The sequence below is a fragment of the Hakea prostrata genome, chromosome 2 (genome assembly GCF_041222555.1).
Source record: "Hakea prostrata isolate BN-2017 chromosome 2, UWA_Hpros_2, whole genome shotgun sequence".
Lineage (NCBI taxonomy): Eukaryota > Viridiplantae > Streptophyta > Magnoliopsida > Proteales > Proteaceae > Hakea > Hakea prostrata.
The window spans coordinates 50155208-50299386 of NC_142601.1; the positions used below are offsets into that span (position 1 = coordinate 50155208).

Below are 144179 nucleotides of genomic sequence, written 5' to 3' on the forward strand. Positions count from 1 at the left end.
TTGGTCTTTTGTCAGTTAAAACTATTGGCAAAATTAAGAATTTTACAACCAAGGCTATCAGCACAACTCTTAACATTTTTTCTAATGTAAAACAATAATTAAGAGGACAAACCCTTTGGAATACGGATAAACATCAATGTAGATTGTTTTTTTTAAGGAAATCGACAGTTGTAAGCAAGCAGGAGCTGGTGGATTTGCCAGAAATACTCAAATGAAAATGACCATCTTATGTTTTTATATGGGATGTGTGGCTGTCAATTCTGTAATGGCAGGAAGTTGAACAATTAATAAAGACGGCAATGCAATGGCCATACTTGAAGTTGAATTTGTAACAAGTTATTATTGAAGGTGACAAGTGACAACTCCACTATTATACATATGCTCAGCAGCACTAAAGATCCAACTCCCTAAAAATTCAAAACATTTATTTAGAATATCTGCGTTTAATCTTTGAAATTTGCCAATCTTAAGTTTGTTTATATTTTGAGAGAAGCCTACAATATTATGGATCAACAAATAGTTCAAGTAGTCGAATCTGAAGAATATTTCTTTCTTTTTTTCTTGTTCCCCTCCCAAATGTATCTATTGACCAATGTTGTTTGATGATGTAGGGTCTTCATACTCCAAGATTTTTAAATTTTAAGGAACATAAGATTTTAAATTTTAAGTAAAGTATTATTTCCCCAAAAGAAAGGGAGAGAGAAAGAAAATGCAAGGATGTCAATGGAAAAATTGAAAAGGCATGTTTACAGTGCAATGCAACCGAAAAAAGGATAAATTGCAAAGGAAGAATGTGACATCCTAATAAATTAAAAGGCAATGATTAAATTAAGAGTTTTATTCATGGCACCCACTTAAGTTAGATGAGATTCTTAATTGTCTAGTAAGTATGAAATATATCAATCAGCCCACTTTTGATCCCCCCCCCCCCCAAATATAAAGTTATCCACGTCAACCTTTCTATTAACTTTGAAATTGTCTAGTTCACTCGATTTACCACTCCTCCCACTATCGGCAACCACTGCTGGCAACCACTGCTAGCAACTACCAACCCTCCCCTTGCTGGAAAAGAGCATATGAGCACCTTCCCAAATTCAAATCCAACCGATGCTTCTAATCTTCCCTAGCAAGACATGTTTCAATCTACTTCAATTCGAAGACTTCAAATCCTAAAAGCTCTAGTCCAATAGTAACTGTAGGAGAGACCCATCGAAGCTTGTTGATAGCCCACCTGCTAGGTTATTGAAAGATAAATGCAGTTTTATCAAAGCTAGGAAAGGCATCCGACCCAACAAAATCAGGAACTTTCCTTTAATGTTTGGCAGAATTTGCAGAAAATTCCTCAAGTCGTCATTGTCAGAAGACTCTTTGGAATCTCCCACGCCGAAATGGGATTGTTACACGATTGAATTTGTAGAAAAGAAATAAACTTTTTTTTTCCATTGGTGGTAGTACTCACTTAGATTTGTACAATTAGAACAAGACCAATCAGTTTCAATAGCTCGATTGTTTAGTTGTTACACAAGAATACACACATACTTAACACGCAACAGGGTAAGGTTTTAGGAAAGCTTTGTGTTTTTCTTTCAACTCAAGAATGCAAGTAGCTTCGATGGTGATTTTTCTTTTCATTGATACTGACAACTTCAGCCTTGCAATCTTAGATGCTATGCACCCAAGGAGAGTTCCCTTTGAAGAAAGTGATGAGGAAAAAATAATATCAAACCGGGTTTGTCTATGGTCGGGTCAAAGATCCCAGTCGGAACCAGTTCAAGGGTCAAGCATGTATGTATTGTAAGCACTAGGAAACCTGACGGTTATAGAAAGAAACGTTCTCCCGTCAAATTCGGGATACACAATCATGTTACCAAAGGTAACTACCATGAGCTCTGAAAGAGGGGCAAAAACCCTAGGATCGAACAGCCACCAAGGAGGAAGGTGAACATATCTTCTAACGGTCGAGAATAACAGGTAAAATCTATATAAACTAAGAGGATGAAATAACACCGAATCGGGTCCAAACTTGGTCGGGTCATGGACTCCGGTTGGAGACGGGTTGAACCATAGTGAAGTCAAGAAACACAGTCTAGAGCTCCAATAAGCAAGTAACATGAGGGCAAAGGAACCTTAACGGTTAAAGGAAATGTGATCCCATGACGTTTGGGATGCACATTCGTGACATAGAAGGTAACCCACACCAATATGGAATAAGGATCGTGCTAGAAAAGGTAACTACCATTACCTCCGAAAGAAGGGTAAAACCCTAGGATCGGGTGGTTGTAAAAAGGAGGCAAGGTTCAATCCAACAATGGAGAACCATAGGTAAACCTTATATAAACTAAAGGTTCACGCACACTTGAGGTATCTGAATCATTTTCCCTCCATTATTGTTTTTAATCTAAGCTCTGCAACTAGTCATAGCTCTGTGGTGCTCCATTTCTGACTTAGCCTTTGGAGGTGGTACCCGACTGCACGGTCAAGCCACATCTAACTCAATTTTGCAAGTTGTTCTTCAAGGATCTGAAGGTTAAATATATTTTGGACACATCATTTGACGCCATCTGTGGGAAACGCTTCAAAAAGCCATGGTGGATACTAGATCTGCAACTCTGAGGAATCAAAATCTTCCTCCTTCAGGAGGAAACCCCCTCCAGGAGGAAACCCCCTGAAGGAAATCGTGTTCATGACGGAGAAATCTACGAAGATGAAGAAGTTGCCAGAGGAGATCACCTCAACAACCTGAATGACGAAGTTCGAATGGTACCAATTATCCAGGAGCAGATGAACCAGATGCAAATTCAATTTTTGGAAATGCAGCAAATGTTTTGAATGGTGGCCAGACGCCTAGGAGCTCTAAGACACCCTATTCTCCATGATTGCGAAGAACCCCAAGGACGAGCACAAAGGGCTGAGATAAGAAATTCTCTAGTCCGAGGGCGTTCTCCTCGGAGGAATAGACAACAGAGTAAGGGCCAGAACTTTAGGAAGGAAAGAAATCAAGGTCTATAAGGAATTTGGGAAGAGTGGTTTGGAGTAAGAAGAACTGGGGAATTGCCCAAAAGAGATGAACAGGGTGTTCAAGATTGTGCGTAAGGGAGTAGAACTAGAACTCTTACTAGACTTGAACAAGGAGTACACACGCATTCGACAACATCTCGTTGTTTGGGTCGTGATAGCGTTCGAACGGACGGTACACGGGCAATACAACTTGATCGAGAACTGGGAGACATCAAACAAAAGTTGGGAAAACTCACCAAAGGTAAAAGAATCGATGACATTTACTCAATCATCAGAAAACCCCCATTCATTGATGCCATTGCAAGGTATGAATTCCCCCATAACTTCAAGCTTCTAACATTCTCATCATTTGATGGGTCTGGAGACTTGATTGCCCACAAGTTACCACCAATAAACAATGGTTGTTGCTGGTAACTCTGATGAAATTTTATGTAGAGTGTTTAGGTCTTCACTCAAGGGGCAGCGCAAAAGTGTTTATTCAACTTGTCTTCGGGAAGAATTGCTGATTTTGACGAATTAGCCCGAAAGTTCATTGGATGATTCCAAAGTGGGATCTAGACCAAAAAGATCGAAGAGATATTATTCACTGTTAAGCAAGGAAGCAACGAGTCTATTCGGGACTATTTACAAAGATTCAACAAGGCTATCATAAATATCGAGAACTTGGATGAACAGGTAGCCAAGACAGCTCTCTTCATAGGCCTCTCCAATAGGCAACTTTTGGAATTACTATTACAAGATATGCCAGCCACATATCTCGAGCTTGTACAGATATGTCAAAAGCATGCAGAAGTAACAAACATCCTTAATGCTCGGCAAGGAGAGATGAAGACAGCCAATAAAGGCCCATTCGTATTCTTCTGTCATATGATGCATATCAAAATTTGAAGATGGAGGAGGATTTGTTGAAGCCATCTCCCATTCGCTTATATGGCTTTGTTGGATCATCAGTAATTGCAGAGGGATCAATACAACTGGATTTAACAATTGGAAACTTCCTAAAGGAAACTACTATTCAGGTGAATTTCTTGGTCGTTCGGGAACTTCTAGCATAAAATGTCATACTCGGGAGGCCATCCCTCACCAAGTTTGGAGTAGTGGTATCAACCAAACACATGAAGATCAAATTCCCAACTGAAAAAGGAGTAGGAGAGATAGCTTCTGACCAAAAAACCTCTAGGCAATGCTACATTTCATATTTGAAAGATAAGGCTCGGCCTAGAAAAACTACGACTCTATCAATTGAGGTTCAGGATGATCAATACGAAGACATAATTCAAAGGCCCAAACCCGTTGAAAAATTAGAACGAATCCAATTGGATTCTAATGACGAAGGAAGAACAACTTTCATTGGGTCGAGCAAGCAAACAGACTTCAAAGAAGAATTGAAGGGCTTTCTTCAGGAGAGCATTGATGTGTTCGCATGGTCAACGGTTGATATGCTAGGCATAGAAAGAACGATGGCAAAGCACAGGTTGTGGATAAATCCGAAGGCCAAACCAGTAATAGAGAGAAAGAAGGAATTTCTTGATTGAGAAGCACAAGGTTATCAAGAGTGAAGTGGAGAAATTGAAGGGTTCATGATTCATCCAACCGATCGAGTGTCCAACTTGGTTAGCCAACGTTGTAATGGTCAAGAAGTCAAATGAAAAATGGCGGATGTGTACTAATTACACAGACCTCAACAAAGAATGCCCAAAGGACTGCTATCCTTTACCACGAATAGATCTTCTGGTCGATGCAACAGCTGGATATGAAACTTTGAGTTTCATGAACGTGTATTCAAGATACAAAATCCTAATGAACATTGAGGATGAAAAGCTTACAACATTCATGACCGATTGTGAAAGTTTTTATTACAGGGTCATGTCATTCGAGTTGAAGAATGCAGGAGCAACTTATCAAAGGGCTGTGAGCAAAATCTTCAAAGATCTGATCAGGAAGAACATGGAAGCTTATGTTGACGACATGTTTATGAAAAGCCTTTATCGTTTGGGACACAATGCAGACTTGGTAGAAGTTTTTTCTATTTTAAGGAAATACCAGATGAAGCTTAATCCCAAGAAGTGTGCCTTAGGGGTGTCTTCAGGAAAGTTCTTGGATATCATGGTTTCTCAACAAGAGATTGAAGCAAATATGGTAAAAATACAAGCCTTGATCGATATGGAGCCTCCGAAGACTGCTCGAACGTACAGTGCTTAACAAGCAGAGTAGCAACTTTGAACCAATTCATAGCACAATCGATAGAATTTTTTTACCTTTCTTCAAGGCTCTAAAAGATTTAAAAGGAAGCAAGGAGGCCCAATGGACTGAAGAATGCCAGAAAGCATTCAAGAACTTGAAGGTGATGCTTGGCAAACTACCTTTGTTATCTCGACCAAAAAAAGGTGAGACATTGCAAATTTACTTGGCAACTTCATCCTCAGCTGTAAGTATTGTTCTTTTTCAAGAAAAGGACAAAAAGCAATGGCCAATCTACTATGTGAGTCATGTGCTTCTAGATGCTGAAACGAGGTACTCAGAGATCAAAGCAAGCACTAGCCCTGATGATGGCAGCAAGAAAATTGAGACCCCATTTCCAGGTGCACCCGATTAAGGTATTAATCACTTTTCCCTTGAAAAAGTACTTTATAAGCCTGATCTGTTAGGAAGAATGGTAGCGTGGTCGGTAGAACTTGGAGAATTCCATGTGGATTTCAAACCTCAAACAGCTATAAAGGCTCAGGCCTTAGCTGATTTTATGGTAGAGACTACAGCTTCCGCAGAAGAAATTACCGAACCTAATCTCCCGACCATGTGGGATATCTATGTTGACAGTTCGAGCAACAAGCAAGGGGCAGGAGTAGGAGTATTGTTGAAGAGTCCAGGGGGCTTTGTCATCTGATATGCATTAAGATTTGCATTCGAAGCAAGCAACAATGAGGCCGAATATGAAACTTTCTTAGCTGGCCTTCGGTTAGCAAAAGCCTTGGTTATAGCTAAGATAACTGTTTATAGTGACTCTCAACTCATCGTTAATCAAGTGCAGAGAGAGCAATTGATTACTTCACCAAATGGGTCGAAGCAATCCCATTGGCAACAGTAATTAAAAAGAAGGTGGAGAAGTTCGTGTTTGATCAATCATCCATAGATTTGGCATCCTGAAGATTCTAGTCACCCATCATGGAACACAATTTGACAACCCTTAATTCACGCAGTTTCTGCGGACTTATATGATCGAGCACCGGATATCTTCTGTAGCATACCCTCAAAGGAACGGTCAAGTAGAGGTAACAAACCGAAAGCTGCTGGATGGAATGAAGAAGAGATTAGAATCCAATAAAGCTTTGTGGATTGAGGAACCCCGGCCGCCAAACCCAACACCCAGGGGGACCCATTCAACGGCATGGGCAAGCTTTGGCCGGGAAGATGCCAGCACCCCGAGAACGGCGCAAAAAAACAAATGAGCGAGGATTACTAGACAACCTAGATTTGAACGGCCGCGAGCCACGCCCGTCAACATTACCGGGCAAGCATCCACACAATGCCGAGGAACCGCAATAGTGCGGGAGACTTATTCCTCAAAAGCACTTTAGCATCTGATCCGTGTCATCAAAGAAAATTGGATCATTTGTGGGAAGGACCGTACATGATCGTGAAACCAGTAGGTTGGGGGGCTTATAAGTTAAAAAACCTATCAATTGATCGTGAACTTGACCAATCGTGGAATGTGATACATCTAAAAAGGTAATATGGAATGTTACACAATAAATATTTAAAATACCAAATTTACCCTTCTTATTGTTTTCATAATATGGATTTATTATCCCTTCTCGTATCTTCTTCCTCAGAAAGATAACATTTGCAGCTAAAACCAACAATGATGTTGAGTATTATTTGCAGTTGAAACTTAGAAGCAAAAAGTGATCGGTGGTTTTGCCAATATTTAAGCGGGTGATTGTCAAATAACCCATTGCAAGGTCAAGGTGCTACTGAAGTTGGTAGAAGTTGCGCTTCCTTCAGATAATAATTTATATTAAGTGGAAAAAATGTCGATGTGTTCTCTAGATTTTAAGAATGCAAATGTTGTTTCTTGGTTATACAGTGATGATAGGTGTTTTTGTGTAATGTTTTCAAATTCCCTTCTGCTCAAGCCCGATTAGTCACCTGAGTGCCCCTCGATTTGGACCATCATCGGATTTGACTCTTGTGTGGTACTCGTCAAGGGCAACTGAAACTGAATCAATATAGAGGCTTCAATGGCGGAACAAACCCTGATGGACTTTTTTGCAATCATTCTTGATTCTACATTTCAATGGCAACCCACCGAGAAGAAGCGATATAGAAGCATCAGTCTTTTGTCAATTGAACCACCGCTCGAGATTAAAGATTTTACGACAATGCACGGAGATCAGCTCAACTGTAACCGCAGATCTCAACATATTTTTTCTAATGTAGAACAACAATTAAATAGACAAAGCCTTTGGAATCACGGATAAGCATCAATGTAGAGTTTTCGTTCTAGGAAATCAACAATTTTTAAGCAAACAGGAGCTGGTGGAATTGCCAGAAATAGTCAAATGAAAATGATCATCTTATGTTGTAGCTGTCAATTCTTTAATGGCAGAAAATTATAGATCACAAAGAGGGCAATGCAATGGTCATAGATTTGAATTTGTCAAAACCAATTATTGAAAGTCAGACAACTCCACTATTATACATAAGCCCAGCAGCACTAAAGACCCATCTCCTTAAAAAATCAAAACATTTATTTAGAATATTTGGATTTTATCTTTGAATCTTGCCCATCTCAAGTTTGTTTATGTTTTGAGAGAAGCCAATCATGTTATAGAATCATCCAATAGTTCAAGTAGCCAAATCTCAAGAATATTACTGTTTTTTTCTTCTTGCTCGCCTCCTAAATGTATCCATTGGCCAATGTTGCTTGATGACATAGGGTCTTCATACTTCAAGATTTTTAAATTTAAGAACAAAGTTTTTAAATGTAAGTAAAGTATTATTTCCCAAAAAGAAAGAGAGGAGAAAGAAAATGCATACCAATTGATTAAATTAAGAGTTGTATTCATTGTACCCACTTAAGTTGGATCTAGATTCTTGATTGTCCACTTATGTATGATATATAATATATCAATCAGCCCACTTTTTTTTTTTTTTTTTTTCAAAATATAAAGTTATCCACGTCAACTTTTCTGTTGACTTTGAAATTGAAGTGCCTATTTTACTCATGGGGTAAAAAAAATATATAAATTTTGATTTTTTATAAAATTTCACTTAATTTTTTTTTAAAATTTACAAGAAACTCCCTGGTTCACTCGATTTACCACCTCTCCCCTTATCTACAATGAGCAACCACCAACCTCCTCCTGCTGGAAAAGAGCATACGAACGCCTTCCCAACAAACCCAACAGAGCCAACTCCCGCAAGACATGTTGATTTGCCAACGAAGACTCAAACCCAAAAGCCCCGCCCACAAAGACCCACGAAACGTTGTAGCCCACCCACTAGGTTAATAAAAGATAAATGCAGTTTTAACAAGCTGGGAAAGACATTCTACCAAAAATAATAATAATAATAAATATGGAATCTTTCCTTTAATGTTGTCAGAATTTGCAGAAAATTCCTTAAGTTGTCCCCATTGGAAGACCGGGAACTCCCACGCCGAAAAGGGAGGACACAGGAATCCTAGAAAACCCACCGTGTAATGGTGGAGTACCACCGCAACAAACACAAAGGAATGGTAGTATATGTTGATAGAGTTAATCTAGATTATCAGTCCTACGTTAAATGGTAGTAATCAGCCCATGATTGGGTGAGATGAGCATATTAGAGAAACAGCAGCGAAACCCGTTGATCAGGAAGCAGACCAAACCGCACGAACAGCCGGGAGCAAACCCCCTAGGTTGGTGGTTGGTCCACCCGATGTGTAAACAATACCCCAGGTTATACCCGGGAATGTTAATATAATATTTGAGGTTGGGCGGAAAAAAATAAAATCATTACACAAAGGGAACATAAATGAGAGATGGTGGTGGGGGTGGTTGTCTTCTTTGTCTTCTAGCTGATGGTAAAAATACAAATTTATATTTTCCTTTACCCTATGAGCAAAATAATTATTTTGATTTCAAAGTAATAATCCTTTATTTTTTGTTAAAGATTTCAAAGTAATAGTCAGTAACTTGATATTTTGAAAAAAAAAAAAAAAAAAATCAAAAGTAGACACTTGGATATGTTTACTATTTAAGTAGACAAGAATTTAGGCCCCACTTAAGTGGGTAGAATGGAAAAAAAAAAAAAAAAACTCTTAAATTAGTAGTACATCATTGTTTACATTTGATTACGGAGATTAATTGAAGAATTGTCAAAAAAAAAGCCAATTTTTGTATTTATAACCTGATACTTATTGATTTGTAATAATTCGATCGCCATGGAAATTGCACACTAATATGAATTTCTGTTGGTTTCATTTTACTCGATTTTTACTTTGAATATCTGTTGATTCATTGTGATTCGATTTTGATGCAACCCACATTCCAGCCCAACATAACAGACCTGCAAAAATTAGGAAATCAACCCACATCTAGCCCAACCAATTATAGTTGACACCAATATTTTGCAGTCGGCGACTTTTGGCAATGTGTTGATGAAAATTTGATTCCTGGTTCCGGAGGGTATTCAAAGTTGTTTTGATTTGAATTTTAATGTGTAGGCTAATTTGAGATCAATAAACACACTGGAAGTATTATTTTATTTTGGCCTAAAACATCACTTAATCTGAAGTTTTTTATTGGCACATATCCGGCTATATGTGGGCAAAATTGAAAGTTAGGAAAACTCATATAAATTTATATAAACATGCAAAAAGAATACAAATACTCAACTAGCGAAAAGAAGTACTAAAATCTACAATTCATTTATACAATTATGTTGAGTATGGCTCATGCTTCACATTTTGTTGTGACGAACACGGGGTCTTGCTCCCTGGTGAGCGGGTGGGGGTACACGGAGCGAGGCCACCCCGGTAAGGGCGTGGGGGCAGCGCCCTTGGAGCCTGTCGAGGTCCTACATCACCTTGGCAAAAATTCGAATGAAAAATCGGTGAAAAACCAAATGAAATTCTGTTAAATATGGTGAATTTGGTGATATATCACAGAAAAATTAGATATATCGCTGATTTTTCGGGGATATATGAGCGATTATTTAAACAAGTCGTTTCGTTGGGGGGAGTCGTGTCGCTCCCAAGAGATATGTCTATATATTGCCTATATCACCGACACGTTGAACCGTGGTTGACGCACAATTCTAGCACAAGAACTAGTTTTGATCTCTCACTTTTAGTTTTATCATTTCCCATTTTAGCTCATATCGAAGAAGTTAATTCATTTTTTCCAAATCCACCGCAGAACAAATAATTCTGCTCCCTGGTTATGATCAATTTCAACGTATGTAAGTGAATCCCCTGCTCCCTGGTCCAATTTTTCCAGTAGTTCCGTTTGTGCTATGTCAGACTTTGAGTTAATTAACCTAGTTTGTTATATCCCAACCCAAAACCACACCAAATCTGACAAGGAATAGTTCAGTTTGATCCAAGTTGACATTATTTGTGACAAGAGAAGCGTCACCAGCCCATATATCTCTTCAGTTTCAGGGACCATTTTGAGCAGAAATCATTTAAAGCGGATAATATTCAAATGGGATGCTCTGTGTAGCCTCTGGTCCACATCAATCCAGAGAACTTCGTGAAGAAGAGTGGTGCATCTAGATCCGCGTCTGATGCTAATTTGTCAGCATTATTGATTATTAGTCTATTTATGTAAACACTAATCACAAGATTCACAGCTCAATTTGATAAAAAAAAATCAGAGGTGGACCTCCATTCTAATACATAATCGAAAAATGTGATAAAAATACAGACCTCTACCCATTAAAGTAAAAGATTCGAATTCCAGTTTGATCGAGATGGATAGATGGGTTTTTCTTCTAAATATATAATGAAAAAGGTATCATTGTAACGATAGAGAATCCCAATTAATAGTGTCTTGATGACTTCGGAATCATCAATCGAACTCATAATAGACAGCAATAATAACATCAACATGGTGTCCCAAACCAAAACCACCATTATTGATTGGGAAGCTGAAACTAGAACCATACCCAAGGCCTTAACCACACAGGAAACTTTGAGTTTCAGGATGTCTAAATCATAGTGAGATTTCTATTATACAAATTCTGGTCCCAATTGGAGATTTATCTCTGATTTAGTTAATGAAATCTCCAATTCTCCATTATGAAAAGAATATAAAAAAAGTATTCGATCTAGAGTTGATATCATTTTCCTAATCCTTTTATTTCCTTACAACCAGATGAAGCCTGTAACTCTTTATCGAAAATGGATAAAAGCCTGTAACTGGATTAATGCATTACAGAGAGTAAAAATAAATAAATGATTGAAAAAAAAATAAAAAGAATTATGTACAACTTTCCTATTTATCTATTGAAACCAAAGAGCTCGGAAGAAAACTTTAACAACCGATCCAATGTGCTGGGATGGAATTTTCTTGCAAACAAATGGCAAGTGTTGGTGGTGTAGCCATTGTATAAGCAGCTGGTTCCATTTCTCAGGTTCTCCAAAAATTCTAGTGTGACCTCTGCTCTGAGAAACATATAAGGGTGTGGTCCTCCTTTGGACCAATCAACCCATGTCAATGTCCTGTTTGAATTCTTACTTGGAAGCCAGAGATTCACAACAGTAGGTATGTAATGCTCATCTGCATAACAAGCGCCACTGCAGAATTTTTCATAAACTGGATAATAGATACGATCAGAGACTATTTCGACTGCAAGTTTTCGATCCATCTCGAACCATTGAGACCCTTTTCGCCATTGTTCGAGCTCGACAACCGGGCTCATTAGCGGGTTGTAACGTCCACGCCCTACAGGGCTTGGATCATCATATACTTCTACAAAAGTTTCTGTAGAGTTAATGAGGTAATTGTAGACGGTGGTGAAGTTGTAGAGGGGAATACATGATTCTGATAATAAAATGAATCGTTGGTTAGAAAAGTCTAATAGAGCATTTGCTAGCAGCCTTCGTTCTCCTTCAATCAAGGTGAACTCTCCCCATTGTACTTCCTGCACCAGAAGAAGACTATTTAGATTTGGGAGAGTTGAAAATCATAAGTAGTTAACAGATCATCATGAAGCATTTGTCACGCTAAGTTGCCTTAGTTGACTGGGAAACCTTCTTATATCAAATTTATATTAACTCTTAAAAATCCATACGTTTTGAAAGTTCATGTCTTGTCCTTTTCCTTCTCCTTTTCCTCTTAAAAAGATCATAGGATAGAGAAGCTGAAGCAAAATTTGCCTAGTAAAACCTGAGACAGTTCCTGGACAAAAGTAGATATATTTGAAGAGTCTAGAACAAGAAAACAAAATTAGGGCTTCCTTAAAAATTTTTCTTATTTTTTCATGTTGGGGGTTGTCTAAGTAGGGGGAGTTGTCATTGTCTCTCTTGAACAACCGGTAGAAAGTACTTGTCAATCACTTAGCTTATGGATTTTCCCCCTCAACCACCCATCATCAGGTCCCTTCTTGATTAAACAGTTCAGGTTGGCAAAACTAATGATATTTTTTCTCTTCTATCAAAAGAATCGATAGACTAACCGTTTAAGGGTACAAACAGATGGTTAATTAGGCATTTGAATTTTTTTTTGTTCTAGGCGTTCGATTGTTAGATGGACAACATGTGAACTGCTTTACTTGGAATCATAGATGAGAATGGAATAAGTCCATTCAGAAATATAGGAATCAAAATCACTCTGTTTTCTCAAAGTGTGTTACCTCTCCATCTGAGGTTATAATTCTAAACTAGTTTAGGGGTTGTCCATTTGATGGCTGATGAACAAGACGAGAGCAATGTGGAATGGAAACGATCTGAATTCCTGATTAGAGACTTCTTCCAAAATCAAATAAAGGGTAATTAAATTTTTCTACAACAATTCGCATTGGTAAGTAAGTTGGTCAAAATATTTGTCATTTGGAAAATCAGATGGTCGGATCCAAACAAAGGAACTGAAAATATGGGCGAAAAATTACTGACCTTACTGGGAATCCTTCTTCCATAGAACACTGAATCTTCAGGGTCTGTTTCATTGAAAGATGGATCAGAATGAACGTAAATGGAGTAAAGCCCTTCATATCCTTCAAAGAATTTTTCCCAAAGAGGAGCAAATGGCAAAGGTCCTCTTGTCAAGAACAAGAAAGCAACCTTGGGGTTGAAAGTGAAAGGGAACTCCTCAATCTGAGGAACCACCGATGCTCTCCACAGCAACTCATCTTCGTTCATGTCGTGCATAGGATCAGGAATCTTCAAGAACTCCTTCAATCCAATATGCTCTCTGGTTCTATTTTCTTCAATTAATGGCATTGGCGACGGTGCCAGTTCCGATTCCGGCGCCGGAGGGGTTAATGAAGCAGCAGTAACATTGACGATGAGCGCATTCCGTGTAGATAAAGAAGAACCAGACAACTGGGTCGCCCCGGAATCGATTGCCATACCATTCATGAGAAAGGAACTCATGATGATTCCGAGTGCGATACCGAACCCAACAAAGAGAAGATTAGAAAGAACACCGCCCATGCGTAATTGGTCTTTGTAGAGCTTCGCTGTACAAGAAGATGGTCTCTGTTCTAGTAGCTTCATCGTTCTTGAGAGAAAGAGAAGAAGTGGGTTTTCTGAGAAATAAAATTCTAAAGGTTCTAGAGAGGCTTGATGGGTTGATTTTTGAATGAAGCGATTTAAGAAACAAGGGGGGCGTAAAGAGGGAGGAATGAGTTCAGGATTTGATTGAGGCTTTCACCTCCTCCTCTTTAACTTTCTGTGCATCCGTCATGAAAGGAAGCTAAATCGTCAGGGAGTTGAGTTGACAATTGAAAGGGTCCTAATCTAGAAGAAGAAGTATAGAAATTAACCCTATTCCTGGAATCTTCCATTATTAAATTAATTACTCAGTCGCCCAAAGTCCAAACACATGTAGATGCAAGAGTCTTACTTGCCGTGTAATATCTCTTACAGAGACGAACAGGAACCGGGTTTTTTTAATGGAAATCTGATATGCCCAGAACAGTTCCGGTAGTTGGGTACCTCAAAGGTCAAAGAAATGATAAAAGTCTCTCCATGTAGGGCATCGTGTGGTGTCTGGTCTTTTACAGGTCGTTCAACGCCATAGATATGGAAGCTCAGAAATGGAGGCTTTTTGAAATTTAAAAAATTTGCTCGAGTTAATGAAAAGTCTTGTTCAATCATTTAACGACCTATATTAGTATTACCAACCGAGGAGAAAAGTTGAGTTGAGATCCAGGAAGGTAGCTGGTTTGGTTGGGTAACGTGTTTCATTGTGGGCTGTGGTGGGTGTGAATCGAACCTCTAGCACCTCACCAGTCACCATTCATGACTGATGCAACTTCTGGGCCGGCGTTGCAGACAAGCAACCCCTAGCTAATCTTCTACTGTTGAACGTTGATTGCCGCCTATTGATTTCTTTTCACAACAAAACCATTTAAAATCGCATTGATGGATTTCACATCTTTTGGCTGCTCTTCGATTAACTCTAAATCACCTTTTGGCTGCTCTTCGATTAACTCTAAATCAAATCAGCACTAAATGGCAACAAAAATCAAGAATTCAATGGAACCTATATGGTGATAGAAATACTCATTTCTTTCATCTCACAACTATGAAAAGAAGAGCTCGAAACAGAATCAAATGTCTTAATTTTCAAGGAAGCTCCCTTCATGATCAGAGTGAAATTGAAGAAGCCTTCATAAATCATTTCAAAGCAGTCTACCATCATCCAATCGCTTTGAAGACTCCTACTTTGAGCCCATCCAAAACGAATCAACTCGATCATATTCAGCTCTTGTCCAAACCTTTCACTGAAAGTGAAATATTTGAAGCACTCAAAGATCTCTAGTCCGAAATCACCGGCCCTGATGGCTTCTCCAGTGGCTTCTTTCAATCCAGTTGGAGCTTGTGCAAATCGATCTAATTGAGCATGTAAAACATTTCTTTGACACTGCTTCCTTCCCAGACAAATCAATCAAACATTCATTTCTCTTATCCCCAAAGTTGATGTTCCAACCACAATGAATTCAGGCCCATTAGCTATGTAATGTTACATACAAAATCATTTCTAAGCTAATGGTGAGCGAATCAAATTGATCTTGCCCCATCTCATTTCTTTCAATCAAAATGGTTTCATAAAAGGCCGACATATTCAAGACAACATTTTGATTGGCCATGAAATCATGCACAAGATAAATCAAAGGAAAAAAGGGAAGAAAGGCATAATGGCTATCAAGCTGATATGAGTAAAGCTTTTGACGAATGGAATGGTCATTTGTGGAGAGAGTTCTTAAAGCTTATGGATTTCCTTTAAATTGGATTAAGTGGATCATGTTCTGCATAACCACTCCTCAATTCTCCATCCTTATCAATGGTAAACCCTCTAGATTCTTTCACCCCTTTAGAGGTCTAAGACAAGGAGACCCTCTATCTTCTTATCTTTTTGTTCTATGTGCGGAACTTCTCTCAAGTCACTTAGAAAAAGCCGATTAAGCAAGAAGATTAGAGGTATTAAACTCGCAAGGGAGGAGAAAGCATTTCACACTTAGCTTTTGCTGATGACCTCATTCTATTTGGTCAAGCAACTATCTCTGAAGCTAACCAATTTCTGAAGGTCATAAATAAATATTGTCTAGCTTCTGGTCAACAACTAAATAGACAGAAAAGTAGAGCTCATTACAGCAAGAGCACTCCAAACCAAACTAGAAATCTTCTTGCTGAAAAGTTCAATATCATTCCTACTTCGATCTTGACATCTATCTCGGCATCCCATTGTTTAGTGGAAAGATCAAGCAACATCATTGTCAAAATCTTATTCAAAGAGTGAATCTTAGACTTCAGGGATGGAAAGCAAAACTCTTAAGCTCAGCTGGCAAAACAGTTCTTATTCAATCAGTCACACAAGCTCTACCCTCTCACTACATGTCATGTTTCATCTTACCAAAGAAAATCCTCAATGAGTTGGACTCTTCCAATAGAAATTTCTTTTGGTCAAATGGAGAAAAATCTCACTTTCACTCCATCAACTGGAACACAATTTGTAAACCTAAGAGATTGGGAGGTCTTAACATCAAAAATATGGAAATGTGGAATCTTGCTCTTATTGCTAAAAGAGCTTGGGAACTTATAATTGGTAAGCAATCACTTTGGTACAAATTAATGAAGGAAAAATACTTCAGAAATTGTAACTTTCTGCAAGCCACATCTCCCATTAATGCATCATGGGGATGGAGATCCATTATCAAAGTAAAAGACTTGATGCTACCTGGCATTATGCATATGGTTGGCAATGGCAATAACATCAATCCATGGATGGATAGATGGATCCCAGATACTCCAGCTCTTCAAGCTCCATTGCCACTTCCAGGTGAGTCCCCTAACCTAGTATCTTCCTTTATAGATACTGAAACAACTAAATGGAATGAGGACAAGGTCAGAGATTGGTGGCCGAATGATTTGGCAGAAAAAATTCTTAGCATTCCATTATCATTATTGAGTTGTCAAGACAAAATTATGTGGGAGAAAACATCAACTGGCATTTTTACAGTTGCTTGACTTATAGATTTTTTGGAAAATCATAATCAAAGTCCTTCAATACCATGGCTCGCCTTATGGCACCTCCCACGCCTCCCAAAGTAATTCATTTTGTTTGGAAACCGCTACATGGAAAGCTCCCCACACCCGCTCTTTTATCCGAAAGAGGGTGTAGAATCAATGATATTTGCTCACTCGTTCACAAGAAAGGGCCACTACTAATCATATCTTTCTTCATTGTCACTTTGCCAAACAGGTATGGTCAAAGCTCAGAATTTGTTGGTGGAATCAATCCACAAATCTTATAGATCAGATTTCTCAGTGGTTAACTTTAGCAAGAAGAAACAATTCAGCATTGGAGGAACTCATACAACACTTACTCATGCTGTGGCACATTTGGATGGCTTTCAATAATGCTGTTTACTCTAGACCGTTGAGTAATCCATATCATATATGGAGATCTGCTCGATCAACAGCTGCAGAGCATCTAGCCCTTCATCGAGATAGCAAATCAAGAAAAGAGTTCAAAAGCATTAAATGGAGTGCACCTCCTTTGCATTACATCAAAATCAATGTTGATGGATCTGCAATCAGCAAGGGTTCCAACGGCTTCCGGTCGGGATTTGGTGGTATTGCTCGTGATCACTTGGGTCACACTCTCTTCACCTTCTTCGAAGGAGGAAACTCACAAGCCATTCAAATGGAAGCTGCTGCAATTCGAGAAGGTCTAAAGCTGGCTATCTCTCTCAATCTAAAGCAAGTAATTATTGAAAGTGACAATGAAGCTGTTGTTAATCTGATTAACAAGAAGTCGGAGACTCCACCTTGGAAGATCAGTCATTATATACATGATATCTTCAGCCTTTCCTCTCTGTTTGATGTTTTAATTGTAAATCATACTCATAGAGAAGGCAACTCTGGAGCTGATAGATTAGCTTCTTATGCGCGCCTCGGCATCTTATTTTTCGCTCTCCCCCCTTCGTCTTTGGCTTTTGCACTTTGATGTAATTGGTACTTTGTATCCCGGGGCTTCTCTTTTAAATGAATAAAGCTCTTCACCAAAAAAAAAAAAAAAAAATAAAAAAAAAAATATAATTTTTTAAATAAAAATAAAAAAAAAAAAAAAAATAAACCCATGACAATTAATTACCAGCTTTGAATGAAGTGATTTAAAGGCCCAATTGACACACGGTTGAACCCTTCCGGTCGACCCAAAAGACTCCTTTTTCAAGGAGAGAAATTTATAGGTGTTCCAACTTCCAACTAAAAATGTTTTTAAGAATCAATTTTGGCCGAACATGTCTGATTTAAAACCTATGGCTTGAACCTAATGAACCGGTTTATCTGGTTTGGATTGTGAACTCCAATTTTCTCACTATAAATTATTCTTTTTGTGGGGGCAAGAACCCCCAATTCCGCTCTAACTGGTGGGGAGAAGGAAATTAAGATTTATTCCGACGTGGGTGGCTAGAACAGTGAAGCAGAATGAATCATGCTGTTTTTAATATTCTTTGTGTGATTCTGTTTAGATTTGAGCATTTTCATGCCTTGAATCATCCATACAGCTTGGCTTTCTTTCTGGTTAGAGCCCAAACGTGTCCATATGATGACTTAAACACGAATTTGAGAATAATTTTTGAGGTTTAGATTCCTATGCATAGCCATGCAAGAACATCCTTAACCTTGAAGAATGAAAAACCAGCTCAGATATATCTCTATTCATAAAGATGACTAATCTTGGCTCACAACCTTTTTGTTTTTAATTCGATTTCAAGCTACAGCAAGTGCAAGTTATGGAAGTAACTAGGCAACAACTAATTCTTGACTCACAACCTTTGATGTTTTCAACTTTCCATACATTTGGTTTTTCTTTTCTTTTCTATTCTTTTTTTTTTTTTTTTTTTTTTTTTTTTTTTGCTAGAATTAAGCTGTTTGTCCACTCCGGTCCCACCCAACTTGAGTCGGAATCTACTAGTCACGAGGGTACAGGAGTACTGTGTTCCACTCACATCATTCCATCATACATTTAAGAAAAAGGTCCACAGTGATAAGTTGAATCAGAGATGAATACAACAACAACAACAACAATAAGCCTTTTCCCAACTAAATGGGGTCGGCTACATGGATTCTTGCCCTCCAATCGGTTCTGTTCAAGGCCATGCTAGATACAAGGCCTAAGCTATACATATCCTTTCTCACCACTTCTCCTAAGGTTATCTTAGGTCTACCCCTAGCTCTTCTAGTTCCTTCAATATGGATTATATCACTTCTCCGAACAGGAGCATTTATAGGTCTCCGTTGAACGTGGCCGTGCCACCTCAAACGACTTTCTCTAAGCTTATCACTTATAGGAGCAACTCCCGGACCAACTCTAATATGATCGTCTTATCTTATCCATCCTAGTTTTGCCACTCATCCATCTTAGCATCCTCATTTCTGCTCCGAGTTTATCTATATGATTCTTCTTAACAGCCCAACACTCGCACCGCACATCATAGCTGGTCGGACAACCAGTCCCATAAAATTTTCCTTTAAGCTTTAATGGAATACGCCGATCACATAAGACCCCAGATGCACCTCTCCACTTCATCCACCCTATTTTAATTCTTTGGGAAACCTCATCTTCTAAATCACCTCTTTTACTTATGATTGAACCTAGGTACCTAAAACAATCACTCGAGGAATCTCTTTATCGTCAAGTATCACCACTCATCATCTGCCGATCATGACTAAAGTTACAAACTAGATATTCGTCTTCGATCTACTAAGTTTAAAGCCTTTTGATTCCAAAGCTACTCTCCATGATTCTAATTTGGTATTAATCCCCACTTGGGTCTCATCAATCAACACAATATCATCCGCAAAAGCATACACCGGGGGCCTCATCTTGAATGTCTTTGGTTAATTCATCCATTACCGTGCAAATAGATATGGGCTTAAAGTTGACCCTGATGTAGCCCAACCGTTATCGGGAATTCATTACTTTGTCCCCCACGTCTAACACTAGTCACCGAACCATCATACATATCCTTAACTATATCTACATATTTACTTGCAACACTTCTTTCTCTAGTACTTGCCAAATTAACGCTCTAGAGACTCTATCATAAGCTTTTTCTAGGTCAATAAATACCATATGAAGGCTTCCTACATTCTCTATACCTTCCATAAGTCTCCTAATTAAGTAAATAGCCTCCGTTGTAGATCTTCCCGGCATAAACCCAAATTGGTTCTCCGAACTATAGTTAAGTGTCTCAACCGGGTTTCAATTACTCTCCCATAATTCACGATGGCTCATCAATTTAATGCCTCTATAGTTATTACAACTTTGAATATCTCCTTTATTTTTGTAAATTGGAACCACAACACTCTCCTCCAATCATCCGGCATTTTCCCTGTGCTCATAATCTTATTAAACAACTTAGTCAACCAAACTAGTCCATGGGTTCCTAAGCTCTTCCATACTTCAATTGGGATTTCATCAGGACCTTGTGTCTTGCCGAGTTTCATCCTCCTTAAAGTTTCTTTTACTTCGGACATCGAAATTCTACGAATATAAGTTCGGACACCAGAGATGAATCTCTCCCTTAAATATATGGTGAATAAATATGAGAAGAGCACAGTCATCTACCCTCAAAAAAAAAAGATGAAAATATTTAGTGGATGAGGTGTTAAGTCAGCCAAGAGATTATAATGTGAATCCAACTTCTCAATGATGTACAATAGATAGCTCTCATTAAATACATTGATTATATATAAATAGAATATACTCCAAAAGCCCATGGTACAAATTTATTTAGACATGAAATATGTTTTAATTGTTTTACCTAAAAAAAACAAATGTTTTAATTACATATCATATAATACTATAAAATAAATACGTATATTCCAAATCATACAAAATCCATTATTCCTCTTGTGAAAAGATTAATATGATAAATAACAATAATAAATTATAGAACCTAGTTTTTGAATTACTTTTTTTTTTAATATTTTTTGGTCAACCAGGAAATTCTTGATGGTTATTTGTTCTTTGTTCTTTGTCTCTTTATATTTTGAAGTGAAAAAAATATGTCTAGTGTCGTTTAATATCATTGAGTCATGCCGGAGGTTAACCAGTATAACACCTACATCAACAGTCATTGTCTAATAATTCTCTTTCATGCCGCCCTTAAGTAACAAAACTATCAATGGAAACTCTTTTATTGATTAGGATAATCAAATTTGACCATGATTCAATTCAAGCTATTATCTATGGAAATTGCTTGGTAAATGCGCATGACCATCAATGCAAGATTTCTGCCGTTAAATCCGAAATTTCGATCGAGATTCAATCTCAACCGTTGAATTTCGAAGGTCGATATCAAAATTTCGATCCGACGGTCCAGAATGTGTGACTTGATGGTCTTATGCATTTAATGCGCAAGACCAAAGCAAGACCCATTATCTATCCAAAAACCTTTCTTAATTACCTTGTGAGCATCAGAATCATTCACCTATTAGAAAATTAATATATATTTATTATCCATCTCGGTATTTTTCTATAGTTTTCAATTGCTGTGAATCATGTAAACAACCTGTCTCACAAATTTTATGGTGTTAATATGAATAAAACCTTCATTAAAATAATTTCTAGCAAAAAAAAGGTTTTCTAAGCTGGCATGGTAACTGATATCATATTTAACAACTACATAGTAATTGTAATTGGTAAGTTTTATTATTTCTTTATTCATTATCTTACTTTATATTAGATTTTTCAAAATTAACATATGTTACATAATGGAATTTTTATTATTCCGCTGTGCATTTAGTTGAAATTTTAGTATATCGATTAGACATGGACGATATTAATAGCTTCAAAGTTTTTTTTTTTTTTAATTTGATTTTCATATCAAATTTAATCAGGTTGGGGTTTGAAAGTTTCTTTGTTCGATTGCATGTTATTTTAAATTTAATTGAGAATTTTTTTTATCAAATTTATTAGAGAACAAGATTAAGGACAGAATTAGGACCGACGAAAAGTCCAATCAAGGTCAAGGCTAACATGTTTTAACTTGGCCCAATCATAAACAATTAGGGTGCAATTAAGTTGGTCCATCAAGGTATATGGTTAAGGATAAAATTTCCACGTTGAGTCAAGATTTGCATTAAATTAGGCTCAATTAGGAACAAGGTTTGAAGTATCGGTATCGAGTATCGTATCGATTAGGTGATTTTAAGAGACGTATTGTCCTATATCGAGTATTGTATAATTCTGATTAATGTATTTTAGTATAATTTAATGGAGAGACGTATAGAGATGTATCATATCGGTTGGGTCTAATATGGATACGTATCGACTAGTATCGTATAGTATCGAGGAATACTTTAAACCTTGATTAGGAACATTTAGGGTTTGGATTGTGTTTAAAATGTTTAACCCAAAACCCACCCAAAAAAAAAAAAAAAAAGGCAGTGCCATCAAGAGAAAGACTTGTACCTTGCATAGAAAAATAAGGATTTGTGATTGCATGTGAGATGCTTTCGCTCTGAAGATAGGTAGGCGGTAGGCACAAACAAGTCTCTTCAACTTCTGGTTTACGTTCTACCAAAAAAACTTCTGGTTTACGTAAACAGATGTACATGGTGATGGAGTTTTGCTCTTTATAATTGTCTTTTCTAGCAGTAGTACTGTTGGACTGACTATATTGGTAAGTTGATGAAGACTAGTTGATTTCAACACTCAACATGCAACACATGATCTCATAATAATAAAGAGTTAATTATTTTGGTCAATCAGTTAATTAAAGGCCTAACAAAGTAGCTAGAAGTCATCTATAATAATTTTCGATTGTCAATTCTAAGGTGTAGTTAAGTTAAATCAAGATAATCAATAATGATTCAGTCCCTGCAAACTGAAACAAACACAAAATTAGCATAAACATTAATGGGGTGGTTATCTTGTTAATTGAGTCTTATTGAGACGGTAAATGCAAATTCTACATTACACTTCACTTCACACACCCTGTGTAGCTTGTTTTTAATTACATGTAAAAAACTTAATTAAGTAACATTAAATAAATAGGAGTGAGCCTTGGTGCAATGGTTGGTGGATTACAATTGTAGTCCTTGCATCAAGACAACTTCATTCTTAGTAGAAGTTGTTGGAGTAAGACTGATAAGAAAGTCCCCCCCTTCTCATTCTATTTGGGCGAACCCTTTGGCACGTTGTTTGAGAGACCCTTCGACATTGCATCTGAGCTGATGTTTCTAAAGTGCATGTGTACTTTGATTGTCGCTCGTGGTCAAATTTCTTGAGCAACATGGAGGGTTTATTCTACTGGTAATTAACGTGTCCCATGATGAGCACATTTATGTGTGAAAACTTAGGGCATAAAGCATGCATTTTACACACTTAGAGTAGAGCTACCTTTGATTTATGTTGTTTTTTTATTTTTTTTATTTGCAAATCCTTCATCAACTCATATAAATACCCTTCTCCTCTCAGATTTAGGTTACATTTTTTTCTCTGTAGTTTTTTTTAGGCCTTTCACACTTGTTTAATCTGTTGCTTGTTTAGGTTTTTTCTAGTTCTTTGATTACTTTGTGAGGTTTAGTTTTTAGATTCAATGTTTAGGTTTAATTTTTATATGTAATGCAATGATTATTCATGTTATTTAGTTTCTTATAAGCGAGTGCAATTTATTTCTTTCGATCAATGCAATTTCAATTTCAATTTCGATTTCAAACTTCAAGTTTCAAGTTTCAATTTTCAATTTTGAAGAGGATTTGTTTTTCTCTAGGTCTAGCAATTACAGATTTGAATAATTCTAGATCTGGTTGTTAGAATTGGTTGATATTCGAATCGATCTTCAAGGCTTTCTTTTTGTCATTTCGAGATTCAAAGATGCAAGTAAGTAGCCTTCGTCAATAATCTTATCTTCTCCCCCCATTCCTGCTCCTGTCTACCCTTCCATTTCCTGATTTAGGATTTACTTTTCAATATTTATTTATTGTTTTCCTTTCCCTCTGGGTCCTTGATCAAAAGATGTCTATAGTCATGCCTCTCTTTGGTTAAGGGTTTTTTTTCCCCTTCCATTTATTGTTTATTATTAGTTGTGTTATTTACTTTCTACATTTTTCTTTTTCTTTTTTAATATTTGTTCTCCAATAGTAGACTGTAAGCTACGGCAAAGGGTCCGCAGTCAAAGTCATCCTAGTTATACTCCCCTTCCCTTGATCAGAGTTGAAACTCAGATCATTTTCTTTTTATTTGTTTATTTATTTTTTGTTCGCATATTTTATTCCTTTTGTTATTTATGCATATTTATTTATTTATTTATTAGATGATAAATAGTTAGGTAATGTCTGTTTTACATTTAGTCTCAATTTGATCGCATTAGATGTATGTGTTAGGGCTGCTTATTTAGATATGCTAATTTAGTTTAATTAATTAATTAAGAATTTTGAATCATTACATTCTCATATTACCATTAAGAGCTTAAATTCTAAAGTGGTATATCTCCCTGAAATCGACCCATTAGCTACAATACGCCGTGCGCTTGCGGTTACTTTTATTTTACAACATCCAACCTTAAAGGATGTTTTATTATTACCAATTCACAATGTGTTTGTCTTCTTTTTATTTATTTATTTATTTTTTATTTTATTCCAAAGGAGGAAAATGGCATTGCCGACTCTTGGTAAAGAAGACCCTATCAATGTCCTATTTGACAATTTGGCCTATCTCAGATCCATGGTTTTAGGGGTGTCAACGGGGCGGTTTGGGGCTGAAAAACACATAGCCCAAACACAGCCCATTAGCAAAATAACAATTTCGGGCCGGTTTCGGTTTGGTGCGGTTTGGATTCGGGCTAACTAAAGGTTTAGGCTAACGGTTTAGATTCGGGTTGACTAATGGTTTATGGTGTGTAAGAAAAAAAAAACAAGAATAAACAATTGAGCATCCTACAACAAAAGCGAAAATTATATGGAAAGCAAAGTTGCTATTGGTCAATTTGCATTAAAAAAAAAGCCACCCATTCTATAGAAATCAAGAGCCTAGATATTAAGTAGTAAAATGACTATTTGATCTTTGAATTCATGCTTAATTTTTTTAATTGTCTATACCAACTATCTAATGGTAATATAATGATTCAAATACTATTTAATATAAAATTACAAAAGGGTTATAACAGGTTGCGGTTCGGTTTCGGATTGGTGCAGGCTTCACAACCCTCAGTCCAATTACAGCCCATTAAGGTTCGGTTTGGGTTATAACGGGCCGGTGGGGTTCAATTTTAATGGTTCGGCTATAAATTGACACCCCTACATGGTTCCAAGAGTTGCTCTCAACTCTACTATGAGTACTCACGACTTCTTTCTTTCACTGTAAAGCTTTTCTACCCAAAAAAAGAAAAATGTAATCTCTACAACATGCACTAGTGGTGCAAGTTTGGCCCTGGCGGCCCTGATCCACCCTAAGCCCGCCCTGAGCCCGAATAGGACTTGGCTTAATTTTGGCCGAAGGGCGGATTAGGGCTAAAATATTCTAGCCATGAACTAGGGCCAAGGATGGACCTAGGATTACTCTTTGGCTCGCCCAGCACGTCCCAGCTCGTCCCTGATTTTGGCCATGATCCTGACCTGATTTGAGTCTGGATCCTCCACCCATATGGAGAGGAATTAGAAATTCTAATCCACATGGGTGAATACTTGACACGTGTCAAATTTTAAAAACATGATCATGTTTTGTAGAAAATTAAGAAAAATAAATTATATCCTTATTATCAATGTCGTAAGCATCCATCTGATTTTGGCCCTGATTTTGACTTTAATTTTGGTTCTAGTCTTAATGTTAATTTGCCCCTGATTATGTACTAGATTTTTACGTTAATCTTCATATTAACATTGATATAACTAAAAGTCTCGATTTTGACCTACAGTCATCTTGATCATATTAGACTATGAATTCACTTTTTATATTATTTTTACGGTAATTTTTATTTTTTGAACGAAGTCATTTTTAGTTCCCAAAAAACATTGACTTTTTTTTTTGGGACTAATGCAAGATTATATAAATAGAAATAATAAAAATTAATATATAGAGAATTAATATCCAACAAATTTGACAAGTAAAAATGTGATATTTTCAAAAAACTTATTAAAGACAGATAGTTGTGTTTGTAACTAAAATATCAGTTTCTTTAACTACGAAAAAATACAAATACTAAATTATCGTTGATTTACTTGTTAAAAAGGTTTTAAATATGGATTTTTTTTGTTTAATAATGATATCAATGGAAGAGGTTTTCAATTTTCATCACCAAAGCAATTGGGGACTTTTAGAGATCAATATAGAGTTATGGAGTGTGGATTTATTTATGGTTAAAACAACTTATTGACTATTTTATCATTTTGTAAGAACTTGAATCATCTTATATTTCTATGTATTTTATTTTTAGTTACTTGTGATACGTTTATGTTTTTTTTTTTTATGAATTTATATTTGAAATTTTATGTCAAAGGATAGAGTCAATCAGGGCCAATCAGGGTCAGGACTAATTAGGGTCAATTAGGGCCAACCCATTTCTACCCGGCCCAATTATGGTCAATTAAGAATAAATGGGTTTGGTTTGGCCTTGTAGGGCTTATGGCCAGAGACAATAATCTGACCAAGAATGGGCTCAGATTAAAACATATAGGGCCGGGCTTGGGATTGATAAAGTCGGCCCTATTGCAGCCTAACATGCACTCTATTTATATGGCATAAATGAGTTTAAGGCCGTAAATTCTCAGGTATGAAATTAATACTAACTTTTAACAACATCCATGGTGATCGTTTTTCAAATTCGAGTTAATTATAATTAACAAAAAAAGAAACTCCAATGATTCATTCAGAAAAGAGAAAGAAGAAAGAAGAAAAAAAATCAATCAAAACCTTTCAACTAATGAAGCCAACACAAATAATCAAGAACCAAAACCAAGCAATGGAGCAATCTGCAACAAAGGCTTCAATGTATCTGGGTCGAATTTTCTAGCAAAAAGGAAGCATATCGATGTGGTATTCCCATTATACATGCAATTCCTTCTAAAGCGTATGCGATCAAGAAACTCAATCTTTATATCTCGCCATCCAAACTTCCTTGGGTGCGGACCTGGCCTCGACCAATCCACCCAAGTCACGCTTCTCTTTGAGTTCAGTTGTGGTGAGATTATGTTTATCAATGTTGGGATGTAGTGTTCATCACTGTAGCAATCAGGTCTACAGTATTTCTTGAAAACTGGGTAGTATTTCTGGTCTGATATGATCTTAATGGCGATATCACGATGGACTTCAAACCACTGAGACCCTTTACGCCATTGGGAGATGGATATCACCGGAGACATTTTCCGGTTGTAGCGGCCACGAGCTACCCTACTTGGGCTATCGTATGATTCAAGGAAGCTCAATCTGGAGGCAACGAGGTAATTATACACGGTTGTGAAGTTGAACAAAGGAATGCATGACTCTGAGAGAAGCACAAATCTTTGATTCAAGGGGTCGTCGACAAGTGCATTGGCGAGAAGGCGCCTCTCTGCATCGATCATTGTCACAAGTCCCCATCCGACTCTCTGCACTTACATGTAGTAAGATAAGTTAGTTACCACCTACCTCCCATAAAGACGAAATGTAAGAAATATAAAGCTTCAGGTTGCAGGAAAGGTGGGTTTGTGTTTAAGGAAGGAGGTGACACCGAAGAAGCAGGGTCAGCTTAGTGTTTGCTGAAATGCCTAGGAGGGAGAAACAGAGACCCGAATGGAATCGCAAATGTGTTTGTTCCAATGCTCGTGATTAGCCAGACACCTTGGTTGGGTTTCACTCCACTCCATTACAGGGTAGAGCCAAAGATTGAACATTGGGGTCATGTGTTTCACCTATGAATTATTTTATTATATGAGCTAATGCGGGACCCACCATAGGTTTTATTTCTAATATTTTATTATATTTCTACTCTAAATTTATAAGAGGACTAAAATATAATAACACAATATATTGAAATAAAGCATAAGAACTAAAATTGTGGGAGAAAAACTTTAAAAAATAATCGTAAAAGAAAAATATGGGAAATAACTTGTAGGATAAATTGTAAGAAAAAAAAAGATAGATTTGAAATCTATTAATTAAGTATGGAAAAACAATAAATTTTCATAAATTAAGTAAGGGCCTGTTTGGTTACATGAATCTAGAGATATTCAAATAAAGGATTCAAGAATCTGAAATTATCCCGTTGGTTGTAAAAATCTCTAGATTCATGAAATCTAAGATTCACGTTTAGTGTAAAAAGGTGAATTTGTAGACTTAGGAGAAATTGTAAAAAGAAATTAGAGATTTCAAAAAAACTATAAAATTGTACATTTACAAAAATCATGTCGATCAAATAAATTTTTAGGATGAATTCAAAGATTTCATTCCACAACCAAACACTTAATTTTGTAAATTATAACTCCATTGATTTGAAGTCATTAGATTTGAAATCTCTAGATATTTGAAATCTCCAGACTCATGTAACCAAACAGGCCCTAAAAAAATAATATTTAATGATTAAGATTAGATCTAATAATATTAATGGTTGGAATTCTAAACATTCAACGAACAAAACTTCAAATTTAAATTGTTATTAGTAGGAATCGAAAGTTTAGGGATTCAAAAATAAAATTAAATGATAAGATTAGATCTAATAAAATTGATGGCTGAAATTTTAAATGAGATTTAATTTTTTATTAATAGGAATTAAAATATTAGGAGAAAATTTAGGGATTAAAAAAAATCAATGATTATGATTAGATCTAATAAGATCAATGGCTGAATTCTAACGAGATTTAAATAAATTGCTATGGATAGAATCGAAATTTTAAGAAAAAGAAAGAACAACCAAATAAAAGAAGATTTCAATTATAATTTATGAAAATAATACTAGAAAAATACTGAATGTAAGAGAGGAATAATTTGATAAAGAGAGAGTAAATACCTAATAATTGTGGAGAAGATTTAGGAAAATGTGCCTAACTACTCTATGAAAAATTAGGAAATAAAAGAAGAGTTTTAGGAGAGAATAAATGGGAATCAAAATATGAGAGAAATTTATAAATGGTGAGTTAGTTTTTAATAAGGATCTAACTTTTTATTCTTTAAATCTGAGATTTAATGGTAATTAATTAAGAATGACATCTATATCCATCAATTTTTTTTTAATTTTTATTTTTAATTTGGGAGGCAACTAGTGGTATTTCACATAAAAAGTGAAAAAACAAAGAAAAATATAGGACTAATCTAAATTTTTTAAAAATCAGGGCCATGGCCCCGGCCCCAATGTGGCTACGCCACTGCTCCATTACATCTTTACAGATTTTCAGAGGAAATGCTGGTTGTTTGCATCAAACCATGTCTGAAAACCTTAAAACTTTTCTCTTTCTTGTATGGTAAGACTCAATTAATGGAGATCTTTCAGGTGGAATCCAATGTGTAGAATCCACCTTGATGATATTGCCATATTAGCCCCTTATTATTAATTTAGAGGGATATGAGGGAATTCGTGGAAGCCAAATTAATCATCTAAGCTGTAAGCGTGTTTGAATGGAGTGTTGAGTAGGGCTCATGCTTCTTGTTGTGTTGTTGACAGACATGGGTCTCTTCTTGGGCTCGGGTGTCCCATAGTCTGTAGAGGTCCTTAGGGTTTCTAAGCACTCTAGTTTCTTTATACATGGTCTGGGCTTATAAGAACAGTTGTGACTTAGGGTTTCTAAGCACTTATATGTATATATTCTCTTATAAGAACATTGAATACGGTAAAAAACCTAATTTTGGACATAGCCTCACATCGAGTTGTTTTCTATTCGATTGTGTGTGATTGATCGTTCTAATCCTAACACGGACACATGCAAAGGATCCAAGCTATAAACACTTTCATCCCAAAAATGCAAATAGGTGAAGAGGCAAAGGAACTGACCTTACTCGGGATTCTACGCCCATAGAAAACAGAATTTTCAGGCACCAGAGATTCTTTGAAGGAGGGATTAGGATGGACGTAAATGGAGTATAGACCATCGTGACCTCTGAAGAATTTCTCCCACAATGGTGCAAGAGGGATTGGCCCTTTTGTCAAGAACATGAAAGCAACCTTGGGTTTCTTCTGCTCATGTGGGAGATGATCTTTATCAATTTGCCTTCCCAATAATGCCTTGGCAAATAACTCCTGGTCATCCATGTTGTGCATCAGAGATGGTGCTGTTACAGTTGTTGCTGGAGTTGCTGCTGTTATTGCTGCCGGTGGTGGTGATGATGATGATGATGCCTTGGACGAAGTAAAACCAAGAGTTCGGAAGGCTAGAGGACTGGATAAGAAGCTTTGAAGATAAAAACCTGCTATGATTCCAAGAGACAAACCAATAACAAAGAAAAGACAATTGAAAACTCGGTTCAACTGTTGGGTATTAGGGAGTTTCGAAATGTTGAAGAGCTGTTCATGATTCTCATTTCTCATTGTCATTAGCAATCACAAATCACTCACATACACACAAATAGAGAGGTCGAGAGAAAGAGAGGAGTGGAGGTTGGGTGGGCTGGTGAAGGAGTGTTGATATTGAAAGGAGAAAGTAGGAGATGATGAAGCCTTCGATCGCCCTTTGAGAAGGAGAAAATCGCTATCCAGCTTTCAGCCAGCGACACGCACGGAGGTTATGCTCTTTCTTTAAATATGAAATCCATATGTAATCTATCATTGTGAAATGATCAATTAAATTTCTATGGGTTCTTTATCATATGTAATCTATCGTTGGAATCAATTTTAATTCTCATCTTTTGAATTTTTATTTATTTATTTATTTGTATTTATTTTAAATCTTATTTTCGTTTAAAAGAATAAGGAAACCCCCAAATCCATAATAGACTCATTCTATTCATTTTTGTACAAATCACTTAAAATTCAAATGTAAATTGAGGGTATAATACTAAACTATATACATTCTTTTTATGAAAACCTTATTGTTCTTCATTTTCTAACTTTCAAACCCTAATGATCTATTCTCAAATATTTATTTTTATTTTATTTTTTGTTTCAACATACCAAACTAATTTTTCATTCCATAATTTATTTTGAACAAAAACCACCAAATCATTTTTCATTTGTACCAAAAATGGATCTTTATATTTGTTTCTTTTAAGGAAGTTACCTTTTAATATTAATGTTATCCCTGTAACGGATAAGTCTTTGAATTCAAATTCAAATCTACCGTAACTAGCTCTATCTTCGATTGATCTTATCTCCATCCGATCAAAAAGAGTTTTGACTTATAGTTAAAGTATCAACAAGTTGTAGAGTTTGATTGTAAATAAGTTGTAGTTCAAACTCAAATATTTTAATTGTAATTCATATAATATTTGATTGTAAAATCAATCGAGGATAGAGCTAGTTAGGTGAATTTGAATTTGAATTTGAATTCTGAGACTTGTACTTTACAATCCCCTAAATTATCCAATGTATAAATTTGAATCCTTATAGAAGAGAAATAAATCAATGACACCTCTGTTGTTAGAAAATCAAAATTAAGTACTGATTTGAACAAGTTAAATTTAAAAAAAAAAACAAGAATATCATTGAATGAAAAACCCTACGCTCGACTCGTCTTCTTCTTCCTCTAGCTTCTTCAACCACTCCTTTTTTCTACTCTTACCTCTTCATGATTTTTATTCTTGCACAAATAATTTTCTATTTTCTTTTCTTTGCCATCTTCTTCATTTAGAATGTGAAGATAACATTGAAAATATATAAATAAAAACTAATTAAGATTAACAGTGTTTGATTGATAAATTGAATAACTCAGATGATGGGATTAATATTAGAGTGGGTACCTCAAGGGGTGATGTGAGAATTTCCTTCTCTTTTAGATAGGCAAAATAAAGAATAAAATTTGATACCAAAAAAACCCTCAATTTCAAACCTAAAAGAATCAGAAACAAACATAATTTAGGAAAGATTAGTTGTTATAGTGGAGAGTCTTAATTAGTCCTTAATATATTTATATGACACTGATACATACATTAATGCTTCAGTTACCTTCTGTTTTTAAATATCTTCCAGGGCAGGAAACGTACATTACACTCTACTTTATTTTTGGTATACTTTTTTTTTGGGTATTTATTTTTGGTATACACTTCTACCAAAAGGAAAAAGGTATACACATGCATTACACTTTACACATACCCGAAAACGCGTTAGGTTTCCCCAAAAAAATAAAATAATAATAATAATAATAATAATAATAATAATAATAATAATAATAATAATAATAATAATAATAATAATAATAATAAAAGAAAAGAAAAAAAGAAGAAGAAAGAAAGTGTTAAGTGTGCTACTTCTTGTTATCTGCACAACTTCTTGATTAAATTTTAAACGCTTCCATTGCATTTGTAAGGGAAGTCTCATTTTATGATCAACTATGTGATAAAATCTCTTAAATTTCTCCTCGTCTTTCTCCGGGCATTTCAAAAATGCCTTAGAATCAGGTAGCAGATACAGACCACAAAGGAAAGTTTTCATAGAATCAGGTAGCAAATATAGACCACAAAGGGAAGTTTTCAATCATGCACATAAGGAAGGAAATCCCAAAGATTCATTTTAATCTTCTTTGAGTCGGGAAAGAGGGGCTGGGGAGGAACTTAGAATTTCCTCACAACTTTTAATTAGCTTGCATCAGGGTGGACCTTGGAAGCATACATGTTTCAAAAACATCATTTGTTATGCACAACAGTACACATATATGCCAAAAATTGGCTGAAAAAGCAAAAGAAACTAAAAGGCTATTTTGAACTTTTCAATTTTAAAATCAAGCTTTAAATCTCAGCCTGTTATTTGACATATATGTGCACGTCAGAGATATTTATTTATTTATTTTTCTGTTTCAAATATGATGATCTAGTAATTGATAGCTAACTCAAAATTTTGAAATTTTGAACTTGAGGTCAGTTACTAATGATTGGATCAATACATTTCCTAATGCAACAATCCTTCCCCCGGCCCTTGGCCCACTCTCCCTTAACCCTCTCGGGTTTGACCTTTCCCCCCTTCGGTGAATGATTTTGATCCTATTTGGGTGATTGCTGTCAACCTTGATTGTAATTTTGGGAGCTCTTCTGACATTGAAATTCCTTTTCCTCTACTTCAGGATTATAAGCGAAGTAACCATTCCACTAGAAAATGTCATCAGCTTAATGAGAACTTCATTGTTAAGCTCTCAACTTAAGTAGAGAAAAGATCGGAAAAAATAATTTCCAGGCTTTAATTTGTTTGGCTTTTAGTTTTGGCCTTGTGCTTTGTTTTTTTTGGGAGCCTTGTAGGCACCGCCCTTACACCTTGCCACATTTCTTTCTCTCTCTGGGTTAATGAATTCTTATTCATCCAAGAAAAATGATAATGATACAAAGAAGAAAGTAGAAGAGCTGATCAATCCTTCTTCATCTTGGGGTCAAATAGAATATTTGTCAGCTTCCCCCATCCTCCATTAAAAAGCAAAATCCCTCTGTATTAAGTATGGCAGTACTTATTTTTAGCAACGCAAATGATGAATCGATGAGGGTTTCTCATTCAATTCATGTAATTCAATTCAATTGTAACAAATAATACAATTCATACCCCAAAACAAGGGGGAAAAAAATACAAGATCACTCAGTGTTCAGAAGTTTTTCAATCAAATCAGTACATAATTAAGAACCGATATCAAGTACTGAAGCAATCTGCAATAGACGCTCCAATGTATCTGGTTTGAATTTCCTAGCAAAAAGGAAGCATATCGACGTAGTAACATTCCCATTGTATGTACAATTGCTTCCAAAGCGTATGCCATTGAGTAACTCTACTGTAATATCTTCCTTTCTATATGTCCTCGGATGTGGAGCTGGCCTTGACCAATCCACCCAAGTCACGCTTCTGTTTGAGTTCAGCTCTGGTGAGATTATGTTTACTAGTGTTGGGAGATAGTGTTCATCATTGTAGCAATCAGGCTTACAGTAGTTTCTGAAAACTGGGTAGTACATCTCATCTGATATGATCTTAATGGCTATATCACTAGAAACCTCGAACCACTGAGACCCTTTACGCCATTCTTCAATGGATATCACCGGAGACATTTGGTGGTTGTAGCGGCCACGGCCTGCCTTCCCTGGTTGATCAAATGAAGCAATGAAGCTGAGATTGGAATCAATTAGATAGTTATATACTGTTGTGAAGTTAAACAGAGGAATGCATGACTCTGAGAGAAGCACAAATCTCTGATTCAAGGGGTCGTCGAGGAGTGCATTGGCGAGAAGGCGTCTCTCTGCGTCAATCATTGTCAGCCTTCCCCATTGGACTGTCTGCAGGAAGGCAACAATCATCATCTTTGTTAAGAGTTATCAATGAAAGATTAATGATTAATCCATTCGAGTTAATTGTAGCTTCCTGTTGACCTTTTGCTAAAGAAAATTGAATTGATGTTAGATTCAAGTTGCAGATAAGGTGGTTTTTAGTTAAGGAGTGACATCTAAGAATCTGTGCACGAGAGCAAAGCACGATTTACGCCACAGACCGCGTGAACGGAAATGCAAATTTGTCTCAGTGCACCCAAAATGGTAAGGAAGAGCCAGGCATCTTGTTGGTTCCAAAACGCAAATATGAAGAGTGGGTTTCACTCCATAGCATGTTACAGATAAGTTATTCAAAGCCGGTCGTCGCTTGTCAATGAGAATGTTGCAACTGGAAATTTTCATGGAATTCTGGTTCCAGTACTAACAGGGATGCATCCATGGAAAACAGTAAAAATAAATTAAAAGGGTACTTACAAACTCATTGTGTAAAGATTGGCAGGCCTAAAAAGAACCAGATCAGATACTTCCATTTTGAAAATTGCAATCATGGATCCCTGGATCGTTTGCTGACTAATAGTAGGTTGCTCATAGCTCAAATGGTGTGGTGTGTTGAAAACAATGATATTTTTGCTCATGGTTGGTTTGCAACTATCCCATAAAATCTATAAAATTTTCTGACAGAGAACTGACCTTACTGGGGATTCTACGCCGATAGAAAACAGAATTTTCTGGCACTGCAGATTCATTGAAGGAGGGATCAGGATGGACATAAATGGAATATAGCTCATCATAACCTTGGAAGAACTTCTCCCACAATGGTGCAAGTCGCAGTGGCCCTTTTGTCAAGAACATGAAAGCTACCTTCGGCTTCTTCTGCTCATGAGGAAGAACCTCATTAACCCGTCCTAACAGTGCCTGGGCAAACAACTCCTGGTCATCCATGTTGTGCATCAAAGACATGTTTCCTTCTCTTGCCTTGACCACTCTGTCCCTGGGTACTTCAATTGGCAAGGCCGGTGGAGCTGGAGGAGGAGGTGGCGGTGGTGATGGGAGTTGTGGAGGTGGTGGGGTTATTGTTGGTGGTGATGATGACGACTGGAACGAAGTAAAACTAGGCATTAAGTAGGCTAGAGGATTGAATAAGCAGCTTTTGAGATAAAAGCTAGCTATGATTCCAAGAGACAAACAGAAAACAAAGAAAAGGCAATGAGTAACACGGTTAAGCTGTAGGTGGGTATTAGGGAAATTTGAAATGTTGAAGGGTTGTTCATGTTTCTCATTTCTCATTGTTATTAGCTATCACAAGTCTCTCAAATACGAAAGCACGCAGAGCCAGAGAAACAGAGGAGTTGGGGTTGTGAGGGACGGGTGAGAAAGAGTTGATATTAAGGGGAAAAAGGTACAGTGATGAGCACTTCATCAAGCTTTGAAACAATTTGAGACCTTAGTTCGCAAGTAAAGAAGCCATTCCCAAGCTCCATGTGCCATGTTTCCTTCCTTCGAGGCGGAAACAGCAATTTGGGTTTTGTTAAAGCTTTTGTCTGCATGAGGAATGGATAATTACCTACTTCATTAGGTCAAAAGACACCCAAAAAATGACCTATAAGATTTCCAAATAAAGAAACCCAGTTGACTTCTCTGTATTTTGAGCTCAATTGTCTTCATAACACTCAAGCTCATTTCTTAATTACATATGGTCTAGAACACAAGTTGTCCAAGGTCTGGTGAGCTAACCCACGAAATTTAATTTCTTATAAATGTGTGTTTCCCTGGAGTCCAGGAATTACAACTTGTACGCCTTCTTTGAATGAATTTTTCAGTTTCTTACTTCTGATCGTAGAAAAGGAAGCTTTATTGTCTTCATGAAGTATCTCAAATCTAAAGGGACTCATAAGTATAATTCGACTACATTGGACTACCTTCTGAGTAACAGCTCATCTTGTACAAATAATTAATGAACAAAGCTAATCCGAGTTAGCTCTCCTTTTCTAATCAATCCACAGGAAAATACTTTTAGAGAATACATTCAATTCAAAGATCAAAACCCAGGATTGCAGGTGCAATCCTTAACAACGGCTCTAAAGTGCTGGGATGAAATTTCCTTGCAAAGAGGAAGCAGATTGAAGTAGTATAGTTACCATTGTAAGAACAATTGAAACCACCTCGAATCCGATTCAACAGCAACTCGGAAATATCTCTCCTGACGAACCTTTTTGGATGTGGGCCACCAATTGTCCAATCCACCCAGGTAACACTCCTGTTCGAGTTCAACTCTGGGTGGAGCATAGTCACAAGCGTTGGCAAGTAATGCTCATCCATGTAACATGGAGGCCTGCAATTAAAGTAAATTGCTAATTCTAATCAAAACCCACAAAGCCGACCGACCCAAATCCTCTTCTAATATCCAAATTTCAGATTTTACCTGCAATGTTCTCGAAAGACTGGGTAGTACTTGCGGTCAGAAATGATCTGAATTGCGAGCTTCCGGCTAACTTCAAACCACTGAGACCCTTTTCGCCAATCCGAAAGTGATACAATTGGCCACATCGCCTTGTTGTATCGGCCACGCCCTGCGCGGCGTGGGTCATCATATGAGCCCACGAAGCTGTGATTAGAGTTGATGAGATAGTTGTAGACTGTAGTGAAGTTGAACACAGGAATGCACGTCTCAGAGAGCAATACAAATCTTTCATTATAGAAGTCAAGGAGTGCATTGGCTAATAGCCGTCTTTCTGCATCGATCATTGTTGCTTCTCCCCATTGGACTTGCTGTTACAAGAATCCATGAAACATATAAACTGGGTCAGAGTCTCCTGGTCAATTTCATCAGCCAATTTTTCCCCCTTTTTCCCCTCTTTGGGGGTACATGTATATCTTATATATATAGTGCATAATGTCAGTTCTTACCAGCACTGGGATTTCTATCTAAGGGAGTCCTCTACTCATCAAGGTTCAGGGTTGTGCTCCTCTCACACTTTTTCATTACACATTAGGAAGAGAGAACTATAAGGGACCCACTAGGAGTATGCGCTCTAATTCATTTTGTCAAAACTTAAAGATAGACCCCTCCTAATGTGGCAAAAAAGTGAGAGGAAATACAAACTTCTACCTAATGAGTAGAGGATCTAGACTCTATTGAAGGGATCTATGTAGAAGAATCCCGTTATCGAAATTCAATGCAAAATTCGTAGACATGAATGAAAGATTAATGATTAATCCATTCGAGTTAATTGTAGCTTCGTGTTGACCTTTCGCTAAAGAAAATTGAATTGATGTTAGGTCCAGGTTGCAAATAAGGTGGTTTTTAGTCAAGAAAGTGACATCTAAGAATCTGTGCACGATTTATGCCACAGACTGCGTGAATGGAAATTCACATTTGTCTTGATACACCCAAAAAGGTAGGGAAGAGCCAGGCATCTTATTGATTCCAAAACGCAAATATGGAAAATGGGTTTCACTCCATAGCATGTTACAGATATCTTGTTCAAAGCTGGTCGTCGCTTGTCAATGAGAACTTTGCAACTGGAAATTTTCATGGAATTCGGTTCCAATACTAAAAAGGGATGGATCCTTGGAAAACTCTAGAACTAAAGGGTACTTACAAACTCAGTGTGTAAAGATTGGAAGGCTTAAAATGAACCAGATTAGATACTTCCATTTTGATAATTGCAATTATGGATACTTTTGTTTTTTGAGATTTGGATTGTTTGCTGACTAATAGTTTGTTGCTCATAGCTCAAATGGTGTGGTGTGGTGTGTCTAGAAAACAATCAAAACAATGATGTTTTTGTTGGGGTTAGGTTTTAAGGTTGCTTAAAGCATTATACCCTATGTATCTAGATTGGAATACCCAGACCGTTGTTTCCAGTAGTATTTATAGACCAACACGATGTTCTATGGTTAGTTGGACTCTCCCATAAAGGCCCATTACACCGTTGGATCGTAACTGATCCAATGGCCTATATTAGAACATATGTTGAGTATAACTCAAATACCTCAACCATATTTGAGTATAACTTAGATACCTCAACAATCTCCTCCTATGTTCTACATATGGCTCTAGCGTTAGTCCCAGAAATGTAATGTTCAAACTCAATACAGAATCATTCATAACTTTCCAAAAGAGAATAGTATTCAATAAAATCCAAAAGAACACTTTGAATCAAAACATGAGTTTTAAAACAAATCTAAACCCAATCTAATTAAAAGTTCTTCTTGGGATTGAATTACTTATTATCACAAAGAACAATACAATTGTTCCTTGCATTCTTGAATGATTTACTCATAAAGTGAATCATCCTTGTCGAGATCAATCCAAACAGCTTTGAGTGATTTTACTTGTCAAGTAAATCTTTCCATCAAGCCAGAGGATTGGATTCGCTCCGCCATTCAAACCCTTCACCAAAATATGAATTTCATTACATAAGTATCCAGTCCAATGCAAAACTTACAAAACATATGAATTTCACAAATATATGAATCCAATCATTTGCATATGTATCTAGTTCAATCAAAAGAACTTAGTTTACAAAACCCATCCATGTTTCTATTTGAAACTGTAAAGTTATCATCCAACATATTTGCATTCTCATCAAGTTTCTATACAAGAACAAGATCTAAATGGTTTCTTTTACAAAGAACCATTCCATGTTTCTATTTGGAATGTTAGAGTTATCATGTCCAACATAGTTATTGGTTATATCATCAAATTTGGAATGATAAACATTTCTATGGAAGACATATCATCAAATGTGAAATGATATAAAGATAACAATAACATAACATCATCAAAACATATCAACAATTTCCATATTCCATTGTTTGGAATAATAAGGTAATCAAGCTTCATGCAAAGGTTGATATATCATCAATGTGGAATGATTTCACAAACCTCTATACTCAACAATCCTACCAAATTATCTGAAATAAATAAATTTTTGTCATGGATACTAACTATGGCTAGATGAAATTCGAACAATTCAAAATAACATAGAGTTGGATTAAGACATATTTATCAATTTGGTCATTAACCCCATCTCCCCCCCCCCCACAATTTTGAATATTCGATTTGTATTTCAATCCCTTTGTAAGGACATCTGCAATGTGCTATTTTGATCACACATCAACTAAAGTGATCACTTCTTGTTCTATTAGATAATTCAGCACAACCTGCATTAGCCTAATTTGTCTCCTCTTATCATTAAAGAGTGAGGTATTAGCTTTTATTGTTATTGCTTGATTATCACAAACAAAGCTTTAAGTTAATCAAAAGAATATCCTAAGATCAGATCTTTTATCCACGCTCTGCCTTATCTCCTCTTGAGGCTAGGAGAATATAATTCTGATTCCATAAAAGATAGAACTCAAAATAATACAAGTTCATCTCTTGAATTTCCTTTCAACAACCACTTCACCTAGTGTAAAATAATCACTAGTAAATTTGTTATTTCTATTTCTGAGCAATAAGATGCATCAGAATTATCTTTCCAAAATTTGAGGATGTTCCATTTAAAAAAGAGTTTAAAGTACTATTAAGATATCTCATTATCCATGTAAAGGCAAACCAATGCTTTCTACTAAGATTTCTAGTTAATCAATTCAGCATACCTACTGTATATGCTTTGTGCATCATAATTATATGTGCTAGTGCAATTAGCTCTAAAATTTGAGACTATGATGCTTACGAGTTTAATTCATTGTCGCCAGTAGCAATTAGCTCCAATTTAGCCAAAAACCTCTTCCGTTTCAAATTTCATGGTTTTGCACAAAGCATCTAAAAATATTCAAATTCTCCATTATTTCCTCAAAGCATAAGGAAATAATATTTAAAATATTCATCCACATAATTTCACCTTAGTTTAACTGTTCAAAAATCACTATGATTTTAAAGCCTTAACAGCAAAAACATCACCTTTACCAAGGCTTCCAATGCCAATATTCAACAAAGAAATACATATAAATATATAATATTTGTACAAAATTCAATTCAACCACAACTAAGTGAAATTAAGAACAGCTGAGAAACCATCAGTCAAGTGGTTAGAAAAAATGTTGGCCTCTGCTAGCCTAAGTGGTGGAACATTTCAAACCAATGATTCATGAGCATCTAACAAGAATCACAAGGTTAACACCCATGCTAAGATTTAAAAATCAAAATCAGCAATGCAATATTAAATAAAGATATCGAGGAAAAATTAGAAATACCTTATACTGTACATTCAAGAGTCATACTTGAAAGCAAATAATCGATTGTATCTTCTAGATTCTCTCTCCACTTCTAGAGCTCTACTAATATGGAACCAAGATTCGACATCTCAACCAAATGCACTAGAGTCGAACACCTCTAGGAGAGAGAAACTAAAGCATCTATCGATTCTCAAGATGATTTACCATAAATCCTCAAAAAATCCAACAAAGCCAAATCTGCCTCTGGTTTTGGTTTCTCATCCCAAACCACTACATCTTTCAGCCAACAAAATATAATCCCACTTTTAGCTAACAGCCAGTTAAAATAGGAAAGTCTTCTAAACATGATGGAAAACCAATTCCAGCACTAGATAGACGCCACTTGGCCCCCACCAATCCCCTCATACTTTCTAGATGGGGAAAGATAAAACCCCTTCTCAATACCCACAATGGGCACCTGTAAAACATGAGATTTAACCCAAGAAGCCAGTCCAAACATGAAGGAACATATTTCCTTTTATTCCTCCCAAAAAAAAAAGGCTGGACCGAAATCATCATCTTATATACAGTTCATAACAATCTAGGAATAACTGATCTTCAAAACCAAACAGTTTGCCCACGCTGAAACCACCTTTTGACATAGTAGAAGACCCAAATACCCAAAGCTAAGTTTCAGATCAAGAACCATAAGAACTCCACAAGAAAAAGAGAGTTCCATCATGGTAAACCTACAGATTCAGCATACAGTAAATGAAAGAGAGTGATTGGTGCAACAATAGTTTTGAAGACAACATTAACCAACGAACCCAATCAGATGAATAGCTGAGAACAAATCCTCTTGACGTAAGACTATCTTAGGCAGAATGTCTTTTCAAGCGTTCTCAATATCGCATTGCTAGAAGCTGGCATAGACCATGCCCAACAACTCCTCCAAGCACATTAATACGTCATGTTAAGTGTATCGTGAGTAGAGAAGTATAACAACCACCTAAAGAGGATCCTTGGATCAAAGATTAACTCTAAGAATAACAACAGAAACACTCTCCCATATTTAACCTAGATCCAGTACGAAGGCGTTGCTTCAACAAGTGCACAAGGGACTGACCAGGTCAGCTCGTAGTGGAAGGAGGAAAACCGCATGGTACCCAACTCAGTAATTGCAAGTAAATCATAGGAGACAGCAGACCATGAAGAACATGACGACCAGAGCCAGAACTGAGTTTCTATGGTTAGTTGGACTCTCCCACAGAAAGCCCATTACACCGTTGGATCATAACTGATCCAATGGCCTATATTAGAACTTAAGTTAGGTATAACTCAAATACCTCAAATATATTTGATTATGACTCAATACCTCAACAGTTTTTGGTCACGGTTAGTTTGCAACTAGCCCATAAAACCTATAAAATTTTCAAACAGAGAACTAACCTTACTGGGGATTCTACGCCGATAGAAAACAGAATTTTCAGGCACTGCAGATTCATTGAAGGAGGGATCAGGATGGACATAAATGGAGTATAGCTCATCATAACCTTGGAAGAACTTCTCCCACAATGGTGCAAGTGGCAGTGGCCCTTTTGTCAAGAACATGAAAGCTACCTTCGGCTTCTTCTGCTCATGAGGAAGAACCTCATTAACCCGTACTAACAGTGCCTTGGCAAACAACTCCTGGTCATCCATGTTGTGCATCAGAGACATGTTTCCTTCTCTTGCCTTGACCACTCTGTCCTTTGTTACTTCAATTGGCAAGGCCGGTGGAGTTGGAGGAGGAGGTGGTGGTGGTGATGGGAGTTGTGGAGGTGGTGGGGTTAGAGGAGGAGGTGGTGGTGGTGATGGTGATGGGAGTTGTGGAGGTGGTGGGGTTAGAGGAGGTGGTGGTGGTGGTGATGGGAGTTGTGGAGGTGGTGGGGTTATTGTTGGTGGTGATGATGACGACTGGAACGAAGTAAAACTAGGGATTAAGTAGTCTAGAGGATTGAATAAGCAGCTTTTGAGATAAAAGCCAGCTATGATTCCAAGAGACAAACAGAAAACACAGAAAAGGCAATGAGTAACGCGGTTAAGCTGTCGGTGGGTATTAGGGAAATTTGAAATGTTGGAGGGTTGTTCATGTTTCTCATTCCTCATTGTTATTAGCTATGACAAGTCTCTCAAATACGAACGCACGCAGAGCCAGAGAAACAGAGGAGTTGGGGTTGCAAGGGATGGGTGAGAAAGAGTTGATATTAAGGGGGAAAAGGTACAGTGATGAGCACTTCATCAAGTTTTGAAAAAATTTGAGACCTTAGCTCGCAAGTAAAGAAGCCCTTCCCAAGCGCCATATGCCATGTTTCCTTCCTTCGAGGCGGAAACAGCAATTTGGGTTTTGTTAAAGCTTTTGTCTGCATGAGAGATTGGATAATTACCTACTTCATTAGGTCAAAAGACACCCAAGAAATGACCTATAAGATTTCCAAAAAAAAAACCAGTTGACTTCTCTATATAGTGCGCTCAATTGTCTTCATAACACCCAAACTCATTTCTTTTCTTTTCTTTTCTTTTTTTTGGGTAAAGAACACTCCATTCATGAACGAAAGAAAAACAGACACACAAAAGAAGAAAAATACAAATGATAGATGCATGAAAACACAAGGTTCGGTTCAAACCATGGAGCAGAAATCGACCAAACTGTCGTACATGCAATAGACAGGGTCATCCAGGCTAAGGGATGGGTCAAGCCCAATAAACCCTTAGAACTAAAGCTGTAACAAATACAATAACAATTAAACACCAACACCCACATAGGGGGAAACACACCGCAAATGCGGAGATTTACACACCACTAAGGTGGACACAAAACACGCCACAAGGGTGGACACAAAACACGCCACAAGGGCGGACACAAAAATACGCCACAATGGCGAAATTGCAGTTGTCGCGTTGGGAACAACAATATTGCGAAGAAGGTCTGACCTGCCATCCGTCACTGCCGTAAAGGCGTGTACCTGTAAAGCCGGTCACAGAAGAACTTGGACTCCAGAGCTAGGTTGTTCTGTAGTATGCACCAAAGCTCGCTGCATTTTCTTTCTTCTTTTTTTTTTTTGTGAACCAAAAAAAGGAGAATAGAGAAGTGGGAGCTGGAAGAGCTGGATGAGGCAATGAGAAAGATCGGCAAGAAAACAACAGATCGAAGGGAAAAACCCCAGATCTGGTTTCGAACCAGAGGAGGGAGAGACAGGAGACGGGAGAGACTGAGATGGAGACAGGAGATGGAAGACTGGAGACGGGAGGCGAAAGAGACGGAGACAGAGACGGGAGACCGAGACAAAGAGATGGGTGAGGAGCAGACGGAGACAAGAGAGACTGAGACGAAGATGGGAGAGACGGAGAGGAGGCGGAGAGACTACAGAGGCGAGTCTCTCTACCTCATTTCTTAATTACATGTTGTCTAGAACACAAGTTGTCCAAGGTCTGGCGAGCTAACCCACGAAATTTAATTTCTTTTGTGTGTTTCCCTGGAGTCCAGGAATTACAACCTGGACGCCTTCTTGAATGAATTTTTCAGTTTCTTCTTCTGATCGTAGAAAAGGAAGCTTTATTGTCTTCATGAAGTATCTCAAATCTAAAGGGACTTAAAGATTTAAGCATAATTCGATTACATTGGAGTTGGACTACCTTCTGAGTTACAGCTCATCTTGTACATATAATTAATGAACATAGCTAACCCGAGTTAGCTCTCCTATTCTAATCAATCCACAAGAAAATACTTTTAGAGAATCCATTCAATTCAAAGATCAACACCAAGGATTGCAGGAGCAACCAAGGGCGTGTTTTGTTTCATTGATTTTTTTTTTTTAATCTCCTCCTGAATCGAGAATTATACCCGTGGTTGTAAAAATCTAGGCTCTAAAAGTGACAGGGATTTATGGGTAAGGGTGGGATGACATTCACAAAAATCAGTCGATCAAATAAATTTTTAGGATGATTTCATTCCACAACCAAACACTTAATTTTATAAATTATAACTCCAGAGATTTGAAATTCTAAGATTGAAGTAGTATAGTTGAAGAGCATAGTTACCATTGTAAGAACAATTGAAACCACCTCGAATCCGATTCAATAGCAACTCGGAAACATCTCTCCTGACAAACTTTTTTGGATGTGAGCCACCAGCTGTCCAATCCACCCAGGTAACACTCCTGTTCGAGTTCAACTCTGGGTGGAGCTTAGTCACAAGCGTTGGCAAGTAATGCTCATCCATGTAACATGGAGGCCTGCAATTAAATTAAATTGCTGATTCTAATCAAAACCTACAAAGTCGACCGACCCAAATCCTCTTCTAATATCCAAGTTTTACCTGCAATGTTCTCGAAAGACTCGGTAGTACTTGCGGTCAGAAATTATCTGAATTGCGAGCTTCCGGTTAGCTTCAAACCACTGAGACCCCTTTCGCCAATCGGAAACTGATACAATTGGCGACATCCTCTTGTTGTATCGGCCACGTCCTGCGCGGCGTGGGTCATCAAATGAGCCCACGAAGCTGTGATTAGAGTTGATGAGATAGTTATAGACTGTAGTGAAGTTGAACACAGGAATGCATGTCTCAGAGAGCAATACAAATCTTTCATTATAGAAGTCAAGGAGTGCATTGGCTAATAGCCGTCTTTCTGCATCGATCATTGTTGCTTCTCCCCATTGAACTTGCTGTTATAAGAACCCATGAAACATATAAACTGGTCAGAGTCTCCTGATCAACTTCAGCAGCCTCTTCTTACAATGGTAACTATACTACTTCAATCTGTACTTGTGCATAATGTCACCGAGTTCTTACCAGAAATAAGTCATTAGGTTACTATCTAAGGGAGTTCAGATCTTCTATTCACCAAGGTTCAGAGTTGTGCTCTCTTCATACTTTTTCACCACACATTAAGAGGAGAAATCTTCAAGGGACACACTAGGAATCTACCCTTAGGTTCATTTTGTCAAAACTCAGAGGTAGACCCCTGCTAATATGTGGTAAAAAAGTGAGAGGAGAACACAAACTTCTACCTAATGAGTAGAGGATCTAGACTCTATTGAAGGGGTCTATTTAAAAGAATTATCGAAATTCAATGCAAAATTTGTCTGTTTAGGATTCTTTATTCTTCTACTTCCCACTCCATTATCAATTGATGAAAAGTGATCCGGATATGGACCTTGATCAAATTTAGGGGGTTGCTTGTTAGAGGCAACCATAATGATTTGGCCAAATTTTCCCCCTATGGTAAGAAAGTGGTTTAAAGTAAGTGGTTTAAAGTAGGCATATGGACAGCATAGCTCAGAGAGTGGAACTTTTTTCCTAAATTCTAAAGCATCATCACAACTCTGTTGATAATTTATGGTTTAGATTCCCTCCATTATTAAATTTTTTTAATGTATTTGTCATCTAATGCCCAAAAAACTCTAACTTGGAAGCCTTTTGGAAAGATGAGGTGAATTAATTTGTCTTCCTGATAGTACTCTGGTTCTGTTTCTTCTGTTGCTCTTTAATTGTAATTGGTGTATCTCACACTTCCTATTAGTATAGTCTCAAGATTCTTCTCACATGGGAGTTTGGAAGGATGAAGTGAGTGTATATGATTCATGAGGCTTAAGGAAGATAAATTCCTACATTTAGTCAATTTACTTTTTCAAAGTTTTATAGTACGAGTTCAAGAGATAAAAACAAAAACAAAAACAAAAATCATATTCCTAACAAATAAAAACAATATACTTTCATGAAAACTAGCATTTTGAAAATCATAATGCGGGGTTTATGAAAAGGGGAGAAAAAGACTAACCTGACTTGGTATTTTACGCTTGAAAAACACAGAAGATTCTGGTGGTTCCTCAGTGAAACCAGGTTGGCAATGAAGGTAGATGGAGAACAACCCATCATGTCCTTTGAAAAACCTCTCCCATATTGGTCGCAATGGGAGTCTTCCTCTCGCCAAGAACATGAAAGCCACCTTCGGAGTCCGGTTAAAGGGGTGATCATCGACAAGAGGCGACATGGATGCTAACCACATGAGCTCTTTGTCTGTCATTGAGTGCCATAGCTCTTTAGGGGCTACCCAGTTGTCCAGTCCCTTCGTTGACATTCCAGTCCTTGATGCTCTCATCTTAGAACTACTACTCAATGATGAGGAAGCAGAGAATAAAGGCCGAGAAGAAGAGTAGTTACACAAAGGAGAGGTCAATGGAGTTGACGAAGGAACGGTAGAGAATGGAGAAAACTGTGGAAAGTAGAATTCCTCAGTGAGAACATATCTCTTGACATGATCACAAACGAACATTCCCATGAAGATAACAAAGAAAGAGATCGACAAGGAGAAGACTGCAATGTACGTTATGTGAAAGCCCCCATCTCTGCCTTCCCTTCTGGGCCTCATGCCGAGGTCTTTCATGGACGCATACATCTCCTCGGACTTCTGCTGCATCTCATTCTCAATCATCTTTCTTTCTCTTTCTCTTTCTCTGAGTTTTTAGTTTGACAGTGAAAGCTTTAATCTTAAGGAGCTTGGATTCAGCCACCAAATATACTAAGTAGGACCGTGGGGCCCCAAAAACGTTCTGGTTTAGGAAATGAGGGCACAAATAGCACATGGGAAACGCTGCTAGCTACAGAAGTAAAGCCTGGAAGCTAGGTGTGGCAAGAATGATCAAGTGTGAAGAAGGGTGACTTTGAAGCTGTGCTTTCTCTGACTATGACAGAGAAAGAGAGACACGCGATCTGCCATATCCATCCACTGATAACTGGTTTGACTAAGATGTTCGGCCCATGCATGCTACAAAGAAAAGGTTGGATAGGTAGCTCTCTTCTGAATTCCTCACAGAAGTGAACCAGGGGCAATCACATGGAACCCAGTTGTGGTGGATTTTTGTTGAGTGAAAGCTTGAAGGGTCATTGGCATCATGCCATGTCTTAGATCCATTTCTCTTAGTAATAAACATAGGAGGATAATATCCAGGGAGCATACACTGTTCATGGTTGAGCTTGGACTGAGAGGAACCAGGATTTAACACGGGGAGGGGAAAGAAATATTTATATTTCACATATGGAAAAAGAGCTAGGGAAAAAAGAAAAAAAAAAAAAAGAGGGGTTCTAGAAGCTGATATTTCACACATAAAAAGAGGATACATAAGAAAATTTTCAAAAATTGTGAATGAGAATGAAGAAATTTCAAACAATTGGGGGGGGGGGTAGCCCCGCCCTGGGCTGACATGTATTTTCAGCACCTAATGAAATATAGAGATCTCATCTCTATGATGCCCCTTATATATGTTCAAGTCATTGCATCATCTAACTCGGTTTAATAAGTCTTCATGTACATGAATGCATGTGAGGCATCTTTCGCATTTGCCTTTACATATGTAAGAAAGCATTGATTGTAATCAGGTTTTGATTTGCAATTTAAGTGCAAAAAGATCTAGTTCTCTAGAATCATATTCTTAATATAAAAACTGTTTGATTAGTCCAAGTATGAGAACTATATCTACCTGAGAAATTGTTCAGTTACACAGAGTCTAGGGTTGAATCAGTCTGAAAATACTATTCGGTTACCCTGGATTTGGGCTTCAATCATCTAAAATATCCACTACCTTTATTCCATCAATAGGATTTCATAATCTCATAATCCAACCTATACTAAGTGCATCATAATGCCTTCTTTCTTTTTTAGAAATGCATTAAAATATAATTTACATCATGATAAGATGATAAAATATGGTTTCACTTCAAAAAATTCATATGCATATGCTTCCACAATGAAGAATGATACATAAAAACACATTTGATTTACCAAAACATTAATTCACAGAATGAGGAAAGATAAACAAAGATCACTATTGCAGTTCAAAATCTAATAATAATATACGGTTAATTAGCTTTGACATGAAATTTGACAAACAACCAATTTATCTCCAGCTTCACTTGAGCTCTCAAAAATTCTTCTGCCGGATGAATGTAGATCATGTTAGGGCCTACATTATTTTCACACCATGTAGGCAGATCAGTTTCAGTAATGTTGCATAAGCCTGCAGACCATCAGAAGCAATAAGATAAGAATCCATGATCAAACTTCAAATGAAACAGCAAATGAAGGTTTCAGAAAACTATCCAGAAAATTTTGGCTAAACTTTTGTCTAAACTACAAGTAAACTGGGGCCTTCCACTCTTCAAACACTAAAATTCTTGTTTCACTACCATTGAAACTGATCACCAGAGGGCTGTAGGGGATTTGCCTCGTATAGTTCCAAACAGATTTTTACCCATAAAAAAGTCCCAAACAGATAAAGATGAGAATTTATTGGAAGAATTAGCAACCCAATAGACTGTTTCCACTGCCTCCAGCTCTGGACCTGATGATAGGACTTTCACTCTAAAACCTCAAATTAGATTTGATACAATTGCTCAGACCAAGAAGCCAAAAACCATCCCAGTTAACTGGAGAAAATCTAGCCCATCTATTTGATCCAACATCATACTAGATTCTATCGTCATATTTGAAATAAATACACCATCAAGATGCCAATTGTAAAACCATCATGGATATCAATCTGGATAACTATCTTTCTTCAAGCCCATGAAGCATAAATAGCACATGAGACAGTTGAGATGGAGATCATTTTAATCTGGAATTAACCTTATCAACCATTATAAACTTCTTCTAGGAGCAATATTCCAAATGAGCTTTATGATACCAGCCATATTAGACTTCTTTACCCCCACGAGGCCCCACTACCCCTCAATTTTTTTTGGAGATAGATCCTAGCCCATATCTTGAAATGAAGGAACAAGACCAAATTTATGATCTAAAAACAGCAAACTAAAACCACAGAGGCACACCTATTAATTAAGCAACATTAGCAAGGCATTAATTTCTAACAATGCATTAGGCTCCGAAGTGTAAATCATCCATGGCAAGGTTTTGGGATCGTAGATGCCAGGAAAGACTAATGAAATCACAATTAAAGTCCTCAAGGAAGCATTGTATCCCGTATGCAGAACAAAACATGGCAAGGAACTCTAAGAAAAAAACAATAGTAATAAGCGTCATTTCTGTCTTCCTTTCTTTGTTGTCTCATTCTCTGTTTCTAACCCAAGAAACACATATTGCCACTTCCCATTAAATTTCAGTCACTTCTTTCTTTAAGATGCACCATGATCTTCTTTTCAACTTGTTATGTTGTGACCCTAATTCTTGTACCCAATTTCAATGATGGACTGGGCGACCCGAATGACCCGTTTTTTGATATCTATGGTGGAAGCGGAGGGCTTGGGCCAATGGATCGACCCATTTACCTGAATGGAGTCTATGTATAAGTATCTTATGTTCACCTACCACATTATTGAGAGATTTGGGATTTTTGGTTAGGGTTTTGGGTGAAAGTCCTTCTAACACCATTTTTGGCTATTGGTTGTGAGATCTCCTTTTGTTCTTCTTCTACACAGTGAAAATACTCTTCCTCTTTGCCCATGGATGTAACATACCACATTGGTGTATGAACCACGTTAAATCTCTATGTTTTTGTTTTGCTTCTATTTTGATTTGTTATTTCGTGGTATTTGTTTTAACAAACTAGTATCAAAGCTCTTGGTTGTTTTCAATCTGTACATCCATATAGCTTCTACATCAACAAAATACAACATTGAAAAATTTGATGAGAATATTAGTTTCAAGTTTATGGCAAGTTCAAAAGTTGGCAGTTCTTACTCAGCAAAGGAGTGAAGAAAGCCATATTTGGGAAGATGAAGAAATTTGTAGCTATGTCTGAAGATAATTGGAATGATATGGATGATCGAGTCCTCACTGTGATTCAGTTATGTCTATCGAACGAAGTTCTACAAGAAGTTTTGTCAAAAAGATGACAAAGGCAGAATTGTGGTCGGCCCTAAAAAGCTTGTACCTCACAAAATCCCTCATAGACAAGTTGAGGTTAAAGCAACAGTTACATATTTTGTATATAGGTGAAGGTACTTCTCTCAAATCTCATATTACTACCTTTAGCTCTATCGTTACTGATCTAAAAAGATAGAAAATGCTAAATAAAGATGAAAATTTAGTCCTATTATTGCTATGTTCACTGCCTCCGTCATACAAGCACTTTAGGGACACCATGATCTATATGGTAAAGAGACCATCTTTGTTGCAAATGTCAAAATGAATCTTCTAGGTAAACAAAAAACTAATGAAGAATTGACAACAACCAAATCTGAGGGTGTTGGTTGGTTAAGGGTAGAATTAATGAGATGAATTCGGACAGTAATAAGAAGAAATCTATATCAAAATCAAAGAACAAAATACTTGACCAATAATCACAGCAAGAAAAAGGGGCATATCAAATCTCAGTGCTACAAACTTCAAAACAAGCATAAAGCAATTGGTGGTGCCAACCAAACAAAGAAAGAAAACTCTGCAAAGGCTAGTATTGCTAAAGATGGGAGTGACTCTGAGATGTTATTGGTGTCTAATGACAGAGTTAGATCACTAGATGAATGGATCCTTGATTCCAAGTGCTCCCACCATATGTGCCTTAACCGATAAATCTTTTCAAAGTGAAGTTGTGGTAATGGGGAACAATTCTCCTTGTAAGACAATGGGAAGGGAAATATCAAAATCAGGATGCATAATGGCATTATTAAAAAGCTAACAAATGTTTGGCATGTTCCTGAGTTGAAGAGAAATCTCATCATTTTAGGCACTTTTGATACAAACGGGTTTAGGTAAACAACTGAAAATGAAGTCATGAAGGTCAGTAAGAGTCTTTTATTGATGAAAGGAAAGAAAGTAGGTGGTTTGTATATCTTACAAGGTACTACAGTCATTGGATATGTTGTAGCAGCTTCATCAATTTATGATTCAAATACTACAAAATTATGGCATATGAGACTAGGCCATCTAAGTGAAAAAAGTATGGCTATGTTGAGCAAAAGGGGTCTATTGTGTATCAAAGTATGGGAAATATAGAGTTCTGTGAGCATTGTGTGTTCCGGAAGCAGAAGAGAGTTAGTTATAGAATTGTTATTCACAAGACCAAAGGAACTTTGGACTACATCCATTCATATCGGTGAGGGCCATCCAAGGTTCCCTCAAAGGGGATAGTGTCAGGTATTTACTTACCTTTATTGATGATTACTCTAGGAAGGTCTAGGTCTACTTCTTGAAGCACAAAAATGAAGTATTTGTTACTTTCAAACAATAGAAGATTTTGATTAAGAAGCAAACTAGGAAGCAAATTAAAAGATTGAGAACAGACAATGACCAAGAATTTCGTGAAGGAGACTTCAATGAATTCTGCAAGAATGAGCAAATTACAAGACATTATACAATTGTGAAGACACCTCAGCAAAATAAAGTTGCAGAGCGTTTAAACAAAACCTTGTTAGAAAAGGCAAGGTGCATGTTATCAAATGCAAGACTTAGCAAGGAGTTTTGGTTAGAAGCAATAAACACAATAGCATGGTTGGTGAATAGGTCTCCCTGCACAGCTATTGAGTGCAAAACTCCAAAGAATGTATGGTTTAGTAAACCAGTTGATTAAAATAATTTAAATTTTTTTTTTGAATGTACTGCTTATGCATAAGTGAATGATGGAAAGTTGGAACCTAGGGCTAAGAAGTGTATTTTTCTTAGGTGTGGATTTGGAGTTAAGGAATTTAGGTTATGGTGTCCTAATCCAACTAATCCTAAATTTATTATTAGCAAAGATGTAGCTTTTGATGAGTCTGCTATGTTAAATCCTATAAAAGAAACCCATATTCACAATGATGAAAGTCAAAAAAAAATTTAGGGAAAAGGTAGAGTTTGAAGTGGATGATCCATCTTCAAGAAAGCATAATCAACTTCAGTTCAACCGCCCACTCTAACTAAAGAAGAAGGTGCTCCAGGAAATCAGGAAGAAGAGGAATATAGCATTGCCAGAAATAAACCAAAGAGGAACATTAGGCCACCTCAAAAATATGGGTATGTTGAAATAAAGAATCCACCATAGATGATGGAGATGATAGATACATGGCAAGGTTGGTTGCAAAAGACTACAATCAGGTACAAGGTCATGAATTTAATGATGTATTTTCACCTATTGTTAAACATAGTTTCATTCGTGTTTTGCTTGCTTTAGTAGTCATGCATGCTTTAGAGTTAGAGCAACTTGATGTGAAAATTGTATTCTTGCATGGTGACCTAGAAGAACAAATTTATATGCATCAACCTAAGGGTTTTGTTGTAGAAGGAAAGGAGGACCAGGTTTGCTTGCTTGTAAAAACACTTATATAGTTTGAAGCAGTCTCCTAAGTAGTGGGGTGTAAGAGGTTTGACTCTGTCATAGCCATTTTGGGTTATAGTAGTGCAAGTATGACTTACATGCATACTTTAGAAGACTTTTTTATGATTCATTCATATATTTGGTCTTATATATTGATGAAATGTTGATTGTTATAAAAATATGAATGAGATCATCAGGTTGAAGCAACAATTAAGCACTGAATTTTAAATGAAAGACTTGGGGGCAATAAAGAAGATTCTTAGAATAGAAATTAAGAGGAATAGAAAGGCAGGGAAGCTATAACTATCTCAACAAATAATACATGGAGAAGGTGTTGGAGCATTTTGACATGAAGGATGCAAAACCTGTTAACACTCAAATTGCATCTCACTTTAAACTTTCAACTGCTTTATCACCTCAAACAAACCAAGAGGTGAGTTATACGTTCATGTGTTCCATGCTCTAGTGCAGTTGGATCCATTATATATGATATGGTTTGCACTCGATCTAATATTTTACAGGCAATTAGTGTGGTGAGTAAATATTTACCATTTTCAAGTAAAACTCACTAGGAAGTAGTGCAATGGATAATAAGATATCTGAAGGGAACCTCTGGTGCTTGTTTGAAGTTTAGGAGGAATGGTGACAAGTTGATAGGTTATGTTAACTCAAGACTAAACAGGTGATCTTGACAAAAGAAGGTCATTCACAGGTTATGTGTTTACCTTGGGAGGTTATGTGATCAATTGGAAAGCTACTTTACAGGCTACAGTTGCATTATCTACCACAAAAGCAGAGTATATGGCATTGACTGAAACAATTGAAGAAGCTATTTGGCTTAGAAGCTTGATTGGAGAACTCAACATAGTTCAGAAGGTGATTGTTGTTCATTATGATTGCCATAGTGCTATTCACTTGACTAAATATCAGATGTATCGTGAGAAAACAAAGCATATCGATCTTCGGTATCACTATGCCAAAGAGAGAGTTGTTAAAGGCAATATTCAAGTGTTAAATATTGGTACTGAAGACAATCCAGTTGATATGTGACAAAGCCTTTATGTACTGCCCAAGTTCAAGTCCAATGCTTGGACTTGGTTGGAGTTGGTCGCATTAGAGCTTATAAAGGGGCTATTGGAGAAGATGAAGATTATACAGCTTTGTGGGAGAATTCAGGTCAAGGTGGAGATTTGTTATGTTGTGACCCAACTTCAAAGATAGACCACATCGACATATTTTGGTGGGCAACCCGAATGGCCTGTTTTTGGAGATCTATGTTGGAAGCGGAGGGCTTGAGCCAATGGATCGACCTATTTACCCGATTAGAGTTATATATATGTATCTTATGTTCGCCTACCACATTATTGAGAGATTTGGGATTTTCGGTTACGATTTCGGGTAAGAGTTATTGTACTGTTGTTCTTGGCGATTGGTTGTGAAATCTCTTTCTATTCTTCTTCTACCAAAAAAACTCTTCCTATTCACCCATGGATGTAGCATACCACATTGATGTGTGAACCATGTTAAATCTCGGTGTGTTTTCGTTTTTTTTTAATTTCGATTCACTATTTCGTGGTGTTTGTTTTAACTTTTAACACAACTATTTGAAGTCTTCTTTTTATCCTTGGATTTGATACACACATGAAACAATGTTGAGATGGATTTCTAGGATTTGGAGAGTAAAAAGAATTTGAAAGATGATAAATTGAGAACGGTCTATTTTCTTACAAAGTGACACAGATAAAAAAAAATCCCTTACACAATTTTACCTAAAATGTAGAAGAAAGCACTTTGATGCAATTAACCCACTGTAAAGAAATGCAAAAGATGCATATGTTAATATACAGATACCAGGCATCAAGATACATCAAGAGTGCTACTTTGAAGCTTCCTATTAATATGGACTATATAACCAAGCCTTCCCTGCTTTCAGTGATATCTCATGCTATGTCTATGAGTTTTATATATTAAAAGAGAGGGAAAAATGTTACTACCATGGAACAAGAATACAAATATGTGCACATTTCTGATGGACACAGGTCGAGTTATGTGATGGAAATGAAATTAGAAGGTTTGATGTTATGGAATGATCCTGCCACCAGAATGGCCTGCAACAGGGATCAAATGGGATGATCAGTCTTGTGATTTTGGCGGTCAAACTCTCAATAGGCTCTGAGGGATGGATATGAAATTATCAGGTTCAGATATGGCAGTAAACTCTTCAGTTTGTTAGTCACAACATAGCATAATTAACAAGACACCACACAAGTCATGGTGGAAAACATTGTTAGACCAGAACCTTGAGAGCTAATAATGAAAAGCTTGAATATCAAATGAAGAATATTTCTATGCATTGTTCAGTAGGTTAAGAAACTAGAGAGGAAGCATATAATATGGGAGAAAACAGGGTCAAAAGGGCATTAAGATCGAACAACAAGAGTTACACAAGATGGTTTCACAGGGAACAAAGAGGAATCGTAGAGAGAGGGCATCAACTAAAGTTTGCAAACTTCAAGGGCTTTTAGTTCAGAGTCTTTCTTTGTGGAGCTTTGTCAGACATGATTTCAATTAGCAAGGTGTAGTGGATTCAACCAATGTGCTTCACTAGCTTGGACAAGAAAAAAACAAAAATAAAAACAGAGACAACGGGGAGAAACTAAGGTTTTCTTCACTCATGTGCAAAAGATCTAATACCTGATTAGAAGATAACTGATGAAATTTCCCAAGCTTTGTAGCGACAATGATTCCTCACCAATAACCTGAAAAAAGTGTAAATGACAAATCCTTGGTTAGATGACAGAGCAGTTTCAGAGATTTGGTTGGGTTGGGGGGGGGGGGGAGAGAGAGAGAGATAAAGAGAGGAACCTGCTAGGTGAGTTGGAGAAGACGAATGAGCTTTGGAGTTCTACTCGTCTTCCATGCCACTTGGAGAAGACGAAAGAAGTTAGTCGATAGGTTTCCCCGATAAAATGGATTTGGTGGAATCCATGTCTTTTATACCATGGGTCTAAAAGTGGATTCAATCCTGCGATTAACCATTGATGCATATCAGCTGTGAATCAGCCTATAGGGTAAAAATGTGGATTTGAGTGAACCATCTGATTCAAGTGAATCACATATTTTCTTTTAACTGAAAAGTTTTCTAAACATCAAATCATGATTCCATCCAAAATGATTCTGCAGAAGTATGCAACAAACGCTTCCTAAAGGTTTCCTGCTCTTGACTAGTGTATGTTCACCAATTGATAGGTGCCTTTGATTCAAACTCCACTCTTGTTTACCCCCACCCACGTACCGAGGTCACGCTAACCAACACCCGCCACGCCAAACAACAAACCCAAACTTTTTCTCCTTTATTCCATCTCTGTCTTTTGATTTTGCCCATGGCATCCAAAAGAGAAGAAACCACAAGGATGTGGGAGCCACTGAGCATAGACATTTCCATGACAATGAATGAAGGTTTAAAAGTGAAGTCAGGCTTTGAATTGACCCCAAAATTGGTTGATTGAATGACACTCTGGATCACCTAAATTCAATTTGATCCATGTGATTTAGAAAGAAAAACGAAAAACATTCATCCATGGCTATTAGTTTAATACCAGGGATAGGGTGGTCATTTCCAGGCTCAGGCTGATAGAGCCGATAGAACCTGTACAATTAAAGCCGGCCGGACCCATAACTAAATGAGTCCAAAAAGAGCTTCTTTTTTATGAAGGTTTTTGTTGTTTAAACTTTCAAGCATGTCTTCCTCATAACTTGAACATCATGTCTAATTACAAGAACATCATTTCTACTCGGCCAATTAGTGTTTAGTCAGTCACAAAATAACCATCTCATCTCTTCACAAGGGCTTTATCCCTTCCTAGTAACTTTTTTCATCATTACCCTTTGAAACAACTCAACAGCAACAACACGTCAGCCTTACCTCTGCTACCCTCCACGTACGTCACATGATTGAAATCTTTACTCTTCTTTCTCTCATCTTAATTATCTTTCTTATCTTCATTACTTCCTTTCTTTCATGTCTAGATTGATTTAACAATCTCCATACTTCTATGTCCTAGCTGACTCTACAATCTTCATAGCTTCATTTCTAGATTCATTACACGTACTTCTGGTAATCCTTTATTCTACAGTCCTTTGTCATATCTTCAGACAATCTACCCTAGTCTTAATGGCTATTTGAACCTTTTCATTCCACTGCTAAGTCCCCCTACAAGCCTAACGAGCACCTTGACTTCCCCTAACAAGTCTCTGTCAACCTGTCTTGTAATCTTTTTTTTAACTTTACTTTAATTCAGGGTAGATGGCTCACAAGGTACCTAACGTTTTTGAGGAATACAGTTTAGGTGGAACAGGTGAACAGAGAAGACTATTCAATTCATCTACTTAAGCTTTATGTGCTATCAAATTAGCCAGAAGAATAAAGAAACAAATACAAGTATTTGGTTCTTAGTTGAACTAGTCTGGTAAGAACCAATCTCTATCCATTAATAAATCTGTTTAGAAATAATCACGAAGAATTAAATTGAAAAAGTAAAAACTACTAAAACCATGAGAGACATGATCTGGTTTGGTCCATTTGGAAGTTATTTATTTCTACCAAAAGCTTCTAAATTTTGTCGGACCTTGCTTGAAAGGACCTCAAACTCTAAATTAAAACAAGCAGCGATCGTCAATCAGGGCTATTAGACCACCCAACCAGCGATAAGCAACCACCAGTGGAAAACAATGGTAGGATAAAATTCTCTAAGGGGCAAATTTATTTGGGGCTTATGGAGAGTGGTGTAATGTTGAAATTCTATAACCCAATCGTGCATGCCATCATGAAAATCAACAGTAACAATCTGAACCTGCAACTTCACATACCCAAACTACAAGCTCTCCATCTGCACCCACAGACCCAAAGTAATATGGGGAAGGAATAAGCGCAGACTAATAATGATATGGGGAAGAATGAGGGCAGATGAGGAGAAAGATGAAGGATACCAAACATATTGTATGAAACGTCTGGGGTACCTTACCTACAATTTCTCAGAACACTCTCAATGCCACTTACCCTTTACTGTTTCAGCTCCCCCAATGTAACCAAATGCTTTGTCATATTGGGTAGAAAGATCCAAAAAGATTTCTGATCACCTATAAGGACATTACCGCATACCGTATTTTGTTTTAGCTAAACGGCACTATGTATTATCCCTCAAACATTATGATCACAGTGTACAACTAATAAAGCATTGGTTTCAGGTTATTCCAAAATTACGAACTGATAAGGAGAAGTCCAAACCCATCTCCCCACCCCCCCCCCATGTACACAAGGTTGCAGGACAGATGGAGGCAGTGGACCAAGGTGAATGAGTCCCTCATGATTTTTCTGGGACAGGGGGTCCCAATACTCTATAGAACTTTTCCATTTGTGCTCAAGAAGTTTAATGTTGCATAACTATGAGGCCAAAGGTTGGAAGTGCTCAAAACATTTGCATTAGCAAATCAGGGGTTCAAGGTACCTCTAAATCTGTGATTGAGTTTGAAGGTGATTCCCTTCTATCGTGAGCTTTTAAAAACAAAGATAACAAGTTTGAGGTGCAACTTACAAGGATTCATATGAGCATCAGGATACCGAGCCAGTTACTTGGATAAGGACATTGGTGAAATCCAAGAAATGGCTTCACCATGGTGGCAGCCCTCCTGCATGTTTGACATTGCCTATTGGAGCTGAACAAAATTTGATGTGGCGAAGGGGGGGAACGGATAAAAAAGAGAAAGCTCCATTAATGAATGCAAAAATGTCACAGCATTACAAAATATATACCCAAATTGAAAATAAAAAATAAAAAAGTACAGAAACATCAAGCAAGAAAACATACTAAAACAGCATAACTCAAGCTAGCACAGTCCATCAGTTGTTGTACAGCTCCTTTTTACCTGATGACCAATACTTTATGCATTGTTTCAAGCTCTGGATGCAAGTAACGTAATCAAATGAGAAAGGAGATAGATACATCAGCAGTAGCACTCTCATCTCCTTTGAAGCTCTTCTGCAAGAACTTCAGTTTTCACACAGCAATGCTCTCACGCATTAGCATATGCAAAAAGAGCTTCAAGGACCTTCAGTCCTGTACCAGAAAAAGGAAAAAAGGAAGAGGCTAATGTGCACTTCTCATATGGAACTTCACTTTGATGATAGAAGATACAAATAACACACATACACAGATATTTTCACACTGACACGTGGAGCCAAGATAAACCTCAGAGTTTATTTCAATCAATTTTTATAAAAACAAAACCCACAAAATAAGGGTGGAATCAGATTTTGACAGATGAAAGTGACAAAGAGAAATGGTCCAGGGAAAAGAACCTGCCACTAATCTTAGAAAACTAAGAATTGTGATCCATAGAGAGCAATGATCAAACTCTTCAAAGAGTATGGTTGTCCCAAACCGAAAAAAAAAAAAAAAGAGTCTTTCACTTTGCAGCTAATCAATTTATGGGATATCAAGAATGAGTCCAAGGAGAAAAGAGAGGAGCATCCTGAATACACCAAGAATCATTAGGGCCAGAATTTATCATGTCAACCATCAATGAAATCAGAAATACATTAGCAAAGATCTTCAGGAGATACTAACCAACATGAGGCCACTTAAGGAATATTAGTTCCATCACTGGAGTTGAAAAGAATGTTTACCAAAACCAATTATTCCTTTTTGTACAGTCCAAGCAAAGTTTATATAGGCACAAACCCACGGTGGGTGGAAATCAACAATAACCCAAATGAAGTTCTGTAGACAACGAAGGTGCGCTCATCTACAGGGTAATTTATTTACTTTTTGGATTCAGCAAGTAGCCAGTGATAAGCAGATCAATGGAACCCCATGCACAGTGCCACAAATGACTGAAATAAAATCATCAATCTGTTCCAGTGAGTACTTCTACAAAGTCCCATATAAGGTTGAAAGCTCATGACTAATCATCAGCCCATCTGATCCAGTATTCAACTTCAGACATGCATAAAGAATTCAAGAAGCAGAAAAGGGACTAAATATGCTTTGGCACTAGAAACAAATCAAGCATTAACTGTTTATACACTGTTATTCCAAAATGAAATAATTGCTCCCTGTAAGAAATCCCCAATTTGACTGCTCATAAAATTACAAATTCAAGAAAGGAAAGGGCAAACCCAGTGCCAAAGGCTTCCGCACAAGCAGAGTCCTGGGGCTCAATTTTCCTATGCAGTCCTACCCCAACAATTTTGGCTTAGAGGCTGTTTAGATGCCGTGACCTCAGGCTACAACTGCGGTCCACCCCTAGAAAATTACAAATTGTATCACAAAAATGTATCCAGACTACTCTATAACAGAACTTAGCAAAACAGGACAGACTATGACAAAGGGAAAAAAAGCACTGAAACCAACTCCACCAAACAAAGTCAAGGGTTTTCCTTTTTCTGGTATCTAATGTTACAAGAGAAAATCTGGTATCACTGGGGTTTGAACAACAACATTAAGTGACCCATCTCCCCTTTCCCGTGTTTTGTGTCTACCATGACGATGACCACTCTTCTGTTTGGCTTTCTGACTGTTTTCCCCCTTTCCTTCATCATTCCTTTCAGGACTTCTATGTCTCTCTTTACCATGACTACGATGTTTGCTTCTTCTAGAATTTGAGGTTCCATGACTGATGTTTTCACCATCACCTACATTTTGTTTTGACAGAGAAGCATGTTCACCGTCTAAAGACACTTCCTTCACCCTTCTCTTTCCAGAGGATTTCTCAGAAGGTTTACTTCGCAACGAGGCTGGCATTGGTTCATCACCAAGAAGGATGTCTCGAACAGCACCAGAGAGTGAATCATCTTTAGAAGTAATTAGTTGGATTTTAGAAACAGAAACTTCATCTCCCTCATCCAATTTTACCACCACAGGACGTGGCTTTGCATTTGGCTTCTTCTTTGATACCACTGTTTTCTCTGTAAGCTTCACAAGATCATCAACACCATCAGTGGAACAACCTGCCGGCTGAGGTTCATTCACAAGCGGGAAATCTTGGGATGTGATCTCAGTTTTCTCCGATGAAAGATAGTACAGCCCATGTCGTCTACGGTGTTGTGCAAGCAGAGATGTAGATTCAGTTGATAGTTCAGATTCTTCTTTTAGCTGCTGGTCAAAGAAAGAAGTACCATCTATGTCTCCTCTTCGATTACTTCCAAGGGAAAATGAACCTGTCTCAGGGACAAGAATATCACCACAAATAGTATCTAGATCAGAAAGATTCTCTTTCAGCATAAGTCCATCAGGAATCTGAACTCTGTCCTGAGCATTCACTGAAACTGGTCCAAGTTCCTTGGAGAATGCATCATGCATCAGTTTGATCATAGCAGATACCCTGGCTTCTTCCATCTTGACACTGCCTGCTTTTGCAGGAACACAACTAGGTAATTCTTTTTGTACTAGTTCAACTAGCCCAAGTATGTTCCTCACTCTCTCCTGCACTTCCACTTCATCGCTTCCTAACAGTGGGCCCAAAGCCATGTTGACCAAATTTAAAAGGTAGCATATAGATTCATGAGTGAAAGACCTTTTCTCCAAAGAAGTCGAAGGCACTTCATGAGAAAAAATTCTATCTTCTCCATCTTCCATGCTAGTATCATCCACTACCCTGTCTAAACCACCTGGGCCAAACCTTTCATCCTGTGCACAATCTGCAGCAGCCTCACACTTTGCTAAATCAGACCCCTGGGAACACACCCTTTCAGATGCCAAATCAGATATCCCTGCAGCTAAATCATCAGGTGATGAAGCAATAAGTCCACTCAGCTGGAGGTAAGAATGAAGGCAGAAAATCAGAACCTTAAATGCAGATTGGATATATATGGCTCTTATTAATGGAGGTAAAAGGCTGGTGCGTGGCTGCAACAGTGCTTCCATGAGTTCAAATGGGTTCTTCGAGAACTCAACATACTCTCCGGACACCCAAGCAGAAGCAGATAACATCCTGTGCAAGAATGGGTTACCAAGCAACGCAGGGTCAATCAAAAGACCACGCCCAACACGGACAAGCTCTGGTCTAGCATCCCTAACCCTTAGACCAATATCCACAAGCTGGTATGCAATCTCCTCTCCCTTTTGGCAATAGGGATTCCTTGATATTTCACCCAGCAGTGATAAATACCAATCAAAATCGTCAATAATTTCATAAAGATTTCTACCACACGTTGCCAGAATCGACCCAAGAATCTCATTGGCAAATTCAGGATCGGATTTAAGTGCATAATTTACCAAAACCCGGGAGATTTCAGCTACGTTACTTTCAGAAACCATTCCCATGACAAGTTTTAAGGACTCAAGTTTAATATTTGGATCAGCATCGCTCAGACACTTTATCACCACTTCCTTGTTCTCCAACACCGGCCATATAAGCCTAGGTTCAAGAATTGAAAGCGCCCGCAAGCCAAGATATTTAAGGTTTGGATCATCACTTCCCAAAAATTCACGGATCTTCTCAACCGCAAGTTTGACTGCAGATTCATGTTCAGTAAAGCCTGTGACCACAGTACGAATACACTCAAACATCAACGATTTAGCCCCCGTCTTCCCCAAAAGCTCACAAATCGGGACAATAACCCTATTCGCTAACCTCGGTTCTAACGGGGCCAGTTTAGAGAAGATCTTCAGCACCTTGATCAACACCCAATTATTTTTAGAATCAACCAAAATCCTGTAAAAGTCCGGAGCCAATGGAAGATATGATCTGGGATCCCCTGAGGTTAACTCGCAAAAGACTCCAACTGCTGCAGACACTACCTGTGGGTTAGAATTTTCTAAATTCTCTACCAAACGCTTAAAAATGATCCTTGCCGCATCTGGGTACTTGCTAAAAATCTTCAAAACTACAGCAATAGATTTCTTCTTAAGGGAAGTCTTACTACTAGAGAGCAACGTAAAGATTTCAGGAGTCAAGTCCCTAGCGAGATCCAGCGTGGCAATAACGGATAAGCATTCAAGAGCGAGGCCTACCTCATATTCGTTGGTGCTCGTGAGGTCCTTGCGTAGCTGGTTGGTTATGAGAAGGATGACATCAGTGTCTTCATGGAAAGATTGCGAGGCAGCGAGGTATCCAATTTTCTTGTGTGAAAACCGGGTGGAGCTCATTACTTCCACGACATGGAAAGAAGCCCAAGAAATGTCGATGCCGTGGATAGAATTTAGGTATGTAAGCTTCTGAAGAGCGATGGACTTGGTGTGGAGGTCTGTGGATTTTATCTCCTTGCGGATCTCTTCCACGGCTTTGGCGATGAACTTGGATTCCCCAATCACCTGCAGACGGATGCCTTTGATCATGTCCTCTAATGAACGTTGGAATAGCGTCTCCATGATTAAAGACGTCGTCATTGAAGAAGGGGCAGCACCCAAAGACACTCCCTTCTGCAAATTTAAAGGAGAACAGATCCCGAACAGGGAATTCGATATTTGAATTTTATCTACTTTCAGGAATTGGGGAATAGGAACGAGTTGATGGCGTTGAACAGCTTCTGATGCAAAACCTAGACAGAGGAGTGGAGAAAAAATTTAATACTTCCGCGCGGGGAATTCGATTTCGACCCCTTGTCCATTTTTGATGAAAAGAGAAGAAATACTATTGAGCAGAACAGGATTCCTTTTGTCTTTTCGCAAATAAACACGAAGCTATGCTTCGGCGGTCCTCGTCTCTTCGAATTCACCGAGACACAGACCGGTGAGGTACTGAGGTCCGCAGCAATTCCAAATGACGCAAATGTCCCCGCTGGTTTTTTTTGGTAGGAAAATGCCCCTCGCTGATTATCATATTCAATTATATATACTTTTCTTGGATAAAAAATGAGATGATTATATTTAAAATAAATTGCACTGACACCTTAAAATGGAAGCTTAAAGCACTAATATCCCATTTTGTGTTTAAAAAACACATAGGTCATGTTCTGTTAGAATGATTAGTTATATTATCGCAAAGACTATTATATCCTTCTAAAAAGTCTTATTTTCATTTACCCAAAAAAAAAAAAAAAGACATTCTTTCGCGTACAAAGTTTATTTGATGAAGAATTTGATTTTAGGTTTTTTTCTCCTCAAATTTTGGTAAGGGCATTTTTAGAATCAAAGAAAAATAAACAGTAGCTTAACTGTTTCACGAACCTAATGGACTAATGTGTGTAATGAATTGGGGTGTTTGTATTTTCTAAACATAACTTGAAACCCTTTTGACAATTTTTTCGGTTCACAATTTTTGTAAACATCAATTTTAGTGGCTTTTTTATTCGTTAGAACCGGATGAAAATTGTCAAAATGTTTTACAATGGTTCAACCCCAAGAAGAAGCTTCTGAAAGGTTTTAAGTCAATTGGTTTCTACAACAATTATGGCTCTAAAAGCTTAAAGTAGGGGGGTGGCTTTGGTTGTTGGCTCATTGCAATGACAAATTGACTCTTCTTGCTTTTAGATTCTCAAATCCTTCACCCTGGATAACTGTATGTCTGTATGCCCCTCCTTGCTATTCGGATAGAGTTTTATTCTGGGAACAAATGGAGTCCTTCCTTGTTGCTCTCAAATGTCCTTTCCTCATTATAGGTGACTTTAATGAAGTGTTATCTGCCAAAGATAAGGCAGGGGGATTTTCAAAGCTACCTCTTCCCGAAATGCCCTCTAGAATATCATATGTCTTCTTGGCCTTATGGAGTTATCTCCCCGTGGATCGTCCTTTACATAGACAAAAACCTCCCAATCAAATTAAAGAAAAGCTTGACCACTATTTTATGGACCCTAGTTGGATTGCTCTAAACCCTAATGCTACATTGTTGAAATTGATAGCTTTGTGCTCAAATCATAACCCTATCCTTTTGTCCGTGTCCTCTCTCTGTGTACGGGGGCACAGACTGTTCCATTACCAAGTAGCTTGGGACCTTCACCCCAATTGTAAGGAGGTAGTGCCTTTAGTTTGGGTAGGTAGTAGGGGGGCACCTCTTGGGGGAAAGCTAGCATGTCTCTCCCATTTTCTTCAAGGGTAGAATAGGTCGGTGTTTGCCAATGTTAATAACCTCTTTGAGTGTTAGTCCCTTGAAATTGATGCACTTGAATTTGAATCCAACCCTAACTAGAAAATCATTTTGGAAAAGAAAGAAGTCTTGTCCTGGGTGTAAAATCATTTTGGAAAAGAAAGAAGTCCTATCTTGGGTGTTCAATGCTGAAGAATGGTTTTGGTTTTAAAAATCCAAGTCATTATATATCTCGAATGGGGACAGAAGCACTAGGTTTCACCATCTTGCTTCAAAGATCCAGTGTCACAAGAGGAGAATTAATATTCTTAATCACAATGGGTCACCCTGTCGAAACCTCAAAGTATCATTGCTGGTTTTACGAAGAATTTACATAATCTTTTCTCCACTTCAAATCTATTGGATACTTCTTTTGTGGAATGTCTCTTCCCTCTCCTTCATAACCAATCCATATTGGAAGGGTTATCGGCCCCTCCATCTCTTAAGGAACTAAGAAAGGTTGTCTTCTCCATGGGAACATATGAAGCTCCAAGTTTTGATGGTTTTAATGCTTACTTCTTCCAAGAAAAAAGGGATATTATTCAATTTGATATCCTTTAGTTTGCCAACTCATCTTCCATGAGCTCAATTTGCCTTGGGGAACCAACCGCACCTTGGTCTACCTTATCCTAAAAAAAGAAGAAAAAAAACCCAAAGGTGGTAATTGACTTTAGGCCTATAAGCCGCTGCAATGTGACTCATAAAATCCTGGTGTTTGCTTGTGTCTAAAAATGCAATGCAAGTGCACGTGTTGCAATCAAGTAGTAAATAGTAAGTAGAGTATCGATCCCACAGATAATTTTATCTTTAACTCTTAATATAAAAAGAAGACTAATTTAAACAAAATTTTTTAAAAAAATTAATTTATGATTAAGAAACTAAATAAATGAAAGATATGTGAATTAAACTAGAGATCCTAAATGGAGAACACGCAATAGAAGGAACTATAATAAGTGGTATGAATTATTGCGAATCAATTTCCCCTCCCCTGAATTTGGGCTGTGAATGCTACAGCAACGTTGTAGCACAAGGCATATCAAAGAACTTGGAACGAAATTGCACACGGGTATCTTTCCAATTCATATATGCACTAACATCCTATTTCAAAACCCTCATATTCCTATGGAGAATTGAACTGAGGATATGAATTACGCCCGAGTTCCAATAGTGGTTACATGAGACAGATGAGTATTCCTACCCTACCCACTAATTAGCTAAACCCACATAAGGATCAAGCTAACTCACGCTATACAACATTGATCTAACTCTAATTAACTTTCCAATTAACTAAAACCACAACATTCACTCACGGATGGTCAATCGATAAATAAAATTACTCAAAAACATGCATGCTTAATACATCGATAATAAACTGTGCTACAGCATAGCTACAACAAACTGGATAACCACAGTTCAAATCACAAGTTCGGGTACTCTTATCAACCCAACAAAATAAGAAATTAGCTCAAATACAGAGAAATAAATGCAACAATTAACAGAGTTCAGCTAGAATATGAAGAAGTAGGAACTATAAAACCAAATAGAGAACTAGGAGAATGCTTCCACAATGCTCCAGCTCCCTATCACCAGATGCTTTTCCTCATGTACGAGCTCCCTCTCCGTCTCTGGTCTTCCCTTTTCTTCCTTCTCTAGTAGCTCATCCGCCTCTTTATTTTCCCCAATTTCCCCCCAAAGTCATAGGGTAAAAGTGGATTGTAGGATTAAAACCTTTCCTTTTGATATCAAGGGCTAAGGTCCTTCACATAATGACAAGAGGTATGTCTAATTAGTTAGCCCTTTTTAGTAATTCCACTAGGTGATGTCACGTGTGTTCAATCTGGGAAAATCCTGCTACTGTAATGCTGCAGCATTTTTACAGCAAGCTGAGAAGACTTGTTCTTTGTTCCTCTTCTATGTTTCATGCCATATCTTCATCCTTTATGGTTCTTTTTTTACAATGCCAAGAAAAAGAGGGATGATCAATTCCATCCATTAATTCAAAAGAAAATCATGCATGAATGACATAAAAGATCTTTACAAGATTTAAAACACTAAGACTCACTAAAACAAAATTTAATGATAATTAACACTAAAACAAAGAGAAGATATTCTTGAATCAAGCTATCTCAAGTATAAAATTACTAGAATTACCTCTATTTCATAGAGTTATCACATGCATGCATGGGTAGTAACATGAAATTATATTTGATATAATGCTTTACTATTTCATTTCAACTATGACATGATGGGAATGGGTGGTTAGCGCATACATGTATATCTTTATTCGGAATTGTGGGTTCGTCCATTGCCCTTGGTACCTTTACACCTCGTATAAGCCTTATGTGCATTTGCTTTGAATGTCTAAATGCATGGTTAAGAACCTATTATCATGCCATCACCTTATTGGCAGGGGTATTGAGGCCGAATGACCTGTGACAACGGTGCTAGATTGTAGGCATCCAATAACCTATTAGAGCAGGTGAGGGGACACAGCAGACCACGTGTCATTCATGATAGGGTTGCATATAAGAAGGGGCTCATGGGGGAGGGGACATGAGGTAGCCTGCCTATTATATGTAGATCACCATGGGGTTACAAGAGGCATAGTCTGAGTTAGTTAGTGCCATAGGATGTGACCTTTCCTAGATATGCAAGAATAGATGACCCAGTTGGTTGGTGCCATAGGAAAGGTATCCAAACCTAATATGACATAATTGAGTAGATAATCTCTTGCATTAGGCTAAGAAGTTCCCTAACACGCGGCACTTCTAGTGCCAATGGTTGTGGTGAGAGAGTGTGGCTCTAATCTACAAATATGGTCGTTGATTGGAATGTTATCTTTATACCTTGGTCATGATGCCCAGTTCGGTCGGAGCGGTTGGGGTCAATCAGAGACTTCTTAGAGGAGGCTGGTGTTATATCTTAATGCATGTCTACCTAGATAGAGACTAGTATGGTTATACTCATAGAAGCATATTGCCATATACATTACACATGTACATTACATTTGCATGTCATTATTCATACATGTGTTAAATGCGTGGTTATATGATAATGTTGATCACCTGAGTTCGTTGGAACTCATCCCTTGTGAAAACCTTTTTTTAGATTCTCTTATAGTGTGATGTCGGAGTGCCTAATGCAGGACCCGTATGACCTAATGGTGGTCGAGGACATGGAGACGCATAGCGACTCGTGTCCATGCATGAAGTGCTCATAGGGTGTTCAACCTTTTTGAGCACCATGTGGTTATATTTAGGGACATGGTGGACTTTGATTGAGGTTTCATCCTTTTACTATGGGAAATTGAACGATATTAATTACATTGTTAAACACCTTTCGATTTTAATACACTAAACTCTTGACTTCCGCTGACCTTTTCATGAATGTTTGTAATAATTATTTATATATTTAATCTCACTCTTTGATTATGTTGTGTGAATGATTTTGGATTGATTGTAGACATTGATCCTCATGACTGTGGATCACATCCATGGGTATTCGGGTGAGTCAGATATCGGTTGAGTGGGTGTGACACCTCAACTCACCCTGTTAGAATCCCCATCGTAGAGCTCCTCGCTGCAGCTCTCAAAATGCCATCAATTGACTGAAGAAAAATGAAAAAAACCAAAGAAAATCGGCCCAGTTCAAGAGGTCAAACTAAGATTAAATGACATACAAGCCATGGTTCAAATACAAGCAAATACAAACATGCCAACTCAATACAGATTAACCTACTCTTCATGTTGATATTTAGAATAGCAGTTTGACTCTATATCATGGTTCAAGGAATTGACCTTGGAACGATTGATTGATATTGATAGACTCCTGATAAATAAAAATAATGAACGCGAACCAACCGGATTGAACCGTAGTCGGTTCGGTTATCGAGTCGGGACCGGAACGAGTATTTAACCAGAAAGTTTCTTGAGTGTTAAGGAACCTAACAATTATGGGAAGAAATGTGATCCCGCCAAATTCGGGATGGGCATTCGTGCCTAAAAATGAATCAATCACTACTCAGAATGGGGGAGTCAAAACCCTACGATCAAACGGCTGCGAAGGAGATTCATGAATAGATCTAATGGTTGGAAGCAAGAGGTAAATTGTATATAAGAAAATGAACAACCCAAAGAAAAAGGTAATTAAATCGTTTCCCTTCATTCCCTCTTTTAATTAAGCTATGCAACTCGCCGGAGCTCTTTGGTGGTGCTCTTATTGACTTAGCCATCGGAGGTGGCTTCTCGACCGATGAGTCGGCTGACATTTGATGTTCATTTTGTAGGCCTCCGGCGGTTGGATAATTTTCAGACGCATCATTTGGTGTCATATGTGGGAAGCAATTTAAAAAAGTTATGGTAGACACAAGATCGACACTTCTGAGAAATCATAATCAGATTCGTCCACCACCTCAGGGTGGAGTTCTGATTCCCTCTGATGGAGACCTATTACAAGAGATCAAGGAGCAAGAAGAAGAATAAGTAAACAGTGGCGGGTGCATGGACGATCAAAATGGAGAGATACAGATTATACTGGCCATCCAAGAATAGATGAATCAGAACTAACAACAGATGAACCAAATGTAGGCTCAATTCCTTGAGATGCAAGTGCCACTTAGAACGATGGCTAGGGGCCTGGGGGCCCCAAGGAACCCGAAACCTTATGATCAGGAAGAAGCGAGAAGGCTGGCTCAATGAACTAGGAGGAGGGCTTCGCTTGTGAGAAGACGTTCGCCAGGAGGAGAAAGACCCGGCCGAGGGGCAAAATTTTCGATAGCCACTTGATAGAAACCAAGACATAACGAAAGAGAAGACGTATAGGGCCAATGTTCAGGAGTGCAAAAAATGGGAGAACTTCCTTAGAGGTGAGGCCGATCTGCAAGATCGATCACAAAGCAGTCTAACGGGGACTCTAACAAGGTTCAAAAGAGGTGTTCGAATGCATTCCAACACATTCTGACAAAGGAAGCGTTCGAACACCCAACACCAAGGCTATTCAAATTGATCGTGAGTTGGCTGATATAAACCAGAAGTTGGGACAACTCACTAAGGGAAAGAAGACAAATGACATGGACTCGATCATCAAGAAACCCCGTTCGTCGATGCGATTGCCAGGTATGAATTTCCCCAAAATTTTAGACTCCTAACCTTCTCTCTATTTGACAAGTGTGGTGATCCGGTAGTGCATATAAGTTATTACCAGCAAACAATGGTAGTTGCTGGAAATAGGGCTGCAACAGGGTCGGCCTGGGTTGGGCTTTTGCAATCCCAAGCCTAGCCCTATATATCTCTAATCTAAGCCCATTCTCGTCCTGACCCTAATTCAGGGCCAAGGATTATTGTCCCTGACCCTAAGCCCTACATGGCCAAGCCAAGCCCATTCCCACCCTGATTGACCCTATCCCTGGCCCTAATCTACGTTGTCCCTAGCCCTGGCCTTGATTGGCCTTGTCCATGGCCCTGATTGGCCTTGTCTGTGGCCCTAATTGGCCTTGTCTCTAGCCCTGATTGGCCCAATACCTGGCCCTAGCCCTAGCCCTAGCCCTAGCCCTGGCCCTGATTGGCCTTATTTGTCCCTAGCCCTAGTTGACCATATTCTTGGCCTTGGCCCTGATTGATCATATCCTTGTCCTTGTTTCTAATTCATTGAGATCAAGTATCAAGGACAAGATTAGGGCCAAAATCAGGGCCAAGGTCAGGGCCAAAAGTTAGGGATGGGTCAGGACAGGCCCGCCCTACGCAGGGCCATAATATTTTGGCCCTAACCTGCCCTTAGGGTCTAAAATCTTAAGCTAGGGCCGTCAAGGCCAAACTTGCACCCCTAGCTGGAAATTCCAACGAGATCTTATTCAGATCTTCTCTTATAAGAGCAGCACAGAAGCGATTCTCAAACTTGCGATAGTCAAATTCGATGAATTAGCCCTAAAGTTCTTATGTTGGTTTCAAAGTAGCATACAAACAAAAAAGACCGAGGAGACTCTATTCACCACAAAACAAGCAAAGAATGAATCTATTGAGAGTCTCGATGAACATGTGGCAAAAACGACTCTTTTTACAGGAATTTCTCATAGATGCCTCTTGGAGTTGCTACTACAAGATATGCCAACCACGTATGCCGAACTTGTCAAGAAGTGCTAGAAGCAAGTAGAGGTGACGAAAATCCTTGATGCTCGACAAGGAGAAGCAAAAATAGCAAGTAAGGAACAAAAGGCTCTTGAGAAAGGGCAAGGTTCTAAGGGACAAAACAATGATTGAGGAAACAAGGGACGTTTTAATTGGAGGTAGTGATCTCTTGATCAAGTAGAATACACACCATTAAACGCCCGACGGTCCAAAATTTTGATGCATATCAAGGATCAGGATATTCTAAGATGGCCACCAAATATCTAAGCCTGAGGAGAGGAACATGAACAAATACTGCAGATTCCATAGGGATTATAGGCATTACACAGATGATTGTAGGCACTTGAAAGCAGATATCAAGAGGTTAATAACTTAGGGGCATATTGCAAGTTATGTGAAGCTAAAGAAAGATGATCGGGAGAAGAGAATCATAGAAGAGAGGAGAGAATGATCGGGAAGCAGGGATTGCAGGCCTGAGACTTTCAACACAAAAAAAGGAAAGGAGGTAGTCAAGGCAAGCCGATCCCCAATCTTAACAATTTTGGAGGATCAGAGCCTAAGTCTCTTAGGAGAGTGAAGGTGAGATCTAAATTTGTTGGATCGGGAGAAGCTATCAAGAAGAGGAAAAGGCCTAGTTCACAAGACACAATTGCCTTTTCTAAAGAAGATGAAAGAGGAGTCTGTACTCCCCCTAATGATGCGATCGTGATAAAAATTGAAATTGGTTGTCGGGAGGTTCACCGAGTACTTGTCAATACAGGATCTTCCGCTAATCTTCTCTCTTTTGAAGTTGACCAAAAGCTGAAAATGGATGAAGACTTGATGGAGCAAAGTTTGACACACTTATACAGATTTGTGGGATCCTCAACAATAGTAGAAGGAACAATGCAACTGAATTGGATCATTGGGACATACCCGAAGGAAGCTACGGTTCGATTAAATTTCTTGATCGTTCGTGAACTACTAGCATGTAATGTGATTCCTAGAAGACCAACCCTGACCAAGTTAGGAGTTGTTGTGTCACCTAGACACATGAAAATAGAGTTCCCAATGGATAATGGCATTGGAGAAGTGGCCTCAAATCAGGAGACTTCCTAACAATGTTACATCTCATACCTAAAAGACAAGAGTTGGACTAGTAGCATACCGCTTGGCCTTGCCTCCGTCACTTGCTGGAGTTCACAATGTGTTCCATGTTTCAATGCTTCGGGAATACCTAGAAAACCCGGAACACATACTACAGCAAGCACCCGAAGGACTTAGTGCCGATCTTTCTTATGATGAAGGACCAGCCGAGATCCTAGATAGAAAGGACAAGCAGTTGCGGAATCGCACCATCCCTCTGGTGAAGATCCGATGGAAAAACCATACCCCTGAAGAAGCTTCATGGGAGAAAGAAGAAGACATGAAGGAGAAGTTTCCTCATCTTTTTGGAAGCACAGGTACGCTTTCAATTTCGAGGACGAAATTCTTTTAAGGGGGGGAGAATGTAATATCCAACCCTATTCTAACCTTGACCCTGACCCGGATCCACTGTTGTATTCAGGTCCGAGGACCCGAAGCGGTGGAAGAAAAGATTTATGGACCATTCTGATTGATGATCTTGATTCGGAGACCGAACCCATGGACATTGACAATGATACCCCTTGCTTAAATGCATTGTCAGTGTTTAAGGAAAATCTGCGCATCGGAGAAGATTAATATGGTTGATGTACCAAATGACCTCCTGTGCACAATCCGAAGGTATTCCCCGAAACTAGACTTCTTGATTGAATTGTGGAAGAAAACCTCACTCAATTTGACCTTGTATAGCCTTTCAAATCCCTACTTGAAGTTGCTGTTCTAAACTTGAGTTTCTGCTGAAATCATCTTGGTCGATCATTTTGGTCGATCATTTTGGTCGATACCATCGACCAAAAGCATCGACCAAAATGTCCCAGTCTGCCAAGTTAATGATTCCATGGAATATTCCTTTTCTATTTAATATGACCTCGAGCCTTGAGCCTTTTGCAATCATTTTTCTCACCTGGGAACGTGGGGAGAGCTTCCCAAAGCAGCTCCTTGGTTAGTGTGAAGGGTATCTCATCCAAGACACTTAGTTTATCATTGATTCTTGCCTTCATCTTCTACACTAAGGTAAGACTCTTCATTCCACTCTCTACCCTACCATTTTCTACTCCTTTCTATTGTCATCTTGCTGATGGGACATTTGGAATGGTGCTGCAACCTTGCAACCACCACTCCAAGTGCCTACTCATGCTCAATCCATGATTCCCTTAGCCATTCATTGATGCTAATGCTTATATCTCATGCCTAGCATATGTATTCCATGATTTACCTATTAACATCATACCATTTGATATCAAACTGAGCTATAAAGTGTATTATGTTCATGTTTAACATTGCCATATGATTCCAATCGAATTTCTATTAGTTCCTCTAGCTATTGCATGCTATTCCTCATCAATGCAATCAATTCCAACTCATGCCATGATGTTTATCACTTGAACTTGATAGCTCAAATTGGGGCTTTTTAATTAGACCATTGGATTGGGTTAATTCCTTGATTTATAGTGTCCTACTACTGTTGTTAAGTATGCCTCCAAGTTCCAGTTGATCCGAACACCGAAAGACTCATTTCGGACCAAAATCCCCAAAATCCACTATTCCCCGAGGACTATTTTGGTCGATCATTTTGTCGATACCATCGACCAAAACCATCGACCAAAGTTGTTGCTTGTAAACAACCTTGGTCGGTTTTGACTCGAATGACATCCGATCTTCCCGACTTCATTTCTAACTTATTATTGATGTTTGTTTAGGGCCTTAACGCTTCTATTGGACTATTCTTGGTATTCTCAATTCATCATCAACTCATCCAAGGTAAGGATGGTTATATCCATAAACATATAAGTCATCAAATATTGAACTATGCTTTATTCAAAGAATGAAGTCCCTAAATTTCTTTCAATCATTATGATACTTGATACATGATGTGTTGGAGCGTGAATATTTAAATCTTTATACAATTGTTGTGTTACTCTATCATTTTGATTTGCTTATGTTTATAATGATTCGTTTCAATATCATGATTTGAGTACTATTATGAATATGCATTGGATGCATGAGAAATGATGAGATCTGATGTGTGATTGCTTACGTATGACTTGGGATTGGAGGGTGTCCTACCGACACTTCGTCCTTGGGCATCGGAGGGAATAGTATGGGATATTCTCCGATGGTGCCTATCGACACTCTCCCGAGTTATTGGATGACATACATAGGAGTGTCTAGTTGTGTGGCTAGGTTCATCCTTGTGGTGTCGGACCCGAATCGGAAGGGCATTGAGACCGAACAACCCGTGGTAGTGTATGGTTGGATGGGCGCTCAGGGCCGGTAGCCAATCCGGTCCAGGGGGACATAAACCATGCTACGGACACGAAAGGGGCCATTTATTGGTAGAGTTGCATATGGATAGACTTGGGCTCACGGGCGCTCAAGACCGGTAACCAATCCGTGAGAGGACGTGAGAGCTTCCGTTTACTATATGTGGATGACCAATAGGGTTGATGAGTCCGAAATCTGGATTTCGCCGACTCTAGTGTGAAGGATACGGAAAGGATCGCCGGGGCGAGGAATGGACGTATCCGAATCGACTTGACAGACCGAGTAGATGACTTACATTGGGCTAGGCTTTCTTGTGACATGCGCAAGATACTTGACCAAATGGTGATGTGAGAGAGCGATGATCGATTCCCCCTTACCATGGTTTTTGATGACTTTACCGATCTTCCCGGGCATTCCCAAGATATGGAAATGGGAGAGTGACTGACGACCCGAGAGAAGTACGGTGCTATGACTTAAAGCATGTCTACCTTAGAGACCAACATTCATAGAGTTAGGCTCATATCGCATCATATGTTCCATATCACATTGCATTATTATATGTTCGAATGTGTATGATTTCTAATTATGGAATAACTTCCTTTTGAGTTCTTCGAACTCATTCCTTTTGTGCAAATGTTTTAGATTACATTCCGGGTACCAAAGATTACGATGGCACCTCTTATGAGGCGGACTATGATTCCACATACTACCCTCCGGGTAGTGGCGTCGGTGAGGATTCGTATATTGGAGCCGAGGAGGATTATTATTCGCACCGGGGTTAGCCCCACGGTTGTGCGGGAGCGGCATGCTGGGTTTACTTCATCCGTCTTGTTGAGGAGACTACTATTAGTATAGAAGAAACCCTAGCATAGTGCCCCATTCCCCTGGTGTATTTGTGGAACCATTGGTCTTGTAACTAACTTATCTTTGAGTTTATCTTTTGACACTTAGACATGTATTTGACGTTATCACACTTCTTTTCCGCTGTTCCGAGAGAGTGGTTATCATACCTTCTCTCACCCTTAAATGCTTTAATGTTATTGCCTTCCACACTCTGATTTATTTAGTCTTATCTTATTCATGATATTAAGTATTAACTGTTTTTACCATTGATTATTATTATTCATGATTGTGTTACCGTGTATGTGGGAGGCATGGACCTCAGATCATTGATCCTTGGACTGTGGATCACATCCCGGGTATTCCAAATGGGGTACCGGCTGGGTGGATGTGACAATGGTAGCATGGTCGGTAGAGCTGAGCGAATACGAAGTGGATTTAAAACCCTGAACAACCATCAAGGCACAGGCGTTGGCAGACTTTGTGGTCAAGACAATTGCCCCCGTGACACAGATTGTCGAACCCCTGGGTTCTATGCCATAGGATATCCATGTGAATGGATTGAGTAATAAAAAAGGAGAGGCAAGAATCCTTTTGAAAAGCCTTGATAGTTTTCTCATTCAATATGCCCTCAAGTTTGGATTTGAGACAAGTAATAATGAAGCAGAGTGCAAGGCTCTCCTTGCAGGCCTTCAGCTCGTAAGGGCACTTGCCATATCAGAAGTTATGATCTATAGTGACTCTCAATTAGTGGTAAATCAAGTTCAAGACAAAAGAGTCCCGATGGGTCAAATATCTAGGGACAACACGACAATCGGTGAAGGAATTCAAAAAGGTTCAAATTTCCCAAGAAGGAATCAATCACTAACTCAGATTAGGGGAATTGAAACCCTACGATCAAACGGCTATGAAGGAGATTCGTGAATAGATCTAACGGTCAGAAATATGAGGTAAATCGTATATAAGAAAATGAACAAGTCGAGAAAAGGTTAACTGAATCGTTTTCCTCTACTCCCTCTTTTTATTAAGCTTTTCAACTCGCCGGAGCTCTTTGGTGGTGCTCTTATTGACTTAACCATCGGAGGTGGCTTCCTGACCGATGAGTCAGCCCACATCTGATGTTCGTTTTGCTAGCCTTTGACGGTTGGACAATTTTCAAACACATTAACTCCTTATCCAAGAGATATTGAGGGGGTTCAGATTTGGCCTCAATGGTTCAAATCTACCTTGAAACTGTATAGGTTTGGACTTAAAATCTTGGTCCCACAAGATGGGTCGGGGTTGGGCCAGGGTGAAGTCTTTGACTTGGGCTGACCTTTTAGGTGGAGCTCGATCCTACCATCTTAGATTTTTTTTCTTCCTTGAAAGTTGGCTAATCACGCATTTTTTCCCCCTTCAGCCCAAGGTTAAGTGTCTAACCTGACATCACCCCATTAGAGTTTAGGATAGGAGCAAAGCTAGACTAGGGTATTTAGTGTCAGGGTCAGGGTTTAGAAAAGTCCAACTCAACTTGACTCTCTTACCGCATTAGATCTAGTTATGGTCAGGGGTAATATTGTAGAGTTTGGATCAACTCCTTGTCAGACCTCTAATGCTTTTTAACCACACACAGAGAGGTGGGACCCCGGTGAATCTTACATGAGTGATGAGTCCCCCACTAAAGTCCAAACTCTGAATTATTTTATCAAGATTTAGACGTAGGCTCTATATCTATTTTGTGGTGAAGAAGCATAGGGAAACAACATTGTAAGGAAAGTTAAACTTTATTGTCCCATTTGGACTGATCCGAACTGGTTTAGATCGTGATACCGATTATCATGGTCCAAAATAAAAAAATATTATCTGCGGTGCACAGTAGTGCACATTTATGCCAAATAACTGACTGAGATTTAAAAATTGATTTCAAATTTGAAAAGTTTAAAATTGTATTGTAATTTCTTTGCTTTCTCAGTTAGTTATTTGGTATAAACTTAACGTGTACAAAACATGATGTTTTTCCGGTCCAAAACAATGACCTGAACGGGCCGTGGGATTTCGAAGGGGTCGAACGTTGCCGGGGTTCTCCTGCTTCATCGAAACCAAAATCCAAACCTAAGATTTTGGAGGTGATTCCAAAACGCTATCTTTTGTGGATACATGAGTTGGAATTGAGATATAATAATCCGAACAAAGCTTAGATTTTTGTGGTTTATTGTTATTTCTTCGTTTCTTCTTCTTCGGGGGATCTGGTGTCGATGTTCTGCCGTTAAATGGTTATTTTGGAAGATTTACTGATGTTTGTTAACTACGTAGTATTCTTTGAGAGAAAAAGAGGAGAGGATAGGCTCGAAGATGGAAGGTACTTCGAACCCATCAACCGTTCCTAGGGATCACTATGAGTTGTTGAGCGTATCGAAGGATTCTTCTGACCAGGAGATCAAAACTACGCGTAGAAAGCTTGCTCTTGAGTAAGTTCACTTTACTCTTCTTGACCTTTCATAATGAGAACTGAGAAGTAATATCTGTTGCCGTTCTGCTTGTTCTATTTTCATTTAAAAAATATTCACGATGACGGACTATGCGGTCTTTCCAAGAAGGTACCATCAAATTAGGCTACCTGCTTAGTTCCTTCTGGGTGATCGTTCTTCCTATTGGGGGGGGGGGGAAACATGATTTGTTGATGTTTGCAAATGTTCCATGAGGTTGGATTCTTACTCATGGCGTTTCTTCCGGTTCAGATTGCTAGTATTGAAAAATATTGTTTGATTTACAAGAATTGCGGTTGCTTGTTACTTGCAAGCCCCATTGCTGATATGGTTGCCGACGGAACCGGTTGCATACCCCCTTGTAGCTTCTGAAGGCTTCACTAGTCTCCTATATTTGATAATTATGTTTCTTTTGTTAGGCATGTTTCTTACAATCCTGAGTCATGGTCATAAAATTAACTGTTTGGTTAGTTTGAATTTTGGGAATGAATTTCTGATTTTCCTAAAAAAATTTATTGATTATGGTTCAAATCTTTACACCTTCCTGAGAACTTTGTCTTCAAATTCTGAGCAGGTATCACTCCAAGAAAAATTCCAGCAATCCGGAGGTAAATGTCTTTCCCTTTCCTGTCTTCATTCTCCCTTCCCCACATGCACTGCTTTTCTGTATGAAGCTTGGATAGAATATGATGAAAACCAGGTCAAGGGCTAAGGGCTAATCTGGTAATTTCCCTAGATTTAGGGTTTGCCCAGGAAATTTCTGCAAAAGGGAGAAGGTTTTAGGCTTTCTAAGGCGATTTAGAGCCTGTTGAAAACTGAATTCCAATCTGAATCCTATTTTAATCCGAATTCCAGATTTTAATTTTGAATTCGGATGCCAAATTAGGGTTTCTTCTAGGGTGGAAGAAGCCTAGTCCTTGCTGGTTCTGCTGAACAGAAATGACTTCTTGCTAAGTTGCTATCCTTTCAATTAGAATGGGATCTAATTGATGGAACTTGATAAATATCTGATTTCTGGAATTTTAAATTTTCTGCAGAATCTTGAGGAAGATGAATTGCAGGTTTTTCTAACTTAGGGAAATAGGATTGATCTGTTGAAAATAATGGTAGGGCTTGAAAACCTACGGTTTCCATTGATCCAAATGGGGGTGAATGGGGCTGGGAAGTGGCTGGGAATTAGGATTTCCTAATGGGACTAAGTTGCTGTATTGCTGGGAAGAGGGTGGGGAAAGGGGAGGCTGCGGTTCCTAGAGAAGGTGCTCCAGGGGTTTTGGGACTTTAGGGGCAGGGCTTAGGGTGGTTGTAGGGTTTGGGGAATGCTGCTATTCAGGTACAGCAGCAAAGGGGATGGGACTCTAGGGCTGCGCAAGCAAGAAAAGGGGAGGGGAGGGGTGCAGACAAGGGAGGGGAGGAAGGGAAGGCTAAGGGGAATCCGGATCATCACCCCCGACGGGGAGCACAGACCCGACGGGTTTTCCACCACAAAAAAGGTGGGCCCCACCACTGAAAATGTAAAAAAAAAAAAAAAACCCTCCCATCACCACCCTGGGCCCCCCCTGTTTTTTGTGGTGGTAACCCGTCGGGGGAGCACTTTGTGCTCCCCCGACGGGTGCTCCCCGACGGGTCGCAGATCCGGACTCGGCTAAGGGATGGTGCTAAACACTTGACTGCTGAATTTGGATGCTTGATGGCGTTGGTTATTACTTGTGCTCTGCTGGATTGAAGAAGATGAAGTAGAAACTTGAACAAACACTCAACCAAGGCCTACCCAACAATGAGACCCTAGTCCTCGCCTCAATCAACTTTATCAAGCATAAAAAAACTGAATATTACAATGCGAGAAGAGGCTATTTATAGCCTAAAATAAAAGACTCTGATTTGGGAATCCCTAAGAGATAAGGATCCCAACTTTAGAGCAAAACAAAATCAAATTACTACAAGACGTCAACCTAAAGGTTGGAATCTTGTAAATGCACTTGACTTGGGACTCACGCTAACACTTCCAAATAAATAAAAAAAACTCTAAAGGTAAGAACCCTTTTGAATAAGGAATCTTATCTTGTCCGCAACTAACTTCTAAAGGACTTGGACTCTTCATAATTCAAAATTGACCAATCCAAATAGAAAAATAAAAGTAGATCCATGACCCTTGGATCAAGGGGAATCTATCTAGATCAATATTGAGCCCTAAGAGGGGCTGGAAGATGACCAAAATACCCTTGGGGGTATTCGGCCAGCTTGGATTGACCACATGGTTATGGATTTTGCGACCCAATTATGGGGGGGGGGTCAACTGTGTTCACATCAGAATAACCCAAGGGAGGTTATTAAGATGGGAGAGGTAACAAAATTCATGAAAAGATAAATAGATCTACATGGAATTTGACTTAAATTAAATAAGAGAACTTGATGTAACCCAGGGTCTCGGCCTCTCTTCAGGATCCTCTCAAATAGAACCAGCAGCAAATTTGGGTTTAAACCTTGCTGTTTGGGTTGAAATCTCAGTGGACAGCAGCTGATAATGCTTTCATGCACCCTGCCTGATGTATCTCAGGGTTTAGGGATAGATTGAGGATCTTCTAATTTGGAACCAGCACACAATTAGGGTTTATAGGGTGTCTTGGCTAAGGTAGAATAGGGTTTTAAGCCTGCTGGTTTTGCAGATCAGACTGCCTTCTATTGTGGTTTCTACAACTAGAGTAGGGTCTAATCGACAAAACTCAATAAAATTCTGTTTCCTTGAACATTCTGAAAATTCTGCAGTTCAAGGAAGAAGATGAATTGCAGGTTTTTTTTAAGCTTCAGAAATAAGGCTGATATGGTTTTCCTATTAGGTTAGGACTGTAAACTTGGGGAAGAAGGAGAGATTGAGAGATATTATTGAGAGAGTCCAAATGGAGAAAAGAGTCCTTGCATACCTCAATATCTTATTTCCTATTTGTGATTTGATTAAAGAAAGAAAAAGAGGAAAAATAATTATATTCAGATAAGGAAGAAGGAGAAATCCTGTTTTTGAATGTCTCTGTTCAATTTCGATCAAGCCCTTCATCGAACGGTCATCCAGTGTCCGATCGAGCTGATTTTTGGAGGAGAGCTTCACGACATCTTAATCCTCAAATCCAACGGTGGAATTGTGCATTTCTATTCTCTAAGTCAGTTCAATTAGTATGTCAAAACCCTAATTGGTTGATTTAGATAGAAACCCTGAGTTTGATTCAAATTCTGTCAAGATTCATATCCCATGTAAACTCTATAAGAGGAGAGCATACTCCATCAAGGGAGAACGTGTTTTAGAGCTTAGTAGAAGCACTCTTTCTTTTCTCTTTAGTTTATTTAGGTTTTCTCTCGTTTTCTTTGCTTGTTTTTGTGAGATTTTAATTTCTAGATTGAATGTTTAGGTTTAATTTTTCTATGTAATGTAATGCAATTTCAAATTCAAGATCAAATTCAAGAAATAAGATTCATTTTTCTCTCTAGCAATTGTAGATCTAGATCATTCGAGATTTGGTTGTTAGGGTTGGTTGATATTCGAATCATTTGTTCAATTCTTTTTTATTGTTTGAAGTTCAAAGATGCAAGTAAGTAACATTATTTAATAATCTTCTCTCCTCTTCCATTCTTGCTTCTATCTACCCCTCAATATTCTTAATTTAGGATTTACTTTCAGCATTTATTTATTGTTCTCCCTTCCCTTGGGTCCTTGATCAGAGATGCCTATAGTTTTGCCTCTCTTTGTTTAAGGTTTCCCTTTCCTTTTATTACTCTGTTATTTACTTTCTACAATTTACTTTCAGCATTTATTTATTGTTCTCCCTTCCCCTGGGTTCTTGATCAGAGATGCCTACAGTCGTGCCTATCTTTGGTTAAGGCTTCCCTTTCCTTTTATTGATTTGATTATTTCTTTTTCTCTAATATCCGTTCCCCCGATCGGTGGACTGTAAGCTACGACAAAGGGTCCATGGTCAAAGTCATTATTATTATACTCCCGTTCTCTAGATCCAGAGCTGACACTCGGATCACTTCCCTTTTATTTTTATTTATTTATTATTCACATTTTTTTTTGCCTTTATTAATTATGCGTTGGTTATGTTTGCTTTATTTTTCGTCTCAATTCGATCGCATTAGATATATGGATTAGGACCGTTCGTTTAATTTAATTAAGTAATTAACAAATTTGAATCATTGCACTCTCGCATTATCATTAAGAAGTTAATTCTAAAGTGACATATCTTCTTGAGATCGATCCGTTAGCTACACGATACCATGCGCTTGTGGTTATTTTCAATTTCACAAACAAGTTTTTGGCGCCGTTGCCGGAGAGGTATTAGTCCATTTATTTTTTTCATTCTTAAGTAAATCGAAGTGTTTTTAAAAAAATAAAATAAAATTCAAAGATATTACTCTTAACTAGAGTAGAAACAAAAACATATAGTAGTCCCCACTCTACTGCAGAATCCCTAGGATTTGATTGTAGATGGATCCGAAGACTATACGGATTCCCTTGTTGTCAAACATATACAGCGCTCAGCTATACGGCAACCTTACAACTTTGGAATCATTGTTTTAATCTTTGTGGTGGGGAAATTCACTAATTTAATTTCCCTTTTGTTATTCTCTTTTCTTCTTTAGTTACTTTATTTATATATATATATATATATATATATATATATATATATATATAAAAATGTATTCTCTCATAAGAGCCTTTAATTGAATTATGTTAGTGCATGTGTGTTTGGACTTTCCACAAATCGAATTGTCCGAGTGTCTACCTTGACCATGGAAGACCTACCTCCACCTAAGAGTCTTAGAGATAGATTTTACCCAACTCGATCTGCACAACCCTCCTGTATATGTTTACCTGATGTGAGGGGTAATAATTTTGAACTTAAATCTCATTATTTGTCTATGTGACCCCAATTTCATGGGTTATTTGATCAAGATTCATATTTGTTCCTTATGAAGGTACAACAACTCACTGATGATGCCGTAAGACTACGGTTTATCACATTTGCATTAAAGGATCAAGCCAAAAAGTGGCTTTATAGCTTACCTAGGGATAGCATTACCACATGGGAACAATTTACTGTCCTATTCTTGAAGAAATTCTTTCCTTTCTCTAAGACAAATATAATAAGAAATGATATTCTTCAAAAACCCAATGAGTCCTTTGCTATGGTAATGGAGAGGTTCCAAAGCCTTCTCCAAGAATGCTCTCACCACGGTATAAAATTATGGCATTTATGCCAAATAATTTATGAGGGAATTGATTATCAAACAAAGCAACTTTTGGAATCTATGTGCGTCACAGGATTTACATCGTTCACTGATGATTCAGAAGCTTGGGAATTTCTTTTAGACCTAGCAAATAGAACTAGAGAATGGGAGTCAACCCAAGAATATGAAAGGACTAGTAGGGGATATTTTGCTGATATCCAAGTTCATAAGGATGCACAAATAGATAGTCTTTTGAAAAAGTTAAAAGACTTTGGTAGTTAAAGCTGCACCACCACCACCACCAAGTCAAGCACATTTTAAACTCCACAGTTCGATTTGTGGTTGTTTCTTTATCCTAAATATATTAAATTCCACAGTTCGATTTGTGGAGTTTAAAATGTGCTTAGACTTGGTGGTGGTGTAGCTTTAACTACCAAAGTCTCTAATTTTTTCAAAAGACTATTTATTTATGCATCCTTATGAACTTGGCTATCAGCAAAATATCCCCTACTAGTCCTTTCATATTCTTGGGTTGACTCCCATTTTCTAGTTCTATTTGCTAGGTCTAAAAGAAATTCCCAAGCTTCGGAATCATCAGTGAATGATGTAAATCCTGTGAGGCACATAGATTCCAAAAGTTGCTTTGTTTGATAATCGATTCCCTCATAAATTATTTGGCATAAATGCCATAATTTTATACCGTGGTGAGAGCATTCTTGGAGAAGGCTTTGGAACCTCTCCATTACCATAGCAAAGGACTCATTGGGTTTTTGAAGAATATCATTTCTTATTATATTTGTCTTAGAGAAAGGAAAGAATTTCTTCAAGAATAGGACAGTAAATTGTTCCCATGTGGTAATGCTATCCCTAGGTAAGCTATAAAGCCACTTTTTGGCTTGGTCCTTTAATGCAAATGTAATAAACCGTAGTCTTACGGCATCATCAGTGAGTTGTTGTACCTTCATAAGTAACAAATATGAATCTTGATCAAATAACCCATGAAATTGGGGTCACATAGACAAATAATGAGATTTAAGTTCAAAATTATTACCCCTCACATCAGGTAAACATATACAGGAGGGTTGTGCAGATCGAGTTGGGTAAAATCTATCTCTAAGACTCTTAGGTGGAGGTAGGTCTTCCATGGTCAAGGTAGACACTCGGACAATTCGATTTGTGGAAAGTCCAAACACACATGCACTAACATAATTCAATTAAAGGCTCTTATGAGAGAATACATTTTTTATATATATATATATATATATATATATAAATAAAGTAACTAAAGAAGAAAAGAAAATAACAAAAGGGAAATTAAATTAGTGAATTTCCCCACCACAAAGATTGAAACAATGATTCCAAAGTTGTAAGGTTGCCGTATAGCTGAGCGCTGTATATGTTTGACAACAAGGGAATCCGTATAGTCTTCGGATCCATCTACAATCAAATCCTAGGGATTCTGCAGTAGAGTGGGGACTACTATATGTTTTTGTTTCTACTCTAGTTAAGAGTAATATCTTTGAATTTTTTTTTATTTTTAAAAACACTTCGATTTACTTAAGAATGAAAAAAATAAATGGACTAATACCTCTCCGGCAACGGCGCCAAAAACTTGTTTGTGAAATTGAAAATAACCACAAGCGCATGGTATCGTGTAGCTAACGGATCGATCTCAAGAAGATATGTCACTTTAGAATTAACTTCTTAATGATAATGCGAGAGTGTAATGATTCAAATTTGTTAATTACTTAATTAAATTAAACGAACGGTCCTAATCCATATATCTAATGCGATCGAATTGAGACGAAAAATAAAGCAAACATAACCAACGCATAATTAATAAAGGCAAAAAAAAATGTGAATAATAAATAAATAAAAATAAAAGGGAAGTGATCCGAGTGTCAGCTCTGGATTTAGGGAACGGGAGTATAATTATAATGACTTTGACCGTGGACCCTTTGTCGTAGCTTACAGTTCCACTGATCGGGGAACGAATATTAGAGAAAAAGAAATTGCAGAAAAGAAATAATCAAATCAATAAAAGGAAAGGGAAACCTTAACCAAAGAGAGGCACGATTGTAGGCATCTCTGACCAAGGACCCAGGGGAAGGGAGAACAATAAATAAATGCTGGAAGTAAATCCTAAATTAAGAATATTGAGGGGGAGAGAAGATTATTGAAGAATGTTACTTGCATCTTTGGACTTCAAACAATAAAAAAGAATTGAACAAACGATTTGAATCTCAACCATACCTAACAACCAGATCTAGATCTGCAATTGTTAGACCTAGAGAAAAACAAATCTGGAAACTTGAATTTGATCTTGAAATTGCATTACATTACATAGAAAAATAAAACCTAAACATTCAATCTAGAAATTAAAATCTCACAAAAGCAAGTAAAGAAAACTAGAGAATACCTAAATAAACTAAAGAGAAAAGAAAGAGTGCTTCTACTAAGCTCTAAAACACGTTCTCCCTTGATGGAGTATGCTCTCCTTTTATAGAGTTTACATGGGATATGAATCTTGATAGAATTTGAATCAAACTCAGGGTTTCTATCTAACTCAACCAATTCGGGGTTTGACGTACTAATCGGACTGACTTAGAGAGATCAAATGCACAATTCCACCTTTTTGAGGATCAAGAAGTCGTGAAGCTCTCCTCCAAAAATCAGCTCGATCGGACATTGGATGATCGTTCGATGAAGGGCTTGATCGAAATTGAACAAAGATATTCAAAAACGGGATTTTTCCTTCTTCCTTATTTGAATATAATTCTTTTTCCTCTTTTTCTTTCTTTAATCAAATCACAAATAGGAAATAAGATATTGAGGTATGCAAGGACTATTTTCTCCATTTGGACTCTCTCAATAATATCTCTGTAGATTTGATTGATAATTTATAATCTCCTATTAGGTTAGGACTGTAAACTCCAGATCAAGCCCATTTTTGCATTTGAGAATTTGAATGGACCTCTTGACGTGTATAATTGCATGATTCATACCCAAAACTCTAAATATTTGCTTAAATCTTGAAAAATCCTCAAATCTGCAAAAACAACATAAAACCCAAGGTAGCTCCACTCTAAGTGTGTAAAATACATGCTTTATGCCCTAAGATTTCACACATAAATGTGCTCATCAATGGGAGATGGCTTCTAGGGCTTGGGGAAGGGCTGGAAATTGCAGAACACTAAAGGGGAGGGGTGAGAGGGTCTTTGCAATGAGATTAGGGCGGCTCCTAAGGTCTGAAACTAAAGAGGAGGGGTTGGGATGGCTGAGGACAGCAAGGGAAGGAGGCTGGGGTTGGAGATGGGATTACACTGTGAATTGAATGAACTGCAGAAAGCTCTTTGTAGAATGCTTGAATCAGTGATTAAAGACCTTGAGGTTGAAGAAATAGTGCCCAAACCCAGCTGCAGGGTGTCCTTTAAGGATCCCATGACTTTCACAAGCCAATATTCTCAAACTCTATTTTCATTCACTAATCAAGATGGAAAATAACTTATACAAGAAAGTCTATTTTTAGCCCTGAAACAAAGGACTCGACTCATACTGGGATACCTTGACTGTGATCTCATCACAACTTAACTTGGATTCTGAAACACTTATCAAAAGGAGTCTAATTACTTAGCAATCTCAGCCCTTGGATCTGAGATCTCACTTAAACACCTTAAGTCACCTAATGCTCATTACATAACTTAAGACCTAAGCATCCAAATTACAAACAAACTGGACCCAAAAAAGGAAATAACTCTTCCTAATTTAAGTTATCCTTAAAAGTAGGACTCCTTAAAATTTCCTAAATTAACACTACTCTATGATTCTTTCCAATTGAAACTTCAAACAAATGACTTGGCTCCCAAGACTTATAAATAAACTAATGTACTGGATTTCGGTTTTCATTATAGCTCGATCTAGGGGTAGAGATTGACCATTCTACCCCTAGGATGGATTCAGCCTCCCTGACTCACGGTTGGGCTTGGGGTGTCCAACCCAGGATACCTCATTGTGGATAGACTAGTTTGAAGCCCAAGTCTTAGGGTTAACTTTAGGGGAGTCTTGGCTTAATTGGGGGAAGGTTTTAGGGTTCGCCCAAGTTAGTTTTAGGTCTGAAATTTGAAGAAAATAATTCTTTTTTATCAGTATTTAGTTCGCAGGATTAATCTTCAAGCTATGGTTCAAAATTAGGTTTCCTGCTTGGCTTAGGACTCTTAGTTAGGTTTAGGGTTTGGAGGGGAGGTAGGAAGGTTTATGAGAAGGTAATCCTAAAAGGGTTGAGGGGTTTGGGTGTAAGAGTTTCGGTGGAACTAGGATTAGGGTTAGGCAGTTAGACTAGGGTTTGGGTTGGTCCAATTGGGTTGAATTGGGAGGGAAGGTCACTAGGGTTAGGTGAATGATGTTCCTAAAGTTTGGGACAGATTTAATGGTTAGATTGCCGTTGATCTGACCTTGAATTTTAGGTCTAAGAAAAAGTCCGAAAATTCCAGAAAAATAGAAAAGGGGTGATAGGAGCAATTAGGGTTTGGGAGGGTAATTACGGTTGGGGAAGGGGTAGGAGAGGGGCTGTACTTGGTTGAGAGAAAAGGCTGCTGCTGGTATCAATCGACTGCTGTAGGTTGAAGAATAGTGGACTTGAAGAAAGAGAGCTAAAACTTCTGCCATGGCCCTCCCAAGAAGACCAGGACCTGGATTTCCTCCAAACTTAGGTTTGTATTCAGTTAAACATGAAAATTACATAGCTGGAGGGCTTTCAAATAAGAAATAGAAAAGGACTCTAAGTTGGAAAACCAACTAATTCTGTAATTAGCTTATCCAACTAAACTCAACTACTTTGACATTAAAAAAACTCCATAACTACCTCTAGAGGACTCCAATCCCTATTCTAAGGGTAGACATGGAGTCCTAAAAATAAGGTGACTAAAGTGGATGCAAATTGTGGGATCCCAACCTAACTGGGAATCACTAAACAAGGGCTCTCAAATATTTTCTGAAATAATAATCAGAAAAATAAAAAAAAAATAGATTTAGGGTCTAGACAACACATTGGAGTTAATGAGACCAAGACCTAAGACACCCAAAATTTATCAAAATGACCAAAACACCCCTGTACAGAATTCAGCCAGCCCTTGGTGCGGCATCAGAACTTGGATACCTTCTATTTATTTTTTGAGAATCTGCTATTACATTTAGGTGAAGTTCTAAAACAAAGAGTTCAACAAGGAAGCCAGTGCCCTAGCCTAGCCTCTGTTGGTCATTGACAAATCTTGACAAAAACTGTGCTTGTCAGATCCTCCTAACAGCAGTCAATGAGCACCCTCTAAGAAATTCTTTGACAGATCTCTATTTGACTTTACATAAAGTTATCAATATCTCCTGGATAGACTTATGGCAAGACAATGATTAAGAATTGAGACTATGAATCAACTCCTCACAAGATGGAAAAGTTGCTCTCGTTTCCAGTTTCCCATTTTCTAAGCGCACCAAATATATATGTGTTAAATGCAACTAATTCCTACTTTGCTTTATAGCACTAACCATCACCTCCTTATGGACATCCACAAAGGCATTGCTTTCTTTTTATGATGATTACTTCAGGTGTGATGTTGCTGTCAACTGAAAATGTGTCTGTACTCTGTAGATTTGGCATACAGTTTGTGCAATCCAGTGACTGCATGCCTGTAGAATAATTATAGCTGAACTGAAAGTATTTTGGGGGTATTGAGATGATGCAAGTGAAGTTTGAAGAACAATTAAATAATAAAACTTGTAAGGGAATTTAGGAATAAGCTTAATAGTAGTCAAAAGAAAAAGGAAGCCTTACAGAATTGATTATTCATGGGCTTAACAACTAATTGGGAATTTCAGTGAAAAGAAGTGATGTGATGGAAATAAAGGCCATAGAGAAGGCCAGAATTGATATGCCAATGAAGAGGGACTAAAACACTTCTCTTTGACAGATGATATTGTCCTAGATGGATAAGGTGGGATCGGGATTTGTAAACATCAGGAAAGCTAGATTGCTCTTCTACAATAGTAATAACAATTAACAAAACTCTTGCGATAATGTAAAACATTTGGAACTTGACACTTTTACTTCTATCCTTCCAAAACTTTGATGCCTGTCAACATTCTTGAGAGTTCTACTTGTAAGAAAAAGACGCCCTTTACCGTGTGTCATTGTAAGGAGGTTGGTAAGTTCATCATCTAAAATAAAAAGAAGTCAGTGCCTGCTTGGTCAATAGATGGCAATTTTGAGCCACATGATGCTCTGAGTGTCTTTCATCTGCTTGAAAGTAATGCTGTCTGAATCCAGTTTCAGCTACAACAGAGTGAATCAGTTGTTGTGTCACTCGTGAGACAAAGGAACTTTCCTCAATATCTACTAAATGAACATAAAGTGAATAGAAAATAGTCCTTGATCTAAGGCACACCTCAGTTACAAAACACCATAATTTGTGAATAAAACATCCCAATTAAAGTCTAAACTACCATTTTGAACATGACTATTTGCATTGTCAATCCTAAAATTACATCAGAGGTTATAATATTCTTCAGTGATTCATGAAGGAGACAAAATCACATGTACACACCTTCAGTTTGCAAACTATTACATTTACACCCGTTGGAATATATTCTATTGCTTTTATACCCCCTATGTTTTAAATTATATATCAAGGCACCCCTACTTTTAGAATAATGGGGTTAAGTGATAAATCAGATCCACTGGATCTTCAAAATTCTCAAACTTGCCCTCCTTTGCCCTCAAGTTTTGACTTTCAAGGAAAAAGGTGGTAAATTACAAGTTTAACTGACTGTGAGTTTCAATTCACAAAATCTTCCTACCCAAACTTTTGTTTAAACTGCCAAGATTGTGTTTACACCAGAATGTCTTATTATTAAGACAATTTTCTCCCTTGCATCTCCTGATAAACTCTCCGTACTTTCCTCTTCCTCTGCTTCAATTCTCTCCTACTTCTTCATATCTTTCTCCAATGAATGAATTTTCACCGCCATCTCTTTCCATTTTTGTTCATTAGTTAATTGCCCCAAGGTAGTATTATCCGTCAATTCCTTTCTTCTCAATCTGAAACCTCCGTAGTCATAAATCTATCCTATCATCTGAGCTTTCCTCATTCCACTAAAGTAGGTCTAATGCCATGATTTTGTATTGATGGAAGACCTCATTGACCTGTATTCGTTAAGAAGCGGGAAAAAAAATTCTGATATCAACTTGAAAAAAATTCAGACTATCATGGACTAAACATAAGAATGAATCAAGGAACATCCAAACTGTACCACTTCACAATATTCTACTAGAAAAGCATGTCCTCACAAGTCATGATACAGAAATTGAAGGTTGAGTCTATATAGGAATACAAATTTCTACAACTTTGAAACTTTTAAAAAGGATTGAACCTGACCCTGCATCTGGAAAATATGAGTATCTAGTATTTCAAAAAAATCTATTGCAAGCTGCTGCAATCCAAGTCCAAAAGCCGAAGCAACATAGGTTGTCGATGTTATCTTCATTGATGGAACATGAAAGTGGCTGCCAACAACCCATTGGTTATCCCTAAAGAAATCAAAAAACAGGGAAGGAAAAGAGAGGAAAAATATGACTTCCTTGTTTATAGATCTGAGATTTACAGAAGATCAGGTAGATTGATGGTTCACCTGCAACTCATATTCTCCCACAGATGTTATCAGGCTGAAAGAAAGAAAAATTAATGCCGAGGAGAAGCCTGAGGGAAGGGGGAAGGAAATAACAGAGGAAAGGGAGCAGGGGAGAGGGAGAGAATTTTTTTTTGGAGGGGGGGGGGAGAAAATAGACCCATCTTGCCAAAAGTCACCTGAACTTTGTAGGACAAACTATTAACTCTTTGCAATATTAAGCCTTAAAGGGTTGAGATTCCATTCTCTTTGATGGATTTCAATGCCTAGCCTGGCAGATGCAAGGTAAATGGGTTATGGACGTATGTTTCACACACGAAGGTGGGTGCTCAAATAGGGAAGGGGGAACTTGGGGGTAAATTATCAACAAATTGTTAATGGATGAGATATGACACTAGTTTTTTTTTTTTTTTTATTTATTAAATTTTTTTTATTACTTATAAGAAGATTTAAAAAGGGTAAATATATTTTTTCTATTTTAAAACTAACGATGTTGAGCACAAGGACGCATTTTGTTTGTAACATAATTTATTCCAGTGGGTATAAACATAATAGTTTGCAAGCTCAGGGTTCTATATCTAATTTGCTCTATTTTGTTGTGTGTTCATGAAAAGTTAGTCAATTGCTAACTGATTGAGTAGCTTTGATGAGAGCATGATTGAATAGTTGCTATAGACCCTGGTCATGATTCCCTATTGGGTTTGCTACAGGCCCACCCATGCTCTAAATGGCACATGTTGCTGGTATGGAACCAAAATTTTTAAGGGTTCTATAAGTAAAGAGTAGAGGATAGTAACTGCCTAACAAGGATTGCTGTTCATCGTTCAGGGGCAGAGTTGCAAGCAAAATTGGTTAATAATGAGAGTGGTAGTTTGGAAAATATGATAATAAAATAAATTTGGAGAAAAAAAATTCAGTCCAGCAATAACTCATCTCCACTCTGTATGAAAGAATTCCTTAAAAGCATATCTGTTTGGATTGACAATTCAGGCAGTTCATAACTTAGAACCCTCATACTCATACCCAGTAGAAGGCTGACTCACCAGTTTAAACAATGAGTATCAGTTCTGAAGTTGGACCCTGTGGTAGAAGCATGGCTGTAGTGGGTTTCAGCCGAAGTTGCGAATGAAGGCTAATCTCTAAGGCTTAAATCACTCTTGACCAGCTTTTGATATTCCAGAAATAAGGCTGAACAAAATGGTGTTTAGATATTAACAATCTTTTGCTAACCAGCTGTAGCTTGTGGCTTGCAGCAAACAATTCACAACAAGGAGAAAGAAGGAAATAGGAAAACAGGCAAGAAAAGCAGAAAAAGAATGAAAAAGAGAAAGGAGGTCACAGGATCTTGCTGCCATAGCACACTGTTGACAGCAAAGACAATCCAATGTTTCTCATCCAAATATAAACATTGATTTTAACCATGTCATATAGACTTTAAACAATCCTAATACTTGACTGAAACTAAAACACAAAAGTTAAATTCAGGGTATAACTGAACCAGTAAATCTTATGTTTCCTAGGTATCTATTTGTTGGGAAATGATCCTTTTACTTGGCATGTATCAAGCAAATAGCTATTGCCTATGTGGTGCATATATTTTGCATGTCCGTGTCTTCAACGAAGTGTTTTTGTTGATTCCCCCCCCCCCCCCACAAATCTTTATATAAAAGAGATTCTCTGTTAAAATTTACTTTCACACTACTGCTTTTGTTGTTGTCATCATACATTGGCAATTGAGCCTTTTGCTTGGTATGTGTTGTAGTTTTCAGTGGAGACATGCTTATGTGTTTTTCTAGATGACTTACTGAATCCATAGTTTGATTTTACATCTTTTAAGTGATAGCATTTTTTGTGTATAAAATATTTACTAGGTCCCATTTGTGCCTCTAGTTCATTACCTTGTGCTGGCTTATTATCCTATGTCTCTGATCCTTCATTTTTTATTTTTATTTTCTGAAATAGCCCATGCTCCTCTTTGAAATTCTTAATGTCTATCACCATGTTTTTTCTCTAAGACTTGGTCATCATCAACAATCCTGTGGTTTTGTATCTCTTACCTCATCATCATCTGATATAGACTTGATTATGCAGAGATCTAAACTGGATGATGATTTGAATGAAAGGAGAGAGGCAGCAATAGCCGCCGCAGCAGCTCTGCAGCCAAAATTTCAGTCTGCGAGCATTACGAAAGATCAGCTCAATAAGTTCAAAGTACCATATATTTTTTTCTTTTTAATAATTACTTGATGGATTTTTTTACTTGTTTCGTTTTTCTTTTAATTTTTTTGGGTTGGGGACGGGGGAGATGGAGTAAGGAACAGGGACGGGGTACTAAAGATTTGAATATTTGACGCACATTTTAGGATTTTTATTTATCTTATCGCACCTTTCATCCTAATAATTATGTTTAATGGAGATGGCAATAGGTTTTTAGAAACTTAATTACATCTAAAACTCAGGGTTCAACTTACATGCTGTAGGTGTTGAAAAGTCAGTAAGTTTGGTTTGACTATTACCAAACTTAGTATCAGAGAATTATTTTCATTTAGCAGTAAATGACATGTAAGTACATGTAACGACCCTCTTTATCGGCATGATGATCCATAACCCCTCCCTGTTTTCCCTCCTTTTCTTAATATGCATATGACACAGATGCCCTCAGATATTCACAACCATTCTGTTAGATTGTCTGTAGAGTGGTGTCCTAGACCTACAACTGAATTTTGGCTTTTAATGGTGAAATCTGTCTGTCAACCGGCACACCCGAAGAATAATATGGTCGAAGAACATGCTTTTAGTTGATAGAATTTTTTTCAACACAACCCTGAAGAATAATGTCATGCTTCTATAGATTTATAACAACTTTGTTTTCTCTCTCTCTCTGAATTTTTTTTATGTTCTTTCTTAATTGGTGAATAACAACATTTTTGTCTATTTTGTTTCTTAATTTTTATGTTTTTGCCTACTTAGTGAATTGGAAGTCCTAGTTTTGAGTACTATTATACTTGCATTTGCCAGGAGTTACACAAGAGGCGCCTACAAATAAAAGCTGGATCAAAGATCCAAAAAAGTTCTCAAGGTTCCTTTTGGGCTTATGCCTTGTTAGGATTTTTGTTACTGTATAATTATGATTTGCATACTCATTTTGTGGAAGGTCATTGCAGGGAAAAGAAGGGTATCAAAGAATGCCTATGTAAAGGAAGAGGATGCCAAAAATAATGAGGATGAAGATATTAATGTGATGCTCAAAGGTTCTGGTGTCGCTGTTTCCAAGGGCAACACCTACAATATTTCCCCACTCCAGCAAGAGAAAATTGTCACACATATGGCATTGAAGAAGCGCCAGAAATTACACTGGGGGTATTCATCTTTGCATCTTTCTCTAATATATATTGACAAATTTTAGTCTGTGGCTCATGTGTATAAATTTACATGAAGATATAAGGCTATGTCAAAATCATGGATAGATATCAAATTTCATTATTGTATCTGTTTGAGTAGTGCTATAAAAACATGTTATGATTAATGATGTTATCTCTTCATATATCCTTTTCATATTATCCAATTTTCATTTTTTAATCTTTCATGCCTGAAGCAATTTTTGGAAGATGTTCTCTGACAGCATAATCTTTTATGTCCTTTGGTTGGCAGTCTTGACACGAAAGAAAGATGGGAACGTAAAGCTAACATGTAGATGCTTAAGTTAAATGGTTATTTGGTGCCCTTGGCAACTCAAAGAGGTAAGCAACATTTGCTGCTCTTCTCTTTTTAGTTTTTATTTCCCAAGGATAGTTGGGGGGGGGGGGGGGGGGGGGTACAACTTTCGGAATCTGGAGCCTTTTGGTTTTAGGAAGAATATAAATTCAACAGGGCCAAGCTGCTAGAACTTTTCTGAGATGAACATTTTATGATTCAGATTTGAAGATGATTTGTCAGCAATGACCATGTGAGAGGTAGATCTCCTTTCTCACCGCAGACTCAGATGCAGAGGTGGAATGTCGAAATCGTTTCCTAATGCTCTACTATGGAAGAGACCAGTTTTACAGTTAAAACTGCAGCTCCAGTGAATTCCTAAAATCTGTCATTCTGTTGCAGATAACTGAAAAATGGACGGGAAGATCGCTTTTCAGCACAATTCTTAGGATAAACTTCCCTAGGCTTCACCATTGTTGGAAGTAGTTTTGTTTTTTGGGTAGAAGGAAGTAGTTTCTTATGTACATCCTGAAGAACCGGAGTTGGTGTTAAATATCCAAGGTAGAAATGTTCTTTGTTTCCTGAACATTACAAAAACAGCACTCTTTAATCCCGCTCGTTGACTAGTTCAGAAGAAAAATGGTCATTCATGTCTCGTAGTTCACTTTGCTGTTCAAAAGAGTATTTGTTGGAGTTTTCGTTTAAGAAATTACAAAATAGAGACCAAAAAAGATCAAGGGCCTTTTTGGTACTAATTTCTTATTCTCTATTTTTCTTATTTAAAAATAAATAAATACAAGAATTAATTTTTGGACAGAAATAAAAAATAATCTGATAACTCTAGTTTAGAATAATATGAAGGAAGCAGTGCTGGAACAGGGGAAAACATTAAAATGTGATTCCCCCATTAAGCCTCAGTTATAGTTAGAAACCAATTTTATTTGAAGTCAAGATATTCAACCCCCCCCCCCCCCCCACCCCCCCCCCCTTCTTTCCCTCTCTTACCTTTTCTTTGGGAAAACAAAAACAATGAGAACAAATTATTACCAACTCCACATATATGGGTTGAAATATCAACAAGCCATAAAAAGTTCTTGTACAAGTCCTCTTTACAAAATTTTGATAGGTGAGAGATTTTAACACTAGGAGGTCTGAAAAATCACTCTCGAACCACCTGGAATCCTGGTATTTAGACAAGCCAACAGTAAAATAGCATTATTGGCAATAGTATATTGGACAATAAAGTATATAAGGCAATAACATAACTGTTGAACAAAAGGAACACCTCCATTAAACAAACAAGTATGATACAATGGCTATGGTCTACAAGCCCCAAGGAAATTATAGAAGTTTACTTTAGATCAATGTATGAGTGTGTGCTTTTACTTGTATATAGTGTTCTAGGTGCACTCAATCCACTTGAGTTTGATTGTCCCTTCTTCTTAGTTCTTGAATATCAAGTCCATATGCTCTAATTGATGACTAAGTCTTTTGGGTTAGGCTTTTATATATGTCTTGGTTCCATTCATTTGTGTCTTGATCCTCCTTACCTTGGTTTCATTTTCTTGATATGGTTTGTTTGGCTTGACTAAATTAGACACAGCTTAGGCAAGACATTAGTGCCTTTGCTTGCAGGTTATGATATGAAATTGAAAGCAAAAATCACAATAGAAAAGAGTAGTCAGCCAAATATTATCATTGAAGCTCTAGTCATATTGTTGATTGAAGTCTAGTGCCTCGTCTCCTAGATCATCATCCTTTGATTGCCAATGCAAGTGCAATTTCTTTCCTGGACCTAACTGGTTCTGCACTTTCACAATAACATCTCTTTCACCTGAAACCATAGATGATGGCTGGTACTCCATCATCACAGCAAGAATGATTAGAACGTTGATGATACCGTTAAAATCACTCATTCTGTTCTTCAATCAGTCTGTGTTGTATTTGAGGTTTCTTCGATCTCTTCTCTTGGCCTGGGCTCCATATATTTCTCTAACAACCCATTCTAGGGGTAGAGAATGGTTTTAATTTGTCCCCTCTCCCAAGGAGGTCTGGGGGCATCGATTGATTTCTTGCTTAAAGATAAGTTTGGTTTTCATTTAATTTTTATTAGGATTAACTAACCCAATAACCTAGTGTGTATTTGAGAAATAATAAAGTAGGACAAGGGAAAAAATAATCACCACAAAGACACTAAAAATTTTACGTAGGGGCAAATCTTGCACTAATCCACTATGAGAAAAAGAGGAATACAAATATCTCCCTTTCAAATTGAGAGAACAATCAATTGATAACAACAAAGATTAGGATTATCTCAGAAGAAATCAAACCAAGAAAAATACCACACACTACAATAGATCTAACAAAGTCTCCTTGCTCTAAATAGATCTCTAGTTGTAAATGGTTGATTTCAATAGCAACCAAAATCTCTTTGCGACTCTTCCTTCTCTTTCTTCTTCTTTCTCTATTTTTTCTCTCTCTAGCAGCAACTAGACAAACTACTTGCTGCCTCTATTTATAGGTTTTAGAAAAAAGAACCCCAAAACTACCTTTCACCATTTGATTCAATAGGAAACCAGAGTCCTATTAGAAATAATCGTAGGCTTCAAGTTTGAGCTGGAATTACAAGAAACAAGCCCCTTTCAGCAGAGATGATGGTACTGATACAACTGCAAATGATTTTCAAATGTTTCCCATGCATCCAAACTCTATAGTGATCAACACGGATGCCTCTTGGAGATCGAAAGAAAAAGATGGTGGTTTGGGAATCTTACTTAGAAGAAATGATGGACAGCCATGTCTAACAATCTCTTCTCCTCAAAAATTTTGGTCACCTCTAGAAGGTGAAGCTCTAGTTATGCGGGCTGGACTCCTGAAAGCATTGGGAGATGGACATGAATATGTGGAGGTTCACTCGGATTGCAAGGAGCTAATCAAGTTTGTTGTTAATGGGTCCACTCCTCCACCATATATTCTCCCTGTTCTCCAAGATATAAGATATATAGCTTCAAAATTTCTGCATTTCAGTGCAAGGCACATTTCTAGGAAATCCAATGTAATTGCAGGTATCCTATCAAAGAAGGCATTCAACCTTACAAAACGGGTAGAATGGCCTATTTCTAGCCAGTGGTTATTAGAGCTATGCTCGGCCACTTTTTAGGTTTGTGAATAAAGTACTAATTAACAAAAAAAAAGTTTGAGCTGGAATTAAACCATTAATCCATCATCTCAGCAAGAATGAAGATCTCGAATCAAAATCTTTTACTTCTGCTCATCATGCATCCTTGTGCTGTAGATGATCCACCTTAGTTTGATTTCCAACCTTTAATTTTAAGTATCAAAATTTGAATTCCGAATATAATGTCAGTTGTAACTATTATTTTATTAAAGTAAATCAAGAACCCAAACAAGCTGATCAGACAAAGGTAGGACAATCAACTTGCTCTTATTTGTTTTCAGTTGGAATGAAGGAGGGAAGTTCAGTAGTTGGAGATGATCCTGATCCTCCATTGATAACCAAAATTACTATCATGAAAGTTTCATTTGATTTCTGTTTTGTAATAAAGGTATTTCATAAATAAAGTGTGTACAATTGATGTCATGCATTTTTTTTTTAATTGAGTTTATAATGGTAATTTCTCCTTACTTGTTAACATCCAACAAATGCTGTGAACTTTTTTGAACTATCTATAATTTTTGGACAACTAGGGGGTCATGAGTTTCGTAGTGGGTGTGCATGTAAAAAACTCAAGAATTGAAAAATTAATGATTCAAAGATCCACATATTAATTAAGAAACCATATCATGTATTTCCTGAAGAGTCGAGTCATATGTGCTCTCCTATTCTCGGCTTGTTCTAGGATGATTATGGTTTATCAAAGATAAAAGGATGATTTACTGCAACTTCATGTGATTTTTATTTCAATAATTGTTTGATTGGTTTTTAGACCTTGTTTCTGATGGGAGCCCAAACAATATACTAGTGAAAATTGAAGCAACAAACATAGTAATAATGGATCAAGTATTCAACAAACAAACCACAACAATTATACAATATTTTTTAAAGTGAAAAAACCCGCAAGGGAAAAACTACGGGATTGTTATCGGAGTACACTCAAACTTTCACTATCACTTTTTTTTTTGTGGTAAATATTTTCCACTATCACCAAATGATACAAATAATTGGTATACAATTAATATTCCATCTCTAGATAACACTGGAGTAACACAAAGTCACAACCACATTATCAAAAAAATGGAAATCTAAGAGAATATAGAAAAGTCATTAGAGAGACTTTTCGTGAACTATGGTAAAATGATATTCTGACTGTTGGATGTGAAGATCTAGGTGCCACGACCATTCCTTTCAAATTTCACCTCATTCCTGCAATATTTCACCATCGAATTTGCTGGAGAAAATCAAGAAAGACCTCTTCTTCTTCTTCCTCTCGTTTCTGCTCTCTCTCCTCTTTCTGCATTTTTTTTCTATTGTGCAGCAGCAATTGGTTTTTCAAAAACCCAATTGCTTTTTTATTCTTTAAAAACCTGGGCCCCCACATATGGTTGATGCGCCGGACCCAACAAATCTACCCCTCCATGCCCATGAGGAAGGAAGCCACAACTTGACTCTTTACTTGGAATCCATGTGCGCAAGCTCCTTGTACACCTCAAATTTCTCTCGAGTAACAATCTTTGTTAAAATATCAGAGACATTCTATCTGTGTGAATTTTCACAATATTCAGTAACTCATCTTCCACCACATCAAGCAACCGATGATATCTTACATCAATGTGCTTTGTGCGAGAGTGATATATAGAATTCTTGCTCAAGTCTATAACACCATGACTGTCACAGTATACCACATACTTGTTTTGCTTCAAACCCAATTCTTGGAGAAATCTTTTCAATCACAACATTTATTTCCCTGCTTTTGCAATGATGATGTATTCAACCTTAATTGTAGACAAATCCACACATTTTTTGTAGTTTGGACTACCAAGAGACAGCTCCACTTGCAAAAATTAAAGAAATACCCATAAGTTGATTTTCTACAATCAAGGTCATCCGCCATGTCAAAATTAATATACCCTTCCAAGACTAGATCTGAACCTCCAAAACATAAACACAATTTGTAACTTCTTTTCAAATATCTAAAGATCCATTTCACAACTTCCCAATTATCTCTCCCTAGATTATCAACCTGCTCACAACACTAACTGCCTGTGCAATATCTGATCTATTGTAGATCATGACATACATAAGACTACCAACTATAGATGAGTAAGGAATACCTCGTATTGTTTCTCTTTCTTGATTGGTAAATGAACATGACTGCTTACTCAGTTTAAAGTGATTGGCAAGAGAATGCTTACATGCTTACACCCTACATGTTGAACCTTTCAAGCACTCGTTCAACATATTTTTCTTATGACAACCATAGTTTCCTAGCCCTGTCACGAACAATCTACATGCCCAATATTTGTCGAGCTGGCCCTAAGTCCTTTATATCAAAGGACTTGAACAACTGTTCTTTCAACTTCTTAATCATATCTACATCTTGCTCAATTATCAACATGTCATCAACATAAAGGAGAAGAACAATAAACTTACCATCTAGAAATTTTCCAAACTATACACAAGGATTTGCTTGAGTCCTTTTATACCCAATAACCAGCATAAGTGAGTGAAATTTCTTGTACCACTGCCTTGGTGACTACTTCAGTCCATAAAGATTTTTCTTTAACTTTGCATTCCAAGTGCTCATTCCCTTTGACTTCAAACCCTTCTGGTTGCATCATATAAATTTCTTCATTTAAGTTACCATGAAGAAATGTAGTTTTCACATCTAACTGCTCAAGCTCAAGATCTATGCTAGCTGCTAAACCCAAAATGACTCAAATGAAAGTCAATTTTACAACTTGAGAGAAGATCACATCAAACTCAATGCCCTTCTTCTGTCCGAACCCTTTCACCACCTAACAAGTCTTGTGCTTCACTAGCTTCCCAGATGCATCTCTCTTTATCTTGAATATCCATTTTTCTTCAATGTTTTTTTGCTTTTAGGAAGTTTTACCAACACATAAGTATGGTTCTTATGCAAAGAACTCATCTCTTCTTGCATAGCTTTCATCCAATTAATTTTATCATTATGGATCACTGCTTCCTGAAAGCTTTTGGGCTCTCCCTCATCAGTAAGAAGAATATATTCAGAATTGGGATACCTTTGTGTTGGTCTACACTCTCTTGTGAACCGATTCACTTGAGATTCTACAACCTCTTCTTGTGGGGGCTGGTCCCCCTGCTCAATATCCTCATGCTCCATATAATCATCTATCACAATCTTTAGATCATTATGATTAAAGTGAAATTCATGAGTAGGTTCTCCTCCTGAAATAAATGTGGGATCAAACATAACATTCTCAACATGAGTAGGCTTTTCAGACTTCTCAAAGTGATAATATTTTCAACTTCGTTAAATATTACATCTCTACTTCTAAAAGTCTTCTTCTTTTCTGAATCCCATAATCTATACCCAAACTCTTCATTTCCATATCCCAAGAATATGCAAGGAACTGCCTTGTTATCAAGCTTTGATCTTTGTTCCTTTGGTATATGTGCAAATGCCTAGCAATCAAACACCTTCATATGAGAGTAAGAGGCACCCTTCCCTCTCCACACCCTTTCTGGAATATCAGACTCTAAAGGAACTGATGGAAACATATTCCTCATATAACAAGCACTGCTGACTGCTTCTCCCCAAAATGGTTTTGGCAACATAGTCATCTTTAACATACATCTCACTTTCTCAACAATGGCCTAGTTGTATCTCTCTACTTCCCCATTGTGTTAAGGGGTTCCAGTAACTGTTTTCTCATGTCTGATGTCATACCTAGAACAATAGCTCTTAAACTCTTTTAATGTGTACCCTCCTCCATTATTAGTGCGGAAACACTTAAAAAAAATTCATGTTTTTCTTCAGCTATGACATGAAACTGTTGAAAATAATGGAATGCTTGGCCTTTGGATTTCAACAAAAATAACCACACATTTTGTAATGCATCATCAATATGAAAGTAATAAAATATCTATTGCCTCCTAATGATGGAACCTCAATTGGACCACAAGTATCAGAATGTACCAATTCTAATAAATTTTATTTCCTACCATGATGCTTTTGAAATGAAACTCTATGTTGTTTATCAAATAAATATTAATCACAAGAATTTAAAATCATACGTTTGGCAAGAAGAATCCATGACTTCTTTGCTATAACCTGCAGCCCCTTGTCACTCATATGACCTAGTCTCCTATGCTATAGATCAGGTAAGTAATCAACTTCTGCTGCATTAATCCACCATTCACATATTTTCACTCTTGTATTGTACAAAGAAAAACAAACATCTCCTATAGAAACCACTAATGACCCCTTGGTGAGCTTCCATATTTCATTACTAAAAGTACTCTCAAATCCTTTTTTATCCAAGGCAATCACCGAAATCAAATTAAGACGCAAATCAAGAATATGCCGTACATCTTCCAAAGTGTGTGTAGTTCATGTTTGTCACTATACAAACATCACCAATACCCACAATATTGTAGGCAATAGTGTTCCCCATCTTCACAGTTCCAAAGTCTCCTATTTTGTATCTAGTGAATGACTCCCTAATAAGAGTAACATGATAAGATCTCCTGTATAAATAATCCACTCAACCTGATGATTTGACACATGCAAACACTGATCCTCACCAAAAGAAAGAAGAACTAAACCCTCATCAGATGTTATAGAGACAATATTATTATCATCATCTTTCTTCTGACTGCTTTCTCTGACTGCTTTCTTCATTTTCCTCTCTTTTCCAAATTCTGCAATTTATTTTCATATGCCCCTCTTTACCACAATTGTAACACTTGAATTTTTCTCTAGATTTTGTTTTGCTTTTTGATTTACAACAACTCTTGACTTTATCATGACCTTTGTTAAACTTGTCTTTGCTCTTCTCCCTGTTCTCTGTGACAAGTGCATGTGCATCATTTGAACCCATTGACTTCTTTCTTGTCTTTTCATTCAATAATGCACTGGTAACCATGCTCATTGATAGTTTACCCTCTGGAGAGAATTTCTAACTGATACAACATAAATCCCTAAGAATTTATAACAATAAAGTTTGCAACTCATCTTCAAGCTTCAACCTCATTGTGCTCAACTAATTCATTAGGCTTTGATATTTATTAAAGTACATCAGTAACTGAAATATTTCCTTCAACTTCATATTAACAAGCTTTCTCATCATAAAAGCTTTATTTCCAATTGTTTTCCTCTCATAGAGACTCACTAACTTCTTCCAAAGTTCTTATGCCGATGTCTCATTTGCAACATGATAAAAAACACTAATGTCCAACCACTGTCGAATCGTGCCAACAGTTTTTCTATTCAATTTGGTCTACTCAACTTTAAATATATCTGATGGTCGATTAATATCACATTCAACAGGTTCATATAATTCTCTACAAATAAGAGATCTTCCATTATAGGCTTTCAAATCAACCAATTTAATCCATTAAACTTAACCATAGTACTTGAGGTACCTTTCATTTTAATTTACACCACTACCAACCAAGCTCTGATACCACTTTGATGGGAGGTCAAACAATATGCTAGTGTAAATTAAAGCAACAAACACAACAATAATGGATCAAGTATTCAACAAACAAATCACAACTAACACACATGACTTTTTAATGTGAAAAAACCCACGAGAGAAAAACCACAAGACTATTATCGGAGTCCACCCAAACTTCCATTATCACCAAATGATTACAATAATGGGTATACAATCAATATTCCATCTTTAAATAACAGTAGAAGAATACAAAATCACAATCACATTATCAAAGAAATGGAAATCTAAGAGATTGGAGAAAAATCACCAAAGAGGCTTTCGGTGAACTGTGGTAGAATGATATTCTGACCGTTGGATGTGAAGATCTAGGTGCCAAGACCATTCCTTTTAAATTTCACCTCATTCCGACAATGTTTCACCGTAGGATTTGCCGGGGAATACCAAGAAAGGCCTCTTCTTCTTCTTCCTCCCGTTTATGCTGTCTCTCCTCTTTCTGCATTTTTTTTTTTTTTCTGTTGTGAGGTAGTAATTGGTTTTTCAAAAACCCTATTGTTCTTTTATTCTTTAAAATAATATGGGCCCCCACATATGGTTAATGGGCCAGACCTAACAATTTCAACAAATTGAAAATCAAATGGAAAATTTATGTTTCGCCTGCAACTTCAAGTGGGAATTTTTATTTCAGTAATTGAAAGATTGGGTTTTAGATCTTATTTTAATGAATTGAAAATCAAATGAAATAAAAAGTTTGCAATAACTAAGAAGAATTTATATCTTTCGACTTTTCTATTGTACTTTAATGAGCAGATGGATATATATATGATAAAGATAAAGATAAAGATAATTTACAATTAGTTTTTTTTTGTACAAAAGGGCTTATTAAGCCAGGGGATGGGAATATTAATGTGCCTTAGCAAAAGTCGAACCCACGACATCTTCACTAAGAGGTGTTGGTTTCACCACTAGAACAGTTCTGGGTTGGCATTTACAATTAGTTAAGTGCAACTAATACAAAGGTTACCACATTTTTGTAAACAATAGTTGTTAAAAAATTTTAAAATACCCATGTTGCCAAAAAAAAAAAAAAAAAAAAAAAGGATTTTAGGTTTTCAATGATCAGTTATTCATTAGTTACATCAAATCAAAATCCAAAATTGAAATATAAAGGGATTTATCCCCTCTATTTTTTAAAATTACTAATTCAACCTTCAACTTTGCTTATAATTACTTTTGAGGATAGTAATGTGACCTATTAAACAGTCTTCTTTTATAGTCTACAAGAAAGAAAAAGAAGAAAAGAAAACTCATTTTCAAATTTATATATGTACTTTTCAATTTGGTAATAAAAAATAGTAATTCCTAATTTTTTGTGTTATTTTTTTATTTTTTTATTTACTTTCCAGTTTAATGTTATCAATTTAAGAAGTTTCTACTTCCAATGTATTGTTATTGGTATAAATAATATTGATTGTGGATATTCATCACCCCCCAATAGACAATACTTTCAATTGAAGATCTCAATCACCTCAGCATACAATCTTGGTAATTCACATTCCCATATTAATTGAAGATTACAGAGATTTCAACACGTAATGTTGGCAGTCAATATTTCCATTCTATGCATCTTCTATCTTGGGTGACAATCTATCTTTCCATATAAAAAACATCTTATTGTGTGCAAGAATCATATATTGTATTTCTTTGTAGACTATGATATTTTCATATCAGAGTAGATGTTCATTCTACTATAAATATGTAATGCACTCAACTAAATGGACTACTTCTAATTGATCTTGTTATAGTTTTCTTCTTTGTCTCTAATATATTCTCTTTATTTTATAACACATTATTAGTATGATTCCGCTTGAAATAATCGTGTTTTGGGCACCAATCTGTCGTAGTAATTGTGTATGACTCTGCTCGAAGTAATCGTGTTTTGAGGTAAATTTTCATATTAGTTTTTATGTTCAAATATTTTCTTTATTCTTCATTACTTCAAATATTAGAAGATGCACTTATTATTTAATTTGATATTTATTCCTCTTTTATATTAGCTTACATCACATCAAATCTTACGAAATTGGAATTTACAGACCTCGATATAACGGGCAAGAATTACTTGTTATGGGTCCTTGATGCTGAGATCCACCTTGACGCTAAAGGTCTTGGAAATGCTATTATGAAAGAAAAATATGCATCCAATCAAGATAAGGCGAATGCCATGATTTTTCTTCGCCATCATCTCCATGAAGGACTGAAAGCAGAATATCTGACTGTGAAAGATCCACTTGAATTGTGGATTAATTTAAAAAGAAATGTACAACCACCAAAAGAGTGTAATCCAACCTAAAGCTCGCTATGAATGGATGTACTTGAGGTTGCAAGACTTCAAAACTGTAAGCGAGTACAATTCAATCTGCAGTTTTTAAAATTAGTTCTCAATTGAAATTATGTGAAGAAATTATTACTGATGAGGACTTATTAGAAAAAAACCTTTTCAACTTTTCATGCTTCAGATGTGCTGTTACAACAACACTATCGTGAAAAGGGTTTTAAGAAGTATTCTGAATTGATGTCATGCCTCCTTGTGGCTGAGTAGAATAATGAATTATTAATGAACAATCATGAAGCTCGTCCGATTGGTTCTGCTCCATTCCCTGAAGTGAATGCTTCATGATAAGCATGAAATAAGACAAAATTATAATCGTGGCCGTGGTCATGGATGTGGATTTGGACATGGATGTGGATGAGGAAAAGGAAAAAGATAAAATAATTATCGTCCTTATGATGGAAATAAACAAGAGAAACGCAAGGATTCTCAAAGTAACTCTTCAAAGATTAAAGATAATGTTTGTCATCGATGTGGAATGAAAGGCCATTGGTCTCGTGTTTGTCATATTCCAGAATATTTTGTCAAGCTTTATCAAGCTTCAATAAAATAGAAGAAAAATAATATAGAGACGAATTTGACTTTTCAAAATAATGGTATGGAAGCAAATTTTGCTTATAAAGAAGATGCTTTTGGTGGTCTCACAAACATTACACATCTAGATGCTGCACAATATTTAATGATTTGGTTTTTGTTATTTGGGTTCAAATAAATTTGATGTTATGTTTTCAATCAGTTTTTTTTTTCCCCTTTTTTTTAGCTTTATTCATTTCTTTATGATTTTCTACATTTTTTGATGTAATCCTTTTCATTTTAATGAAGAATATTGATGTCCCTCAATTTTCAATTGGATCCAAGATTAGTTAAGACGATATATGCCTCGCAGATAGTGCTACGACACATACTATACTAAGAGATAGAAAATATTTCTCTTATTTGAAGATGGAGGAAGCCAAAGTTCATACAATAACTGGTAGTACAAAATTGATTGAAGGTTCTGGAAGAAGCTAATTTATTATTTACCTAAGGGAACAAATTTGGTAATCAATGATGCATTATTTTGTAGTAAGTTTCAAAGACATTCGTCAAAATGGCTATCATATTGAGACTACATATGATGGTAAAACCGAATGTCTTTGTATTACTGTGACAGGTAGAAAGTATATTTTGGAAAAATTACCTGCTTTTTCTTTCGGTTTGTACTACACAAATATTCGCATGGTTGAAATACATGCTTTGGTGAATCAAAGGAATATTGATTCAAATAATTTTTATTATTTGGCATGACCGGTTGGGCCATCCCGGGTCGAATATGATGTGAAAAGTTATTGAGAATTCACATGGTCATCCATTGAAGAACTAGAAGATTATTCAATTCAATGAATTTTATTGTGTTGCTTGTTCTCAAGGGAAACTTATTACTAGATCATCGTCAATTAAAGTTGGATTTGAATCCCCTGCGTTTTTGGAACGTATACAGGGTGATATATGTGGACCCATCCAACCATCATGTGGACCATTTAGATATTATATGGTTTTATTAGATGCATCTACAAGATGGTCACATGTATGTTTATTATCAAGTCACAATTTGGCATTTACAAGATTGCTTGCTCAAATAATTAGATTAAGAGCACAATTTCCAGATTATACAATAAAGACAATTCGTCTTGATAATGCTGGTGAGTTTACATCTCAAGTTTTTAGTGATTATTGTATGTCAACTGGAATCACAGTCGAACAACTTGTTGCTCATGTTCATACCCAAAATGGTATGGCAGAATCGTTTATTAAACGTCTCCAATTAATAGCTAGATCATTGCTTATGGGAACAAAACTCCCTATGTCGGCATGAGGATATACTATTTTACATGCAACATTACTTGTACGCATCAGGCCAACAAGTTATCATAAATTCTCTCCATTACAATTGGCTTATGGTCAGGAGCCAAATATTTCCCATCTTAAAATATTTGGTTGTGTTGTTTATGTTCCAATTGCTCCACCACAACACACAAAGATGGGTCCCCAAAGAAATTTGGAAATATATGTTGGATATGAATCTCTCTCTATAATTCAATATCTAGAACCAATGACTGGAGATTCATTTAAATCAAGATTTGTTGATTGTCATTTTGATGAATCAATTTTTCCAACATTAGGGGGAGAGAATAAACAGTTGGAAAAAGAGATTGATTGGAATGCATTATCTTTATCTCATTTAGATCCTCACACTAAGCAATGTGAACTTGAAGTTCAAAAGATAATTCATTTACAAAATATTGCGAATCAGCTGCCGATGTTTTTACCTGACTTGCCAAGAATTACTAAATCTCATATTCCAGTTATGAATGTTCCAATTTGAATTGATGTCTCTGCAAGACAATCTATTTGTGCAAATGAGACTAAACCACATTTAAAACATGGAAGACCAATCGATTCCAAGGATAAAAATCCTAGAAAAAGAAAAGGAGCAAATGATCAAGATGGTCATAATATGGAAACAATTGATCATGATATGGAGACAATTGATTATGAAAATTGTGAAGGCATAACTTTTCATAAAACCTTAGAAGAGGTTCAGGTGCCTGAAAATAATGAAGAGATCTTGATTAGTTATGTCACTACAGGAAAAAGATGGAACAAAAAAGATATAATTGTCAACAACATTTTTGCGTATAATACTTTGGTTGAAATAATGAAACGAGACGAGGATCTTGAACCTAAATCCATGGATGAATGTAAACGAAGAAATGATTGGCCAAAATGGAAAGACACAATTCAAGCGAAATTGAATTCACTTGAAAAACGTAAAGTTTTTGGACCTGTAGTCCAAACACCTGAAGGTGTAAAGCTAGCGGAGTACAAATGGGTTTTTATGCGAAAAAGAAATGAGAAAACTGAAGTCGTAAAATATAAAGCACGACTTGTGGCACAAGGATTTTCTCAAAGGCCTGACATTGATTATGTGGAAACATATTCTCCTGTGATAAATGCAATCACCTTCAGATATCTTATTAGTCTGGCAGTGCATAAGAAATTTGACATGTATCTGATGGATGTTGTTACAACCTATTTATATGGCTCACTCGATAGTGAAATTTATTTGAGAATTCCTAAAGGATTCAAAATGCCTGAAACATATAAAAATTCCCAGAAAATTTGTCAATAAGGCTTCAAAGATCATTATATGGATTAAAGCAATCAGGGCGTATGTGGTATAATCGCCTTAGTAAATATTTATTAAAAGAATGGTACAAGAATGACCCAATTTGCCCTTGTGTTTTTATTAAAAGATATGGATTTACTTTGTTATAATAAGTGTATATGTTGATGACTTGAATATCATTGGAACTCCTGAAGAGCTTTCAAATGCAGTTGACTATTTGAAGAAAGAATTTGAAATGAAAGATCTTGGAGAGACAAAATATTGTCTTGGCTTACAGATTGAGCATTTGACAAATGAAATATTTGTTCATCAATCAACTTATACATAGAAGATTTTAAAGCGATTTTATATGGATAAAGCACATCCATTGAGTAATCCGATGGTTGTAAGATCGCTTGACATAAAGAAAGATCCATTTCAACCCATGAAAATAATGAAGAACTTCTTGGTCCTGAAATATCATATCTCAGTGCAATTGGGGCATTAATGTATCTTGCTAATAGTACAAGACCGGATATATCATTTTTTGTAAGTTTATTAGCAAGATTTAGTTATTCTCCAACACGAAGACACTGGAATGGTATTAAAAATATATTTCGGTACCTTTGAGGAACTATTGATATGAAATTATTTTATTCAAATGAATGTGGACATCAACTTACTGGTTATGCAGATGCAGGATATTTATCTAATCCACACAAAGCTAGATCTCAAACAGGTTATTTATTCTCAAGTGGAAGTACATGTATTTCATGGCGTTCAACAAAACAAACTATAGCTGCCACTTCTTCAAATCATGCAGAGATAATACCGATTCATGAAGCAAGCCGAGAATGTGTTTGGTTAAGATCCATGACTCAACACATCCAGGTAGGGGTGTCAAAACCTAACCCGAACTGTTAAAACTAGACCGAACTAGCCCGTTATAGCTCGAACCAGACCACAGATCGAGACAATTGGCTGAATCCCGTGAAACCATTTCATCGAAGCTTAATGGGCTGTGTTTGGGTTGAACAACCTCAGCCCGCAACGGTTCGGGCTGGCCGAGCTAGCCCATGTGCGGCCCGCTAGCCCGAACCGTTTGGCCCGAAACCAGCCCGAACCCAAACCAACCCGTTAAACCCGTTATAAATAAATAAAATAAAATAAATCTAAATGTAAAAGCCAAGAAAACCCCCAAGTTTCTATTTGTTTTCTTAATTGTTTTGCTTTGGAATATGCAAACAACAAGCCTATCAAAGCCTTCGCCATTTGGAAGATGGGTTTAGTAAATATTTAGCAAATGTATTATCATTTGAAAATCTTCTAATATTTTATTTTGATCCATTTTTACAAGTGTTAAGAAGGGAAAGGAGAATAGGCAAATACAACCCACTAAAATTCATCAAGATGCTAGATTTCTTTTGTATATTAGTTTTATAATTTTTACTTCTTTGTAGAAAAATAGTTTTTGGTTTTGAACACCCAACACAAAAAATTTGAAGAGAACTTAATGCTTATATGTATTTACATGCTCTTGATAAATTCCACACATCAATAAAGTACTCAAAACATACCGCTAGTAAACCCGAACCCAAATCGTTAGTAAACCCAATTCGAAACCGTTAGCCCAAACCGTTAGTCAGCTCGAACCCAAACCGCACCGGCCCAAAACCGGCCCGAAACCGTTATTTTCCTAATGGGCCGTGTTTGGGCTGAGTGCTTTTCAGTTCGAAACCGGCCCAACCTGAACCGTTGACACCCCTACATCCAGGAAACATGTGGTCTTCCATTGGACGAAGGGATTTCAACAGTATTATATGAAGATAATACTGCATGTATAGCTCAATTGAAGGGATGATACATCAAAGGAGATAGAATGAAACATATTTCACCAAAATTCTTCTTCACTCATGATCTTCAACGAAATGATGAAATCGATGTTCAACAAATTCGTTCAAGTGATAATTTGACAGATTTATTTACTAAGGCGTTGCCAACTTCAAGTTTTGAAAAGCTAGTATATAAGATTAGGATGCGTAGACTCAAGGATATTCAATGATCTTGTTATCAGGGGGAGTAAAATACGTGCTGCACTATTTTTCCATTCACCAAGGTTTTATCCCACTGGGTTTCCTGATAAGGTTTTTAATGAGTCAGCTAGTGATACGTATTATTTAGATATGTATACTCTTTTTCCTTTACTAAGATTTTTTCCCACTAGGTTTTTTCTTAGTAAGGTTTTAACGAGTTACATTATCTATTGATTGACATCCAAGGGGAAGTGTTATAAATAATATTGATTGTGGATATCCATCACCCCCAATAAACAATACTTCTAATTGAATATCTCAACCACCTCAGCATACAATCTTGGTGATTCACATTCCCATCTTAATTGAACATTACAGTGATTTCAACACGCAATGTTGGTAGTCAATATTTCCATTCTATTCACCTTCTATCTTGGGTGGCAATTTATCTTTCCATATCAAGAACATTTTATTGTGTGCAAGAATCATATATTGTATTTCTTTGTAGACTCTGATATTTCCACATCAGATTAGATGCTCCTTCTACTATAAATATGTAATGCACTCAACTGAATGGGCTACTTCTGATTGATCTTGTTCTAATTTTCTTCTTTGTATCTAATAAATTCTCTTTATATTTATAACAATTATTTATTTATTGTCTAATTTAATGCTAGTAATTTTAGGAAGTTCCCACTACTAATGAGGTGCTTTTTTTATTCTTTTTTTGAATCCAAAATGATAAAAATACACGTGTAAATTATTTCATATGATTTTTTTAATGAGGACAATATTATCTTTGGCATTCTTAATTATAAAAGGGCAAAATAGACATTAAACATTCAACCTTAACGGTCGCTTAACACTATTAGAATTAAGGGAGACAGCCAACGCAGATGTGTTCTAGTAGTTGAAATCAACACCTCTTAGTGAAGAGGTCGTAGGTTTGAATCTCGTTGAGGCATATTAATATCCCCTTCCCCCGGCTTAATAAAGCCCCTTTGTACCAAAAAAAAAAAAAGAACTAAGGGAGACAATAGTAAATTCATAAAGAATAGGGTAATTTTAGTGATAAAATAATAATACAATGGGTCAACAATAACTATCTCAAATATAAATCATAACAAATCTAGCCTAAGCCGGCCATTTACCTATGAGGTTAAAGACCTTGTTAGCATGGTCAATAAAATAAACTCCGTCACGTCTAACAGCGATAATGCAGTCTGCACAATCGTAATTTTTTTTTGAAGAATAAACGTCTGCATGAATATCTACGAAGACACCCTTCCTTTCATACCAGAAGTCACAATAGAAAAGAGTGGTCAACCAAAAGTCATCATTGAAGGTCCAATGATATTCTTGATTGAAGTCCAATGCCTTCACTCCTAGATCATTATCCTTCGATGCACAATCGAAATGTAATTTCTTTCCTGGACCTAACTGGTTTTGTATTCTCATGATCACTATTCCTTTCTTACCAGAAACCGCACGCGATGAATACTCCATCATCACAGCCATAATGATTAAAATGGGGATGAAACTAGTGAATGTAAAACCACCCATTTTGTGTTTTCTTCTATTGTGCTGTTTCTGAGGCTTCTTTCTCTTTTCACCGAATATAATAGTTTTGACCTTTCAATCTCTTGGAAATCAATTTAAAGGAGATGATAAGCTTGTTTGGTTCCGAATGGTATGCTCACATATTTCTCAACCACCCATTTTAGAGGTAGAGAATCGAATACACGCTGTATTTGTTTGGCCTATTTCCATTCTATGGTTCCAAAATTTATAGTTTCTTTAAATCATGAGCTTTGCATGCTTCGTGATAATGTTACTATTTCTATCCATGGAATTAAAATAGAAGAAACTAGTTTTTCTTCAACAACAATTGTGCAATCCTGGCAACCAAAATAGTTTGAATATTTATTAAAACAGAAGAAAATAGTTTTTGTCGATATAGAAATTAATCCGAAATTGAAAGAACATATATGAATCAAAAGCTACTACTAGCTTCTTCTGATTGTGATTTCTATCAATGAAATTGGCGCCATTAACTCCAACAACAATTTTGTAGTCCTGGCAACCAAAATCTCTTTGTGAGGAACAAGCGTCTGCATGAATGGCTATATGGACACCCTTACTCCTTTGATACTAGAAATCACAATAAAAAAGAGTAGTCAACCAAAAATTGTCACTGAAGCTCTAGTGATATTCTTGATTGAACTCTAATGTCCTCTCTCCTTAGATCGTCGTCATTTGATTGGCATTGCAAGTGCAATTTCTTTCCAAGATCTAATTGGTACTGCACTATTAAACAGTGACACTACTTGACACCACAGGTAAGGAGTGCTCCATCATCTAGCAAGAACGACTAGAATGGCAATGAAACCACTAGAGTAAAACCATAAATTATTCTAATCTTTTATTTGCATATCCCTTTTTTTTTTTTTTTGGGGGGGGGGGGAGGCATAATAAGGATCATCTGATTGAAGAATACGAAGGAAGTGCCCTATTTCAACCGTCAGTTTATGTTAAAACATCTGGACATGACTGAATAAAAAACGAGAAGAGAGAAACGAGGTTCACATTGGGTTTGTTGTCTATCTAATTGTGAAGTAACTTTTCATTCAAAACTTTGTCCCTTAAAAAGATTTGAATACCTTGTTTCTAATAACGAATTCTTTCTAAGTGCAAAATAGGAGAATTTGGTCTAACGAAAGATATGTTAAAAGAATGAACTGACAAATTTTCCCTTAAAAATGATCAATATACCAAATTTCTAACAATTAATGGAAAGTTTTCATAGGTAGGAAACTAGGCAATTAAGCCTAATGAAAGAATTTGCCACAACTTGAGTACGTACTTCTATATATATATAGCATATACATTTTCAAGATAAAATATTCTGTCTTTTTTTCATGTACATGACAATGCATATGTTGTAAAACATTTAAGCCTAAGCAGATCTATGGAGGGTGTATATCTCTTTAAACTACCAAAGTGACTATTCTACACTACTGAAGTGGCTACCTCTTCACCACCGAAGTAGCTACACTATCGAAGCGATTACATTATTTGGGCACAAAGCCATGTACACCTCATATATACTACTATCATTAGTTTAGACCCAAAATTTCCATTTTAATTTTGGCTACAACACCTAACTGGACTTATAAAGATATTGATCATCAGCACTACATCTTTTATTCAATTCCAATCTTACATTTATTAAAATTTTCATTTAATAGTTAAAAATGTAAAAATAATGAATAATCCATAATTGAAGGAATCCATCAGATTATTTAATCATAACAAAAATTGTAAAACATTTGCATATATGCACATAAATCATGCATTGAGTAATCATATGCTCAATTAGTTGATATTAAAAAACATTAAGAGAGTCATGCTATTTAAAATCCAATAACAAAGCACATAATATGGATTGGATTATAATACTCACAAATAAGAAGATAACATAAAGTTGTACATAACATGGATTGAGTATATTCACCAACACATCGGTCTAGTCCTATCTTTTAAATTGAATGCTCTCCTTCATTGAATTACCGTTCTAATACTCTCTTCCTCCTTTCTCAAACAAACTCCCTTCTCTCTTTAATTTTCTTTCCCTCTCCTATCTCTTTATGCTCATCTTTCTCTTTACAAATTTCTATACATGCAACTCTTACTCTAGGATCTATATAACTCATTTTTAAATATAAAGAACTAAACTCTCTTGTTATGTTAAATGAAATAGGAGAAATAAGATTCAATTATCTAATACCCCTTATGATCCAAACACTAGTCTCCATGAAGTTCAGATGGCAGTTTTCAAGTCCCTTTCTATCCATGTTATACAAGATGGCCTAGAAGATGCAGACCAAAAATGCTTTAGGAGACACATATTTCTCTAACTTATTTAATTGTTTTATTTCCACTCTCGTTACTACAGTGTCAGTAGCATAAAGGAACGTGCCTGGGTGCTGATTTTTTGCATAGTTGACGGAAGTCAATTTCTTTGTGCTAACAAAGAAAAGACTTCATTTCGGCTTTTTTTTTTTGTATCAATTCTCATTCTCTATTATGAGATTTTTTTTTTCATTATTTTAAATTGTTTGGTATCTATTATCATTTTTATTTTTATTTAAAATAATAGAAAAACCTCCAAAATCCACAATGGATTTTTTGTTCATTATGGATTATGGGTGAGAATTCATTCTCCTCATTTATGCGGGGGTATACTTGTAATTTTAAAATTAAAATGGGGTACAATAGGAAATACACACTATTTTATAAAAACCCCTTTCAAACTCTCTCAAACCCTAACACAAGTCTTCATTCCTGCATAAATTCTTCTCATCCTCGAACGGCAGCTTCTCAAACCTCCCTGTCTCAAGGCTTCTAACCCTACTCGCTACTGCTACTTCTCTCCCTTATTCATCTGATAAGGGACTCGAAGTGATGGATAAGCAAGAAAAGTTGATTCCAGTGCCAGTGATCGAAGGAGCATTGATAATGCAATTAGGAGATCAGATGGAGGTGTTGAGCAATGGAAGGTACAAGAGTGTTGTGCACTAGGTTCGAGCGAACGGAAGCTCAACGAGGCTTTCTTTGGCTAATCTTCATAGCTTAGCTATACAGAACGCGGTTAAACCTGCCACAGAGCTCGTGGATGAAGAACACCCAATGGCTTACAAGGGTTTTAGCTTTCAGGAATTCCTTGATTTTGTCTCTGTAAATGATATTTCCAAGGGGAGGTTTATTTTAGAAACTAAAGTTGAAGAACAAGCCAAGCCCAAGTCATGAATGAATGTAAACGATACAACCACCATACGATTGGGTGGGCAGACCATGGTGGCAAATGAAGCATCTGGTCATTTGAGGAGATCAGTCAGAAAGACAAGGACTCCCTCCTACGATCCTCAAGATCAAGGAAGAAAGGAATAATTGTAAAGGTTAGGATTGTGGTGGTCATGAGTGTTACCATCTGTAACTCCGATCGGTGATTAGGTAGCAATTTATAGAATGCCTTGTAAAGGACGATGAGTTTTTTGTGTTTTTTTTTTTTTTTTTTTGTATAAAGGACAGTGAGTTAGAATTTGTTGGAGGTGTGGGTGTTAGCATCTGTGATTCCCAATTGGGGATAAATAGCAATGGAACGAGCTTAACAGGACATGAATGAAGTATTTTCTCCCTTCTCATCTTCATTCTAGTTGGAGCCATCCTCAAAAATAGCAGAGATCCCTTCCCCTGCAACTCGATTGCTAACACTAAAACCTTATTTCTTTTTTCTTGCAAACTGCATCGAAATTGTCAAAAAAAATGGAACAGAAGGGTGTCTTACTCGTGATCATCATTCCCTTCCTGCTCCAACCACATATGTTTTGACTTACAGTGTTATTGTCAAACTTTTTGTGTCAATCGGGAAGAATGAAACAAGCGCATTCCGTGCTCAATCAAATGCCTTAAAGGGGTTGTATCCCAAGTGATGAGGAAATAGAGGTCATTTGGAGTGTTGAAAACACGCTTTCCTATTTTAAAGACAATGCCATCATATAAGTTCAAAACTCAAGTTTTGATTGTTATTGCTTATGCTACTTTACATAAATTTATTAGAAAACAAGTGACTTCACACTAACTATTTGAGAAAGCTTAGAAGGGAGAGTTTGACGGTGAATTTGAAAGCAGTGATAGCAATGATGATGAGGTTTTAGACATTGCCGATGTGGTAGGCCGCACAGAACAATTACGATAGGAAGCATATCGAAAGAAAATTGCAAAACAAATCATGGAATTTTATTAGGATAAATGATGAATGTATGAATACTTATTTTCTTTATTAGTGTTTGATGTAGTTTTAATTTTAGTAGACATTACATTGATATTGTAGTAAATATGATTGTTTTCTTGTATAACTTATAGTTTATATAAATATTGTAGAGCTAAAATTTTGTTTGATGCATTTTTTGGTAATTAATTAATTGTTAATATATAGATTAATAGGATTTTTTTTTGTATTAATTTTTATTATTATTTTCTACCAATTTTTCATTTTGACATACCAAACTTATTTTTCATTCCATTATTTATTGTCGACAAATGTCACCAAACCATTTTTCATTATCGACCAAAAATGAATTCTTATACTTATTTCTTTTAAATAGTCATAATAGAGAATGAGAATTGAGACAAAAAAGAGCCTTAGAAGACTTGACGAAGTCCTTTATAAAGAAAAAAAAAAAAAAACTAAATTAAACTATTCTTTAGTCCCTAGATTATTCTTAAAATAAAATTACCTTTACCCTAAAAAGAAAGAACAAATGGTGACCAAGCAACAATGTAGGTTTCATTTTCTTGGAAAATTAATACATAAAAAAGTGTGTATTGTAACTACATGCAAAGGCTTTGGAAGCGTTTGTTCTTAGACAAGTTGGGATTTCTAAGATAAGGTTTGAATTTTGGTTTTGAGTCAGACTTGTCCCAAACTAGACCAATTTGCTCCTCCTTCCTCATGTGATTGATTTTTTTCTTCATTTTATGACGATATTTCATAACAATATACGTGGGCAAGGGAGAGATTTAGTGCTTGAAACATCTTTGTACAGTTCTCTACATCCCTAACAAAATGGATAAGGTGGCACCATTCACTTATTATAATATCAAATTTTAATTTTAACCAATGTTATTTGGTGCTCTCAACTTAATCATCAACATATCTTTATGTATAAAGGAAGTCTTTTCAATGCACAATTTTTTCCCATCAAATTTTTGGGTCGTCCTTAAAAAATTGGATACTCACATTCACAAAGGTATAAGGACAAAGTCCGGATCAATGTCCCCGTTGGAGGAACATTGGACTCTATAGATAGAATCATAGAAATGGGGGGGGGGGGGGTTGGAAAATCTTAACTCCTTGATTGCTACAAATAGAAAGCTTGCATGGTTCCATTGGTGTGTGACTAAGACAAAGAGAATTCGAAATTGGCGAGGAAGATGAGTAAATAATAGATCTCTTCATCCACCATTTAAATTACAAAGCCCTTTATCAAAAAATTGTTTCTAAAACAAATTTGCGTATAAATAATACTAAACCTATTTTTCATTTTTTTTTCTTTTTAGAACTACAACCTATTTCTTATTTTTATATAGTTTTATTTAGTTAGAATTTTTTATTTAATTTTAATTTTTTATTTTGGGGTTTTCTAATTAGGACAGAGTGAGAATGCAAAATCATAACCAGCCTGGTGAAAACACAATTCGCCTCTTCCAATTGAAGATCTCAACCACCTCAGCATTCAATCTTGGTGATTCACATTCCCTTCTTAATTGAAGATTACAGTGATTTCAACACGCAATGTTGGCAGTCAATATTTCCATTCTATGCACCTTCTATCTTGGGTGGCAATTTATCTTTCCATATCAAGAACATTTTATTGTGTGCAAGAATCATATATTGTATTTCTTTATAGATTCTGATATTTCCATATCAGAGTAGATGCTCCTTCTACTATAAATATGTAATGCACTCAATTGAATGAACTAAATCTGATTGATCTTGTTCTAATTTTCTTCTTTGTCTCTAATATATTCTCTTTATTTTATAACAATTATTTATTTATGGTCTAATTTAATGCTAGTAATTTTAGGAAGTTCCTTCTACTAATGAGGTGCTTTTTTATTCTTTTTTTTAATCCAAAATGATAAAAATACACGTGTAAATTATTTCATATGATTTTTTTAATGAGGACAATATTATCTTTGGCCTTCTTAATTATAAAAAGGGCAAAATAGACATTAAACATTCAACTTTAACGGTTGCTTAACACTGTTAGAACTAAGGGAGACAGCCAACGCAGATCTGTTCTAGTGGTTGAAATCAACACCTCTTAGTGAAGAGGTTGTGGGTTTGAATCTCGTTGAGGCATATTAATATCCCCATCCCCCGGCTTAATAAAGCCCCTTTGTACCAAAAAAAAAAAAAAAAAGAACTAAGGGAGACAATAGTAGTAAATTCATAAAGAATAGGGTAATTTTAGTGATAAAATAATAATACAATGGGTCAACAATAACTATCTCAAATATAAATCATAACAAATCTAGCCTAAGCCGGCCATTTACCTATGAGGTTAAAGACCTTGTTAGCATGGTCAATAAAATAAACTCCGTCACGTCTAACAACGATTATGCAGTCTGCACAATCGTAATTTTTTTTTGAAGAATAAACGTTTGCATGAATATCTACGAAAACACCCTTCCTTTCATACCAAAAGTCACAATAGAAAAGAGTGGTCAACCAAAAGTCATCATTGAAGGTCCAGTGATATTCTTGATTGAAGTCCAATGCCTTCACTCCTAGATCATTATCCTTCGATGCACAATCGAAATGTAATTTCTTTCCTGGACCTAACTGGTTTTGTATTCTCATGATCACTATTCCTTTCTTACCAGAAACCACACGCGATGAATACTCCATCATCACAGCCATAATGATTAAAATGGGGATGAAACTAGTGAATGTAAAACCACCCATTTTGTGTTTTCTTCTTTCTGTGCTGTTTCTGAGGCTTCTTTCTCTTTTCACCGAATATAATAGTTTTGACCTTTCGATCTCTTGGAAATTAATTTAAAGAAATGATAAGCTTGTTTGGTTCCAAATGGTATGCTCATATATTTCTCGACCACCCATTTTAGAGGTAAAGAATCGAATACACGCTTTATTTGTTTGGCCTGTTTCCATTCTATGGTTCAAAAATTTATAGTTTCTTTAAATCATAAGCTTTGCATGTTTCGTGATAATGATACTATTTCTATCCATGGAATTAAAACAGAAGAAAATAGTTTTTCTTCAACAACAACTGTGCAGTCCTGGCAACCAAAATAGTTTAAATATTTATTAAAATAGAAGAAAATAGTTTTTGTCGATATAGAAATTAATCCAAAATTGAAAGAACATATATGAATCAAAAGCTACTACTAGCTTCTTCTGATTGTGATTTCTATCAATGAAATTGGCTCCGTTAACTCCAACAACAACTGTGTAGTCCTGGCAACCAAAATCTCTTAGTGAGGAACAAGCGTCTGCATGAGTGGCTATATAGACACCCTTACTCCTTTGATACTAGAAATCACAATAAAAAAGAGTAGTCAACCAAAAATTGTCACTGAAGCTCTAGTGATATTCTTGATTGAACTCTAATGTCCTCTCTCCTTAGATTGTCGTCATTTGATTGGCATTGCAAGTGCAATTTCTTTCACTATTAAACAGTGACACTACTTGACACCACAGGTAAGGAGTGCTCCATCATCTAGCAAAAACGACTAGAATGGCAATGAAACTACTAGAGTAAAACCATAAATTATTCTAATCTTCTATTTGCATATCCCCTTTTTTTTTTTTTTGGGGGGGGGGGGAGCGGGCGGGGGAGGGGAGGCATAATAAGGACCGTTTGATTGAAGAATATGAAGGAAGTGCCCTATTTCAACCATTAGTTTATGTTAAAACATCTGGACATGGTTGAATAAAAAATGAGGAGAGAGAAACGAGGTTCACATTGGGTTTGTTGTCTACCTAAATGTGAAGTAACTTTTCATTCAAAATTTTGTCCCTTTTTGAATACCTTGTTTCTAATAACGAATTCTTTCTAAGTGCAAAATAGGAGAATGTGGTCTAACGAAAGATATGTTAAAAGAATGAACAAACAATTTTTCCCTTAAAAATGATCAATATACCTAATATCTAACAATTAATGGAAAGTTTTCATCGGTAGGAAACTGGGCAATTAAACCTAATGAAAGAATTTGCCACAACAGTACGTACTTCTATATATATAAATATATAGCATATACATTTTCAAGATAAAATATTCTGTCTTTTTTTCCATGTACATGACAATGCATATGTTGTAAAACATTCAGTCTCATAATATATGTTCTGAAAATACTCATTTTCTTTCAATTTCTTTTTTTTCCATTATAATTATAAGCCTAAATAGATTTATGGAGGGTGTACATCTCTTTAAACCACCAAAGTGACTATTCTACACTACTGAAGTGGCTACCTCTTCACCACCGAAGTAGCTACACTATCGAAGCGATTTCATTCTTTGGGCACAAAGCCATGTACACCTCATATATATGCTACTATCATTAGCTTAAACCCAATTTTTTCATTTTAATTTTGGCTACAACACCTAACTGGACTTATAAAGATAGTGGTATCAGCACTACATCTTTTATTCAATTCCAATCTTACATTTATTAAAATTTTCATTTAATCGTTAAAAATGTAAAAATAATGAATAATCCATAATTGAAGGAATCCATCAGATTATTTAATCATAACAAAAATTGTAAAACATTTGCATATATGCACATAAATCATGCATTGAGTAATCATATGCTCAATTAGTTGATATTAAAAAACATTAAGAGAGTCATGCTATTTAAAATCCAATAACAAAGCACATAGTATGGATTGGATTATAATACTCACAAATAAGAAGATAACATAAAGTTGTACATAACATGGATTGAGTATATTCACCAACACATCGGTCTAGTCCTATCTTTTAAATTGAATGCTCTCCTTCATTGAATTACCGTTCTAATACTCTCTTCCTCCTTTCTCAAACAAACTCCCCTCTTCTATCTTTAATTTTCTTTCTCTCTCCTATCTCTTTATGCTCATCTTTCTCTTTACAAATTTCTATCCATGCAACTCTTACTCTATGATCTATATAACTCTTTTTTAAATATAAAGAACTAAACTCTCTTGTTATGTTAAATGAAATAGGAGAAATAAGATTCAATTATCTAATACCCCTTATGATCCAAACACTAGTCTCCATGAAGTTCAGTATTAGATGGCAATTTTCAAGTCCCTTTCTATCCATGTTATACAGGATGACCTAGAAGATGCAGATCAAAAATGCTTTAGGAGACACATATTTCTCTAACTTATTTAATTGTTTTATTTCCACTCTCGTTACTACAGTGTCAGTAGCATAAAGGAACGTGCCTGGGTGCTGATTTTTTGCATAGTTGACGGAAGTCAATTTCGTTGTGCTAACAAAGAAAAGACTTCATTTCGGCTTCTTTTTTTTTGTATCAATTCTCATTCTCTATAATGAGATTTTTTTTCATTATTTTAAACTGTTTGGTGTATATTATCATTTTTATTTTTATTTTTATTTAAAATAATAGAAAAACCTCCAAAATCCACAATGGATTTTTTGTTCATTATGGATTATGGGTGAGAATTCATTCTCCTCATTTATGCGGGGGTATACTTGTAATTTTAAAATTAAAATGGGGAACAATAGGAAATACAAACTATTTTATAAAAACCCTTTCAAACTCTCTCAAACCCTAACGCAAGTCTCCATTCCTGCAAAAATTCTTCTCATCTTCGAACGGCAGCTTCTCAAACCTCCCTGTCTCAAGGCTTTTGACCCTACTCGCTACTGCTACTTCTCTCCCTTATTCATCTGATAAGGGACTCGAAATGATGGATAAGGAAGAAAAGTTGATTCCAGTGCCAGTGATCGAAGGAGCATTGATAGTGCAATTAGGAGATCAGATGGAGGTGTTGTGCAATGGAAGGTACTAGAGTGTTGTGCACTAGGTTCTAGCGAATGGAAGCTCAACGAGGCTTTCTTTGGCTAATCTTCATAGCTTAGCTATACAGAACGTGGTTAAACCTTCAACAGAGCTCGTGGATGAAGAACACCCAATGGCTTATAAGGGTTTTAGCTTTCAGGAATTCCTTGATTTTGTCTCTGTAAATGATATTTCCAAGCGGAGGTTTATTTGAGAAACTAAAGTTGAAGAACAAGCCAAGCCCAAGTCATGAATGAATATAAACGATACAACCACCATACGACTGGGTGGGCAGACCATGGCGGCAAATGAAGCATCTGGTCATTTGAGTAGATCAGTCAGAAAGACAAGGACTCCCTCTTACGATTCTCAAGATCAAGGAAGAAAGGAATAATTGTAAAGGTTAGGATTGTGGTGGTCATGAGTGTTAGCATCTGTAACTCCAATCGGAGATTAGGTAGCAATGTACAAAATGACTTGTAAAGGACAATGAGTTTTTTGAGTTTTTTTTTTTTTTTTTTTTTTTGGTATAAAGGACAGTGAGTTAGGATTTGTTGGAGGTGTGGGTGTTAGCATCTGTGATTCCCAATTGGGGATAAATAGCAATGGAACGAGCTTAATAGGACATGAATGAAGTATTTTCTCTCTTCTCATCTTCATTCCAGGAGGAGCCATCCTCGAAAACAGCTGAGATCCCTTCCCCTGCAACTCGGTTGCTAACACTAAAACCTTATTTCTTTTTTCTTGCAAACTGAATCAAAATTGTCAAAAAAAATGGAACAGAAGGGTGTCTAACTCGTGATCATCATTCTCTTCCTGCTCCAACCACATATGTTCTGAATTACAGCGTTAATGTCAAACTTTTTTGTGTCAATCAGGAAGAATGAAACAAGCCCATTCTGTGCTCGATCAAATGCCTCAAAGGGGTTGTATCCCAAGTGATGAAGAAATAGAGGTCATTTGGAGTGTTGAAAACACGCTTTCCTATTTTAAAGACAATGCCATCATATAAGTTCAAAACTCAAGTTTTGATTGTTATTGCTTATGCTACTTTACATAAATTTATTAGAAAACAAGTGACTTCACACTAACTATTTGAGAAAGCTGAGAAGGGAGAGCTTGACGGTGAATTTGAAAGCAGTGATAGCAATGATGATGAGGTTTTAGACATTGCCGATATGGTAGGCCGCACAGAACAATTACGATAGGGAGCATATCGAAAGAAAATTGCAAAACAAATCATGGAATTTGTTGTTCCATTGGCCTAAAATGAAGGTGTTGTCATTGTTGGCAACTTAAGTGGGCTTTGATATGGAAATTAGATTTGAGAGAAAGAATCCAATTCAAATAAAGAAAACTCAAGAATCCCGTTTTTGAGGGTCTCTAGAGAAAGAATCCAATTCAAATAAAGAAAACTCAAGAATCCCGTTTTTGAGGGTCTCTGTCCACCTTTGATCAACCCTTTCATCGGATGGTCATACAGTGTCTGATTGAGCCGATTTTTGGAGGAGAGCTTCACGACTTCTAGATCTTCAAATCCAACGGTGGTATTGTTCATTGAAGATCTCTAAGTTAGTCCGATTTATACGTCAAACACTCCTTGGTTAAGTCAGATAGGAACTCTAAGTTTGATTCAAACTCTGAGTTTAATTAATCTATAAAAGAAGAGCAAACTCCAGCAGAAGAGAGAACGTTTTGAGGAGCTTGGGAACAGCGTGGAGGTCAAACCAGAAGACGTTGGTTGGCTTTGGAGATCTGAAGCTTGGGAATAAAAGTTGCTGTTGAAGGAAGTCTTTTGTTTTGCTGAACAAGAAAGAAAGTGAAAGAGAAGGAAGAAGAAGCAGCAGAAGAAAAGAAGGGAACATGGTTGTAGTTACTTGCATTCAAGAAAGATAAAGGGCTGTTGTTAGCCTGTCTGAAAAGTGCAGCAGAAGCGTGGTGGGCCCATAACCCAAGAGAAACAAGTATTGTTACCATGCATCTCACACAAGTTAAGGTAACCCGTATTCACAAGTTATTGTCTATTATTTTTTAGGATATGTTTAATGATGAAGAACCTAGATCATATGTAATTTGGGGAACTTGAATTATTGGTTTACATTGTGACCTAGCAAGTTGGAGCTTGTCTAGGGGGTTGGGGTTGGTGCCCTTGTCTGAATTGCATTTTAGACTAAAGCAGGGATTAGTGTTCCTGGACTGTTGTAGCAGTCAAAATATCTAGCAGTGTATTGAGTAATATACAAAACCCTAGGTAGGGTATTACTCCGTGGATGTAGGCAATTTGGCCGAACCACGTAAATTTTGGTGCATTGCATTTTTGGTTTATTTTTCTTTGTTGCACATATTGGAGTGCCTTGATTGCAGAGTGGTGGTACACTGTCTGGTAGACCCAGCCACATTGTGGTGTGTGGTGGACATGTCCTTGTGCAGTTGATAGCTACGAGTGGTACACTGTCTGGTAGACCCAGTCACATTGTGGTGTGTGGTGGACGTGTCCTTGTGCAGTTGATAGCTACGAAAAAGTTCTAATTAATCTTGTTTCGAGATTAAAGAAGCTTCACATTGAAGTGAATTTTTGAAGACACTGATTCACCCCCCCTCTCAGTGTCAATCTGGGAATAACAGAATTTTATTAGGATGAATGATAAATGTATGAATACTTATTTTGTTTATTAGTGTTTGATGTAGTTTTAATTTTAGAAGACATTACATTGATATTGTAGTAAATATGATTGTTTTCTGGTAAAACTTATAGTTTATATAAATATTGTAGAGCTAATATCTTGTTTGATGCATTTTTTGGTAATTAATTAATTGCTAATATTTAGATTAATAGGATATTTTTTTGTATTAATTTTTATTATTATTTTCTACCAATTTTTCATTTTGACATACCAAACTTATTTTTCATTCCATTATTTATTGTCGACAAATGTCACCAAACCATTTTTCATTCTTAACCAATAATGATTTCTTATGCTTATTTCTTTTAAATAGTCATAATAGAGAATGAGAATTGAGACAAAAAAAGAGCCTTAGAAGACTTGACGAAGTCCTTTATAAAGAAATAAAAAATTAAAACAAAAACTAAATTAAACTATTCTTTAGTCCCTAGATTATTCTTAAAATAAAATTACGTTTACCCAAAAAAAGAAAGAACAAATGGTGACCAAGCAACAATGTAGGTTTCATTTTCTTGGAAAATTAATACATAAAAAAGTGTGTATTGTAACTACATGGAAAGGCTTTGGAAGGTTTGTTCTTAGACAAGTTGGGATTTCTAAGATATGGTCTGAATTTTGGTTTTGAGTCAGACTATCCGTCCCAAACTGGACCAATTTGCTTCTCTTTCCTCATGTGATTGATTTTTTTCCCTTCATTTTCCCCTTTAATTTCATTTTCTGACAATATTTCATAACAATATAAGTGGGCAAGGGAGAGATTTAGTGTTTGGAACATCTTTGTACAGTTCTCTACATCCCTGACAAAATGGATAAGGTGGCACCATTCACTTATTATAATATCAAATTTTAATTTTCACCAATGTTGTTTGGTGCTCTCATCTTAATCATCAACATATCTTTATGTATAAAGGAAGTCTTTCAATGCACAACTTTTTTCCATCAAATTTTTGGGTCTTCCTTAAAAAATTGGATGCTCACATTCACGAAAGTATTTGGACAAAGTCCGGATCGAGGAACATTGTACTCTATAGATAGAATAATAGAAATGGGGGGGGGGGGGTGTTGGAAAATTTTAACTCCTTGATTGCTACAAATAGAAAGCTTGCATGGTTCCATTGGTGTGTGACTAAGACAAAAAGAATTCGAAATTGGCAAGGAAGATGAGTAAAAATGGATCTCTTCATCCACCATTTAAATTACAAAGCACTTTATCAAAAAATTGTTTCTAAAATAAATTTGCGTATAAATAATACTAAACCTATTTTTCATTTTTTTTTCTTTTTAGAACTACAACCTATTTCTTATTTTTTATATTGTTTTATTTAGTTAGAATTTTTTATTTTATTTTAATTTTTTATTTTGGGGTTTTCTAATTTGGACAGAGTGAGAATGCAAAATCATAACCAGGTGAAAACACAATTCGTCTCTTCCAATTGAAGATCTCAACCACTCAGCATTCAATCTTGGCGATTCACATTCATTTCTTAATTGAAGATTACAGTGATTTCAACACGCAATGTTGGCAGTCAATATTTCCATTCTATGCACCTTCTATCTTGGGTGGCAATTTATCTTTCCATATCAAGAACATCTTATTGTGTGCAAGAATCATATATTTTATTTCTTTGTATACTCTGATATTTCCATATCATAATAGATGCTCCTTCTACTATAAATATGTAATGCACTCAACTGAATGGACTACTTCTGATTGATCTTGTTCTAATTTTCTTCTTTGTTTCTAATATATTATCTTTATTTTATAACAATTATTTATTTATTGTCTAATTTAATGCTAGTAATTTTAGGAAGTTCCTACTACTAATGAGGTGCTTTTTTATTCTTTTTTTGAATCCAAAATGATAAAAATACACGTGTAAATTATTTCATATGATTTTTTAATGAGGACAATATTATCTTTGGCCTTCTTAATTATAAAAGGGCAAAATAGACATTAAACATTCAACATTAAGGGTCGCTTAACTTAACACTATTAGAACTAAGGGAGATAGCCAACGCAGATCTGATCTAGTGGTTGAAATCAACACCTCTTAGTGAAGAGATCGTGGGTTCGAATCTCGCTGAGGCATATTAATATACCCATCCCCTGGCTTAATAAAGCCCCTTTGTAAACAAAAAAAAAAAAGAACTAAGGGAGACAATATGATTTCATAAAGAATAGGGTGATTTTAGTAATAAAAAAATAATACAATGGGTCAACAATAACTATCTCAAATATAAATCATAACAAATCTAGCCTAAGCCGGCCATTTACCTATGAGGTTAAAGACCTTGTTAGCATGGTCAATAAAATAAACTCCGTCACGTCTAACAGCGATTATGCAGTCTGCACAATCATAATTTTTTTTTGAAGAATAAACGTCTGCATGAATATCTACGAAGACACCCTTCCTTTCATACCAAAAGTCACAATAGAAAAGAGTGGTCAACCAAAAGTCATCATTGAAGGTCCAGTGATATTCTTGATTGAAGTCCAATGCCTTCACTCCTAGATCATTATCCTTCGATGCACAATCGAAATGTAATTTCTTTCCTGGACCTAACTGGTTTTGTATTCTCATGATCACTATTCCTTTCTTACCAGAAACCGCACGCGATGAATACTCCATTGTCACAGCCATAATGATTAAAATGGGGATGAAACTAGTAAATGTAAAACCACCCATTTTTTGTTTTCTTCTATTTGTGCTGTTTCTGAGGCTTCCTTCTCTTTTCACTGAATATAATAGTTTTGACCTTTCGATCTCTTGGAAATTAATTTAAAGGAAATGATAAGCTTTTTTCGTTCCGAATGGTATGCTCATATATTTCTCGACCACCCATTCTAGAGGTAGAGAATCGAATACACGCTGTATTTGTTTGGCCTGTTTCCATTCTATGGTTCAAAAATTTATAGTTTCTTTAAATCTTGAGCTTTGCATGCTTCGTGATAATGTTACTATTTATATCCATGAAATCAAAACAGAAGAAAATAGTTTTTCTTCAACAAGAACTGTGCAGTCCTGGCAACCAAAATAGTTTAAATATTTATTAAAATAGAAGAAAATAGTTTTTGTCGATATAGAAATTAATTCGAATTGAAAGAACACATATGAATCAAAAGCTACTACTAGCTTCTTCTGATTGTGATTTCTATCAATGAAATTGGCTCCATTAACTCCAACAAAAACTGTGTAGTTCTGGCAACCAAAATCTCTTAGTGAGGAACAAGCGTCTGCATGAGTGGCTATATAGACACCCTTACTCCTTTGATACTATAAATCAAAATAAAAAAGAGTAGTCAACCAAAAATTGTCACTGAAGCTCTTATTGATATTCTTGATTGAACTCTAATGTCCTCTCTCCTTAGATCGTCGTCATTTGATTGGCATTGCAACTGCAATTTCTTTCACTATTAAACAGTGACACTACTTGACACCACAGGTAAGGAGTGCTCCATCATCTAGCAAGAACGACTAGAATGGCAATGAAACCACTAGAGTAAAACCATAAATTATTCTAATCTTCTATTTGCATATCCCCTTTTTTTTTTTGGGGGGGGGGGGGGGGGGGGGAGGCATAATAAGGACTGTCTGATTGAAGAATATGAAGGAAGTGCCCTATTTCAACTGTTAGTTTATGTTAAAACATCTGGACATGGTTGAATAAAAAATGAGGAGAGAGAAACAAGGTTCACATTGGGTTTGTTGTCTACCTAATTGTGAAGTAACTTTTCATTCAAAACATTGTCCCTTATAAAGATTTGAATACCTTGTTTCTAATAACGAATTCTTTCTAAGTGCAAAATAGGAGAATGGGGTTAAAAGAAAGAAAAGAAAAAGAAAGAAAAGAAAAAATTTTTTAAAAAAAAAAAAAAAAAAAAAAAAATAAAAAAAAAAAAAGGGAAGTTTGGTGGGGAAAAGGGGGGGGGAAGGAAGGAAGAGGGAAGGAGATGGGAAAAAGGGGGTGTTTGTGTGTTTGTTTTTTTGTAGTAGTTTTGCATTGCATAATTATGACATGAAACAAGCCCTTAGTTTCTTTAATGTATTACATTTATCAGATGTTTTTCATGCTGATAGATAGATTAGCCATTTATGGTGAATTTGGCTTACAGACAACTTTTATGAAAGATTATTATAAGTCTTTTGTTAGATTTATAGTTTACAACAAAGAATCAGATTTACATCAGCTTCCTGATGAAGTAAAAGATATCATTTTTGAGAAATGTCTAGATAATTATCAAAATATTCATTTTGATTTAGATCCTTATGTAAAAAGATATGTATCTGCAGGATGGAAGTATAACTTACCAACTCTTGAAAGATGTCTAGGACAATTACTTGGAAGAAATGATTGATTATATTTCTTTCATAATTATTGTTATGATTAAGCAATTTCTTTTCTTAAGAATAGTTGAAGAAATTGTTAATGAGATATGCTTCCAGCATACAGTAGATCATGAAGATTTCAGTTTTTCTGAAGAAGGTTCAGATTATTATCCCTTGGAATATGGAGAAGATAATGAAATTACAGATACCGAAAATTGGTACAATGATGACTGATTTAAAAAGATTAGATTATCTTGGTCTCAAAGTTTCGGATAAGATAGGACAGATTACCACTACTATAGATAGATATAAGATCAAATGTTATTTTCAGTCTATTCACTTCAGGCATAGGCTGCATGTGGAAGATTTAGATGATACCCATGAAATAATTAATTCTCTCATGGATTTAGTTATAAGCATGAGTATAAGTCTAGAAGATAATTGGAGTAAAATCCAAAACACTATAGATAGGATAGCCGATATCATAGGAGATAAAAATAAGATATTAAAACAGATAAATCAGACTCTTGATTTAGGAAAGGATAACACCCAGATTCTTAAAAATCTAGATTACATAAATCATAAGATTGAAGATTATAGAAAAATAATCCTCAATATTGATTTATCTAAGATTCCCTCCAAAGATGAAATACGAGAGTTAATCCACCAATTAAGGTTAAGAGAACCTAAAGATATAGAGAGACAGACTCTAGCAAATCTAGAAAATTTAGAAGTTGAAGCCCAAAAGATGAGCCTCCAAAGGCAACAAGATTCAGAAGAGTTTAGAAAGAGAATGTCCTTAATAGATACAAAGATAGATAACCTTGAAAGTTTAACCAAAAAATTATTTGGAATATGAGTTTATCTTGCAGTATAGACTATATGAGAACCAAAGAAAGATTGAAAGAATTATATTGGGGAGACCTACCAGAAGAAAATGTAGGAATAACCAAATACAAAGCTCCAGGAGTTCCAGATACAGTTATCATAGTTCAAAATAATATTGAACTAGAGATGCTCAAGACTATCATGGAAAAGCTTGATAGGATAGAATCCAAGATTAGCCAACCAAGTACTGTTTCAAGTGCTGAAATTGACAACTTGAATTCGTCCTTGGATAGGTTAAAGGTTACTGAGAATATTATAAAACCTAAAGGAGATTTTATTAAGTATTCTCAAGATAAGACCTTTAGATTTGGTCCATATTTCTCAAAATGAGTATTAGACCATTTATGGGAAGATCCAATTTTGTAAAAAGATCAGGATATGAGTCAAGTGGCTCAAACAGTTCTGAGACTACCATAGGAAGAATATTCAGAAGATTTAGATCTTCTAGCAGTCAGAGTCTTGCACTAGAAGAAGTCATAAATATTGATCAGAATATAGAAAGTTTTAGAAACAATAGATTGAGTTTATTAAAACCAGAAGAGTTGTATGCTCGGAATGGTTTTCTTAAAAATTCTGGCTTAGTAAGAGCTTACCAAGAACAACCCATGAATGTCACTGGAAGCCAAACTGGAGTAATCCAGGTTCTATCCGATGAAACATTGGGGAAGTTAAGATTGAACAAGAAGATGAACTTGTTACATCTTGGTGTCATAGTTATTGGCATCAAAGGACTAACAAGAAAGAATTTAGGTACCAAAGTGTTGGTAGCCCTGACAGATGACGGATGGCAAAATCCCGCATAATCCATTATAGCAGTTATAGAAGTAGATATGAATAACAATATAGGATTGTTCTATATTGCTCCAGATCTTATGAAAGATATTAAAGATGCCCGTCAGATAAGATTAAAGATTATGACAAAAGGCTATGAGAGTTACGTTGGACATAACCTTTTGGCATGCGTAGGATTTATGGGGAAAACCTCCAATAATTCTACAATCAAGTTTAATGTGCAGATAGACGATGTTATCCAAGGAATAGCATCAAAACATATAGCTTTACAAAAACCAGCCATGATTGACCCGATAAGATTGGCAGGATTAGAATGGGATGTCACACAACTCATCCACCAAAAGGATAATAAGGTAATTACTCCAACAGAGAATACCTTATACCAAGATTCGCAAGGAAATACTTTGCTTAGATTCCATAATTATTTAGAAACTCAACAAAGAGTATCTACAGATAGGAGAGATGAAGATAGTAGTAGCATAAGATCAGAATTTGAGTAGACTTTGATGGACAAAGAAACCAGAAAACTCTGTGAAATTAGAGAAAGAGCTATAAAAAGAGGAGATGAAAGAATGAGGTTGATGGTAGAAGATGTTCTCAGAAGACGAGGAATCATATTTGAAGATAATACCTATACAGAAGCTGCTGAGATTGAATCCAAATTTTTGGCAAAAATAGATGATGAGCCTACCGAAAAAGACGAGATAAGGTCAATCCCTGAATCAACCAATGACAGCATAAGAATTAGAATGGATAAGCAGGATGAAGACTTGAATCAGATTCCTTCTGATTTGGAAGATGTTGGTGAAGAATTAGACAAAGAAAATTTTGTAGGAATGAACATGCAAGGAGCTCCATATGACCCTAGTAAGCCATATGGACCAGGTAATTCAGATATGAGGTTTGGAGACAGACCTAGATTAAAGATAGAAAAATTAGATTATGATGTTGAACAAATTGGACCAGGAGATATAATCAGGCCTCAAGGAAGAGAAATGTCTGTAGAGCCTCCAGTTAGATTAGGATTAGATACTATCACAGGAACAGGAAGATTTCTGAACCTAGGACACCATGATCCTCAAAGGTGGGACAGTGTCATAGATGTCTGGAAACAGAATGTCGTTAACGAATTCTTTAAAGAAACTCGTAATTGGATGGCAGAAGAGATGTACAGATATTTGGAAACCTTTTTAGGGGACCATGAAAGCTAATTGGGAAAGGTATAAACAGAATACCCACAGTCATATACTTGGACTTGTAAGTCTAGGAGTAAATCCCTATAATTTTACAAGTTTTATTCATATGTTATGTACTGGACAAGATCCCAATAGTGCACAAACAAAGGTTCAAGCTATGGCTTTAACTAATCTTGAACAGTTAAGCCTTCAGAGTTATAGATACATAAAACCATTCCTTAAGTTGTATTACTATTATACCAGTATAAGTGGTAATATTTTTACTAAGGAGATAATGGACAATTTATTTAAGAAGTTACCAGGACCCCTTGGAACAAAGATTAAAGATAGCTGGATCCCAGTAGAAGGTGACCCTGCAAAAGATAATGTGTGTATACGAATCACACATATAATTACAAAATTAGTTGAAGAATGTACTTTTATACAGATACAAAGACAGTTTCAAAGTACAGATTTTGGATTTTGCAAAGATATTTTCACCACACAAGCATTTGGTGAAAGAAATCAAGATCACAAACCAAGGAGAAAACCTAGATACATCCAAGCACCTAGGAAACCTCAGATAGGTTATTATGAAAGACCTAGAAAAAGATCCTACCAGGAAAGGAGAAATTGGTATTTAAGAAGATCCACTAGGAGGAAGCCCTTCTTAGATCCCCAGAAACATGCTAGGAGATATAACCCAAATAGGAATTATAAGACTAGATTGGCATGTTATAATTGTGGAGATACCAGTCATCTGGTAAAAGAATGTCCCAAATTAGTCAATACAGATAGCAAAAGAGCAATGGTGGTACAAAATACCAATGAATGCTTGATTGCAGTAGATCAAGAGATGTCAGATCAAGAATCAGTATATAGTGTTGTATTAGTAGAAATACCAGATACCCAAGAAGAAGATACTGAATCATACCCAGATTTGATTAACCAGTTGGTTAACCCTACAGATTAGTATATTAGAATGGTTAAAACCCAATGCGAGAAAGATAAGCATCTTTGGAAACACAAAGGTGGAAGATATCATATTGCTTGTTCAGGTTGTAGAAAATACCCTGGATTAGACCTAAGATACCAATGCAGAAATTGCCTTGACAAAAGATGTGTTTTTTGCCTAGATAATTCAGTAATACTTGTTGAAGAAAGGGAAAGTAAAATTACTATCCCGGAATTACAAGAAAAAAGAGATTCCACCAAGTTAGAACTTTTACAAGATGAGTTAGCAATTATCAATGCTAAAATAGATGAAGATCCAGACCCTGATATCAGATGGTTTTCTGAGGTAGCTTTGCATCCTCGAAAATCCACAAAATATAGCTTAGGATATGACATATTTATCCCATATGATTGTATCCTAGAACCCCAGAAGTTAACTATCATTGATACGTTCGTTACTTATACAATCAGTAATAAGTTCGGAATGATAGTCAAAGATAGATCTTATTATGCATCACAAGGTTTGCAAATCCTTGGAGGTGTGTTAGATGCAGATTATACAGATTCCATAAAGATTTGTATGATGAACCACAATGACAAAGAGATAGTTATCTCCGAAGGAGAAAAGATAGCCCAGATCATAATTATACCAAATTATGGAATTGGTCCTGAAATTAAGAGGAGAGGAGGTTTTGGTTCTACCAATCAACCAAGCACCTCAGCTCAGATTTCCGAAGAAGTACAGATACCCCTTTGCCAAACAAAAGATGATTTGAAATCTATTGAGATAGAATGTCAAGTCAAAGTTGGTACTAAGATAGTTTCTTTAACCGGAATAATAGATACGGGTTGTACAATTAGTACATTGAACCCTAACTGGTTCAATGATCCTAAGTTTTTAGTATATATACCACCCACTATCAGTAGAGGAATAGATGGTATACCCCATACAATAGATAAGATGCTGAAAAATCCATTAATTAGTTTCAAAACTAATTGTGGCCAAAGTCAGTGGTTCCAGATGGGTAAAGTTTGTCCAAGACCAACTCCGTGGGATAACCTCTTAATAGGACTAAACTTTATTTTAAGCTTTAATGGTGCCTTACAAATTAACAAGCACTATGTTCAGATTAATAGACAGAGTATTATGATTCCCACTCTTCCCTACTCCAGCCCTCAGAGTAGCGAGCGAAACGTGGTGGATAAGATAAGAAAAATTCCTGATTGCAAATGCAAAATACCAGGTTCTTGTAAGATTGCCTTAGATATTGAAGAAGATGAAAATTTTGAGTTCAGAATAGAACAAGAATTATTAGAAGAAGAATATGAGTTTAATTCTTGTTATGAGGTTGAAACAGATTATTTAGATTTTAGAAGATTTGAATCTAATTTTCATGAACTGACAATTCAAAAGGTTCTAGAAAAACTAGAAACATCAAAGATTATACAGGATAAAAATCCCTTAGAATTTCGGCATATAGATAAGCCAATGATTGAGCTAAAGATAAAAAACCAGGATATGAGGATTATTACAGAAACCCTAAGTATAATCCCAAAGATGATGAAGAGTTCAATATGCACCTTAAAGAGCTCAAAGAACTTAGATTAGTACAAGATTCAAATAGCCCCCATAGGTCAGCTGCTTTCATTGTAATGAAAGAATCAGAAAAGAAAAGAGGTAAAAGTAGAATGGTGATAAACTACAAAAGATTGAATGACAATACTGAAGATGATGCATACAACATCCCCAGTAGAGATTTCCTTGTCTCACTAATAGACAAAGCAAAGATATTCAGCAAGTTTGATCTTAAATCTGGTTTCCACCAGATAAAGGTCCACAAAGATTCAATTCCATGGACTGCTTTTACAACAAGCAGAGGACATTACGAATGGAACGTAATGCCTTTTGGACTAAAGAATGCCCCTTCTGTGTTCCAACGCAGAATGGATCAGATATTCTTAGATTACAGAGAATTTATTGCAGTCTATATAGATGATATTTTAGTTCAGCAGAAATGAAAAGGAACATGTTGAGCATTTGCTCACTGCCTTTAGACTATTTGCTAAACATGGTCTAGTCATTTCTAAGAAAAAATTAGAGATAGCCAAAGAACAGATTAACTTTCTGGGCTTAGTCTTAGGAAAGGACCTGATATCTTTACAAGATCATATTTCGAGAAAAATCTTGGAATTCCCAGATGTCCTTGAAGGAACAACCCAGATTAAATCTTTTGTTGGCTTAGTCAACCAAGCCAGAAATTTTATAAAAGATTTGGGAAAAATCTTAGGCCCCCTATATGCTAAGACTTCCACAAAAGCTGAGAAAAGATTTAACCAACAAGACATTAAGTTGGTCCAAAGAATAAAACAGCTGATTTCAAAAGTTAAACCAATGAGATATCCCAAAGATAATTATTACCATATTGTTGAAACAGATGGTTCACAAGAAGGATGGGGAGCAATACTCAAAATTAGACCAAATGAGTATTCACCTAAATCTAGTGAAGAAATCTACAGATATGCCTCTGGTTTGCACCAAAACAAAAATTTGGCAGCAATAGATTTTGAAGTCGAGTCTGTTATTAAAGGATTAGAAGCCTTTGAACTTTTTCTTCAAAATAAAAAGATTCTTGTTAGAACTGACTGCCAAGCCATAGTCAGATTTTATAAAAATCTAAATGAGAAAAAGATCTCACAAAGAAGATGGTTGATTTTTAGAGATACCATTATTAACAAAGGTTTTGATATAACCTTTGAACATATTAATGGAAAAGATAATTTTCTTGCAGATGGATTATCCAGATCCTTATTTGGAAAATAATTTGCAGGAACTAGATTTGGTTGTTTCCCAGCCCAAAGATATGGTTGATTCTCAGCCCAAAGATTCTGAAGATACGACTGGTTCCCAGTCAAAAGATACTTCTATTGAAGAGATTATAGCTTCTGTGGTTAATACCCGGAGCAGCAAAGATAAAGTTCCTCAGATGGGAAGTGCTATCTTGAAAAGGAAGCATGTACCAAAGAAGATTATGTATGGGCCAGAGATATCTTTACACCATAGATGAAAGATTTCAATTCAAGGTTTTACTTGAAGTTGAAGAAGAAGATAGAACAATTTTAGATAATCTTTGGATTTCTCACCATTAGAGTGTCCAAGAACCAGCAGATAAGAGCAAACGTGACTACTTCAATTCAGTCATGAATTGCTTGAATTATCAGATGAACATGGCTTATTCCAAGTCAAAATCCAGTTATAGATACTACGTTGTGTTTAAAGGAAAGCTGCCTGGAATTTATACACAATGGTCAGATGTCTCTGTTTGCATCAGAAATTTTGACAAGCCTCTTTACAAAGGCTATGTTGATTTATCTGAAGCATTGAAGGATGCCAGGAAGACTCTTGGTATTAACTTCTACAAAGACCCGAAGATTGAAAAAGTTGATCAAAAAGATTTCAAAGGAGCACTTATGGCGTGCGATGAGTGTTCTATCACAAAGATGGAGATAAAAGATCTCACTGAGCAATGTGAAATAAACAGGTGTGTCCGTGACTGCGCCTTGTTGAAGAAGTAAATGACTTAAGGCTTGCGAACCGTAAGCTTGAAAGCGAGAAAGTAGAGTTGACAGCACATCTACTTCGTGCCAAAGATCTCTTAGGCATGAATGAGTCAGAGATTATGACATCATTTGTCAAAAAGCATAAGAAAAGATCAAATGAAGATTCCAAAGATAGACCCTCTATAGATAAACAGATTGTAGAAGCTTTAGAATCTCCTATCCAGCAATATGTAAAATCAATTGATGAAATGCTGATACAGGTCAAGAAGCTACTATCAGCGGAAGATGGTGGACCCAGTTCATCCAGTTCTACAGGATCAGATGGCTCGTAGAAGGCCCTCCAGAAGAGATGAGTATAATAGAAGATCCAGAAGAATAGTCATTGCCCAACTTGGAGACATTTCTATTCTAAGATGGGTAAACAGATATGGCCAGATACTTGGACGAAGATTCAAGAAAAATAAGAAAGCTACCTGTTTTCTTAAAAGATATGAAAAGAAGCATGATGAAAAGGTGACCAAGAAAGCCAATAGAAGAAGCAGATCCCAAATCATGGAAATGATGGATGATCAGCCCTTGAGATACAACGAGACTATTGCAGAAATCATTAGCCTCGTAGCTGAAGATTTTGAAGTAGGAACAATAATTGCCTAAAAGATTCCACTCACAACAAAGATGCCGCTGACGTCATGCTGATGTCATAAAGATTCCACTCACAACAAAGATGCCGCTGACGTCATGCTGATGTCATGTAACCACTAAATAAGAGTCCTTTTTATCTTTTATTAAACTACCTTTTATAGTTTTTGGATTCCACTTTATCTTTTATTAAATTATGTTGTATAAACTTTGAAGTCCATAGTCTATAAATAGGACTTCTTGTTTTAAATAGAACAAGAAGGAAAAGAGCTTGAGAGAGGAGTGAAGCTCTGTAATAGTAACTGTTGTAAGGTTTGTAATAGATGTTTATGAAGTACTACTTTCAAATATTGCACTTGTCTTGAGAAGATCAAAGCGAAGAAAGACTGCGTCTTCTTCCGTAAGTCTCTTTTTTTTAATTTCTTTAAGATATGGGCTTGTAGTAGTGTGGTAATTATGTATTTTATGTCATTTGCATGCATATTCGAGGTGGATAACCGTGGAACATGCCTACAGTAGTGCCTCTGTTCTTGGTGACGACCACCACTGCATACATGTAGCTGCATATCTCATCAATAATCCCAGATGAGTAGTTTCAGTGGATAACCTGGGACACCCAGCCCAAATCTAGCCCGAAGACCCGATCTGTTTTGGGTGAAGTCGGGTTTTGTTTAATGTTGACTTCGAAGTTTGACCGTGATTTCCGTTTTACTATCTTTGAAAATCTTAGGAAGATGTCTTTGTGGGCCATCTCAGTAGAAGATATGGTGTTTGACCCAAAACCCATGGATATTGATGATGGTGTTTCCTTATGGAAACCTTACTTGATTTGGTGTTGAACTATTTATTTGTGAAGAAGAACTTGGTTGGTGGACCTAAAGCTTAGTTGGACCTGGTTTGAAGACATCCCTCCATACTAGGTAAGTAGTATGATGTGTTGAAAGAAGCCCATCCAAAAATATTGAAGTTTAGCCCATTAAATCCCTATTTTTGAACAAGCTGTCCAGGCAATGGCATTTTGGTAAATATCTGTTTTGAAGGTTTTCAAAAGCTTTATTTCCTTTAATTTCGTGGTAAACTATTCCCACCATGTTTCTAAACCTCTAGATAGCGTGGGATCGACCTTTGAACTTCCTCTTTTGCAACCAATCAACCATCGGGGTCAATTTGGTCAGGTTGGTGAAACCCTAGTAACTCTTGAACTCTTTGTGCTATTTAAAAGGGGGAACTCCATGTGTTTCACTCTCAATCTGTTTCTAAGCCTTGGGAGAACGTGGGAAGATCCCTAGAACCTCTCCTTCGAAGCCAAGACAGATCCTCAAGTATCTCGTTCGGGTTTCTTCACGGTTTCTCTTCTAAAAGGTTGGTATTCAATTCGCTTCTTCTTTAATTCATTCTTTCTTCTCTACTTCTGATTTTCTGATCATGAGAAGGGTATTACACTGCTGTAATAACCTCTTCTTTAATTCTTTTAGCCCTAGAGTGAATCCCCCAATTCACTCTATGATCTTGAAGCCATATGGCGATGATCCTTGAATTTGATTCCACCAAAGCTCTTAATGATACTTTCCATGAGATGCGGTCCAAGTATCCTCACCTTTTTGGACCTTCAGGTACGTTGTAATTTCGGGGACGAAATTTCTTTTAAGGAGGGAGGAATGTAATACCCCCCGGACTTCTAACCCGAGATCCGTATTCCAGGTCCGAGAACCCGAAGGTCTAGTCGGGTGAACTTGTGGAGTATCCGGATTGAAGCCCATGATCCATACCCGGGACCCATGGATCCGGATCCTATGTCCGAAAAGCCGCCTTGGCTGGTGTGGGAAATCGGAAGTCAAGTGTCGTCGGAGATGTCCGGAATGAAGGTAAGATCTCCCCCATCTCTTATTTAGGGCTAGGTTGACCTTGGGTATCAACCCCCTAGTAAAAGCACCCTTGTATGGCAAATTTCATGGGGCGGTTACTAGTGGCGGTCGCAACCTAAGCGACGGCCCAAGCGACCGCCCGGTCTGTTGGGATTTTGCCCTATTTTGCCCCGGACTTCTATAAAAGGCAACTCCGTCTCATTAACGATTACTTTATTCGTTATTTTTTATTTGGGAGTTAAGACGGCGCGAGGAAGATCCGAAAGAGCACGACGGTGGTTTGGAGGATCGGTTCTCTTCTTCTCGGCTTTCGGTGTGAGGTATTGAACTAACCCTTCGTTCTCTACTCTCTTATCTCCGTTAGTTTGGTTTTACCCTTTTTCCTTGTCACTGTGATTACCCCTTGGTTATTCTTTACCCTTTTTTTAATCTACGTGAGATGGAATAACCATAAACGGAACCCCCCGTGAGATGGAAAATCCAATAAAGGAGAGGGTTAGGGATAATCCACCGATGATAGGGGATTGTTTTCTCTTACCCTTTTGGCTTAGGGAGTGTTTAATTCGAGACTTAGGATGAGATTACTCGAAAACCGGATTGAAATCGAGTAATCGAAGCCCGAGTTTGGATTGAAGCTCACGTTTTGGGGCGGTCACTAGTGGCGGTCGCAACCTAAGCGACCGGCACAAGCGACCGGGCCGTAAACAGTGACCAAATAGATTTGGTTTGATTCAATTTGGTTTATGTGACTTATATATTCTAATAACCCCGTGTTTAGGTGATTCTGTTTAAAATAAAAGTCTACTAATAAACGGATTCCAACGGAGTAAGATATGCAAGAGCACTTATCTATTTATGTATACCAGATGTTGATTTAGTAATTGTTATTCTTAAGACAAATATAGAGCAAAATAAGGTCATACAGCGTACTTGATCATGTTACTATGGTTTGTGATGATGAGATGGTGGTAGTTGGTATATGATTATGATAGTTGGGGTACCTGGGATACGGGATGATGAGGGGAATGGGTCACAAGGATGCCTAAGACTATCATGATTAATTGATGACATTGTTAGGATGAGTCTAGATTGCATGGCTAGGACCCCACATGCTATACCCTCGGCGGGAATTGAAGCGGGTGACCCGGACAATGGTGACGGACTATGTCATCCAACAGCGGAACAGCCGGGGAGACTCGGTGGTCCACTATGGTCATGTAATGGTAGGGTTGCAATGTTAGGGTTGGGCCATGGACGCAAGGAGCGGACGGGTGGGAGGAGTCAGAGAGCATCCGCCCAAAATATGTGGATGACCAAGGGAAGGAGTGGAGTCCAACAGAGGAGCACGGAGGATTCACACCCAGGTTGAAGGACGAACCGAGTTGGTTGGTGCCAAGGGGAAGTATCGGACCAATAGTATGTTACCATATGACCGCAGATTAGAAACCACAGCCCGACCAGCCAAGGCGGGGAGAGAGTGGACAACACACGGGAGAGCCGGGGACTACCCGCCGACCACAGAGGTAAGGGGGAGAGGATGAGACTACCCAAAGGAGGGCTGGTGATATCTTAAAGCAACCATTAGAGACCATAGTAATAGTAGCACATAAACATCCAAACAAGGAGTGGATTGTATTGACATATAAATGAGAAGGAGAGCGAACAAGAGAAAAAAGAAGATGGCACAACGAAGGAGAGAAGAAAGAGAAGGAGGGCAAAAAGGATACAGAAACAGAAGCCTCAAGATGAAGATTATAGTTAAGCGAACCGAATAAGAGATCTCCGATTATTTCTGGATATAGGAGTATGGACTTGAACATAATATATATCTGCTGATTATCGATTGTATTATTATTATTGATAGACTAAAACCATGGATCGGACGGCAATCGGGTTGTCGGGCGAACGGGCTGGCGGGCGGGGTGTGACATAACCGAAACTAGATGTATGCTCGATGAGTACAGGTTGAAAGAGACCCAACTCCAGCTTGTCTAGAATTGGTGAAAACTCACATTAAAACCGATGTTAAAAATAATCCTAAGAATTATTCAGAAGTTCAGATGACTGTTTATAACCCTGTGAAATAGTCGGTGAGGTGCCTGACGATCTGAAAGTCTGTCTAAGTCTTAAAGAATGAGTAAAGTTAAAGGACCCTATCTGATAAAGTTAAGAGGTAAAGGCTATAACAGTCAAGGACTGGGTAAAGGCCTCAGCAGAGCCGTGAAGGGCAGTGAGTGTAAGTCCCGTTGTGCCGGCAAGGTTGCAGAGGTGCCAAATGAGTCTGTTTATGGAAGCCTCTCTTGACCTAAGGAGACAAGTACCATTAATTTGGTTGGGTTACTCCTTGAAAATTAAAAATTTCACACTTGACTTTGCATATCATTTAGACTTTGCATCAACTCATATAGAACTCAATAAGAGTTGAGATCTGGTTGAAAGCAGACAGAAATGTATCCCTTGGGCCCATGAAATAATTAATTCTCTCATGGATTTAGTTATAAGCATGAGTATATATATATATATATATATATATATATATATATATATATATATATATATATATATATATATATATATATAGCATATACATTTTCAAGATAAAATATTCCGTCTTTTTTTTCATGTACATGTCAATTAGGGGTGTCAACGGTTTGGGTTGGGCAGGTTTCGGGCTGGGCCTAACGGTTTCAAGCTGAAAAGCACTCAGCCCAAACACAGCCCATTAAGAAAATAACGGTTTCAGGCCGGTTTCGGGCAGGTGCGGTTTGGTTCAGGCTGACTAACGGTTTGGGTTAACGGTTTCGAATTGGGTTTACTAACGGTTTGGGTTTGGGTTTATTAGCGGTATGTTTTGAGTACTTTGTTGATGTATGGAATTTATCAAGAACATGTAAATACATATAAGCATTAAGTTCTCTTCAAATCTCTTCTGTTGGGAGTTCAAAACCAAAAACTCTTTTTCTACAAAGAAGTAAAAATTATAGAACTAATATACAAAATAAATCTAACATCTTGATGAATTTTAGTGGGTTGTATTTGCCTATTCTCCTTTCCCTTCTTAACACTTGTAAAAATGGATCAAAATAAAGCATTAAAAGATTTTCAAATGATAATACATTTGCTAAATATTTACTAAACACATCTTCCAAATGGCGAAGGCTTTGACAGGCTTGTTGTTTGCATATTCCAAATCAAAACAATTAAGAAAACAAATAGAAACTTGGGGGTTTTCTTGGCTTTTACATTTAGATTTATTTTATTTTATTTATTATAATGGGTTTAATGGGTTGGTTCGGGTTCGGGCTGGTTTCGGGCCAAACGGTTCGAGCTAGCCCGGCCCAGCCCGAACTGTTGCGAGCTGAGATTGTTCAACCCAAACACAGCCCATTAAGCTTCGATTCGGGCCGGTTCGGGCTATAACGGGCCGGTTCGGTCCGGTTTTAACAGTTCGGGTTAGGTTTTGACACCCCTAATGACAATGCATATGTTGTAAAACATTCAGTCTCATAATATATGTTCTGAAAATACTCATTTTCTTTCAAAAAAAATTTTTTCCATTATAATTATAAGCCTAAACAGATTTATGGAGGGTGTACATCTCTTTAAACCACCAAAGTGACTATTCTACACTACTGAAGTGGCTACCTCTTCACCACCGAAGTAGCTACATTATCGAAGCGATTTCATTCTTTGGGCACAAAGCCATGTACACCTCATATATATGCTACTATCATTAGCTTAAACCCAATTTTTTCATTTTAATTTTGACTACAATACCTAACTGGACTTATAAAGATAGTGGTCATCAGCACTACATCTTTTATTCAATTCCAATATTACATTTATTAAAATTTTCATTTAATCGTTAAAAATGTAAAAATAATGAATAATCCATAATTGAAGGAATCCATCAGATTATTTAATCATAACAAAAATTGTAAAACATTTGCATATATGCACATAAATCATGCATTGAGTAATCATATGCAAAATTAGTTGATTTTAAAAAACATTAAGATAGTCATGCTGGCCTCTCGTTGTAATCTATGTGGTAAAGTTTCAGAGGACATAGGACATCTCTTTCTTCACTGCTCATTTTCACGTGGATGTGGAGAAGCTTTTGCAACAAAGTTTGGTTATACTTGGACAGTAAAAGATTAGATTGTAGAGTCGTTCAAGGCTTGGAAACACTAGGCTTCACAGTCTCCTTTACAGACTGCTTGGATTAATGGATGTTGTTTGCTTTTATACTTTCTTTGGATGATCCGCAATCAAATTCGGTTTGAAAATTTAAATTTCAGGACTGATGAGGTGATGAGTTTAATTTTTTCAGACTTAGTACAGTTTGGCTTTAAAATAGATGGAAGAAAAGTAACTCCTACCATTTTTTCGGATGCAAGAAGACTGGGCATTCACTTCTCTGTTTTTAGTGCTGCTCCTCCACAAGAAATTTTTTGGTGTCCTCCTGTTGTAGGTTGGGTTAAACTAAATATTGATGGGTCCTCTTTAGGCAATCCAGGAAGGTCTGGCGGTGGAGGAGTCTTTCGAAATGAAGTTGCTGCGGCGGTTTTCAATTTTAGTATTTTTTTAAATGTTAAAACCAACTTTGAGGCTGAATTGGAAACTTTCATTCACGGATTACGTTGGGCAAGGCATTTACAAATTAATAAGCTTTGGGTAGAAAGTGATTCAAAAGATGTGGTGACTTTAATACAGCAGAAGAAAATACCTTGGTATATCTTTCATATGTGGAGAGAGTTACAAGAATATTTGTTGACTATAGATTGGAAGATTTCAAATTGCTATCGTGAAACTAATATAGTGGCAGATTTTTTGGCAAATTCGGCAGCTAGAACAGGAATTTCTGATATTAACATTCCTTGGTCAACTTCAATCCTTAATGAACTTGATATGGATGCCTCTAGACGTCCTAGATTTCGTTTTATAAGTTATTGGTTTTTAATCAAAGCAGGAACCAGTGAGGAAGGGTGTATTGGGGGCAACAGTTGTTGCGGGTAAGGGAGGTTGGTTCTTTATACGGTATTAATTGATGTATTTTTAATATTTCTTCTTCGCTTAATATAATGATCCTTTTAGCGGAAAAAAAAATCCAATAACAAAGCACATAGTATGGATTGGATTATAATACTCACAAATAAGAAGATAACATAAAGTTGTACATAACATGGATTGAGTATATTCACCAACACATCGGTCTAGTCCTATCTTTTAAATTGAATGCTCTCCTTCATTGAATTACCGTTCTAATACTCTCTTCCTCCTTTCTCAAACAAACTCCCTTCTTCTCTTTTTAATTTTCTTTCTCTCTCCTATCTCTTTATGCTCATCTTTCTCTTTACAAATTTCTATCCATGCAACTCTTACTCTATGATCTATATAACTCTTTTTTAAATATAAAGAACTAAACTCTCTTGTTATGTTAAATGAAATAGGAGAAATAAGATTCAATTATCTAATACCCCTTATGATCCAAACACTAGTCTCCATGAAGTTCAGTATTAGATGGCAGTTTTCAAGTCCCTTTCTATCCATGT

The 144179-nt window shown here is 36.8% G+C and overlaps 8 protein-coding genes across 8 annotated transcripts; 2 read left to right on the top strand and 6 right to left on the bottom strand.

The window, feature by feature from the left end:
- Positions 1 to 11150: 11150 nt before the first annotated feature.
- Positions 11151 to 14094, bottom strand: LOC149024693 (glycosyltransferase BC10-like). Its single transcript, XM_089142980.1, has 2 exons — positions 13118 to 14094; positions 11151 to 12147 (listed from the first exon to the last, which is right to left on the bottom strand). The coding sequence occupies exons 1-2, from the start codon at positions 13718 to 13720 to the stop codon at positions 11503 to 11505; spliced, it is 1248 nt and encodes a 415-aa protein (XP_088999106.1). The 5' UTR covers positions 13721 to 14094; the 3' UTR covers positions 11151 to 11502.
- Positions 14095 to 16225: 2131 nt separating this feature from the next.
- LOC149024694 (uncharacterized) lies at positions 16226 to 17678 on the top strand. The gene is made up of 2 exons (XM_089143522.1): positions 16226 to 16573; positions 16932 to 17678. The coding sequence occupies exons 1-2, from the start codon at positions 16226 to 16228 to the stop codon at positions 17676 to 17678; spliced, it is 1095 nt and encodes a 364-aa protein (XP_088999648.1).
- An 8945-nt stretch (positions 17679 to 26623) lies between these two features.
- LOC149024695 (glycosyltransferase BC10-like) lies at positions 26624 to 30177 on the bottom strand. The gene is made up of 2 exons (XM_089143523.1): positions 29644 to 30177; positions 26624 to 27268 (listed from the first exon to the last, which is right to left on the bottom strand). The coding sequence occupies exons 1-2, from the start codon at positions 30175 to 30177 to the stop codon at positions 26624 to 26626; spliced, it is 1179 nt and encodes a 392-aa protein (XP_088999649.1).
- Positions 30178 to 33333: 3156 nt separating this feature from the next.
- Positions 33334 to 35516, bottom strand: LOC149024696 (glycosyltransferase BC10-like). Its single transcript, XM_089142981.1, has 2 exons — positions 34728 to 35516; positions 33334 to 34046 (listed from the first exon to the last, which is right to left on the bottom strand). Exons 1-2 carry the CDS (start codon positions 35322 to 35324, stop codon positions 33399 to 33401), a joined length of 1245 nt encoding a protein of 414 aa, XP_088999107.1. The 5' UTR covers positions 35325 to 35516; the 3' UTR covers positions 33334 to 33398.
- A 525-nt stretch (positions 35517 to 36041) lies between these two features.
- On the bottom strand, positions 36042 to 42350 carry LOC149024697 (glycosyltransferase BC10-like). Its single transcript, XM_089143524.1, has 3 exons — positions 41652 to 42350; positions 36460 to 36806; positions 36042 to 36369 (listed from the first exon to the last, which is right to left on the bottom strand). The coding sequence occupies exons 1-3, from the start codon at positions 42348 to 42350 to the stop codon at positions 36069 to 36071; spliced, it is 1347 nt and encodes a 448-aa protein (XP_088999650.1). The 3' UTR covers positions 36042 to 36068.
- Positions 42351 to 44214: 1864 nt separating this feature from the next.
- LOC149024698 (glycosyltransferase BC10-like) lies at positions 44215 to 46675 on the bottom strand. Its single transcript, XM_089143525.1, has 3 exons — positions 46022 to 46675; positions 44560 to 44906; positions 44215 to 44476 (listed from the first exon to the last, which is right to left on the bottom strand). Exons 1-3 carry the CDS (start codon positions 46673 to 46675, stop codon positions 44215 to 44217), a joined length of 1263 nt encoding a protein of 420 aa, XP_088999651.1.
- An 11115-nt stretch (positions 46676 to 57790) lies between these two features.
- Positions 57791 to 63270, bottom strand: DELTA-ADR (delta-adaptin). Its single transcript, XM_089144898.1, has one exon. It carries the CDS (start codon positions 62873 to 62875, stop codon positions 59945 to 59947), a length of 2931 nt encoding a protein of 976 aa, XP_089001024.1. The 5' UTR covers positions 62876 to 63270; the 3' UTR covers positions 57791 to 59944.
- Positions 63271 to 76909: 13639 nt separating this feature from the next.
- On the top strand, positions 76910 to 94699 carry LOC149024700 (uncharacterized). Its single transcript, XM_089144899.1, has 8 exons — positions 76910 to 77004; positions 77192 to 77346; positions 77939 to 77972; positions 92347 to 92466; positions 93274 to 93334; positions 93420 to 93615; positions 93907 to 93995; positions 94172 to 94699. The coding sequence occupies exons 2-7, from the start codon at positions 77231 to 77233 to the stop codon at positions 93947 to 93949; spliced, it is 570 nt and encodes a 189-aa protein (XP_089001025.1). The 5' UTR covers positions 76910 to 77004; positions 77192 to 77230; the 3' UTR covers positions 93950 to 93995; positions 94172 to 94699.
- Positions 94700 to 144179: the final 49480 nt, after the last annotated feature.

Excerpts from the sequence above, each read along its gene's own strand:
- LOC149024696 (XM_089142981.1), bottom strand. The coding sequence starts at position 35,324 with ATGAGAAATGAGAAACATGAACAACCCTTCAACATTTCAAATTTCCCT. Across the intron at positions 34,047-34,727 it reads GGCGTAGAATCCCCAGTAAG|ACAGTCCAATGGGGAAGGCT; the intron begins GTCAGTTCTCTG and ends GCCTTCCTGCAG.
- LOC149024693 (XM_089142980.1), bottom strand. The coding sequence starts at position 13,720 with ATGAAGCTACTAGAACAGAGACCATCTTCTTGTACAGCGAAGCTCTAC. Across the intron at positions 12,148-13,117 it reads GAAGAAGGATTCCCAGTAAG|GAAGTACAATGGGGAGAGTT; the intron begins GTCAGTAATTTT and ends CTTCTGGTGCAG.
- LOC149024697 (XM_089143524.1), bottom strand. The coding sequence starts at position 42,350 with ATGAGGAATGAGAAACATGAACAACCCTCCAACATTTCAAATTTCCCT. Across the intron at positions 36,807-41,651 it reads GGCGTAGAATCCCCAGTAAG|CAAGTCCAATGGGGAGAAGC; the intron begins GTTAGTTCTCTG and ends TTCTTGTAACAG. Across the intron at positions 36,370-36,459 it reads GTCTTTCGAGAACATTGCAG|GCCTCCATGTTACATGGATG; the intron begins GTAAAATCTGAA and ends CTTTAATTGCAG.
- LOC149024695 (XM_089143523.1), bottom strand. The coding sequence starts at position 30,177 with ATGAGAAATGAGAATCATGAACAGCTCTTCAACATTTCGAAACTCCCT. Across the intron at positions 27,269-29,643 it reads GGCGTAGAATCCCGAGTAAG|AGAGTCGGATGGGGACTTGT; the intron begins GTCAGTTCCTTT and ends ATGTAAGTGCAG.
- LOC149024700 (XM_089144899.1), top strand. The coding sequence starts at position 77,231 with ATGGAAGGTACTTCGAACCCATCAACCGTTCCTAGGGATCACTATGAG. Across the intron at positions 77,347-77,938 it reads CGTAGAAAGCTTGCTCTTGA|GTATCACTCCAAGAAAAATT; the intron begins GTAAGTTCACTT and ends AATTCTGAGCAG. Across the intron at positions 92,467-93,273 it reads ATCAGCTCAATAAGTTCAAA|GAGTTACACAAGAGGCGCCT; the intron begins GTACCATATATT and ends TGCATTTGCCAG.
- LOC149024694 (XM_089143522.1), top strand. The coding sequence starts at position 16,226 with ATGTGGAATCTTGCTCTTATTGCTAAAAGAGCTTGGGAACTTATAATT. Across the intron at positions 16,574-16,931 it reads CTAAATGGAATGAGGACAAG|GTATGGTCAAAGCTCAGAAT; the intron begins GTCAGAGATTGG and ends TTTGCCAAACAG.
- DELTA-ADR (XM_089144898.1), bottom strand. The coding sequence starts at position 62,875 with ATGACGACGTCTTTAATCATGGAGACGCTATTCCAACGTTCATTAGAG.
- LOC149024698 (XM_089143525.1), bottom strand. The coding sequence starts at position 46,675 with ATGATTGAGAATGAGATGCAGCAGAAGTCCGAGGAGATGTATGCGTCC. Across the intron at positions 44,907-46,021 it reads AGCGTAAAATACCAAGTCAG|CAAGTTCAATGGGGAGAAGC; the intron begins GTTAGTCTTTTT and ends TTCTTATAACAG. Across the intron at positions 44,477-44,559 it reads GTCTTTCGAGAACATTGCAG|GCCTCCATGTTACATGGATG; the intron begins GTAAAACTTGGA and ends ATTTAATTGCAG.